The sequence below is a fragment of the Rhinolophus hipposideros genome (genome assembly GCF_964194185.1).
Source record: "Rhinolophus hipposideros genome assembly, chromosome: 12".
NCBI classification, from domain to species: Eukaryota; Metazoa; Chordata; class Mammalia; order Chiroptera; family Rhinolophidae; genus Rhinolophus; species Rhinolophus hipposideros.
Window position 1 is genome coordinate 66540491 of NC_138058.1, and position 143839 is coordinate 66684329.

The 143839-nt window shown below is 43.6% G+C and overlaps 2 protein-coding genes across 8 annotated transcripts; both read right to left on the reverse strand.

The window, feature by feature from the left end:
- Positions 1-58367: 58367 nt before the first annotated feature.
- Positions 58368-86263, reverse strand: KCNS3 (potassium voltage-gated channel modifier subfamily S member 3). Of its 7 annotated transcripts, XM_081068604.1 has the most exons (6): positions 85995-86149; positions 76067-76171; positions 69121-69306; positions 65107-65228; positions 64463-64649; positions 58623-60621 (listed from the first exon to the last, which is right to left on the reverse strand). In XM_081068604.1, exon 6 carries the CDS (start codon positions 60560-60562, stop codon positions 59093-59095), a length of 1470 nt encoding a protein of 489 aa, XP_080924730.1. In that variant the 5' UTR covers positions 60563-60621; positions 64463-64649; positions 65107-65228; positions 69121-69306; positions 76067-76171; positions 85995-86149; the 3' UTR covers positions 58623-59092. The 7 variants fall into 7 exon arrangements, with proteins under 7 accessions (XP_080924729.1, XP_080924728.1, XP_080924730.1 ...); XM_081068607.1 differs by lacking the exon at positions 76067-76171 and having other exon boundaries at positions 58629-60621; positions 85995-86150; XM_081068605.1 differs by having other exon boundaries at positions 58629-60621; positions 64463-65228; positions 85995-86140.
- Positions 86264-117492: 31229 nt separating this feature from the next.
- Positions 117493-118074, reverse strand: MSGN1 (mesogenin 1; the record flags this gene model as incomplete). Its single annotated transcript, XM_081068835.1, has 1 exon — positions 117493-118074. The coding sequence occupies one exon, from the start codon at positions 118072-118074 to the stop codon at positions 117493-117495; it is 582 nt and encodes a 193-aa protein (XP_080924961.1).
- Between the last annotated feature and the right edge of the window lie 25765 nt (positions 118075-143839).

Consider the following 143839-nt stretch of genomic DNA (forward strand, 5'->3'; position numbering starts at 1 on the left):
GTCAATATAGTTTTTCTTGGCCAGCCTAATGTTTTAATTTGTGCACTTAAAAATATTATTCGCTGAAAAGATTCATCTCCTTCACCAGTACCTAACAGATTCATGGCAAAAAAAAAAAAAAAAAAAAAAGACTGAGTGCCATACAGAATGGTACATGTATGGACATATGCACTAAACACATACAAATTAATCTTGATCCAAACAAAGAGAAAATATGGGATGCACGCAATAACTCTTGAAATGACAGTGCTGGGAAGGACTTTTTCAATTACTATCCCAGCTGCCCAACCCTCATCTCCAGGTCAGGAATTCCTCCACAACCTACCTGGCACGTTCAGAAGCCCATTCACAAACACATGTACAATCTATCCAACAGCCCCATAAGATGAGTACATCACTATCCTGAAACTGAACCTTAGCAGGTGAATGTCTTGCCCAAAGGCATATGCTCACAACCAAAATCTCCTGACTCCAAATCCTTGCCATATCACCCAGTGATGTTAGTCATCAGCCTTGGATACACATGAAATAGAACGTTACCAACAAAATCCATAAATGTGACTTAGTAGAAAAATCAAGTTCAATCTAGATGTTCCATAGTGGGGGAGATGGTGACTGCTTCCTTTCCTGGGAAAACAACCCAAAGTGACCGATGTATCAGGAAGAGGATAAAACTCCCAAAGCCACCCTCAAGACTCCATCTAAAACAGGAACGCATGCTCTGAGAGCCTGGGCCCACCAGAATAGCAAACAGTGCATAAACTGAGTCACAGTCTACTATAGACGCAAAAAAATTGCGTTGATTCTTGGCATTTCTGTGATGTGTTTCCAAAATAAAGTCTTAACCAGAACTAATTTATGAGAAAGTGAACTTTAAGCTATCCTTTCCTGACTAAACTCATAGCCTGACTGACTCCTGAGAACTGAGAGGGTCTTACTATCTATAGAACATTTCAACTCAAAGCACAGAAGGAGAGTTCAATTCAACAACTTAGTGGCCACCTACTCCTGAACAGCAAGTATGGGCCAAGCACTGAGTGCAGTACTCTGAAAGCGTGGTGAATAAGATATAAACTTGGGCCAGGAGGGAGATACGCCCATTAAAAAATAATAATTGCAATACAAGACAAAATTTTTCCAGGCCATAATGCTGGAACATACCAAGGAGATGGAGAGATTCACTTTGAATGGCAAAATACGTGTATATATGAGGTGAGACAATTAAGTTCGTGAACTTAGAAAAAGTGCTCCATATCTCATTGCTGAATATAACTACAGTTACCTTGAAGTGCTCCCCTTGGGAAGCTATGCACCAATGCCAGTGCCTAGTCCATCCTTCAAAGCAGTTTTGGAACTCTTTTTCTGGAATGGCCATCAGAGCTGTCGTCGTTATTACCTTTGATGTCATGAATGTCATCAAAATGTCTTCCTTCCAATATTTCCTTTATCTTCAGTAAAGAAAGAAGTTATTGGAGGCCAGATCAGGTGAGTAGGGAGGGTATTCCAATGCAATTATTTGTTTACTGGCTAAAAACTCCCTCACAGACAGTGCTGTGTGAGCTGGTACATTGTCGTGACTCAAGGGCCATGAATTGTTGGTGAAAAGTTCAGGTCATCTAACTTTTTCATGCAGCCTTTTCAGCACTTCCAAATAGTAAACTTGGTTAACTGTTTGTCCAGTTTGTACAAATGCATAATGAATAATCCCTCTGATATCCAAAAAGGTTAGCAACAGGGTTGCAACAAATTTGCGAACTTAATTGTCAGACCTGGTATACCAAGGTTTCATGGGGGAAATGGATTTGGGACCTGGAAAATGTTCCTCAAATATATCTTCTTTTCTTCATCTTTATCATCAAGTGAGGTAAAGAAAGGACATGTAGAGAAGAGGAAGCACTCTAAAAAAATAAATAGCATCTATGTAAAAAAAAAACATGCATTGTAGGAGGCATGAAGGCATAGTGTGTTAGGAACCATGGAAGGTAAGTCAGGGAAGGAGCTGAATTTGGAGGCAGGTCTAAAGAGATCAACTAGGCTAAGAAGGACCTTGTACAGATAGAAAAAAAAAGTGAACGGAACCTCATTGTTGACAAAGAACCAATTGACATTTTAAATAGAAAATTCATAAAATCTAATTTTTTAGAGAAATAATTCTTGGGGCTGAGGGTGGCAGGGGGCTGAGGAATGAGAAGCTTAGAAGTCAGTTAAAAGGCCATGGAACATCATGAGCCTAATATGCAGCCCTTGCAGGGAGATTGTTCTAGAATTCATTTATTGAGTCCAAAGTTACCTCTTAATAACTTTAATTAAGGTATTTCTCTGAAGTCTCATTCAATTTCAGCCAAAGGGAAAGCTAATGTACCATTGGGTTATCTGATACTCCTTAAAAGACCCTTAATACAGAAGAATAATAAAATAAGTAAATAAATTCTCACTAACATATAGAGAATTAAGCAAATCATCTGGAAAGCTCATCTCCAAAATATTTTAGCAATAATATGGCTATTTCACACGGAAAATAGATTTTAGCCTGAGGGACACATGGTGTGTTTTCATCCTCAAATGACCCAATCCTGAGTCATCATTTTGTGGAAATACCTAACTTTATTCATGCCACTCAGCCTTTGAAAAAATTCCCACTGAAAGAGTGAGGAAGGGGAAAATGGAAAAGGAGAAGGAGGAAGAGGAAGAGGAAAGAAGAGGAGGAAAGAAACCTAGAGACACACATATAGAAAGAGGGAGTACCAGAGAGAAAAGATGACCCAGGAGGTTAATATAAGAACAAAAATCATTAGAAGAATGAGGCAGCTGGCGAGGACTTTCATTATTTATTTTTTTGGTGGGGGAAAAGGGGAATGGGAAGAATGGCCATCTGGACCCTTCAAAGTTGGGAATTCTTCACACAGTCATCCAGTGCCCTCCCTGGATACCTGAAGAAGGAAGGATTGATGAGATGAGGCGGTTTGCATGTGACTTACCATATTTGAGAAAATGCAGATATGGCACAGTGACAATGTGAAAATAGGGAAGATATTTTTACTCCACTACGCACAATGAATTCTTCCATCCATCCTCCTTCCCATTCACTCAGTAAGCACTCTACTGAGATAGCTATTATGTTCTGGGCATAGTAGCAGTCTGTGGGAATAAAAAAATGAATGAGTGAATGAATGAATGATGAACGAAATTATACACCTTGCATGCCCAGTATGTGGTTTGCTTTGGTTCCTTTACAATGTCAACAGAAATAGAGCAAATCTCTGAAGAATCAGAAAAGTGCGGATGATCTGACTAATCTCTAGCTGTGCAGCCTTAGATAAATAACCTAATGCTTTGGAGTCTCCATGTCTTCCTCTGCAAAACAGAGATAAGAAAACTTTCCAATTCATTTCCTAGGGTTGTTGGGAAGACAAAATTAGATCATTATACAGTAAAGGACATTGTAATCTGCAAGCATATGATACTATTATAATGTAAAAACATCTGGAAGTTTACTTTGTGACCACTGAATATAATTTAAGCTAGAGGTTTAATGTTCACCTTGTATTCTTTGAAGTAACTGTCAGCTGATTAAATTAATAATATAAACAAGGTGAGGGAGGGGAAGTAAGCATTTAAGCCACTTAATTGTTCCCAACCGTAATCAGTGTGCTAATTATGGATCTCATTTGGCTATTGACCAAAGAAAGGTCCTTAAGGATTATGCTATTCATCTTGTTCTAGGTAGTTTGCATATTGGAAACTGAGCTGCTTTAAAAAACATACAATAATTCATATTTCTGTTATTTTAGGCTTCCTTGTTCACCCAAGGTCCCCTACTCCCCATCTCCATGAGGATGGATCAGTGAAGTTTGACAGGTGGGACTTTGGAAATGAAAACATATGTTCAGCAATGCACTGATTCTATAAGGAGAATTGTTGTGAGCATAGGGAGCTCAAGCAGGGATTTCAGGTCATGAACTCTTTGGCCGAGCAAGAATTATACTGAGAGTAGGACACAATGGCAGGGGAAAGATGGCAGTGTTCCCTCTAAGGAGACAGAGAGGAAGAAAACAACCTCAGGGAGCCCGTCACTGGGGTCTCTCAATGTGGAGAACTGGGGCTTGCTGCCTCCCGTCCAGGCCATCTTTTGACCACTCTGACCCTGACACCCGAGCCAGGTGCCTGGCTGGAATCACAACCACCAGCAGGGTGAAATGGGGCCACGAGTGGAGAGCTGCTGACTTCTGGACACACTAGCAAACTATGTGTGAGTGGTATTCTACAGACCGTAAAGCACTTACCCTACATTATCTCATTTGATTCTAACCACAAGACTGTGAGATAGGTATTATTAGCCCCATTTTACAGAGGCATAAACATGAAGCTCAGAAAAAATTAATTGGTTTCCCATAATTCACATAGCTATTAGTAGAACCATACATTTTTTCTCCCTGAGCCTGCTTCCATCAACTATGCTTTTCTTCTGAATCATTAGCCTCTCCTCTCCACCATCTCCTCCATCCCCAAATCCTATAAATAGATTCAATTTTCTTCTTTTTAACATTTTCCCAACATTACTAAATTATTATTTAATATATATTTCATACAGCATTCTATATTTATTTATATCCTACTTCTCCTCTATAAAGATTGAAGATGTCTTGCAACAAAGATGTCCAATAACATTAATATGGAATGAGAAAATTAGTACTGAAGCAAACATGCTAATCATAGGCTGCTATGATTAATGGAGTGTGTTCTCTCTCTTTATACGTAAGCATATACACACATATATTTCAATATATATATATATATATATGTATGTATGTACATATAAGATATACATATATATTTCAATATGGGGTGTGTGTGTGTGTGTGTGTGTGTGTGTGTGTGACAAACAGTAATTGGCATACTGGTAAGCTCTCTATATAATTTGATACTGAGCTTCCTGGGAGTCCAGGCAAAGATAAGAAGTGTAAGTTACATAGCTTACATAGCTTTCACTATGGGGGTGGAGAAAGCAGATTAGCAATTTGATGGAAACAAAATATTTCCCAGTAATAATTTCTACAGGGTAACCTTCCCATTTTGTTATATATATTGATTTGTTATATATATTGATTCTCACCAGTGTCTTCTGTCAGGTAATAAAAACTCTTGATATTTGGGGAGTGGCACTCATTTGTACGAGTTCTAAGACAGATGTGCTTTTGAAGAAATACTGCCCTGCACTTAAGTGTTGACTCCTTATCTCTTTCCATTCATGTAGATCCAGAATATTTCAGCATTTCCTGATCTAATTATTCTCCAGTGTCTCTGAAAATGTGGGTAAACAAGTAATCAAAATGGCAGTACTCTGATAGAAATCAATTTAATCAAATTTAAATACTTGAAAGAAAAATCAACAATTAGGAGATTAGACTTTAATGCTCCGATATATGGGCGGTGGTTAATGTTTTACATATATTTTGCTAAAAAATTAAGGATTATGTAGTCATTTCAAATGTTATTAAGTATCTACTTCTTTCAATGTAAATATTCAGTATTCTGTAAATATCCAAATGATCACCTTTTAACATTACTTTAATGCAACATAATATGATACATCTATGCAAGAGTCATTAAGCTTAGCAAATTTAAGAACTGGAAGTTTAAATTCACTCATAGTGTAAAGCGTACTAAAGAGTTGGCTTAATAAAACCAGAACCTTCTATTAGAGATGACAGAGATACATACAAGAGTATGGACTGATCTTGGAATTTGGAGGAATAACCAAATAGTTTTTAAGTACATTAATGTTCTCAGAATTGTACAATGGCAGTATTATTGAAAAATTTCAACTTTCATCCTGGATGTAAAACATATAAAGAAAGTATAAATTTTCACATGTCTTTTTAAATTTCCTAATATACACATTTGAGCTTTCATTATAACCAAGAAGAGATGTCTTAATTATCAAAGTGTCTTAATTATCAAGGTGAAGGATTTCTGGATACACTGTCTCAGTTTTCTCATACAGGGAGAGCCATTTTCAGAAAGACAGGCTGGTAGGTGATGGAAAAAGTAAAGAACCATGAGAGACTTGGTTTCTAGTAGAGCTGAGCTCCCATTGACAGTTTGGAGACCTTTGTTTCTTATTCTTCAAAACATTAATAATAATGCATCACAGTGTTATTCTAAGGATTAAGTGCAATAATCTTATGTGCATGTGGAACAGTTCCTAACACAAAGTAAACATTTAATAAACGTGAGTTCTTTCCCTTTCTGTTTATCTTTGGGAATAGTTTAAAGATCAAATAGTCATTCACCAAATATTTACTAAATGTTTGGTCTCTACACATACTATTCCAGGATTTGGGGATGTACCAGTAAATAAGATGGAATCTCTGTAGAAGTATCATATAACTATCAGTTGTGTTATTAGTGGGGCTTCCAAAGCAGCCAGTATATATAATTCTACCTGTCCCAGGAGCTGGTTAAGGTTAGAATACAGAGAAAGATCAAAATGGAATTGGGACATGGTCTGATGCAAGTGAAAAACTGATCCCTTTTATTCTCAGTTTATCACTTCCATAAGACCATGTTCCAATTCCATTTTGATCTTCCTCTATATTCTAACCTTAACCAGCTCTTGGGACAGGTAGAATTATGTAGTACTAGTGACTTTAGAAGCCCCACTAAATATACAATGTGATATATAGATGATGTAATACACAACTGTACTCCTGAAACCTATGCAACTTTACTAACCATTGTCACCCCAATAAACTTTAATTTAAGAAAACTGTTCTGCTTAATCACATGAAAATTATTACGGGGAACACCCCCCTTTAGAATTATCCTGCAATGCAGTAACTGCTGAACCTGCCAGGCATGCTGAATAAATTAGGAACATTTTTTAAATGTTACAGATAAATCTTTCACTACTGTTTAGGATGTACAATGTCACAAGAGAGTGTTATTCTCACCCTAAGAAACAAAACAATCCAGAGAACCTACAACATCTTTTATTTTTTTATTTTTTCAAATGTCTGAGTTGAAGACACAAATAAACCTAACTGAACTAAATTCTAAGAAAGGACAACTTCCCCCTAAGAGAGAAGAGATGCTCAATTTTTTGCCTCATTGACAGGATGGTGAGGGAGGGGGTAATGGAAGAACATAGTTGGGAATAAAGAGAAACCTGCTGAAATTTTAACAAAAAGTTAAGGCTGTACATGGGCTGGTATGACAGATTAATATTCTGAGAAAACCCAGGCACAGAGTGAGATCGAATTCACCTGCCAACTATTTCCACCAACTCTTCACTGAGTGCTCCAAGAGAGCATGCCAAAGTCTCAGCGCAGGTCAGGAGCACTGAGAGTGATCACACATGAGGGGCAAAATACCTCCTCCAGGTACAAAGCGTCCTCCAAAGGGAAGAAGTAGGAAAAGAGAGTAAAAAGAAGAAATTCATGTCTGTTTGCCATCTGTATGTCTTCTTTAGAAAAATGTCTCTTCATGTCCTCCACCCATTTTTCAATTGGGTTGTTTGTTTTTTGGAGTTGAATTGAGTGAGTTTTTTTAGATTTGGGATATTAACCCCTTATCGGATATATCATTGACAAATGTCTTCTCCAGTAGGATTCCTTTTTGTTTTATTGATGGTTTCCTTTGCTATGAAAAAACTTTTAAGTTTGATGTAATCCCCACATGTTTAGTTTTTCTCTTACTTCCCCTTGCTAGAGTCAATTTAGGGAATGTAATCAATAATGTTGTAAAGATTTTGTAGGGTATCCAATGGACACTTGCCTTATTAGGGACACCACCTCAGGGATGATGTAGATGCCTGGTCACAGCACTGTACACCTGAAGCTGAACAATGATGAATGTCAACTACAATTATATATATATATATATATATATATATATATATATATATATATATATATATATATATGTATGTATACACACACACAAAGTGGAGTACAGTATTAGGAATGAGACAGTGTAAATGTAATGGCCATATGAGATGTCAGAGGGGTAGTAGATGGGGGGAGGGGGTTATCACTGTGTGAGGGATGTAAATGATAAATGTTTAACTATTACATTGTTTTGTACATCTGAAACTAATAAAAAAGTTAACATAAATAAATGAATGAATAAATAAATAAATAAATAAATAAATAAATAAATGCCTTCTGCTGTAATTTAAACAAACAAACAAGAAAGAAATTCACAGGAGGCATTACAGGCTCTCAGGCAAGAAACTCTTGAGGAAATGCAAGACATCTAAGAAAAACACATGGCATTAAAAGGCTTTGTAGAGTGAGGTGAAGCTGCTACCAGAAGGCCTGGGTAGGCCATCAGGTAAAAAAAATTCTCCTAAGCCACAAAATCACAGGTAGTAGTCTAGAGAACAAAGAGAGCCCCCTAGCGACCCATAAATCTTACATGCAGACTATAAAATAGAGTTTTCACAAAGTTCGGAGAGCTGTTGACTTAGTTGTAATCCAAAAAATGATCTTCAGAACTCTGGCAGGTCCAAGGCATAAATTTTACTGAAGAGAAAGTCTCAAGCCACCCTCAAAACAATTTAAGCCTGCAATGAGTGAACTGAACTAAATTTAAGCTGCTACAAAGTCCAGGCTCAGCTTAGTAACAGATCAGAGTGACTTAGGCCTTCACTCTAAAAGCCTGACAGAAGGATGTGTTCTTTTCTGGAAGTAAATATTGTTTGCTTCAGTCTCTTTTTGATCCAAAACATCTTCTATATGACCAAAAATTATAAGATACATCAAGATTCAAGAAAATGTGACCCATGGAAAATAGAGGAAACAATCAATGAAAGTAGAACCAGATAGCCCAGATAATGAAATGAAAAACTAGATCTTAAAAATATGTAGGATAAAAATGCTAAGAGTAGTAGAAAAGGTATACAATATGTATCGAGAGCTGAATGATTACAATAGAAAAATAGAAATTATTTTTAAACCAAATGGAAACATTAGAAATGAGAAATACAGTATCAGAAATGAATAATTCAATATAAGCTATAAAATTAAATGGACACAGCAGATGAAAGAAACAGTGAACTTGAAGATAGATCAATATAAAGTAACAAAAAATACAAGAATAAATAAAATAAAATAAAAAGACCATTTGAAATGTCTCAGACAATATGAAAAGTTTTAACATATGGAGTCCCCATTGAAGTCCCAGAAGTAGACGAAAGAGAATAAATAGTGCAGAAGAAATATTAAAAAAAAAAAAAAATGACTAAGACCTTTTCAAAATTGATGAAGGACATCAACCCACAGATTCAAAAAGCCAACTCCAACTAACACAAATACAAAGAAAACTACACCTGAGCATAAATGTGAAAACATGTGAATCAATTTAAATAGAAAATCTCAAATGGTACAAAGTAAAAAACAACAATATGAATAACAGTTATCTTCTCATCAGAAACACTGGAGACCAAAAAACAATGGAACAACAATTTTGAAGTGTTGAAAAGAAAAGAGCTGTCAATCTAGAATTCTATAGCCAATGAAAATATTCTTCAAAAATGAAGACAAAATAATATATATTTTTACTCACAAAGTTAAGAATTAGTCTCAAACAAAAAGATAAAAGTTTTTCTCATATTTTTAGAAAACCAAACCAAATGAAACTCAATACATACAGGAAAACATAAAGAGCATGAAAAGGGTAAATATCTGAGTAAATAGAAGTCATTTTTGTTAGCATCTTGAAAGTCTACCTATATCAAACTATACCCCAAGGCCACTCAAGACCAATCAAACCAGCATGGTATTGGCATAAAAATAGACACAGATCAATGGAATAAAATAGAGAACCCAGAAATAAATCCATGCCTATATGGTTATTTAATCTAAGACAAAGGAAGCAAGAATATGCACTGGGGTAAAGACAGTCTATTCAATAAATGGTGCTGGGAAAACTGGACAGATACACATACAAAAAAAATGAAACTGTACCACCTTCTTACTCCATATACAAGAATAAACTCAAACTGCAATAAAGACTTAAGTGTAACACCCCAAACCATAAAACTCCTAAAAGAAAATGTAGGAAATAAATTATCAGACATTACCCTTGGTAATATTTTCACTGATATATTTCCTCAGGCAAGGGAAACACAAGAATAAATAAACAAATCAAACTAAAAAGTTTCTGCATAGCAAAGGAAACCATCAACAAAACGAAAAATCATTTTACTAAATGGGAGAAGATATTTGCCAATGATACATCTGATAAGATGTTAATATCCAAAATTTGTTTAAAATAAAATTCATATAACTCAATACCAGAAAAACAAAAATAACCCAATTAAGAAAGGGCAGAGGACCTGAATAGACATTTAGGTCATACACATGGACATACACATGGCATACACATGGCAAATAGATATCAAATGATGCTCTAATAATCAGAGAAATGCAAATAAAAACCACAATGAGATATCACATCACACCTATCAGAATGGCTATCATCAATAAATCTATAAACAAGTGCTGGCGAGGCTGGGGAGAAAAGAAAACTCTTGTGCACTGTTGGTGGGATTACAAATTGGTGCAGCCACTATGGAAAACAGTATGGAGGTTTCTCAAAAAATTAAAAATAGAACTACCTTATGACCACTCCTCGATATTTACCCAAAGAAATCCAAAACACTAATTCAAAAAGATATATGCACCTCTACATTTACTGCAACACTATTTGCAATAACCAAGATACAGAAACAACAGAAGTGCTGATCAATAGACAATTGGTTAAAGAAACTGTGACACACACACACACACACACAAACACACACAATGGAGTATTACTCTGCCATACAAAGAATGAAATCTTACCATTTGCAACAATATGGATGGACCTAGAGGGTATTATGCAAAGTGAAATAACTCAAACTGAGACAGACAAATACCATATGACGTCACTTATATGTGGAATCCAAAGAACAGAATACACTAACAAACAAAACTGAAATAGATTCATGGATACAGAGAACAAACTGATGGTTGTTAGAAGGGAGAGGACTTGGGGGGCTGGGTGAGAAAGGTGAAGGGATTAGGAGGTGCAAATTGTTAGTTACAAAATAGTCACGGGGATGTGAAATTCAGTATGGGAAATATAGTCAATAATGTTGTAAAAACCATGTAGTGTCAGATGGAGAGTAGACTTGTTGGCGTTATCACTTTGTGAAGGGTGCACATGTCTACTCCTTATGTTGTTTTGTACACCTGAAACTTATTTAAAGCGAGAGTGAGAGCGAGAGAGCGAGGAAGAGGACCTGAAACAGTGGGAAGCTGGCAAGCGCCTCCCTCACTAACAGTGAGCAGGGAGTTGTGTGGAAGAACTGGGTTCACTCTGTACTCTTTGAAAACTGACAGGGTATTTTAAGGAGATTGATTACTTTCCATTCCCTGAAATTTACTTTGAACAAAACTTTCTCCAGACTGTGCACTTAGTCTGCCTTCATTACTAATTCCCCTGCTTCTTTCCTGCACATTTGGTATAGGAAAAGGGCGATCCACAGAGAAAAAATTGCTTCTGGCACTTTTCTTTTTAAAAATAATTCAAATACTTCATTAGATGAAAGTTAACTCTAGTGTTTCCCATGACAGCCTGACTAAGTACAGAGGCGTTTAACATCTTTATGATACAGGTAGCTCTGAAACCTACCAGACCAACATTTTAGGCTTGTCCCCTGCTCACCTTGGTGAATTTCTCTATACCATTGCTGATGGAATCTATTAGTTCAGACATTGAAATGTGCAAATCCTTCAACCTCAGAAAGAGGAGTGGCTGCCACCCTTGAGATTGCTGTCTCCCTGGGGGGCTGCAGTAAGCAGAGGAAGGAGAAAAAACAGGAATGTGTAATTACTGGGGATGCCCCTAGGCACCACAATAAAATTTAAGCCTTTTGAGAATTCAAAGATTAATGAAGTATGATCCCTTCTCTCAAGGGAGTGACACTTGAATGAAAGAGAGGGAAGACACACAATTAGTTCTAGTACAATGTACAATAGGAAAAAAATACTAAAACAGACTTACAAGCAGCTTGTTGTAGAAATACACGTGAGAGAGTGCCTTCCTCTCTAATTCTGACTGACCAGACAAGCTTCCTTTACAAAGTAAAACTAGCTTGAAAATGAGTGAAACTCTATCAATAGCAGGAGCCTAAGGAAAGAGCACAAGAAAATGCCAATATGTAAAAGTGCATACCAGCTATATCTCAGTAGAACCAGCATTTTGTGCAATTAGAACAACAGTTGTTAAAATGTGGTCCCTAGACTGGCACCATCATTGTTACCTGGGAACTTGTTAGAAACGCAGAATCTCCAGACCCTATCTGAGACTCACTGAATCAGAAATACTGGGCATGAGTCTCTGAAACATGTCTTTTCACAAGCCCACCAGGTGATTCTGAAGCCCATTTAAGTTTGAGAACCACCGGGATGAAGGGTAATGTGCATGGAATGATATGATGTGAGATGAGGCTGGAAAGGAATGCTGGGTTTGCATGATGGTGAGCTTAGAATGCAAGCACAGGGTTGGGATTTTACTCTGGAAGCAATTGGGAGCTATTGTAGAATTTCAAGCAGGCGAGTGATATGGTCAGGATTGTACTTTAGAAAGAAAACTCCAGCAGCAGGCGGATGATGCACTGACAAAAGGAGTAATTGGGTGTAGGGAGAAAATACTTACAAGCCTGTAATTGGAAATTCTTGTAAAAAAAAAAAAAGAACACATACTTCACTCCCAGGAGGTGAACATAAAAGTCAACATTATCTTTGTGAGAAAATAACCCTAAAGGAATATATGTTCTCAGTTTGACCCTGCAATGGAAGGTCCCAGATCACGGTGCTTTTACACTGGCAATAAAAGAAACTGACATTCTAGAACTTACTCAGTATCAAGCCTTGCTTTAAGTGTCTCGTATGTCTTATGTCACAAAATCTATGCATCAACCTCAATCTGAAATGTTAGAAACTGCCCAACATCACACAGACGGAAAATGACAGAGGGAGACCTCAGGGAGCTCACACGTTTCTTTTTCTGCTACACTGTGCAGACAACACTGAGCCTGGCTTCAGCCTTTGTGTTCATTTTGACTGCAGCCCACCCCTGTGGTAGTATAGACACATGGAGAAATGGACCCAGGCCTCACCTGTAATTTTCTTTGACCCCTTCCATCACCCTCCACCCTACTTTCCACATCCCCTTCCCAAAAGAATTATGAACACTCTCTATACACTTTAGTGGCCACGTAAGCGGTTTCCTCAGCCTATTCCCATATTTGACTTTAACATATTGAACTCCTCCCACATCGGAGTCACCTATGCAAATTTCCATTTTTCAGTTACCTGGTGGTACCTTGATGACAAAGATGGTTGGGACCTGTGGTCTAGTTTCATCCCCCACATTTCATTTACATAGAAACTAGACACAGAGAAAGTAAGAAATTATGCAAGGAATTCATGGAACTAAAATCAGGCTTCCTTGTTCAGAGTTCTGTCTATTTTACCATCATCTGTTTTGTGAAATCTTCTTGCATCATCATTCGGATTCTAAAACAGTGATCGACACATAGTAGGTACTTAATAAATATTTTCTGATTGAATGAAGTTCTCAATCAATTCTACTCAAGAACTCTCCAGTCAATTACATCAACCATCCTCATGTCTTCCCCTTTCCCTAGCCTTCAGAGCTTAATTGATCCTTCCTCCTTGCAGTTCACAGAAACTATCACCTGAAAGTAGAGCATTCCTGAGAAACCTCTTGTAAAGGGAAATGGGGTAAAGTGAGGAAGCAATTACCAGTAATTTACAAGGAAAAAATTTTTAGTGTTCCCAGCCCCTTAAAATAACCTACCAAAACAATACCAAAAACACTTAATCGTGTCCATTTTTATGCTGACTGTAACACCCTTATGAGCAATCTTAGGCTTTTCTGGTATCTTAGGACACATCTTGCTAACAGATGCACAAAATAAATCAAGATAAGGCACCGATGCTCGCAGACACAGTTCAAAGCTCCGGCGGCTTGAAGCTGAGACGCTGAGTGTGGTTCCTGGGAAGGAGCGTGGTGGTTTTCACCGGCACTGCTTGGGGTGCTGCTGCCTCTATAACAGCTCCCTGCAACACAAATGCTGAATGCTATTTCCCCTTTTCCTGTTTGGATTTCTTTGGGTTAGCAAAAACAGGTACAGGCAATCCTCACTTAACGTCATCGATAGGTTCTGCGACTTTTAAGTGAAACGATGTATGATGAAATGAATTTTACCATAGAGTAATCAATATAAACAAGAGTGAAGTTCTATGGTATCACATCAAAATTAGAACAAAACAATGTGATTTGAGGCCCTCCTCTTCTAACGTAGGTCTTTCGTAAAAGTGAAGTGGCTGTGCCTAGTCCCTGATGTTAAACCAACAAGGACATAATTGCATTTTTCAAATTTCGTTCAAAAACAAAAACAAAAAAACTCACGCACTGACTTCTATACAAAAAAATAATTATAATAACTATCTCTACTTTGAATAACCCTGGGGAATGTGCAAAGATTTCTATTACTCTTTAAAGAAAAGCAGTTTTGTTATGTACCAGTGCCTATACGACATGGTTTGATAAACTCGTGCCCTGGGACTGGGGTTACACATTAAGAAATACACGTTGCATTTATCAACTTGATTACTTGTAAATGGATGTTTCTAAAGGGACTAACATCTAAGTCTCCTTCAGGGTGAGTAAACATCCTTGGGACAGCAATTTAAACACTTGTTTACACAACTACATTATTTGACCTACCAACATTCCTTACGTTAACCCATTAACTGGAATGTTCAGAAAAATATTCTCATTGATCCTATTCTCTAGGGAAAGAAAAGTAAGCCCTTCTCAAGTTGCAAGTCTCTTCTCAGTAGAAAGCATGGAAGTGCATTTGGAAATTTCAGAGTGATTAGAATCTAATAAACAATAAGTTGAGTGAGGTTTGCTTCTACGATTCAAGACTCTGTGGGGCCTCCACACCCTCACTCTGAATTTTCTTCGGCTTCTTCCTCCTTGGTTCCCTCATCTCATTCCATCAAACAGTATTTCTGGGCAGTTGTTATTTACCAGGCCCTGGGCTAGAGACTTGCACAGACAGTCTGCGCTTTTTCCTCCCCCTTCACCCTCACGTACATCGATTACGTTCAGGACAGTGGGATTGTCAATACACACTAAGCTGGCCGTCACTCCCCTGACCTCACCCTGAACTGAAACCAACAGGAAATCATCAAGTGCGATGTCCGCTGTTTGTACAGCGCTCAGTTTAGAACCGCTCAGCACACATGTCTGAGGGTCTATTGTAGGCTGGACCCTAGACTAAACCCTGAAGACAAAGATGACTAAGCTTGTCCTCAAGGGGTCTGTAGGGGGTTCAGATGAGAAAGTAGTTGACTAACCCCTAGAATAATATCCAGGGAGGCTATGAGGCCCCCCAGGAGAGGCACCTAACCAAGACTGGAGCAGTCTGAAGACTTTTAGTGTGAGAGAAGATCAGAGAAATCTTCTTGGCTGAAGGGCGGGGAGGAGTAGAAGTCAGCTACGTGAAAAGGGGAAAGGTAGGCAGGTAGACAGCAACTGGTGTGAGCAAAGATCTGAAACGATGAAGGTAATTCTACTCAGCCTTGAAAAGTGACAGCAAGGCCAGCAGTTGCAGTAATGAAGCTGTCCCAGGTATTCCCCACAAGGAATACCTCCTTGCCTTCACGGACTTGTTCTGGGTGAGTTGGGCCAGGGGAGGGGGCACCCTCTCCAACAGTGGCAACAGTACTCAAGCTAGTTTTTCCCTTTTGAAATGTATGTAGTTGCTACCACAGCAGGGGCTTATTTCTTATTTTATTGATTTTCTAATGCAGAATTTTCTCAAAGTGTAATATCATTGGCATCACATGCACCACTTTTTAAAAATTCAGCTTCTACTGATTATCGTGTATATTTGCTGAGTCAAAATCTCTAGGGGTGGGTGTAAGAATATGCGTTTTTCAAGAGCCCAGAAGAGCATTTGCACATGAGTTTGGGAATCACTTTCAACAAGGTTAGAGCAGGAATTCTCAATCGTGAATGAACTCACCCGGGAAGCCCAAGCCCCACCCCCATATTTTGTGACTCACATGTCCTTGGGCGGGTTGGACACGGAGAGTCCTTAACTGGGTTCAGTCATAATTGCAGTTCAGAGAGTCTCAATTATACCTTACTCTCTCAAAGCTGTGTTCTGGAAACTGGCTCCTAGTGTGGGAATGGTAGGAGCGACATACATTTCAAGGACTGGGAAAGGGGTGAGGAGACTCTCTAATTGCTCAGGTCCAGCTCTCTGGTCAAAAGTGGTCACGCCCTCTCAGTGACCCCCTCCAGCACTACACCATCAAAAGCACAATCCATAAAAGAAATATTGATTAATTGGATGTCATGAAAACGAGAATTTACATTCTTCAAAAGACACTTCTAAGAGAATAAAAAAATAAGTCCCAGAGTGAGAAAAAAAGTTGCAAATTACACTTCTGATAAAAGAATATATAAAATATCCAGGATATAGAAAAAAAATCCAACCTCAAATATAAGAAAACAAGCAACCAACTAAAAATAAATAAATGGGCAAAATATTTGAACAGAGTCTTTACAGAGAAGATATACCTATTAATACGATTAAGATAAAATAAACTGACCATACCCAGTGCTCATGAGGATATGGGACAACTGAAACACTCCTACACTGATGGTGACAATGCAAATAATATAGGAATTTTAGAAAGCAATTTGGCAGGTTTCAAATGAATAGATTTTAATTCCTTTAGGACGGTTTTAGGTTTACAGAGAAATTGAGCAGATGACGCAGAGTTCCCATCTACCCTTACAGATAACTTCCCCTATTGTGAACATCTTACATGAGTATGGTACACTTGTTATAATTAATAAATCAATATTGATCTATTATTAACAACTAAAGTCTACAGGTTATGCAGATTTCTTCATCTCATGTAGGATACCACATTACACACGCATATGGTCAGCATGCCCCCTAAGTCTCTTCTTAGATATGACAGTTTCTCAGACTTGCCTTGTTTGTATGACCTTGACAGTTAGGTGTACAGGTCAGTTATTTTGTAGGGTGCATCTCTATTAAAATTTGTCTTACATTTTTCTCATGATTAGACTGGGGTTATGGGTTTTGGGGGAAACAGTCACAGATGTCCAGTGTCATTTTCATCACATCCTATTGAGAGGACATACAATCAACATGATTTTTGGCTGTTCATGTTGACCTTGACCACCTGGCCGAGGTAGGATTTGTCAGGTTTCTCAAATTTCAAGTTACTCTTTCATCGCCCTCTCACTTTTCCAAATGTAAACTTTGAAGCACTGTGTGCAACCCACACTTAAGGAGTGAGAGTTATGCTTTTCTCCTTTCAGGGGGAGTATCAATATAGTTTAAGTGAAATCCTTCTACATGGGAGACTTGTCTCTTCTCCATTTATTAATTTATTCAATCATTTGTTCATATCAGTATGGATATTTCTTTTATACTTTGGATTATAATCCAAAATTTATGGATTATAAACTTTGGTTGCTCAAATTGTTCCAAACTTGACCATTGAGAGGTCTTTCAGTTGGCCCCAATGTCCCTTGAACATACCCTATCAATGTGGCATTTTTATTTTGCTTAATTGGGGTATTACACGATGCTCTAAGCACATAGATATTTCCTGCTTTGGTTCTAGAATTAGCCAGTTAGCCAAAGAGCCCTGCTTCCTTTTATTAAAAAATGATCTTAGAACTCAAGTTCTGGGTACTGGATGGATGGGTTTTTGTAGCGCTAAGTATTCATTTACCGTGCAGCACAGTGACCCGCTCAAGTGAGATGAAAACCTATGTTTATACAGAAACTGGCAAGTGAATGTTTATAGCGGCTTTTTTGTGACTGCCAAAATCTGATTGGGTTTGTACAAAAGCCAAATATACCTCAACTAGGGAAATGATAAAGTGTGGTCCATACATTCAATTGATGATTTTATTGCTAAGTAACAAAAATGAACAAACTAGTTACACAAAAAACAACAGGTATGAATCTCAAATGCATTATGCAGAGTAAAAGCCGCCAGACCCAAACGCCTACGTACTGTCTGATTCTATTTTTTTTTTTTAAAGATTTTATTGGGGAAGGGGAACAGGACTTTACTGGGGAACAGTATGTAGTTCCAGGACTTTTTTCCAAGTCAAGCTGTTGTCCTTTCAATCTTAGTTGTGGGGGGTGCCATTCAGCTACAAGTTGTTGTCCTTTCAGTCTTAGTTGTGGAGGGCGCAGCTCAGCTCCCGGTCCAGTTGCCGTTGCTAGTTGCAGGGGGCGGAGCCCACCATCCCTTGCAGGAGTCGAGGAATTGAACTGATAGCCTTGTGGTTGAGAGCCCACTGGCCCATGTGGGAATCGAACTCCGGCAGCCTTCTGAGTTAGGAGCATGAAGCTCTAACCGCCTGAGTCACCGGGCTGGCCCTATGATTCTATTTATATGAAATTTTTGCAAAAACAAAACTATAGGAACAGAAAACAGATCAGTGGTTGCCAGGATCTGGAGGTTAGGGTGCTACAAAAGAGCACAGGAGAATTTGGGGGGATGATGTACACGAGGTGTAATTGAGACCATCTGAAACTCTTCTGTATCGTATCATGGTGGTGGTGACATGACTGTATACATTCACGAAACTCACAACAGCAGTGCACTAAAAAAGTGAATTTTACTGTATATAAATTATACTTTAATTTTTTAAAATGGACTGAAAGTAAAGAGACTACGTTTTCACATGGGGAAATCCTTGTGTTACAAAGCCAGTGAAAGGATAGCCTAGAGTACGTATGTTCTCAAATACTGAAAAGTACTCAGGTATAGGTAAAGGGATAAAAAGTTTTGCACAATTTTAACAACTATCTGTGTGTAGGAATATTAAAATATATTATATGTGTGCACCATATACAATGATAAAATACATTATTGTTTTCATTAATATTTTGAGATATAACTTTATAGTGATAGAAGCAAATTTATATAAAAGAAAACTGTAACATTGAACATAAAGGTGAGGGACCTTTTTAAATGGCTGTCCGTGTGTCCTGTAGCTCCTTGTACCTAATTCATCTGTGTGTCCATGGATACTGCCTGGCGTACAGCATAAAGCAGGTACATATAATAGCAGCAAAAGACCTTTGCACACAAATCGGCCCGCTCAGGAATGCCCATCAATTGAAAACTTCTTCAATGGACCTAAAATGATGCTCTTCCCTTTGATTCTATCCTGACCTTCAGTGATCGGCCCTGTGCTGACTGGGCACAGACTCGTCTTCATCTGAACTGCTGATAAAATCTGGTTGTCTCATGGTTGTAACCACGAGCCCGGGGCAGCAGATGGGAGAGTGTGCTGTTCTCTTCTACAGCCCATTAAATCATGGAAAACTGGCCCAAGCTTACTATTTCACTAGCAGGTGTTAGTTAAGCATGAATTAGGATTTCTTCCTCTGGGATCAGTATTTAGTAGTATATTTTAATATGTAACCTTGCGGTGCTCCACATTTATCTAGTAAAGGGAACTGCCATAGCACTGATTTACGCCCCTCACTCCCAGCCAGGTCCAGGTCCAGGTGGTGAGTTTATGGAGAGAAGGTCTACGCATTTCCCTGATGCAACAGCCACCTGGGGCACCCTCTGCTCTGCTCCACTTCTTTGTTCTTCATCACCAGCAAATATTAATTGGGCATCTACTGTCGGCAAGAATGGTGCCTGGTCCTAAAGAGGGGGCTATAGGGTGAACAACAGAGGTGTTGGTCATAGGTCCAGGTCATAGGTCACAGTCCAGTAGAAATATAGACAGAATCTCTCTCTCTCTCTCTCTCTCTCTCTCTCTCTCTCTCTCACACACACACACACACACACACACACTCACAAATACATACAGCAACAAAATATGATAACAATCAATGGATAAGGGCTAGAGAAGGGCTGGGGGAGGTCAATCCCAAGCTGGGCACTCAGAATAAGAAGCCCAGTAAATAAGGGAGCTTGTGACACGGGAGAGTCGATTTTGAAGCATCCTGATGCCAAGCTAATAAATTCCGCCATATCTTTTGGCTTTTGAAAGGCCATTTTTCAGCAGGCTCATGAGCAAAGCTATACTTTAGGAACATTCTCCCAGCACCCTGGCCTGAATGGAGTGTGTGGACGGTAGAAATAAAAATTTCAGTTGGAAGATGAAGGCAGCAAGACTAGTTAGGATGCTATTGAAATATGCTAGGTGGGACACAGTGGAGCCTTAACTTACAGCAAAGGCAATCAGGCAGGGAGTATAAAACAAATGGGAGACATTGAAAAGGTATCCTCGTGAAGATGTGATAACTGATTAGATGTGGGGTTCAGAAGGGAAAAAAAGGGAAAAAGAGGGAATGACTTGCAGTTGGTTTTCTCCCCTCTGTTTTCTATCAAGTGTAATTTAAAGTCTCCCATTTTATTTAAAAGTGAAAAACAAAGCGCTTTCAACAGGCAATCCTATATAAGAGCAGAGACCCATGGGAACACAAAGGCATGACATCATGCCCTATAAATCCCATCACAATACCCACATTATGTCTGGCGGACTTTTGTTTTGCCTGCAGGGAACCCTTATATTCTCCCCACCAAATACCAAGCAGGGCATTATCCATTGGACATGTAGAATGTGATTCTAGAATGGTGATTTGGCCACAATGAGGAGTTAAAATGAAAGAACTCTCGGCCAGTAACAGGAGATATCATTATACCCCAATCCACGCTTTCAATTTTCCCTTTCCTAGTAAAGCCGGGAGGCCCTTGCTGGTTTGCAAATGATTTATCTGCCTCAAATCCTGCCAAACTTTGGCCCAGCTCTATCCAGACACTAGACTATAAATGGCAGAAGAAATAACAGGAAAGGAGCAGAGTTGAAAGGCCACTCAGCGACTGTTTTTCTTTAGCTCTGTCTGAACTGAATAATCAGCCAGCTGGGGTCAGCCCAGCTACTTGCACCCCACCTTTTATTCCGCAGTGAGACAGCTCATGTGATCTCCTCTCAGAGACGTCCCCAGGTCTGGCAATGTTCTCAAGAATCTAAACCACCTCTGTATTTTATATGTTTCCTTGACCCATTGATACTGCTGTTTATGTCTTGCTAAGCCACATTCCACTGTGCAAAGGCAGCTTATTATAACATTTTTTTGGTTGTTGTTGTTGTTTTTTTTTTTTTTAGAAGGAAAAAAAGAAAAATGAAAACCTCGGTGCTCTCTCATTTGTCAGATCCCATTCTGGTAGAGATCTTACCAAAACCTGTGAGCTTCCCTAAATTTCCAAAGCCCGTACAGTTAGAGAAGGTCATGTAACTAGTTCCAGCCAATAGGCATTGAGCAGAAGTGATGTGTGTCATTTCCCAGCTATAACATTTAAGAGACAGTGCACAATCGCCCAGCTCACTCTTCTTCTGCCAGCTCACCCGGAAGCCATGTTTTCTGCCTCGTGTCGCTGCAAGGTGCAAGAAACTGAGATCTTTAAGTCTCTGCTTGAAAAGGAATTGTCCCAGAAAACTGCCAGACTCATGAATGAGAAACAAATTTTATGTATTAAGCCACTCAGATTGGGGCCTTGTTTGTTACTGCACTAAAACCTAGACAAGTCTGACAGAGATAACAAGCAAAAACTCACAACAGGAACTTAGGCCTGGAGTTGTCATGAAATAGCTTCAATCTCTGATTCAAGGTAGAGCAAGAACCCAGAAAGAATCTGAGCCAGGTCAGAGCAGCTTGCCTGAGTGCGGAGCCCCTGGGCTCCTTACCTTACTGCTACCTTGGGGCTGGGCTACTCCCAAATGCTCAGATAGCTGTGAGCTAGGAATGCGGCTTTGCAGCTCAGAGGACAGGTAGCCTGATGAAATTAGAACAGATGGGGAAACTGGCATCACACCAAGTTTTGTACCAGGCTTTTTTTTCCATGCTGCTAAGAATCCTAAGACATAATCACTTAGTCCATTACTGGAGTTGCACAGCTAACATACTCTGTCTGCCGGGTATTGCTCTAGGCCCTAGGGGACATAACAGAGGCTGAGACAGAGCCCCATTTTGTACTGAGCTTACATTCCAGACCCAGTGCGGCAGAAATGGCACTGCACTGGAGGCTAGGATACACAGGCTGCAGTCACAGCTTCACCCTAATGTGACCGAGGGCAAGACCCCTCCCTACCTGTGTTTCAGTTCTTTGACTATGAAATAGAATATTTGGACTTGATAATATCTAAAACATTTTATAACTTAGGCTATACCTCTGAAAGAACTATTTGGGGGCATGAGAAAAATTTGCAAGACTACTGGACAGAGGGTGTCTGTGCCAGAAAGAGTATATAGAAAAGTCTGAATACATAAATTGGAGAGCTTCTGAAAACCTTGGCCATACCTATTCAGCCAGTTCTACAAAACCCCATAATTCTTTAAATGTGTTATGTATTCAAAAATTACACACACACACACACACACACACACACACACACACAGATACACACACCGCCTTTTTTTCTCTCTGGGTAGATGTAGAACATCCCCCCAATAAGATGGTTAACTTAAAAAAAAAAAAGATTCCTAAAACATACTCAGAGGAAGACACCTGAGAAAGCGTGAGCTGTTCTCTTATTTTATCAGATAATTGGCTTCAGGTAACTGTTTATCTGCACGGAATGAGAATTATGTCCTCAGAAGTTTCTATACCTCTCAACGACTAAGCTCATCTTCAGAGATTTTTAAGTGAAAAATGCATTGCCTCTGTAAACTATTATGCTAGTATTGATTTTTTTTCCTGCCTATATAAGAGTTCCCAATTTTCCTGTCACTCGCTGGTCTACCTGGTCTTTTTTATACACCTAGTACCAGATTAGTTCAAAGCCCTCACGCTGAATTTTGTTTATGTTCCTCAAAAGCAACATTCTGCCTTCTATTAAAGGCAATGCCTATGAAAAATAGCAAGGATGGCTCTTATAAATTATCTACTACCAAAATTCAATTCGCATTCTGCCTTATCGCTCCTTAAAATAATTATATAGCACCAGAGAGTGAAAAGAACGCAGGTTTTGCTGCCAGACAGCCTAGTGTTTAATTCTCAGTTCAAACATTCATTGACTATATGAACCTCTGCAGTGGCACTTAAGCTCTCTGAGCCTCAGGGAAAGTTGCACACCAGTTTCTTGCACAATTTTTACAGAAATGATGTGTCTCCCACACATTTGGTGTCCAAAATTGTACCTATTACTATAGAATGTTAGAGCCGAAAGCATCTTAGAGCTCACTTAGCCTGACTTCTCATCTTTCAGAGGTGGAAAGAGGACCCAAGAGGACAGGCAGTTGCCTAGATCTCTGGATGGTTTGAGAGTCCCTTATCAATCCGCTACAGTGTTGCATTGGTCCGGCCACTTCTCTGCCCCAGATTTCAGCGAAGACATCCTGTTTAACAGTTCTAGGGTAGATGTTGTCACTGATACTCTCCTGGCCCTCCCTGAAGCTTTTCTTGGCTCAGTACTTCAAAACATCTGTGCCCTCTGGCCTTCCAGCGCCTCTCCCTCCCCTGGAGCACCAGGTCTGCCTCAGGAGATCTTCTTTATCTCCTTTATTTTGGTGTCTCCCAGGGTTTCATCCTGGGCCACTGTCATTCTCACTCTGCAGAATTACATGCCCATTTTCTATACCTCCTATGATAATGACTTTCAAATTTGAACTTCTGTCCCAGAGCTCTTCCCCTAAGCTCTAGACAATTAGCTTCCACTGGCTGTTCAGCACAGCTACCTGAGTGACCCTCAGCCACTCACCTTCAACAGCACTGAATATCAATTCTTTAAAGTCCCCGTTAAGTCCATGCATGGACTTGTTTTCAGTTGATTGACACTGTCATCCACCCAGAGACTCGATCAAGATGCTTAGGACTCATTTTTTTTTTCTTTCTCTCCCTCACTGCCCATGCCACACTGTGATCCTGTCCTGAATATTTCTGAAATCTATTCCCTCTTGGGTACCAGAGCCACCATTGCTCTAGTTTAGGCCTTTATCATCTTCCTCTGGAATTACTTTACACCCTTCACATCCACCGTCCACAGCAAGCAGAATAATTTGTCTAAAACCGAGCCACTCCAAGGGTGGCTCTCAGACAAGTGAACATGTTTCTGGACGTGACAAAATAAGATGCTGGTGCCAAAAACTGAATCACCTACATCACTCGTTTGCTATTTAGTTCAGCTGACTTTCTTTTTAATAGCAAGATATTCTCCCTGAGAGAAGCAGTGTGGATTTTCATTCTGCCACAGGCTTCTTATATCATCACAGATCGGCACTTTGAACAGCACTGATCTCAAAAAGTCCAGGTCCCCAGTGTGGCGTGTAAGACCATCTAAGGTCTGACATCTGCTTTCCTTTCCAGCCTCATGTGTCACCAGGCTCAGCCTCATCTTTTCTGCTCCAGCAACACTGTCCTGCCTCTCACCTTCTCCTACTTTCCACCCATGACCACACTCCCCAACCACACCTACACTTGCAAGAAATACACAATGGTGGGTTTCTTCCAGAAACTCTTTCTATCACTATCATCATCCCCGTCTTACTTCTTAGTCTACTTTCATTGTGTCTTATACATTTCATTTGCTATACTGATCATATTGTTTTATGATTGTTTATGTATATGGTTCTCCCACCCAAAATGGAAACTCTTTGAAGAAAAAACCTATATCTTACTCATCTCTGCTAGTCACCGAACATAACTGCACAGTAATTCATAAGCCTTGAGAGCTCAGTAGCTTATCAACATTAAAGTTTTTCTCGATCATACAGTGTCCCATGCAGATGTGTCTAGGCCGTTATTCCAGGTGGCTCTCCTCTACATGGTCATTCAGGGACCCAGATTTTTTGATCTAGTGAAGGAGCTAACTCCTTGGGCCTTGGAGGTCTTTTCTGGATCTTCAGCTTTCAGCTGGAGATCATGAAAGAGGAAAGAGGGTAAAACCATAGAAGATATTTTAGGAGCCAGGCCTGGAAACGGCTTATGTTACTTTTGCTCAAATCCATTAACCAGAATCTAGTCTCATGGTCTCACCTGATTGCCAGTGAACTGAAAAATACAGTTACCTCTGGATCCAGAAGAAAAAGGAAACTGCTCTAATGAGCACGCAAAAGTGTCTAAGCCACACCATCTGTGAACTGGAGACACTTAGCACTTAGTGCTAAGGTAGTGCTAGGTATTATGCTATGGGTTTTCAAAAACTACTTCCTTAATGAATAAATGACTGTCTTCTCACTTTTAGGCAAGCATGTACTCCTTAATACACAAGGATAGAATGGAAGATGGATAATGATTGAGTGACTGAATAAAGGAGTGATGCCTTCAGCTTGGGAGAATGGAAGCTACTGGAGGCAGTGATAGGTACCAAAGCAGAGAATGGTGAATGACCTGTCTTGGGGAGGGGCTTCTCAGGCAGACAGGCCTCTCTGAAGCTTCTTCAAGAGACATCTGCTTCACTTTCCTTCCTATTTCAGGCAACAATTCCACTGCTCGAAGACGAACTTTCAAAAATCCCTCCCTCATTTATATTTCTATTTATATTTCCATTTCCAGCAGCTAAAGAAGAAAAGTAGAGTCTTACATTCCATTGATAATGATCTCACTTTTTGTGTGTTTCAGTTCCTGGGAAATCTTTAAAGGTTAGGTCTGAACTCAAGTCACTTTGTCATTTTTTTAACTTAAACCATTCCCCCCAAATTTCCTGATCCTAACCTTAAATGGCACTCTTTAAACAAAACATAAATTCAGGACTGAAACAGCTTAACATGTGTCCCTTTAAAGGAATAGTATTTAATTGTATGAGCTATTAAGTAATCAATCCAAAGTTCAGAACGTTATTAATAGAAGATGTGGTGAAACGGATCAAAACACATCTTGGGTGTGAAACAGCGCATTTGAAACACTTCCACAGAAATACGCATGTCCTGCCTCAGCTGGAAGTTGGGTCAAAGTCTTCCATTCAGTCTGGTTTCAAATTGAAGAAAACTGTGACTTTAAGCAACTTGTAACCTGATAAATGTAACATAATGAAACATCCCATCAAAGAAGTCCATTTGATAGTTTGTAGAAGCAGAGAAACTGTAAATACAAGATCCCGACTTTGTGGAGATACAGATTTTTTTAATGATATGGGGTATAGAATCTTATCTAGCAAAGGGGTTTATATCTTTCCCTTAACCTTTCCACACACTGGTTTCAGGCTCAGAAAGCCGACCCGCATTTTTAACACTACAGCTTGACTGCCTTTTAATTTCAGCAGAAGCTTATGAAACAAAGAATTGGACCAACGTATGTACTTCCAGACCTCCAGCTGGCCCCACATGACAATCTGGGAGCTAGTCTCTCATTACCAGTGGCCTGCCCTGCTCTCTGGAAGCCAATATTTAAACCGTCATTTCTACGCACTCTTCATTAATCATTGGTCTCTTCAGTCCACTTTTGAGTGCTGATTATGAGCAGGGTACTGCACTAGCATCCCTGAAGTTTGCTATAAAGCAGAAAACACAGTTTAGGGGGCTTACAGTCTGATAAGAAAAGAAGATATAGACACCAATAATTAAAATTCAAAACTATTTACTGGACACTCGTTCATGTCAATCAAGAATTGTGCTAAGCCCTGAGGACTAAAGATAGGTGAGGTTGAAGCAGACTGAAATAAACAATACTAATCATGGGAATAAAATTTGTGTGAATAAAAGCATTAGGGTGGTATATATGATGATCATAATGACAGTGGTAGTAATAAATTATAATAAAAATAATACATAATTAACACACTAATTTGCTATGTGATTCTAGAAAACTTTTCAAAAACTTTATTCCCATAATTTGATAAGTGATAGTATTGTTATTGTTATTATTCCCGTGATATAATTGAGGAAATTGGAGCACAGAGAGGTTAAGTAACGTGTCCGAGATCACACAGCATTAACTGGCGGAGACCGGATTCAAACTTGGTATTCTAACTCCAGAACAATATCACAGATGAGAAAACAATTACTTCTGCTTATGATGCAACTAGAAATGGAATCAGAGAAATGTCCATGGAAGAGAAAATATTTTGCTAATTCTTAGAAATAGCAAAACATATAGGATGATAGAGAAAGAAGAAAACAGGGTAAACGGGATCAAATATATGGTGATGGAAGGAGAACTGACTCTGGGTGGTGAACACACAACGTGATATATAGATGATGTAATACAGAATTGTACACCTGAAATCTATGTAGCTTTACCAACCATTATCACCCCAATAAACTTTAAAAAAAGAAAAAAAGAAAAGAAAATTGGGCTACCTGGGCAGGGGAAACAGAACATACAAAGGCACAGAGGCATGAAACGGTGTCACATTCAGGGACTGGCTTTTTAGGGGTGCCTGGAGCCCAAAGATAGGATACATGCAAGGGACAATGTAGAAAAGATGGAGTAGAAGAGGCAGGCAGGGTTCCAAGCCTAAATCTGCAACATTTAGGAGCATGGGTTTATCCTGCAGGTGATGGTAAGCCTTGGCATCATGGAGCCCAGGAAGGCTCTTTACCAAAAGCCCTGGCCTCCCCTCCCAGCCAGGCCTTCCCTGGCTCATTTGGTAGCCTTGCTACCAATTACATTAGTTTCAGTATTTGACCAGTTACCTCATCTCTAGACCATGTGAATCAACCGTATTCTTTAGGAGTTTGCAAGAAACAAGCCACAATCCTAAATACCAGCCCCTTTTAAGCAAGCTGAGAGTTTTTACCTCAAATCAAAATTCATCGGGATTTAGAGTAACTACAACAACTACATTAAAAAAAAACACCATATAAAACACCTTTCTAGTGTAATAAATTGAGGACCTAAACAATTTGACAGAGAGGAGTGTTTCACTGATGATAAGAAGAGTGTTTCACGGATGCTGTATTGAGAAAAGCAATCCGAAGTTCCGAGTGTGATTACTGTACGCCAGCCAAAGGTAAAGGGCCAGCTGCAGCGGCAGGAAAGCACCAGTGCACCTTTTCTGTCACGGGCATCTCATCTTTCTGGACCCACCGCCCCATCTCCCAGGTCCCAGGTCTTACTGTGCATGGACCTGCAGTGCCTGACCTTGGAGACTCCCAGCAGGCTTTGAGTGTCTTCAGATTGTGATTTCTGCAGCCCTGGGAGGCTGCCACTCAAATGGTCACCAGGTATTTCTGGATCAGTCAGATGAAGAATGTGATCTGATTGCTCTTCAAGCTCTAAGAAAAGGGAGAGAGTGGTGCCATCCTGTGGTGGACCAAGAGGGTGGGTAGTGGAGAAGCGTGCCTCAGGGGAGCTATCTGCCTCCGGTGCAGACAGTCAGAGGGCGCTTTGTCATAGAGCATTTATAAACAATACAGCCTAGGGAATAGAGTCAGTGGAACTAACAGCTACATACGATGCCAGAGGGGTAGTAGATTAGGGGAGGGGGGTTATCACTGTGAGGGGTGTAAATGTCAACTCTTACATTGTCTTGTACACCTAATAAAGTCAATAAAATAAATAAAAATAAAAGCAATACTAAATGATCATGTTCTGGGAATTTTAAACAATGGCAGTGATAAAACACTGCTCCCCAGCAGGGCAGACACTCCCACTGCACTCCTGCTCCTTGCTGTGTTACGGAGCCTTCAGTTGATGGCTGGATTTCACATGGGACGTGGCTGCTGCCCTTGCCACTTTGGCTGGTATCCCATGAGGGCTTGGGCAAGGATTATCAGGGCCTATAGAACGATGTCTCTGTTCTCATCTTCTCTGAGAAATCTTCCTCCTAGTCTTTGAGTGAGAATCAGTGTTGTTTACTCGGTTCCAGGAGACCTCTCACTGGGGGAAGGTTAGAAGCCGCCCTCAGCAGTCAAATGGGCAAAGGGCTCCTGGGTGTGTCTATGTGCCTGTCCATCAACCTTGAATAATGGGGTGGTGGTCAATATCATTAGAGAGGCTTTTGAACCAAGGATGGACGTCATCACAGTTGTGTTTCACAGAAATTATTCTGACGATTGGTAGTGGAGGATAAACTAGCCGAGAGTCTAGTGGGAAGTGACAAAAAAGACATGAGACTATTTGGTTGGACAGTCAAAAAATTCACACAAAATACCAGATGGCGCTTTTTATCTGTAGCCCTACAACAGTTGTGAACTACAGGAGACAGTCAGTAAGAAACGCTGCGGAGGTCAACCAGCAAAAACTCATCTTAAGTAATTCCACTCCTGACTTGTGTCAGAACTCCCAAACTTCTTTCTCTTCTCCATGACGTTTTCATAGCCTTCTCTCTCAAGGGCTTCTCATTTGCAAATAGCCCCTAGAAAAATCTTCCCCTCCTTTCTTTTTTTACTCTCCTCCTCCTCCTGCCTTCCCTCTGCCTTCTTTCCCATAGATCTGTAGTATGAGGAATAGTTTTCTGAAAACAGACTGGGAGGTGAATGGTACATTTGGCTGCCAACTCCAGATTCTCTGTGGCAGGGGAAAAGTTTGAACTCTCTCAAGTTAATAATTTGCATTTAATCACACATCCTTACTTAAATAAGTGCTGACTGAATAGCTGGAAAAGTAAGTGCTGTAAGAATTAGGAAGAGAAGATATCAAAGTAACCTAAACTACCTAAAATTTGTACTTACTATATGTCAGTCAAATATTTTCTAGCTAGAAACACTTTGTGTTGATAGTACAGACACAAAATATAGTCACTTTATTTTTGCTGGGTTGAATACTTACATAACAAATAATTACTCATTTTTTTGTGCTGGACTATAAACATAAAAATAGCCAATCGTTTTAATAACAGAGAGAAAAAAATATTTTCATTCATTACTTCTATAATTGACTAAATAAAAAATATATTTATGTAAAGTTTGTCATGCATTATTTTATTTATTACTCACAAAATGTATCTAGAATCACCTCTGCTTGCAGATAAAGAAATTGAGGTCCAGAGAAAGTAAGTTAAGGTCACTGGACTAGAAAGGTGAGGGCTAGATTAGCAAACTAGGTCTTCTGATGGCAAATCGTAGGCTCTATGGACTCAGAGAATTTTGCAATGTGGTGTCTGAAAAGTTATTCACTGAGCCTTGCTTCACACACTGAAAAAACATTCACTAAATACCAACCGCATGACATCTGCAAGAGTAGAGGGCTTTCGGGGACATTCTTTCCATAAAGGGAGTAAGACACCTGATCAGGAAACTGGGCTTAGGGCATTTATCCACTGTTACCTTTCTAAGCACCTTTTTGGCTTCTGTCTCAATGGCACCAAAGATTTTTGCAAATGTGAGTTCTATTAGATATAGGAAGACGAGACTTTGCAGCCACACTCAAACTTTACAAGAGATCGCCTGGGAGAAACAGAAGAGTGAGCATGCTCCTACCAGCTACTCCTCAGAGTATTTACAGATAAATGACCTTGCCAGCTCCAACAGCCAGATTCAGCCCCCACCGACTACTGTCTATGCTTTTATCATCACTTTGAAAAATGTGGGTAGTTTTAATAGGGAAGAAAACATGCCGCATTCAAAAACTCACTTCAGGGCATGTGAGAACAGACTGCTTTAAATATTTAGAGCTGAGCTGGGACACAACAAGAAGTTTGTCAAATGCATCATCATGTGTCTATGGCGAGTAGCAATCAGCTGAGAACAGGAAGTAATTTCCAATTAACTGGTCACACAGTATGTGCCTGAGCCTTTTTAGCAAAAATCACTCAAAAATAAATACTCTTCGCGTAATGGGCCAGATGTCTTTGGAGCCTATTGGAACCAAAGTTACTGTTATATGCATGCAATTACATCCCCATGGGTGCAAGTGTCCCTGCAGCCAATGGCCTCACCCACCTGGCCACTCAGCTGATGAAATCTGAGACACATAGAATGCTCACTAGCAGAAAAAGATGTGAGGCAGAGAAAGGAGAAGGTAAGGGGGTGGAGTTGGGGGAGAAAGGTAAACACTATGATTCTACAGAAGCCTCTCTCCCCAGGCATCACTCAATAATGAGTTATCAGAGGCAAAGGAGTGAACTGACTTAGAAGGTCAGGTCCAAGCTTATCTAATTGTCAACACCATGCTCTCTCCGAGCTCTTCCTCGGCCTCAATTCCTCTGCCTGGAGTAAAGTAAAACCTTCCAAACCATTGTCCACTTCTCCTCACTGATTCCATAAGGTATATGAATCCAGGATCATCTTGGAAAAGAAATAATATACATATAAACTCCTTGTACGGTGGGCGTGCCAAAGTGAACACTTCCATGATGAGTCTGGCTTGTCACACCTCTGCAACGTTCCCACAATGCTTCAAGGTGAGCCCAGCACAGAACAAGTCTGTGATTACTTTCATCCGCTTCCTTTCAAATCTCATCTCTGATCTCTGCCTCAGGTATGCAGCTCGGCACTCGGAAAGAACTGATACTGAGGGAGACCACGATGAATTCAAATAATGAAGGAGAAAGATGATTCATCTTTGGGCCTTATGAACTTAACTTAATTCCTTTCATTCCAGGACCTCAAGATAAAGTTCTGTATTTTATCTTGTCCATTTAGAATTGTTGAAAGTACAGTAGAGAGAAGGAAAGCAGGGCTTACCTTCTGTAACGTTCCCCTTTTCCCTGTCGTCCCACCCTTAGTCCCACTGCTCAGAGGCAGCCACTTGCCATTCTTAACTGTCTCGTATATTTGATACCATAATTTACTGAAGAGCAGGCGCATATGGCTACTTCCTGGTTGTCAATTTTAGACATGATCGATTTACTTATCACTATGGAGAATGAAGTTCATTTGAAACCAGCACACCACACACACTCACACACACACACACACACACACACACACACACACCTTTGGACACATCCCCCGAGGATGCCTATCTCCTGCTCCATTCTGGGCTGGCTGCTCTCCTGCCTGCTGCCTGACATGCATCCCGTCCTGGAATTTCCCTACATCACCATTCTGGAAACACCCTTCACCTCTCTTGTAGTAGAATTCTGCTTTCTGGATCATGTGTCTTCCTATTTCCATGGCTTATACTCCCTCATTTTTATGAGGCACGTCTTGCAGTAGCTTCCTAATAAAGGGTGCATAGGAAATAAAAGCGTAAGATCTTTCACATTTGAAATTGTCTTTACTTTGTCCTTACACTGATTAATATTTTGGCTCCAGGATTCTGGAGTGGAAATAATTTTTTTTCTCAAAATATTGAAGTTATTATCACCTTGTCTTCTGGTTTCCTGTTACTATTACAGAAGTTACAGTTTTGAGTCTTGTTCCTTTGTACGTGAATTTATTTTTTTTCTTTTTCTGAAACTTGTAAGATGCTTCCCTTTATCCACAGTATCCTGAGACAACAATTTGCCTTAGTATGGGTCCTTTTAAATTCATAAGGCTGAGCATTATATGGCCTTTTCAATACAAAACATTTTGTCCATTTCTAATCAATTTTCTTGAAATTTTTTCTTTGAAAATTTCCTCTCCCCTATTTTCTCTTCTATACATTCTAAAAAGAATGTCCAAATGTTAGATCTTGGAGACCCTAGACTAGTTCCCCAAGTATCTTATCTCCTCCCTCTTATTTTCCAGTGTTTTGTTTTATCTTTCAGGACATATCTTTGAGTTAATCCAAACTCTCTATGGCATTGTTAAGAATTTTCCCACCATATTTTTTTTATTTCTTTTATCAGAAGACACTACATAAAATGCAAGAAAATTGTACTTGGAAGTTACAGTTAAAAGCAATTGCACGATTTTTGTTTTCAATTAAGAAGAAGAATTACAACTTGTGTTGTAAGAAGGAGTATTTCCAGTAGTGATTGATTTCTCTCATCATCAGAGAAAGTTATGGTGCAATAATTGCATTCTCTTGACAATTGATTTTAAAAACAACACAAAAATAAGATATATATGTTGACCTAAAATCCATTAATTTAAAAACAGTCATTTTTATATGAAAAGTATTATGCTGGATATCATGAAGACCATAGAAATTGCAATCAATTTATTTATAAAAAGCACTATTCTGTTAGGCTCCTAGTAAATATAGAAATTAGCATGTTATTCACCTGATAGGAGCTAAGAGTCCCAACCGATGTAGGGAAACCGATGTAGGGAAACTATGTTGTTTTTATTCTTGCTTAAATATAAATGTGTAGTATCCACCATTTCTTTAAATTTCCCTTAGTTTCAAGAACATACTTTTTGTTTTTAGTACATTCAGTCAATCAATCTGTAAACAAACCTTTGTGTATCGTGTATGTACGGAGCTATAAAAATATAAAGTTGAGTAAAATAAAGCGGGGGGTCCCTGGTTCCAGGGATCTCACATTGTTTGGAGAATAACAGGCTAGTGTAAAAAGAGAAAGAAATGTTCACCTACATACAGAGTCCTAGGTTTAACTGTGGATAGAAAGAGACTGAGACAGAAACCCTAACCCCCAATGGGATGGTATGAGGAAGTGGGGCTTTGGGAGCTAGTTAGGTTTAGATGCGGTCACGATGATGAAGTGCCCATGATGGGATGGGTGTCCTTATAAAAAGAGACGAGAACTTGCTCTCTTTGCCACAACAAGAAGACGGCTGTTAGCAAGCCAAAAGGAAGGCTCTCACTAGGCTCTGGACCTGCCAGCACCTTGGTCTTGGACTTCGCAGCTTCCAGAATGATGGGAAATAAATGTTAGAGGTATAAACCACCCAGTCTCAGCGGTTTTGTTGTAGCAGTCTGGACTACAGGTTAGATGCTTGGACAAAGCCAATTTCTGTGAGCAGGGGATGGTGGTTTCCTTAAAATGGGGAGAGAGTTATACTGTAACGGGTTGAAAAGGGCTTTCTCAGTGAAAAAAGAAATAAGACAGGAAAAGTGAAGCAAAGTATGGGGCGCATCATGAGGGTATCTCTGGGAGGGAATTAACCTTTTTCTTTTTCCTTTGGGCGATAGAAATAGCTATATTTAACACCCAGTTTTAATATTTCTCGGCATGTCTTCATTGTCCCAAATGCTTATTAACATCTGTTATATTGTAGATTGATGTTGATGTTGTAAGACATGAAAGGACTTGGCAATAAAGAGAAGGGCATCTTACCCATTGGGGTGAGCATGCTCATGGAAGCAAGGTTTTGAGGGAGAAGAGAGATCCAAGAGGTCCAAGAGGTGAAGCGGAAAGCAGCTGTAGAAGACAGTGACCACAAAGAAGCAGCTGGGTGGGAACCAACTCGGGAATAGATATCACTGCCAAATACACCAGAGAGAAGTGATGAAAGAGTTCAGTGATCTGAAGAACAGTTAATCGTTGGACCAGGGCCATGACAAAATCTCATGGAGTGAAACGGGGACACAGAGGAGGGATACCTAATATAGTTCAGCGGGAGAGTTGGGGGAGTAGTTTGGAAAAGTTATCTATACTTGTTGATCCCTGAGCTTGGTTTTGAAGGATGAATAGGAGATAGTCAGAACAAAGTGGGACCAACCTATCATTCTAGGCAACAAAAACAGGTATATTTGTAGATTGATTGTTTCACCTCCATCATCAATCATATATTCTCTGTGTAACTCTAGTATACAATGCCATGAAGTCTAGAGGATGGAATTACCACCTGGTGCCATGTGTTAATTAAATTCTCCCACTGGTTTTTCTGTTTGAGTAACTACCAAAACATTACTTCATCTTTGTTTGCACGTGCTCATAAACTCTACTTCACATGAGGGCACAGAAATTTTGAGGCACATGGCCCTTATGTTAACCTTTTAGGTCATCAGAAACTTAACTTTAAATCTCATTTATTGTTGGATAATACTATAAATACAAGGAATTTATAACAACTTTGATGTTTTTATATATCCAAATAACTTTAATATGAAAACAATTTAAATTAGTCAGGGGTCCTTGAAAATGTTTTTCCTTTAAAAGAGGTGTGCATACTGCTCGATTTGAGAAACACTACTCCAGGCTGCTTTGTATATTCAAAACTTATCTTTGTTTTTTTTTCAAGAATAAAAGACTTTCCCCAAAAGACACAAGCCTCCCTCTGCCCACTCAGCGTATCCCACCGTAGCCTTTGGATCATCTTGTCTTTTTATATCCCAACTTACGCTCCATGCTATTGTCTAATAGACCTTAGATAATGTTCTTTCTGTGTGGCTCCACCCAGAAGAAGGAGAAAAAGAAGAGGAGGAGGAAAAAAAGGCGGCTTTTTGCTGTCTGCGATGGGGGAGACTGATACCTTAAAATAAAAAGTCATTATGAGCATGCCAACTTCCCAGAATATGAAACTTAATATTTTGGTGATTACTACAGGATTGCATCATGGCCTTTACTATGTATCTTATTAATTCAAACTTAGGTAATTATACTGTACCACGAAACGCAGACAAATACAGTGGGAAGATTTTTAGTTTTAGAGTCAGGTGACGTGAATTCCAGTTCAGACTCTGCCATTTACCAGCCACACTCCTCTAAACCTCAGTTTCCTCATCTATGAAATGGGATTATAATCTTGGCCTCATCTAGTTTCAAGGAATTTTGAGAGAATTGTAGGAGATGATAAATGTAAAATCTGCTTTGCAAAAAGTGCTCCACACATTTGCATATAAGGGAAAGAAAAGGCAGGGCGAGGGAGGTGGGCAGGGCACTTAGCTAAGCACCCCCTTGACCCTGACTTGCACCACCCCGCCCTCCCACCTCCCACGGTGGTGCGAGGCGGGGCTAGGTTACTGGGATGCTAGCTCAGCCGCAGGTCTCACCGGACTGGAATGACTCAGGGAGCAGCTGGAGCATTTTCAAATGCTCATCCATCTCCAGATCCAAACTGAACTGGCCACCTAATTCTTCTGTTATCTTTACATTTGGAGCATGCTAGGAATGGCAATTATGAAATTTTAAAAGATTCATTGGCACCATGAGAATGAAATTCATCTTCGGAACAAAGAAGACTTGCTCGCTTTTGCATACAAATAAAACCTGCACAAAAGCCCGGGATAATTTCCATTTTCTCCTTGGCAGAATTTCTGTCCTCTAGAAATAAAAGTAATTCTGAGAGACAGCATGCTTTGCAACTTTATTCTTCTTTGTCAGTAAGAGCCTGAGCTGTGGAGGGACATGGGAAAGCTGTGATACTGAGAATTAGCAGTGCTTGTCCCAGTAATAACCATCATTTATTCAGTGCCTACTATGTACTAGGTTCTTTTCTGCTATGTCATTAAATTTGGACAATAATTCTAGAAAAAGTAACGCAATCCCTGCTTTACAGTAAAAAAGACCAAGGTATGGAGAGGGGGACTCATTTACCCAAGGAGACACAGTGCTGAGACAGAATTCGCATGCTGGTGACTCCAAGCCTGTGCTCTTTTCAAAACACAAATGGAACCCTCCCTTGAGGAAAAAAAAAATAGGAAAGAAGTCCTAGACATGTCCCACCCTGGTGTGCCAGGGTCACGAGTCCTAAAACGTCTGAAGGGGGTGAGGCCAGATTTGCCCTGAGGCCTCCTGCACAAAGCCCTATTGTAGGAACTGGCAAATGAGGCGTCTTTCAAAATGACGTCCATGCACAAGAGAACATTATAGAGATTGAGTGGGAACAACGAGAAGATGCTCCGATTTTTAGACCGGAGATGAAGTGCCTGCACTGAGAGAAGGGCACCCCATTTTTTTCCTATAAGCATGGGCCGAGCCAGGCCTCAGCTAGGTGGCAGAGTTGGCCGACTTGTCCCCTCTGCTGGACAGTGAGCTCAGTAAAAAGAACTCTGGACTTGGGGTTAAGCAGATTGAAATCCCAGCTCTACTATTCATTAGCATTGTGACCTTCAGGAAAGCACTCAACTTCTCTGAGCCTTAACAGTGTTACTGAGGTGATTAAATGACATATCAGCTTGGTATCTAACTCATGCAGGTGTTCAAGGTAGGAGGCCCTGTGGAGCTGTACCCCCACACCAAAAGGAGGGACACCGCTGACTGGGCCCTCCCTGCCTCTGAGTTGAACCCAGAAAACAGGCAGCCTCACAAACACAACAAATGAGGCAAGCTGCATGGCTAAACCATTCCCTATACACCCACTAATGTACCCCATCTCTACAGGAGCAAGGGTTTTATATTGTGGGGAGATATCACTGAAGCCCAAAGCCAAGCTCTGGGAAAAGGATTCAAAACAGCAAATAAAAAGCAGCTGATCTCTATTTCACTACTTAGTGTAAATTAGAAATGATTAAAAAACATTAGGAGATGCCGAAGTCATCTTCAGGACACTCTGATTCACTTGTCAACCTTACAGTCTTTTAAAAATAAAAGCATTTCCCTTTTGAGCAAGTTGTTTGGGAGAGAGAAGCGAATTCCCGTCTTAAGCATTTCATAGCTTTTCTATTTGTAAGACTGAATATGCCACCTAAAGAGAGGGTGGCGTATGGTCTGAAAAGTTCAGGGTATTTGAATATGCAATACAAATACCCAGTGACTGGGAAAGGACAGTAAATCTCTCACACATATGAGATGAGACTTGAAAATAATGGAATTGTTCCCAAAGACATCCTTCACTGACTTAATGTGAACATTAGACAGCAAGAGTCCGGAAGAGGAGGTGTCCTCAGCTTTCTTCCCGCAGGAGCGAACTTCTCAAGGTCTCAGCAATGAAAACCATCTACGCCCCTCTGGTCTCTTCTCATGCAGGTAACCGCTGACTATCCACCTGCAAAGTCAGTCCTCCTCCCTTCTGCAGGACACACTACCCCTGAGGCAGAGGCACATGGTCAGCTGTGGCCCTTCACTGCTGGTCCCTCCTGACCTCAGGCCCCACATAAGGTGATGACAAGTCTCCTTCCTTCTTGTTGTTTTAACTTTTTATTTTGGCATAATTTTAGACTTACAGAAAAGTTGTAGAAACTATACAGAATAGTACTGTTCCCTTGGCTTGCCCTTGTGTTCACATCTTACAAACCAGAGTTAAAATAATCAACCCAGGACAATCACATTGGTGCAAACTGTTCACTACACTCCAGACCGGTATTTTGCAATTGCAAACAATGTGGCAGTGCCTACAACGGTGTATGCCTGTTTTTATATTGTTGAGATATGCCTTCAGGGTAGATTCCTAGAAGAGAGATGGATAGATAGAAAGGGAAGGGCATATATAGTTCTGTTAGGTGTTGCCCAGTTCCTCTCCAGATGAGAGGAACTTGTACCAGTTAGCAGTCCCAACAGCAATGTATAACAGGCTTGTTTCTCAACATATCTCCCAACATGATGTGTTTAACTTTTTAATCGTTGCAAAGATTGATTAGAAATGGTATCATGTGATGTTTTCATTTTGATTTCTCTAGCTACGAGTAAGTTTGAACATTTTTCATATGTTTGAGGGCCATCTGCTTTGCTTTCATCACTATAATAAACAAACAACAGGCATAGGAGACAAACTTGGTCAACCTATCCACCCCCCCAGCCAGGTTTGGGCAGAGAGGAAAAGTCTCAGATTCTCTTGTACAAAATCGGTGGACCTAGGCAGTCGTCCTTCTGCTTGTTCTCTGTCTTGGGGTCTTGGGGATACCCCACTCTGCTAACAGATACCAGGAGCTGTCCTATCCCCAAGAAATTGAACCTATAAGAAGAACATGGCCTTGAAGTCAGTTGAATCTGATATTACTTCCAGGTTACATGTTTTGGGACAAATCATTTCATCTTTCTGGGTCCCAGATTTCTTATTTTTAAAGTGGGGATAGGTAAAATCTATCTATTTCACATGAATGTCACACGGATTAAATGAGTCTGGCTACAAAGCTTCTTCACAGTAACCGAAAAGCAAGAGGTCCTTGATAAAAGAGTTCCCTGCCCCTCCCACACAGGTCATGGAACAGTCCTTCATTAACTGTAATGCCCCCTTGCCTTCAGACACCTCAAAGAGGTGGGTGCCCATTGCAGAGGCCTGAACCCAGATATTGCTTCTTTGACCATGGAGCAGGAAAACAAGATGGCTCTTGGGTACTAGAATTCAGGCATTATATCATTAAATCAGAAAGATGATTGATTGAAGTGGGTAGGAAATCATGTTGCCAGATTCAGCAAATAAAAATACAGGAAGCCCAGATAAATTTGAATTTCTCCCCCTAGGTATGAAACATGCTCATGTAGAATGATGTTCTCCTACATTTAGAAACCTCATAATATTATTTTAAGTGCATTCTTAAAATGTGGTTATTTGGTGACACTTGGGTTGCCAGGTAAAATATAGGACACTCAACTTTGAATTTCAGATTCAAATAAAAATTCTTAAGTATAACTAACTATGCCCCACATATTGCATGGAACCTACTTATAGTAAAATGTATTTGGTTTTGGTCTGAAATACATATATTACATGAGAAATATTTATACTTTTTAAAATTATTAGTTATCTGAAATTGAAATATAACTGGAATCCTGTATTTTATCTGGCAACCCTCGCAGGAGACCTACCCATATCTCTGAAAATCACCTGCCTACAGCTTTACATAGTCGGTGCTGATCACTGGCGAATACCGGGGAAGAAAATAAAGTAGATGATGGAACCAGATAAATAGAAACGTCTGTGCATGAAATGCCTGGCAGTCCTATCACTTCGGATACTCTCAGTTGCAAATGAATACAACCCAACTCAAGCATACACAAAAGACAGACTGTATTGCTCCATGTAGCTGAAAGTGTAAGGGACGGAGCTGACTCAGGTATGTCAAGATGAAGGGTTCTGATGATGTCATTAAGACTATCTCTTTTTCTCCGCCTCTCAGCTGGCTTCATTCTCAGTCAAGCTCTCCCCATGTGTTGGCAATGATGGCAACCAAAAGTTTCCGCTCCCCTCCTCCTCATGACTACTGATCCTACGAAGGGAAGAAGCTCTGCCTCTCTCCCATTAATATCTGCAGAAGTCTCAGGGAGGAGAAATCCAAGATGGCAGAGTAGATACACATTGTGCCTGCTCCCTTCCATGAACACATTAAAATTACAACTAAATTATAGGACAATAAACCTGTACAACCATCTGAACTCTAGCTGAACAGAAGTTTTATAACTAAGGATATGAAAAAGATGCCACATGAGACTGGTAGAAGAGGCAGAGACACGAAACGGGCTGGCCCCAAACCTCCGTGTCGTGGCTGAGAATCAGGAGCAATATCTCTGCTGCAGAAGTTCCCTCCCCCAAAGAGGAATAAGGGACACCACCAGGCTCCCCAGCCGAGTACTGGGGTTGGAAAGAGGAGGCCCCACTACCTCTGACTGTGAAAAACAGTCGAGATTCCGACCATCCAGGTGGGACAGAAGGCTGTGGGAAACCCAGACATTCTCTTAAAGAGACCATGCACAGCCTCACTCATTTGCAGGCACTCACCTTGGGCTCCAGCGGAGGGTTGGTGACTCAGGAGGGAGGGGCATCAGAGGCACACAGATATGGTAGGCTGAGGTATGTGGCTTTGGGGCAATGGTTGAAGAACAGTCATCACTTTCCCTGTGTGAGGTCCTCTTCCCGTACAGCCAGCAGTCAGGCACCATCTTTCTTGTGTTGAGCCCTCCCCCACAGGACAATATCTGAACATGATTGGTCTGGTGAGCTCCACCATTCCACTCTGCTGACTCACTGGGACCCCGCCCCACCCTACTTCCCCAATGCTGGAGGCACTTTCTCGAAAGCAGTCAGCCCCGCCTGCATTGCACTCTTTCTTGGAAAACTATCAGAGTCCACAGGCCCCGGGGGAGCTGCTGACTGGCCTCGGTGTGCTCTGAGATTTTCACTAAGTAGCTCCCAGCTCAGCACTGACATCAAACAAGAATCTACATTAACCTGGTGATCACAACTCTTCCCACTCCAGTGACTACCTGAGACCCTGCCTCATACAACTTGTGTAACCACATGAGGTTTTATCAATAGCTGAATCTTAAGGGAGCAGGCAGGTGACAGCAGGCCTTGGGGTGTTCTGACTTTTTGCTGAGCTACCTCAGGCCTGGTACCGATGTCTTCAGTTCACAGCGTGGCCTCTTCCATGTGCCTCTAGGTGTAGCACAGGCAACAAACAACCATGGATCACTTTGTATCTCCTAGCAGGTAGACCCTGATTGGTCACAGGCAGCGGGTGACCTGGGCCTGCACTGGAGCCCCTCCCAAGAAGCCCCAGAACCAGCATAGTTGGAGGTTGGCTTCAGAACACAGCAAAGCACTGCCCAATTAGCCCCACAAGTGGCACATGCAAAAGGCGATCCAATAGGCACCAGAGACCACTGGGGTGAATCACACTCAGTGGGATAAGCCCCCACACAGCACCCCATAAGCTGGGGATGTGGCCAAACACCACAGCCAATCAGCCTAAGGGTCAGCCCCACCAACTGACATGCCAATAGTAACCAATACTCAACGCCAACAGGAGGGCATGCACAACCCACAGAAGGGACACTCCTGGAGCACCTGGAACAGGTGACTAGGGAGACTCTGTCAGCGCCCCACAGAGTACCTACAACATAAAGCAAGCAGGCCAAGACTGGGAGACATAGCTGATCTACCAATACACAGAAACAAATACAGAGAGGCAACCAAAATGGGGAAACAAAGAAATATGCTTCAAACGAAAGAACAGGAGTAAACTCCAGAAAAAGAATGAAGTGAAATGGAGGCAAGCAACCTATCAGAGATAGAGTTCAAAACAATGGTTATAAAGATGCTCAAGGAACTCAGTGAGAACTTCAACAAAGAGATTGCAAGCATGGAAAAGGACATAGAAACCATAAAAAAAGAACCAGTCAGAAATAAAGAATACAATAACTAAAATGAAGGGTGCACTAGAAGGAATCAGAAGCAGATTAAATGAGGCAGAGGCCTGAATCATCTATTTGAAAGAAAAGGTAGCAGAAAACACCCAAATGGAACAGCAAAAAGAAAAAAGAATCCCAAAAAATGAGAATAGTTTAGGAGACCTCTGTAGCAACATGAAGGATACTAACATTTGCATTATATGGGTACCAGAAGAAGAAGAGAGAAAGCAAGGGATTGAGAGTCCATTTAAGGAAATAATCACTGAAAACTTTCCTAATCTGGTGAAGGAAATAGACATTCTCTGCAAGTCCAGGAAGCGCAGAGAATCCCAAACAAGATGAAACCAAAGAGGTCCACACCTAGACACATTATAATTAAAATGGCAAAAGTTACAGGTAAAGAGAATCTTACTAAAAGCAGCAAGAGAAAGGCATCTATTAATTTATAAGGGAGCTCCCATTAGATTGTCAGTTGATTTTTCAACAGAATCTTTGCAGGCCAGAAATGATTGGCACAAAATATTTAGCATGACGAAAAGCAAGGACCTACAACCAAGGGTACTCTACCCAGCAAGGCTATCATTTAAAATCAAAGGACAGATAAAGAGCTTCCCAGACAAGAAAAAGCTAAAGGAGTTCATCACCACCAAACAACCAGTACTACAAGGAATATTAAAGGAATGTTTTTAAGATGGTTAAAAAAAGATCAAAATTATGAATAATAAAATGGCAATAGCTGCATATCAACGATTACTTTAAATGAAAATGGATTAAATGCTCCAATCAAAAGATAGGGTGACTGAATGGATAAGAAAACAAGACCCTTACATATGCTGCCTACAAGAGACTCACTTTACATTGAAAGATACAGACCGGAAGTAAAGGGATGGAAAAAGATATTTCATGAAAATAGAAATGACAACTAAAAAAGTTGGGGTAGCAATACTTATACCAAACAAAACAGACTTTAAAACAAAGAGGCTATAACAAGAGGCAAAGAAAGACCTAGTCATCCCACTTCTGGATATTTATCCAAAGAAACTGAAACACAACTTGAAGGGATGAATGCGTCCACATGGTCACTGAAGCATTGTTTACAATGGCCAAGATGTGTCTGGGTGTCTATTGATGGAAGAATGGATAAAGAAGAGGTGGTACATACATACAATGGAATATTGCTTGGCCATGGAAGGGAATAGGTTCTTGCCATCTGCGGCAGCATGGATGGACCCGGAGGGTATTGTGCTGAGTGGAGTGTGTGAGACAGAGAAAGACAGATGAAATGTGATTTCACTTATATGTGGAATCTAAAAAAAAACAAGATAAACAAAAAAACAGAAACAAACTCATAGATACAGAAAACATTTTGATCGTTGCCAGGTGGGAGGGTGTTGGAGTTGTGGGTGAAAACAGAGAAAGGGATTAAGAAGTACAAATTGGTTGTTACAAATTAGTTATGGGGATGTAGGGTATAGCATAAAGAATATAGTCAATGATATTGTAATAACCATGTATGGTGTCAGATGGGTACTAGACTAGCCAGGGGCATCACTTCTTAAATTATATAAATGTCTGACCACTATGCTGTACACCTGAAATTAATATAAAATAACACTGACTGTCAAAAAAAAAAAAGTACTGGGGAGGGCTGGGGAATTAAATGGCAGTAAGGGCAAAAAGTATTGGGGAGGCCTGGGTCATTTCCCACTCACGTAACTGACAAGTGGAAGCATTAGCTCCATCGAAGAGCACATGAATGGGTTTCCCAGAAGACAGATGGTCTTTGCCACCAGAGGAACTGGGGAAAGGAAAACATAGAGAGATAAGCAAAAACTACAGTACTATATAGCTCAGTAAAAGTTTATTGATCAATCAAAAATCCAATACCAACAGGTTCTTGCTAGTGCAAGAATAGCAGAAGGTAAGAATCAAAGCAAGAATACCATGGGTGACTGATGAGTGGCCTACAATTGTCTAAATAAAGCAGTTAATACTTGTATGAGGCCAGGGAGAATAATGAAATAATAGAAAACAAAGTGACCTCGGGGTTCCCAAGGACAATAACTGGAACTGAAAATGTATTACTGTCATGTAGAAGAAGGGGACTGAGGTCAGATTTGAAAAACCAAGTAAGAAAGCATTTACATCGCTGTCTAAACTCCTCCATAAGATGGACTCACTCCCACAAACACATAGCTTTATATAATAAATGTCAGCTTTCTAAAGTTGCCTTCTCCTAATCTAAGAGTCATTTCCTAGGGAGATATTTCTGAATGGAAGAGTTCGATAATTATTAAATGCCGCAAGCTTGAAATTACTTACTTTAGTGGAAACAACATTGCCAGTGACCAGTCAGCCCTGAAATTAAATAAAAATAGTTTAAAAGATGACTAGAAACGTGGACCAGGAAGCTAGTGAAGGGAATGTCTTATATCTCAAAAGAGATATTAATTGGAATTCATGGTAGAATTCAGATAAGTGAATACTAAAGTTTGATCCACAGATACCTCTTTCAAAATAGCAGGGAAAATGCCCATGGCTTTTTGGATGGGAGCACTGCACAAAGAGAGAAAATATGATGCAGAAGGCAGCAGGCAGATACTAAACAAAATGCGCTGCATCTTTGTATCATCTACTTGCTGCTCTGATATTCTGGCAAGATGAGGCTTCCTGGAATTTTGGTGACAAGAAAAGGGGCAAAAAACTCAGTAAACAATAATCAGAGGTTCAGAGACATTGCTGAAGGCACATAACTAATAAACAACTGAGACATGATTGGAACCCAGGTCTGACCCCAAGTCCAATGATCAGTATGACTGAGCACCTGGCCTCACCTACGACATAAAATGTTCTTCTTTCATTCGCTCTCCAATTTCTTCTGACTTAGTGAAATCTTTCCTCATCCAAGATTGCTATACCCACCCTCGCTCACCATGGCTTTCCCCCCAAGAAGCCCTTTACATTTTTGGTGCAAATTGTGCAATCCCCACCTGTTAGTCGGATACTTATTTCAAGTCCATTATTCCTATCCACACATTGAAATTCTAGATTCTTGGAAGTATAAGGACCTCATGGGAGACAATTCATGCTCACAAGATGAGAAGAAACCCAAGAGACCCATGAATTGCCTTCATTCTGATCTACTTCTTCAAGGATGTTTGTAGAGCAAACAGCCTCGGAATGCAGAGAGAGTGTCTCTAGAGTGTCCTCCAGGACAAAAGGACAGGCAGCCTTATTTTCCAGTATAACAAATTTGAGTTCTCCCAGCTCAGATGTCCTCCTCAGGCCCACTTTTCTTCTCCCTCTGGCCACAGACTCTGAACAAGCGTAAATGCTGATACTCTGGTTACTGCTATTGCTGTGACTAATGAGCTGCCCTTTGTCTCTGACCCAGGAGTTGTGTGTCCTCTGCCAGTGGCCATGAATCTATGGCAGGCTAACTTGTAGCCACACAAGTCGGATAAAACTTCACAGTTCTCAACAGGATCAGGTCTAACAATCCTCCAGTCTTCTCCCTGATACCCAAGAAAGTCCTTATCACTTAGCAGGGACTCCCCAATAACAGCAATGTCAAGAAATAAGGAACAACGATTCTCAGCATTCAAATTTGGAAGTCATACTAGTAGTAAGTGTTAAAAACTTAGCCTCTCGAGGTAGTCCAAATCTTTTCAATTAAATTTCTAAATAATCATTAGTCATGTAACTTAAACTCAAATTAAACCAGTATATCGTAGCAGTTGAAAGCATGAATTCAGAGGTCAAACCAGGTGGCTGGGTTCCAATCCTAGCTCTTTAATTACTAGCTGCATGACTTTCGGCAAGTTTTATAACCACTGTTCTTTAGTTTTCTCAATGGTAAAATGAGGATAATAGCAGTACTTTACCTCACGGATTTCCCGTAAGAATTAACTGAGTGAATTTATATAAAGCACTAAAACCCATCCCCAGCACACATGGGACAGCTGCTATTCCAAGTACAGCAAACTGTTTAACTGGCATCAAAACTACTTTAAAAATTTTGGCTTTATTAGATCGGCTGATTGCAGATGATTTCCTGAGATGGACTGAAACATTTAACCATCAGGAAGCATCCATCAGGAAGGATGCTTGTCCCAGGCAAACGCATGCAGCCCTATTGTAGAGCTCTGGTGCTCAGGGAGGGATGGAAACCCTTGCCAAAACTTTTATGGACCGTGGTGATGATTGTCAGGACTCAAATACCGTGTTCATCAGGCAGTTATTTTGGGGCCATATTATTTTTTCAAATTCCTCATTGTTTGACGAGGCAATATTGGATTCACAAATGTCAGCAAGTCCGTAACTGCTCAACGAAGCCCCCAAGTCTCAGAGGTCTCCTGCCTCGTCACATATAATCATCAGAAGAAGAGGGAAAGGTCTGCCCAGCCACCAGTCTGGGGTAGAGGACCTCGGAGCAGCATTGGCATTTAATATCACGCTGATGAACCTGCACGCGGTTATCAGGCAAAGGATGAGATGGAGAGCAAGGAGATTGTAAGTCTGAATGGTTTGGTTTACTATCCACATCATTCAGATTCACTGTATAGCTATCAAGTCTTCAGTTCATCTTATGTTATGAAAGCTTAGGCAACCGTACAATATTAGTTAACAAAAGGAAGAGGAAAGTGGTAATATTTATCAAGCACTTACCCATGTGTCCATGACGTGCAGTATCTCAACCTTGTGAAATGGGCCGTATTAGCCCCCCTCGAATACCTGAGAAAACAGAGGCTCTAGAGAGGTTAAGTAACCTGACCATGATCGCAGAGAAGTCAGTGGTGAAGCCGGACCCAGACCAAGGTCTGTGCTCCAAGGCCTGCGCTCTTTCCCTGCTCTGCTTTGGGCACCACAGCCCTAGGTGTCCATTCCACCATGAGTCTCTTGTAAACAGGAGCTGTGTCCTTTTCACCAGTATATCAGACTATGTGTAAATATATGGAGGGAGGGAGGGAGGGAGGGAGGGAGAGAGAGAGAGAGAGAGGGAGAGAGCCTTTAATAAATTTTAGTGAACACATGAAATTGGACATCAGGCAAAATCTGAGTCCTTGAGCGCGAGCACCCAGAATAAACCTCTAGGGTCCTTTGCTATCACCCAGGAAGCAGCCACAAATAACCACACAACTCTACAAAGTCCCCTATAGACAATCACCGGGAGCCACTGGGACTGACTGGTTAGAAAACGGGGCAATTGTTCCGAAGGCCTCAGGAACAGCAAGGAAGGCGGCCCATCTCAAATCTTAGTATACATCACGCAATAGCTTAGCTTTGACATGGGCTCCCAGGGCGTTGACAACTCTTGCTGTGAAACCTGGAGTGACATCTGATCAGGCCCGCATCAGCCAGCCGAGGCCGTGCACTCCAACAGCCTGAAATGTCCAGGTCCCCTCCTGCAGGGCTTTCAGCAGGTTCGGCGGAACCCCAGCTGGTTGGGGTTTCCCTGAAAGGCTGGCTGGGTTAGGCTCACATTGAAAATGGTCTGAAATGAGGAGACACAGACTGAAGGTATGAGCACAAACTGGAGGGAGGAACAGAGATATCATTTGCCAAGACCCAAGGGCAGATGGTGAACAAGAGTCTGACAGTCAGGAACCAGGTCGCACCCAGACCCATCGGAAGCTGGAAGGGACCAGTGAGGAGGGTCTGTGCTGTGGGTTGGCAGCTCACTTCCATGGGCTGGCTGGGCAGTCAGGCTGGCCCCGCGGCAAGGGGCATAACAAACAGGAAACCTTTTTGCCCCCATCCCCCACAAAGCCAATCAACCTCCTTAAGAGCCTGGAAAGACCTATGCAGACCAGCCGCCAGCAGGCGGGGTGAGATGTGTCTAAGGTGGCTCTGAAAGCTTTCTCTTGCTAAGCAGTGGAAGAGGTGCAGACTGGGAGCGTGCTAACTTTCCATGATTCATCTTCTCTATGACACCATGGACCGTACACCAGCACTCTTCCCTGGCTTCTGGAATCTGTTGGAGTTGGCTCAGAGAAGGACGGACCAAATGTCTGACCCCGGGTCTTACACTTCATTCGGTCCACGATTAGAAGCTCTTGGGTTGAAGTCATCATTATCTAGGGAGAGAATCCCTTGCAGCCATGGATTTGCTGACATAACATGAATCCATCATTAGCTCTTCAGAAACAATGAGGCTGTTTCTTGCCGGCACTCAGGGATGAATGCATGTGCTGTGCATGCTGACAAACAACTTTTACAGTTTATAAATACCATAGCACGTGCTCCCTACTCCAAAGGGAGTAAATCCGGTTTGCCTGCTGCAGACAAGGCACGATTTCATCAGATAATTGCTACTGGAAAAGGAGCTCTGTGTCTGCTTCATACATCTGGCCTTACAGTACCATACAACTTTTCCATAAAATGTATACTTACATTGGGGGCTGGCAGGATTCATCGGGGCGGAGAGCTGAGCTCAAATAAAGCTACACAATGCTGCAGGAACCAAATGTTCTCTTCATTAATTTATATATACAGAGGGTGCCAAAAAATGTATACACATTTTAAGAGAGGAAAAAAAACTATTAAAATTGTAATACTCAATATATACTGATAACAAAAGATGAATACAAGTCACGTTTGACTTCTGCAATTACAAGAGGTGCTCAAAGTGGTTACCATCAGCGTCCAGACACATGGCAAACTACTGCTTGAGCAACGATGACCGAAGTGTTAGTATCCCTTAAGCATATATATATATACATATATGTATATATATGTATATATATATATATATATATATGATGCAATAAAATTAATCAGAGTCACACATATAGTTTCTTCTTCTGTCTTTCTTATCAAGGAAGGAGGACCTCATGATAGCTTCATTAATATAAACTGTTTGTAGAAGCATTTTTACATCCTCACAACTGTGATCTTATTGTTCACTTTTCATACATCAAGACACTGAGGCTGAGAGAGGGGAAATGCCTTCCCCAAGTGCATTCAGAGAGAAACAAACAGATCTGGAATGCAAACAAGGTATTCTGACTCCAGCTCCAGTGCTTTTTCCTATCTTGAAATCCATTGCAACATTAAACATGATTCTATTTTAGATTCATATTTCTTAATTTTAAAGTAGCATTGGTGTCTTTTCACACAATGATATTTCATCAATTACCTTTGGCTGACCCCTGTAAATGTCTTGACACTCAAATCGTGTTTAACTTTATCAATGTACTGTAATCAGACAAAAAAATAGCTGGTCCTGCTGGGTCCCACCTGACATAAGCCAAAAGGAGTGCTGCATTATAACAGTATATGGAAACCCATCTGTGGAGTGTATACTATCCCCCAGGCACTGCCCCAGACACTTGATGTAGATGAGCCAATTTAATCTTTACACTATCCCTGTGAGAAGGTCGTTATCAACCCATATACAGATAAGAAGACTGAGGCTTCAAGAGGTTAAAGAATTTATGATCACAGACAAAGTTAGGATTACAACTCAAGTTTACCACAACAAAACCCATGTTCTTATCCACTGTTCTTTTTCCCCAGCCAATAAGATGCATTTATATTATAGCACACCACTAAAATTAAGGCTCCTGAGTAGCTGTGGAACTTTGGTGCAGTAGGCTGATTATCAACCCACAACCATATCCAGGTCCTAATCCCTGAAACCTGTGTTACCTTATATGACAAAAGGGACTCTGCAGATGTGATTAAATTGGGGGTCTTGGTGTAGGGAGAATACCCTGGATTATCCTAAACGTAATCACAAGTGTTCTTATAAGAGTAAAGCAGAGAAGTGTATCGCACAGAAGAGGTAAAAGTAGATTAGAATGACGTATCCACAAACAATGGAATGCAGGCAACCATCAGACGCTGGAAGAGGACCCAACAGATTCTCCCCCGCAGAGCCTCTAGAAGGAACTAGCTGTGCTGACATCTTATTTTTAGCCCCTGAGACTCAGTTCAAACTTCTGGCCTCCAGAACTGTGAGAGAATACATTTCTGTTGTTTTAAGCCACCAAATTTGTGGTAACTTGTCACAACAGGAAACTAATGTGACAAGGAGGTCAAGAAAAGAAAAAACACAACCCCGTGCCTCAATTCAGCTTAGGCAAGCTACCTAACAATGGAAGATAAGCAGGTCAGAGCAAAAGTGCTGTGGGAAATTTTCGGCCACCCGAACATATCTTCCGTTAAAACCATGTACCCAGTTAAGCTTACCCCAAAACTAGATATCCTGTTGCTGCAGCAAAGATAAGCAGATCCTGTTGCTGCAGCAAAGATAAGCAGAACATCCCCTTACCCCTGGGAACATTCCCTTAAGGAAAACCTACCCCTGAGAACATCCCCTTAAAAAATAATAACCAGCACCCCTTTTTTCTCCAAGGCACATAAATCAGAAAAAGGACAAGTAACAGAAAAGAATAAATAGGGATGGGAAACAGTGCTCAGGGCTCTCGCTCACTGCTATGTCAGTGGAGGCTTGAGCCCAGATTCGAATCTGTAATAAAGGCCTTGTTAATTTGTCCAATTCGGCTCCGTGGTCATTTCTTGGGGACTCGCTCCGTAACATTTGGAGGCCCCAGCGAGATCGCCACCGGGACGCCCTGGAGCCCCCTCCTCAAGGTTAGAGGGAGCCCAGAGGCTGCCCTGTAACCACCTAAATTCCTGAATCAACGACCAGCGGAGACTCCCTCCGGACCAACTAGCTAGCGGCGCCCGGTAAGTCAGGCCTCTGTCATTCCTGTTTTGTTTTGTTTTGTTTTGTTTCTGGTTTGGTACGTACCCTGAGTGGTGGACGTTTGGAAGGCGGGACGCCGCGGAACTTCCAGTCCACGGCCTAGACGGTGACGACCGTCGAGGTCCTGGTTTGGGCAGATTGGGGCTCCAGCCGCCCCAGTCTCCAATCTCAATCCTGTCAACTGTCGTGTTTGTGGACAGCTTTGGGATTCTGGATCTGTTTTTGTGTTCTGTGTTGTCTGAGTGTCTATTGTCTTGGCGCGCAAGCGAACATGGGTCAGGGAAATTCGCAAGCCGGGGGATTGAGTCCCCTCGACTGTGTTATTAAGAACTTTCAGGATTTCGGGAGGAGGGCAGACGGCTACGGGGTGCCCGTGGACACCTTCTCTCTCCGGAAATTCTGTGAACTAGAGTGGCCCACTTTTGGGGTCGGGTGGCCTTCTACGGGGACCTTCGATCTAGATTTCTGTTACGAAATTCGGCGAATCACTTATGGGAAGACCGGCCACCCCGAACAAATTCCCTACATAGATATCTGGATTGATATTGTAACTGACAATCCAGGTTACCTGAAGGCCTGTGATTGCCCTCCCCAGAAATCGGGAAAAAAAAAAAAAAAGCGAAAACGATCAGTTCTGTTGGCTAAGTCCCCGGGCCAGACAGAGAGACCCAGGACTGAACAGCCTCTTCCTGCCCCGCCGGTTCTCTCAGCCCCAGGGGAGGATCCCGTCCCCCATCGGCGGCCACCCCCGTGCAGCGGCGGCGCCTGTCGGGGGAGCTGTGGGGAAGCGGGGAGGGGTCCCACTACGGACTTATGTTCCCTTCACCACTTCTGACTTATACAATTGGAAAAATCAGAATCCTTTTTTTTCCCCAGAACCCCCAGGGTCTTATTGTTCTCCTTAAATCGGTATTTTTCGCCCGCCAGCCCACGTGAGATGATTGTGCCTGCTGCTGAGCGCTCTGTTCGCCGAAGAGGAGGGGGAGGGAGTTGGGACCGAGGGGAAAAGGCGGGTTCTTGGTGCCCGCAGGGAGCCTTCCGCTCACCTTGATCCTGTGGAGGCTGTCTTTCCCACACCTGTCGTAACTGAAGCTGTAGTTCATTGGTTAGAGGAGGGGCTTTGAACCATTGCCGCCAGGTTCTTTTCGGGTGTCCGAGCTGCGGCTAGGAGACCCACCAGTCTATCTGGGGTGACCGAGGTAAGGCAGGGGCCGACTGAAAGCCCGTTGGCGTATCTCGAGAGGCTATGTGAAGCTTACCGGACTTACACGCCTATGGACCCTGACGCCCCAGCCAATCGGGCGGCCCTTGCAGTCCAGTTAGTAGCCCAGTCAGCCCCAGATATTAGACGCAAACTACAGAAGTTAAAAGGCTTCGAAGGGAAGTCTCTGTCTGAGTTGCTGGCCGAGGCCCAGAAAGTTTTTAAAAATAGAGAAGACCCATCTCAGGTCTTAAACCAAAAAAATGGCTAAAGTCCTACTTGCAATACAGAAAGATAGAAAAAAGGGACGAGGGAGAGACAAGACGTCTGGCCAGGAACAAAAAAAAAAGCAAAAACAATTGGGGAAGAACCAGTGTACATACTACAAAAAGATTGGCCATTGGAAGAGAGAGTGCCCTAAGAGACCCCAGAGTGGGAGGGACACAGCCGCTCCCATCCTAGTAAAAGAGACAGACTGGGAGGGTCAGGGCTCCCCTACCCCCCAGGAGCCCCGGGTAATGCTAAATGTGGGGGTAAAAGCCCATTGACTTTCTCGTAGATACTGGGACAACCCACTCTGTTTTGCTAAAACCTGAAGGACTCCTCTCGAAAGAAAGGGTGCTCATCCGAGGGGCCACTGGGAAGTCCAAATCATATCCGTGGTCCCGAGCCTGGGTCTCCAATCTCGGGGAAAAGACAGATACCTACTCCTTTTTAATTATCTCCGAGTGCCCCGAGCCCTTACTCAGGGGGGCCTTCCCCAAAACCTGGGTTCGTTGGGGTATCGTGTCTCTGCCAAAAAGGCCCAGCTCTGCAGGACGAAGTTCACCTATCTGGGTTATCTTATCCAAGAGGGGAAGCGCACTTTATCCCGGAGCCGGATCCAGGCGATTCTCCAAATCCCCGCGCCACGGACTAAGAGGCAAGTACGGGAATTCCTTGGGGCCGTGGGCTATTACAGACTCTGGATCCTCGGGTTTGCTGAGATCGCCAAGCCTCTGTACACAGCAACCGGGGGAAAGAAAACAGAACTCAAGTGGACAGAAAACAAAAAAAAAAGCCTTCACCGCACTCAAGACAGCCCTGGTGAGTGCCCCCGTCCTAGCTCTCCCTGACCTGGAAAAGCCCTTCCAACTATTTGTGGCTGAGTCTAAGGGGATCGCAAAAGGAGTTTTGACCCAGACCTTGGGGCCCTGGAAACGCCCCGTGGCTTTCTTATCTAAGTGACTGGATCCCGTAGCTGCTGGCTAGCCTGGGTGCCTCCGGGCCATCCCTGCCACTGCCTTCTTGGTAAAAAAAAAAAAAAAAAAAAAAAAAAAAAGCCTCTGAAACTAACGTTTGAGCAGAACCTCCAGGTCACTGCCCCTCATGGTATTGAGGGCTTACTGCGGTCTCCACCAGAGAGGTGGCTGTCAAATGCCAGAGTGACCCAATACCAGGTCCTCCTGTTAGACCCACCTCACGGCAGGAGGAAAGGACATTAAAAACTCCCAGGAAATCCTGACCCTACTGGCCTCCATCTGGGGTCCTACTGCAGTAGCAGTCATCCATTGCCGCCAGCACCAAAAAGACAAATCAATAGTGTCACAGGAAAACAGGTTTGCCGACCGGACAGCCCGAGACGTCGCCAAAAGACCAGTAGGGCCCCTACAAGTCCTGAGCCTCCATGAGGTCACCCTCCCTCCGGGCCCGTATTACACACCAAAAAAAAGGGAATTAGGATATAAACTGGGAGGAACCGAAACAGAAAAAGGATGGATCCAGCTCCCAGATAAAAAGACCTTACTTCCTCAAAGCTTGGGCAGACAAATCGCCGAACAGATCCACAAAAGTATGCATCTAGGTGGTACCAAGCTCACAGAACTCTTGAGAAAAAATTTTTTCATAAAGGGACTCTATAAGATGACCCAGGACATCGCAAGGAGATGTCAGACTTGTGCTCAAGTGAACTCCAACCCTACTCCCGTCAAGAAACCTGGGCTCCGGTTTAGGGGAGGGTCCCCAGGTGAACATTGGGAGTTAGACTTCACTGAGTTGCCACCAGCCAAAGGAGGGTACAAGTACCTCCTCGTCATGGTAGATACTTTCTCAGGATGGCCAGAGGCTTATACAACCAGACAAGAGACAGCCCAGGTAGTAGTTAAACAATTGGTTTCTAAAATTCTCCCTCGGTTTGGCCTACCGCTATACTTGGGATCTGACAATGGCCCGGCGTTCACCGCCCAGGTCACCCAGTTATTGGCTTCCACCTTAAAAATTAAGTGGAAACTCCACTACATATATAGACCACAGAGTTCTGGCCAGGTAGAAAGGATAAATCGGACTCTTAAGGAAACCCTAACAAAATTAAAGCTAAAAACTGGCGGTGATTGGGTAAGTCTTCTCCCTTTCGCCCTCCTGAGGGCCCGGTGTACTCCGTATACCCAGGGTTTTACTCCTTATAAAATAATGTTTGGGCATCCTCCTCCACTCCTACCCCGGTTGGGGAAGAAGAGCTGGGGGCCATCAAAAACCATAATCTTCTTAAGTCTTTACAGGCTCTCCAGGTAACACGGAACGCTGCTCAGACTGCGGTGTGTGGAGAGAGACCCGGAGACTTCCAGCCCAGTGAGGACTCCTGTTATTAAACCTGGTAAATTAGTCTGGGTCAAGAAGCTCAACCCAGGCCAGCTTAAACCCAGATGGACTGGCCCATTCACGGTGATCCTGAGCACCCCGACTGCGGTTAAGGGACGGTCCCGACAACCGGCTCACAACATCGACTAGCCGCCTATAGGGCCTAGCAAATGTGGGGGAGAAAACGACTTCTACTGCGCTGCCTGGGGCTGTGTCACCCTAGCCCCTTGGACCACGACCGACCAGCACCTAAGATTCCGGAGGGTCGCTCGCCACGGGGGCTCCAGACGCCCCGGGAACCTGTCAGACCCCCTCTCCAGGAACTCTCCTAGAACACTTCTGCCCGTGGGGAGCCCACCCAAAACTAACTCTTGACGACCTGCAAGGAGAAGGCACATGCCTTTTCCCAGCCAACTTTCGCATAGAGGATTCTCCTTATTCATCCTCCTGTGTTCAGACCATCATCCTTCCAGAGACAGAGACCGACGGGGAAAACGTCCTTCTCGTCGCCCCCGAAGGGACTTGGTGAGCCTGCACGGAGGGTATCACCCCTTGTGCTTACCTCCCTGCTATCATAAACAACAACTCTCCAGAGCTCTGTATCCTTACCCGTATTCTTCCTCAGATCTATTATTATTCTGGTAAAGGGGGTAGAGAACATCTAGGATTAGAGCCCCATAGGGCCAGGAGGGCCCCAGTCCTAATCCCACTCTTGATCACATTGGGTGTCGCCGGTTCCACTGCGGTCGGTACTGCCTCCCTCATAAAACAAGACCAAGATTACTGAGAGTTAACTAGACAAGTGGACTTAGACCTCAGTACCCTTGAGGGAACGGTTACAAAACTTGAAAGCTCTCTGAGCTCCCTTGCCGAGGTTGTTCTCCAGAATAGAAGAGGCCTCGACCTCCTTTTCCTTAAACAAGGAGGACTATGCCTCGCCCTGGGGAAAAGCCTGTTGTTTCTATACTAACCATTCTGGGGTCATAAAAAAGTCTTAGCCAGCTTAGACGGAGACTCAAGGAGAGAGAGAAAGAGCGAGCCAGGCAAGAAAACTGGTATGCGAACCTATTTTCCTGGTCCCCATGCCTCACTACTCTCAGTACGGCTGCTGGGCCCCTAGTTCTCCTCATCTTAATAGTCACTATCGGACCCTGCATGTTTCCATCTCTGGTCAACCTAGTTCACTCTAGGGTCCAAGCTGTCAAGGTCCTCACGGTTCGTACTCACTATCGAAACTTAGCCCTAGATGACGCTAACTTCCCAGAAAAAGATCGAGAATCAATGATTTGATTCCCGGGTAAGACCAGTAGGGAATGTGACAAGGAGGTCAAGAAAAGAAAAAACACAACCCCGTGCCTCAATTCAGCTTAGGCAAGCTACCTAACAATGAAAGATAAGCAGGTCAGAGCAAAAGTGCTGTGGGAAATTTTCGGCCACCCGAACATATCTTCCGTTAAAACCATGTACCCAGTTAAGCTTACCCCAAAACTAGATATCCTGTTGCTGCAGCAAAGATAAGCAGATCCTGTTGCTGCAGCAAAGATAAGCAGAACATCCCCTTACCCCTGGGAACATTCCCTTAAGGAAAACCTACCCCTGAGAACATCCCCTTAAAAAATAATAACCAACACCCCTTTTTTCTCCAAGACACATAAATCAAAAAAAGGACAAGTAACAAAAAAGAATAAATAGGGATGGGAAACAGTGCTCAGGGCTCTCGCTCACTGCTATGTCAGTGGAGGCTTGAGCCCAGATTCGAATCTGTAATAAAGGCCTTGTTAATTTGTCCAATTCGGCTCCGTGGTCATTTCTTGGGGACTCGCTCCGTAACAACTAATACTCATAGGAAGGAACGCACCATCTCATCAAGTGGGAATGAAAAGAGGCAACCCACATGGATTGTGGGAAAGCTAAGAGAGACATAAACACAAGAAGGCACTGGGCTCTGTGCGGATATAGGCCTAATGACACTGCACAGATTCTGACTGAAGTACGATACATGGTAGGGTTGAGGTGCGAAGGTTCTGGGGGAAGGATTTCCAGCTGGCCAAGCCCAGAGGGAAACCCCAGCAACCACTCACTCTATATGCGGCCGAGTGCACTGGCAAGCCACCTCCAGGAATGACTATTTCTGCGACCCAGGCAGAAACATGACTCCTACACGGCTCCGACCAGAAGGACCTAGGTTTGGAAGCTCTCCTTCAGAACCCACCAGCTGAGAGACATTCCTGAATTCTTCTAGAACCACAGCTTTCACACTGGGTCTGCCACTCAGGATCAAGAAAGGACCTCAGAGCTTGCTTCAGCTTCAAGGGCATTCTAGAAAACTCTGCTCTGTCAACAAGTTTGTGTGCTTTGTGGGTCAGGAGAGGAAAGGTACGTAAGCCAGCATTTTCCCCTTCTGAGTCTCATACTGAAAAATCAAAGTCTGACAGAGTTTGTTGCTCTTTGTCTCCATATAAACCCTGTCCTGATGCAGAGCATCCTTAAATCCACTCCCGAGCACAGCACAGCAGAAGGCAGCGCGATGCAGTGGTCAAAGCATGGGCTCAGGAATCTGGCTCCAGGTTCTCAGCCCGACTCCATTCCTCACTGTGTGAACTTCAGGAAGCCACTCTACCTGTGAACGTGTTTCCTCGTCTTAAAATGGACGCAGTACTAAACGCTTGCTCCTAAGGATACTGTAAGGAATAAATGAGATTATGTAGGTAAAGCACTTACATACATAGTAGCTTATTTTTATTATTGCTATTGCTGTTATTACTACTTTACTGCTACCATGACTGTTTACTACTATAACTATTAATATTACTATTACTACATAAGCAGTCAGTTACTTCACTACTAATAGGGATATCTTTAATTAAAACAGATCCCAAATTCTAGTGCTATACTTCAAAACTATGTTTCTGGGGGCCGGTCCAGTGGCTCAGAAGGCTCCGAAGGCTGCCGGTTCGATTCCCACATGGGCCAGTGGGCTCTCAACCACAAGGTTGACGGTTTGATTCCTCGACTCCCGCAAGGGATGGTGGGCTGCGCCCCCTGCAACTAGCAAGGGCAACTGGACCTGGAGCTGAGCTGCACCCTCCACAACTAAGACTGAAAGGACAACAACTTGAAGCTGAACGGCACCCTCCACAACTAAGATTGAAGGGACAACAACTTGACTTGGGAAAAAAAAAAGTCCTGGAAGTACACACTGTTCCCCGACAAAGTATTGTTCCCCCTCCCCAATAAAATCTTTAAAAAAAAAACACCAACTATGTTTCTGCCAACATCAAAGGCATTTGGGGGAAAAGGAAGATTTTTTTTAAGAGGCAAAGGACGACACACATGCACACAACAAACCTCTACATTTAGAAGTGACTATAAATACTGCCCAGTTTGTCATGGCAACACTGAGTGATGAGTAAGAGTTACCTTCATCAGATAACCTACAGACAATGTTTTTCTTTCAATGAAATGCATCTGCAAACATAAAAAGTTGGACAATAAATCCACATAGCTCTTCCATTCAAAAGATCTCTGGCAAAGAAACCAGCCTGACAGCATGAGTTAGAGTCACCATACGTCTCCAAAATTAAGACTTTAGCTAAATTCTCTCCACATGGGCTAAAATTGCTCTGTCATTGCTCTGGAAATGAGTATGTATGTCTCCTTTCGTTATGAGGGGTTTCTGCATAAGATGTAGACATTACTGCCTCTAAGGCTATTTTTAAATGTAGGTTCATTTTATAGCTGCTGCCATAGCTTTTTTCAGTGATTTAAGTTTCACTCCTCTGGCCAGAATGAATCACATCTGTGTTTGTATAACATTGCTCCTTTCTTCCACTATCTGAACGTGTCTCTGCCTGTGAGTGTGTTGGTTCACTCTGCTCCACATAATTTTCAGGTGATGAGGTTTTATCTTAGCAGCAGAAATTATAAAATACAGCACACACACATACATACATCCTGGAAACGTATCTGTAGGGATCCATTCATATATATGCCAATGTATGTGCTAAACATATATGTGTTTAATCAATTTACTCTGGACAGTGTGTTTAATCATGAACATGATCCTTCTACCTGCAACCACCACTGAGCCTACTGAACAAAAGAACTAGCCCATTGTTGATATATATCCAAAATTCAAAAACATACAGAAAGGACTCTAGAAGTTCCAAAAAGAACATTTCCTTTCCAAGCCAATTTTGAACAGGCCGAAATGTACCTATTCTTGACATAAAAACATACAGCCAAGACATTCTCCGTACTGAATTGGGCAGTTTATTAGGCTCCTAATTTCCATGTCTAGAACATGAACATGATTTACATGCATTGTCTGATTTTGTGGATCTTACATGCATGTAGTCCTCAGTTAGCTGGGCCTTTGCTTCTACTGGTCAGTAATTTACAGTTAGCTCAATGTGAGTAAATGACAAACACAGGATGATATAAGCCGTAGCAACAAATCCCACCCGATACCATTTCCCTTTTTCTCCAAAATCATATCACAACTCTCTCTTGTAAAAAATAAGTTTCGGAACAAGGCATTTCATTCACCTCACGGAGAAAAATAAAGACAATTCTATCATTTCAGAGCAATGAATGTCCAACTATGGCTGAAAGGTACACCCTGAGAATTAAATGATTTTAACAAACCCATTAAGGTTTGTAAAGCTGTGTTAACCTAACATTGGGAAAGGGACACGAGATATGGGCACACGGGTCCTTGCTCATGTTGCTGTGCAGTTCTCCAAGGAGGCCATGTGATAAACATCTTCATCTTCGATGCTCGAGGCATCTGTGCTATCGGGATCCCCCATAATTCCCACAGAAGACAGACTGGTAATGAAGGCCTGCATCCGCTGTGCATAAATGTCCCTAATGTTAAAATAAGGTAGCTCGTGACACTTCTCTGGTGGGTCCTCGCTGAACGGATCCACATCGATGTCCTTTTGCTTCTGGTAGTACTTGGAAAACTTGTTGAAGATAATGGTGATGGGAAGGGCCACCACCAAGATGCCACAGATGATACATGTGCTAGCGATAAGCTTCCCGGCCAAGGTGACTGGGTAGGTGTCTCCATAGCCCACGGTCGTCATGCTGATGGTGGCCCACCACCAGCAGGTAGGGATGCTGGTGAGGCTGGACGTGTGGTCATCTTTCTCCACAGAATAGATGAGCACAGAAAAGATGGAAATGCCCACAGACAGGAAGAGAAGCAGGAGCCCAACTTCATGGTAGCTGTGTCTCAGGGTGGCACCTAGAGACCGAAGTCCTACTGAGTGCCGGGCAAGCTTGAGAATTCGGAAAATCCTCATCAGCCTGAGGACCTGGACCACCTTGCCCACGTTCTCAATGTCCTCGCTCTCTTCCTCTTTGGTGTCGACAGCCAATGTGGCATAGAAGGGAATGATGGAGACAAAGTCAATGATGTTCAGAGGGTGTTTCCAGAATTTCTTTTGACAGGGAGCAGCCACCAGCCGGATGGCAAGCTCACCAGTGAACCAAGCAACACAGGCGATCTCCACACCTTCCAGGACAGGGCCACCCGCGTCTCCATGCTCATTCTGGGATTCTGGCATGCTGTGGACACACATAGCCACAATGGAGGCCAGCACCACGCTCAGGGAAGAGATGGCGATAAGCTTGGCGGACAGGCAGTAGCCTGGGTTTTCCATGCGAATCCAGATCTTCTTCCGGAGCTGACCAAATCGCAGCTTGTCGAACTTCTCCAGCTCCTTCTCAAACACGGACGACTCTTCAAAGGAAGAGTCGGTACTCACATCGTTGCTCTTCTGGTCCCACTCCTTCTCGTGGTTCTCCTCCTTGCGTTCCTGGTAGCGATTGCTGCAGCAGGAATCGATGAAGAGCTCGTTGATGCCCCAGTACTCGATCTCCTGGCAGAAGGAGAACACGCACAGCTCCTCCATGACATGCAGCTTCCCCGTGTAATAAAAATTCAGAACATATCTGAACAAGGAGGGGTTCCGATCGAAATAGTACTCTCTGTCGGCTACGCTGTAGTCATCGCACAGCTCCAGAATGGCCTCTTCAGAGTGGCAGGTGAGCAGCTTTCCGAGCCTGGTGTGAGGAAACCGCAGGAGGGTACTTTGGTCGACAGACTGCTTAAAGCCCCCCACGTTCAAGTTGACAAGTTCCTCGTCTTGTCTGGGGCGATGGAAAAATTCACCAAACACCATGGTGGATACAGGAGGCAGAGAGCTGGCTGGGAAGGGAGACGAAGACGTTCACGCTGTGCCTGGAAGGAACACAAGATGGCATTAGCACTGACCCATGTGTCTGGCCAAGCTTATTTTTAATCTGCCCTTCCCAGGATGATGGGCCATGTTAAAAGCAGATGCAGGAAATGGACTAAAAAGGAATACAGCATTACTCATTTTGACTAAAAGAAAATCAACACAAAACAGATTTTTTTTTCAAAGTCTGGGATTGATAAATCCATTTTGCAGGAAAGAGAACAGTGTCATATAATTTTTATGAACACTAATTCCTATTTCTCTATTTATTAAGCATCCAAAATTTACATCTCAGCCTCCGAAAAGCAATGCACTTTGGATCACTTACACAATACAAGCATCTCCCGTCTCAGCCACAAGTCTCCCGCGTCTGGGAATGCTCAGTTCAGATGTGATAGGCTAGTTGCTGCCCGGTTTGTCGCTCGTCTCTCCTGCCCTGGGGCTGGGTCATGCACCCTCAGAAACAGCTCTCTCCTCTGCTCTGCACCCCGCACCCAACCCACACATCACTGGGGCTCAGCTCAGCTCTCACAGAAGATGTAGGTTTCCCTTAGGCGCCAATGTTCCCCTCCTTTAAGAGAAAGCCCTGTTCCTTATTTGGGATATGGACAATCAAGAGGATATAATTATCTCCCTGCCCTTAAGTACCCTGTATCTTAAAGATATCATTACACTTCATGGGATGGTGTTTCAGATACATCCACAAGAGAAGAAACTGACTGGGAAAGGCTTCTTAAGTTAATTGCACTATCAATTTCCTGACGCAAACCCGCTCTTCTCCCACCTCCTCCCACCCCTCACAGACCCGCTCCCACACACTTTCAGTCTATGACACATAAGTCTAAACCGGCCCAACACATTTAGCCTGTTTTTACTCCTGACACTAACCTGAATGTACTAGGCCCATTTCCCAGAGAGGAGGTAATAGATTTTGACCAATATCAAATATAATGATGTTTCCACAGAACATATGGTGCAGTTAAAACAAAGGAAAAGCAAATTCTTAACAGCGGGCACCAAAGTGTGTGCAAAAGCCACATCGTGAACACATAAGCCCTCACTTAACGTCGTCAATAGGTTCTGTCACATTAAATGAAACAACATACAGCAAAACCAATTTTACCATAGGCTGCATTGATATAAACCAGACTCAAGTTCCTATGGCATCTCATCAACATTATAACAACATGACATTCAATGAAATGATGTTATTCAAGGGTCTGCTGCTAACAGTCTAAAGAGTCTGCACTTTTCCTGGAGGCAAGACCACAAGACAATCTCACTCAGTGGAGGGACATGGTTGTATTTGTGACGGTGACTTAGAAAGACCCCACCGACATCAGGGTGGAAGGCTGCTGCGGGGACAAGCTGGGGCCAAGGAGACAGGGAAGCCATAAAACAGGGGAGAAAAGGGGAGAGGACCCAAACTCATACAGCAGTGGTGCGTACAAAGAGCAAGCAACAAATTCAAGGGAAGTTAATAAAGCAGAATTGACAGTCCTTGCTGACGGACTGAAAAGAAGGGACAAGGAAGTGGAAAGGCTACTGGAGGGTGTGTGTTCTACTCTGCAAAAGTGGGCAGATGGTGACAGCATTGGAGGAGGCACCAATGTCAGAAAGGAATTTCTTGCCCCTTATGTTTATAGAAAGCCAAGTCTGTAGGCAAGACACGAGATTCTTCCTCTGAAAGGACACACCAGAGGACACAGCCTTCTGCCGTCCACCCCAGGAGGAAGCCTACAGTCATAAAAACGTGAGCATTTGTTCCCGAGACACCAACACAGAATGTCCTCCCATGAAACCAGAGACCGTGGCATCGCCTGAGGCACCATTTAATAGATTTGATGACCTCTCCAAAAGACTTCATTTTTTTTCCGCCTCTGCTTTCTATTTTTAGTTAGATATCTTCTTTGAAGGACCTAAAGCAGAGCTCATGACTTGGTCCAAATGTTTATGAAATTTCAGCTCTCTGAAAGCAGGCTTATGCTCATGGCAAGTACAGGAGTAAAAGGTTCCAAGGAGCGAGTTTTAGCTAAGCTGACATTAAGACTTTAATGGATGTTATCTTCTGGTGGCTTATTTTTCATCTCCTTGGCTATCCTGAAAAGCCACAGTGATAGAAAGCCAGTGTCTGCTTTCATGATACTATCTGCATAAGGTGGTCTCATAATCTTTGGTATGTAATTCATTTCCTACTCGTAGTCACTTCTGTGAAGAACACTGTTATCACCCATAATATCAGTTTTCCTACTCTGTGCTCCTTGATTTCTATTCACTCCATGCCAGTGAAAGAGTCCATGATGAGGTCCCTCCATTCCATGAAGTCTCATCATAAAAGCAACACTCATTATAAAACCAAGGGTTTCTTGTTGTGGGGCTTTCGGAAGAGAGAAAAGGAATGCATCTCTGGATCAGATCAAATGTTTCAGCTCTGAGGGCAAGCTGAGCTTCTCCAAATCACAGCGGCCAGAGTATAGTGTTGGTTTCTTAGGCTGTGTGGGTCCCACAGCAGGTGACAGGGGCAGGAAAGAAGGAGCTCCCACCTTGACAAACTATAGTAAGGCTCCCTCACCTGCAGACAGTCCCTCGCCAATGCAAACCTTCCTTATATGACTTGCCCCTCGCTACTATCCTGGAAGTTTGCAAATGAGGAAGCAGGATCAGAAAAGATGAGTAGGTATCATGCACCTATTAAGTTAGCACAAAGGCCCAAACCAGAGCTCCTCGTGCCAACCCCCTTGCTCTCTAGAGCACGCTGGCTCACACATTCCAAGTGACATAAAGAACAGTGGATCCTGAACACCATGACTTCCAAGGTTCCTCTATTCAGGCCAGCATTTATTTAACTGTCACTCATTTACCCCTAGTCAGAAAACAGTTACTAGCTCAAAGGTAATCTATACCTGTTTATGTATATTTATTATTTATGTATTTATATATTATTTATTTATACATATATATGTACACATTTATACATTATTTAGATATTTACAAATAGTAAATATACATTTATATATGAAGATATGTAGAGGGAGATAGATAGATATGTATGTATAGAGTGAACCAGACACATACTAAATTAAAATATGAGTCAATTCCTCTACGAATGGGTAAAACTATCCAAAATTCTGACTCAAAATATAGGGAAAAAATAGCAAAAGAAAAAATTTATTACATAAAAGTAAAATAATTTTTGTATGGAAAAATGTGATAAGTAGAGTTAAAAAGAGAATACAGAAAAAAAATACTTGCCACTTATATCACAGACAAAAAAGTAATATACCTAACATACAAACACCTTTAAATAGAGAAAAAAGGGGGGCAACAACAACAAAGAAAAATGGATAAGAGAAAAGAACAGGCAGTTCACAGAAAAAAATACACAAATGAGCCTTAAAAAGGGGGAAAAGCTCTGCTTTGCACATAGTAAGACATATGCACATTAAGACTATGCTGAAGTATCATATTTAATCTATATAATTGGGAAAAAATCCAAAAATTGGAATATATAACCTATTAAAGAGTCTGCGGGGAAGCAGGCACTCTCGCACATTGCAGGTGGGAATGCAAAATCTAGCCTAGGCATTTACCCTGCACCCAGTGTCCCTCTTCTAGAAATCTCTCACAAAGAGAGACAGGCAAAAAATTGAAAACATTTGCATAACTAGAAATAACCCAAATATCCATCAACAGGGAATTAGCTGAATACACTGTGGTCCATCTGCACATACATATGTGATGGAGCGATTTCTAGGGTATATTAGTTAAGTGGGGGGGAGAGGGTGTATGTATGAGGTCGGACAATTAAGTTCGCAAACTCATCCTAGAAAACTTGCTACATACCTCATGCTGAATATCACTACAGTCACCTTCAAAGTACTCCCCTTGGGAAGCTATGCACTGACGCCAGCGCCGAGTCCACCCTTCAAAGCAGTTTCGGAACTCTTTTTCTGGAATGGCCATCAGACCTGTCGTCGTTATTACCTTTGATGTCCTGAATGGCATCAAAATGTCTTCCTTCCAATATTTCCTTTATCTTCAGGTAAAGAAAGAAGTCATTGGGGGCCAGATCAGGTGAGTAGGGAGGGTGTTCCAATACAGTTATTAGTTTTCTGGCTAAAAACTCCCTCACAGACAGTGCCAGGTGAGCTGGTGCATTGTCGTGATGCAAGAGCCATGAATTGTTGGCAAATAGTTCAGGTCATTTAACTTTTTCATGCAGCCTTTCCAGCACTTGCAAATAGTAAACTTGGTGAACTGTTTGTCCAGTCGGTACAAATTGATAATGAATAATCCCTCTGATATCAAAAAAGGTTAGCAACATCGTTGCAACAAGCTCACGAATTTAGACCTCGTACACAATTCTGCAGTATCCCAGCATTCCCAACAAGAGCAAAAACAACCAGACCTGAATTTAATCTAGCCTCTGTAGCTGCAATAGGAATTTCAGGAAAAAAACAACACATTCAATGACACTATAAGGATACAATCAGCAAAATCCAGACTGCGGGAAACCACATAAGACCAACGACACGGATCAAGTAAAAGACGTATCAAGTAGAGTCAATGTGTGGGCTTTGTATGGATCCCGATTCTAAGGAGCTAAATGCTGAAAATAAAATATGAAAATCAGAAACAGTGGAACACCAACGAAATACTGATAACATAAAAAAATTATTTTTTTCAATGTGCTAAGGTATTACAATTATGCTCTTTAAAAATTCCTCATCTGTTGGAAATATAAACTAAAATTTCATGGATAAAATGATGCCATATTTGAAATTCACCTTAAAATAACCTAAGGAGGGTGAGGTGGGGTGGGATGACGCGGATTATGCAAGATGGTCATGGATTGATAACTCTTGAAGCTGAGTGATGGGTACAGAGAAGTTTAATATAGTGATCTCTCTATTTTTGGACATGTGAAAATTCTCCATCAAAAATTTTTTCAGAAAAATTTACTAAACACCTGCTTGAGCCATGCACTATAGTAATTGCTTTCATATACACTACTGTTAACCCTTTAATTTCCAGTAAATTGTGCAGTATCTGGACCCTACTATGAAATAAGTACCATTGGATGAATAATTAACGAATCATTTCCTTTAATTCTCCAACAATCCTAAGATATTATACCCCATGCTGCAAACAGGGAAACCTAAGGCTTAGAGTTTGTGCAACATTATCCACTTTGTATGGGGCAGACTCCACTATGCCTCAAATATGAGTTTATTTTTTATTTTTTTCAAAAAGTGGGAGGAAAGAGGAACTGGCTAATCTTTGAATTTTTGTATTTATCAGTCATCCTCATTGAAGAATGCTATACTCTTTAGTAATGGATGTTTGCTACTAGCATGCCAAGGGCACATGGGGTCTCAAATCAAATACATCTATGGATACAAAAGTCATCTGGCCACAAGATAGAAAAATCAGCTACTGTTTTCATTCCCTTCCTCACAAAGAGCTTAGGCTACTGCATCAATCCCCTTGCCTCCACCCACCCAAACCACTTGTGTGGACAATGCCATATACTGTATTTGGCCACCTTGTGCCTCTTGGAGTTTGTAAGATGGAAAAGAAAGACAAAGATGTCAAAAGTCCAAGATATCCACTGGCAGATTAAAAGAAAAACTGCACTGATCCACTTCTCTCTAAGTGGTACCCATAAGTCTTTTTAAAGCCATTAACCTCTTACTTCTTTTCTTCTTGCTCGCAAACTCACTTGAAAAATACTCTCAAAACTGTCTTTTCAAGGCTGACATATGCAGGCACACCTGTGCTTCAGTCACTTTGACATGTATTTGCTTTGCTCAGAAAAGTAACACAAGTATAATAAAAGCCAGTTTAATTGGGTAGAACCACTTTTTAAAAATCAATTCCATAAAAGTAAACCAAAACCTAGATTCCTTTTTTCCTTCTCACTTGTCCAAAACCTACCTTAGTCCTTTCATCCAAAAAAAGGGGGGGAATGGGGGCATTTTTCTGCATTGATATTGCCATCTTTTTGGAACATTTTTCTAAAAAAGTTACATTTCCTTCTATTCAATTTTTAAAAATCATTTATGTTTTTAAAAAGGGGAGGTCATGCTAAATTCTATTTCTGGTCATGCCATGTGAGAAAATGCCAAATAAAACCAAGCAAACACAAACAGAATTGAAAATCTAAAGTCAGTCCACCCCCCTGGACTGAGCTCCCTCTGACAAGGCACCTTCCCTGGCGATGACCTTCTCTTATGGCAAGCTCCCGGTGCACTGGCCTGGGGGACATGTGAGGAAAAGAAGACCAGTGCTGGGCCAGAGCCGAGCAGAGTGTAAGATAAGATATCAATGCATTGCACCGTCCACACTGGCTGTGGATTTAAAAATGGAGATGCTGGTGGTCCTTGGCCCAGGCCTTCGTGAACACAAGTGTTTTTATAGCAGCTAAGTAAGTGTAGTCCTGAGAAAGAAACAGCTGTTGATGAGACATCTAGAAGGACATGCCCAGAGCCAGAAGGCAGAACACATGAAACTTCAAGGAGCCTTCTGGATTGGAGTCTTTGTCTCCAAGGATCAGCATTCCCTGGGCAGACTGATACTTCTACATGGAACCTTCCAGAAAGCTCAGCCCAGCCCCGTGAGGAAGCCCAGATATAACATGGGAGTCAAGTAGACTACTGGCCAAGTAGACAGCAAAGAAACCCCCTCCTAGGTCTGTCCCACCCCTACCATGTTCTGACAGCTTGGGCACAGCTGACAACACACCAGTGGTACAGTTCCGACTAGTCACTGGGACTCCAGGTCACCCTATTTCAGAATATTCACAACCTAAACCCAACTGTTAAACGTTAACATAAATGAGATGAACACGCCAGGTCCCCTCACTAATGCTGAACTAAAGAAAAGAGTAAAAGGCTATGACTCCAAAAACTTGTGTTTGAATGGCCACTTCCCAGCTACGTGACCTTGGGTGGGTAGATTCTTGATCTATGAAAGATGACAAATATACCTTAATGATAAATAGTAAATGCAAAAGTCTTTTGAAACCACAAAGCACAAGACACATGGGAAACCTTATTCCAAAAATTAGAGATTGAGGTTAAGAGTCTCTCCACCTTCCCCCCCTACCTGCCTGTACTCCCTTCAGTCCCTTGCTCCCTGCGTCAGGTACAGTCATATTAAATTGCATTCACTCCCTCTGGACCTTTACTTAGTGTGGCTTCTCCCTTGGGAAAACTCCAAGGATCCCTGTAATTCACACAGCTCATCTCCAAGCTGAGGGCTGCTCAGAAGGCTGAGTGATTTAGTGAGCCAAGCAGCCAGAAGTTTGTCCTATTTGCAAAAAGCAAAGAATCACAGATGAAAGATTTTCAACCAGAAACAAACAGGAAAAATGTGGACTTTGCCACAAGAGGAGAGCCGTAATCCTGTGGTAGGTACCCCATCTCATCTCCAGCTGAGTCACATCACATGGAGGAACCCACAAACAAATGGCTGTCGCGGTGATGGTCTGGTGTCCAGCAGAGGGAGCTTTGGAGAATGTGAATACACTTAGGCCAAATGAATACTGTCCCTCCCCCCCACTTCCCTGCTCAAGTCACCTTCTCCCATGGTCCTTCAGGTGCACCCACCACAAGATATTATAATGTTTTTAGCAGTTCTCCTTATCCCCTACAAGTTTGACCGTTGTTTTGCCGTGACTCTAAGCTCTTCCATGGAAGGGGTTATTTACTGTCATCGCCATAGCCCCCCTTTATGCTAATCGCTGCCCATAGTCTAGTGAAAGATATTCCCTCTTATCTGAAAGAATTAATAAAAGCCATCACTGTTTTTGTCAAAGAGCCAGCAGAATGAGCTAGACCAGGCATGGCCTGGTGAAATGCTTCCAGTGGCAAACAAGTCAGTTAAACAAATGAAGTGGGCTGGTGGGGACGGTGGTGAACTCTACACGCTTGTCTAAGAGGCAGAGACTACTCAGCACCAGAGTTCTCTGTGGGAATGAAGGGCCAGTGTAGATGTATCTTTCGGTGTTCCAGAAGAACCAGAAAATCCTGGGTTTTATGTGGAATACCTCAAGTTTAATTAGAACTGATCTGCCCTGATTTCAACATTATGTGGCTCAAATGAATATGTGTCTCTGAGCCAGGTACTTCCGATAAGCCCCCCAATCTGTGACTATACCCATCCCAGCTCCACAGCACCCATTTTAAGCTAGATCGATTCAAATGGACACAACTGAAATCTTATCACAAAAATAGTGTTATTCCCTCAAGTCTGAACTACAAATGTTGAAAGAGGAGCTGTGCAATGTGGAATCTTCCAAAGTTCGCCTGCCATGTCCCCCAAAACAACAAACTACTCCTTCCCCCTTAGTCATCGGCCCCAACTGCCCAGTGGATTTTACAACCAGAATAATCTCCCTAGTGTTTAACCTTCATTTCTGTCACTACACTGTAAGGTTCGTTCTCCCCTTACTTTAACAAATAATGGTGCCAAAGAAAATGTCAGAGAAGAAACCTTACCCTTGTGGTGTCGATGTCATACACTCTGCCCTCATCCTGCCCCGTGGAACGTCCATCATCATCCAAGAAGCTCTGCCCTTCTTCCCCCACTGGAACGTGTGGTGCACATCGGCATTTAGTGGCCAAAAGGAAGCGAAGAATCCTGTTCTCTGGTTTACAAAGCAATCGCTGGGAAATCACTCTCACCTGCAGAAGAAAGAATCAATCAATTTGTAACTCCAGGAAGGAAAGACACCCACGACAAGACTTTCTATCTCAAAGTCAGCGCAAGGGCACTTAACTGATTAGCCCCATATCTTAGACCCCCAACTAACTCCAAGGGAGAGGATAGTCTTTTCCCCTCATGGAACCATCACTCCCACTAGACACAAGGATTAAGAGACATCATCATGAAGCCTCAGGATTGACGACCACTCTCCGGCTTAAGGACTCTCAGATCTTGACTATAATGGACACTTGGGACATCTCTATTGACCCTGAGGCCAACAAAACATCAAAAGATGAAACGTGGCACTAGAATTAGGACTGCAGTCACTTACCTCCCACACAGTTTCTTCCAGGAGCGTTATTTTCCTAGCAATTTCATCAAGGATATACTTATAAATCTCTAATGAATACATTTCCATCCATTTCGGAGACTGAGTTCGGAGTGTGAGTACCCTAACAGAATTAACACTGCCTCTCTCATTTAAAATCAATAGGTTTCAAAGGCTGGAAAAATTCAATTTAGCTTTATTCGTTCATTGTTATATTTCACAGATCAGAAATGATTACACGTGCCGGATCAGAATCCTCTGGTTAATGCATGTGTGTGTGTGGGAGGAGGGTGAATGTGGGGGGGTGTCTGTGGAGGGAGAGTTACGTTTGTATCAAAACAAATAAAAAGACAAATTTCAATTCTCTCCCTGAATAAAATAAAGGAAGCAAAAAAAGCCAATTCCCGACAAGGTAAGCCTTGCCTCATGTGACACATTCCCAAAGCTTTGTACTAGTACTAAGTATCCACTGATTTTCATGCTTTCCAATCAATGCTATGTCCAAAGGGGGTGGGGTTAAGGGAGCTAGAAGAAAAGATTGATTCTGAGCTTCAGAAAGAAAAGTGAAAGAAGTGCCTCTGGCTATGTCAGTCACTAAGCACACATTCATTCCAGACAAAGATACGCAGGGCATGTGCTAGGCATTGGGGTTACAAACAAGATGTAGTGCCTGCCCCTCTCCGAGACCGCCAGAAGGCCACAGGCCCCCAAACCAAATAGTAACAAGTAACTGGTGTCCTCTTAATATCAAGGAGGCAATGGAGAGAGAACAAAGCAGAACGGCTTCCGAGCTGGTTGCAGCAAACAATGGGCAGAGCAATTCTTCAGTGATTTTCCACTTCTAATAGAGTTGATTTGGGGGAATGATCCAGAAAAAAAAAAAAATGCAGCACCACCCAAACTGAACTTCTGAGATAGGATTCTTGGCAGAAGAGGCAGAGAAATCTCAATAGGGACAAATAAAATCAATTCAAGAGTTAAAATCCTCCCCCTGCCCTTCCCGCTGTCCCTCTCTTTGCCCCTCCTTCTAAGGCCTCCCAGTAGCACATAATTGGGTTAGTCTCAGATATTAATATTTATGTTCCAATGAAACAAAGAGATGCTGCTGTGCCTTTTATTTTATTATTTTTTTAATTTAATTTTTTATATTAGTTTCAGGTGTACAGAACAGCATAACAATTAGACATTTGTACCCATCACAGTGATAAATCCCCCAAGTCTACTACTCCTCTGATATTGTATATAGCTGTTACAATACCATTGGCTATATCCCCTATGCTGTACTTTACATCCCATGGTGGGGCCAAAATATATATATATGTGACATTCAATATTATTCTACTTCAGCTTTAGGTGTATAGCGCAGTGGTCAGGCATCTACACAATCTCTGAAGTGAGCTCCCTGATAAGTCCAGTATCCAGCTGACACCCTGCATAATCTATACAACATAATTGATTATATTCCCCATACTGTGTTTCACATCCCCATGACTATTTTGTGACTACCATTTTGTGCTTTCTAATCCTTTCACCTTCTTCCTCATCCCCCAACCACCCTTTTTAAAGGACAGAGGATACATGTATAGTCTTTCTTTCCCTATCAGATGTCTTTCCAAATGTAGCATATTTGAAGGGAAGGTAAGATTAATCTGGCTGGGAGATAATTAATTAATTGCAAATGGCTTTGATATGACTATATTAATTACCCAAACAAAAAATTAACAAAATACTTAGGCTGTTCAGCACTTCTGAAAAAAAAAAAAAAAAAAAAAAAAAAACAAGCACTGCTGGGCACCAGCTCATCACAGAAGACAGGACTGGCCCAGAGACAGGCTGTGAGGTTAGCCGTGTATCTTCTTTACAGAAGGAGGTACCTAGTGGGCCCTCCATCAATGTCTGATGAATGGATAACATCCGGGGCTGTCCCTTTCTCTCTCCCTCCCCCCAAAACTCAGAATTCTTGTGTCTTGCCTCATTTTCCATCACCATGTTTCCTGTCCAAGAAACTGGATTTGGGGGGAAAATATACCAGTCAATACCTCTAGGTGTGAATGTATGTCACTTCACATCCTTCTTAGGGCATTCACAGTCTAAGCGCGACTCTCCATAGAAAATGGTAACTAGCATTTTCTGAGTCCCTACAACATGCCAGGAACCGCCCCAGGAGTATCTCTGTCCTCAGCCACTGTAAGTGGTAAATGCTGTTATTCCCATTTTACAGGCGGTACACCAAGGCTCAGAGAAGCTACCTGCCCAAAGTCCCATGCTTAATGAATTAAGGAAGGATGGGGCAAGGGGTTCGAACGTGACCCAAACCAGTGGGCTTTGGGGAAGAAAAATATACACATCCAACACATCCTCCACTTTCTTCCCCATAATCCCACCAAATGTCTCTATTTCTCTGCGTCCCTACCATTCCTATCAGGGCGTAACTGTTGAGAAGAGAGTATCGTCTGTGACTTGGCACTTAAGTAGGTTTCTGGCTTTTCTGAGTGATTCAGCAGGATCCTGGCAAAACACATCAAGTTCACTCAAGTGTTGAAAGTCTCTGTAGAACTCCTCTCTTCACAATAAAAAGGGAAACTCTGCATCATCCTAGCACTTCTCTCTAGCATGGCTATATTTCCTGGTGGGGTTGACAACAGCATTCAAAAATGTACAAAATGACCACCTCCATTATTGAGAGGGAAAAGGTGAAGATAAGGTGGCATACTGGACTCTTTCATCATCCTGAGACTTGACATCCAATCTTGAACAGAATGAGGAATATCAAATGGACAAGCAGACAGTTCACAGGAGTGAAAATGACCCCTTATATCCTTCTCCCAGGAACCAGAACACCAGGAATAAGGTTGCTCTCCAAAAATTATACTATAAAATCAGAAAGATCGAAGCAGACACTGCAAGTGACATTACAGGTTCGGTCTGTCTCCTCTCTGCTTGCATAGAATCATGAATGGACCTGTCACCGCCCTGCTCACGTGCTTCTGAAATGTTGTCACCTCAGTGCCACCCACTAGACTGAGAAAGTCTCCAGGTAGGGAGAGTATCTTAACATCAATCTTCATATTAACTACCCCTGTTATACGATGGTGCTTGCCACATCTTTTAATGAACCAATCCCTCTCCCCCCCCCCCACCAACCAGACTAAAGAGTAAATTAAAAGAATCAATACGGATAATGAAAGGCAGCCGGTCGGCAAATCAAAGGACGAAAGTGCGAAAGATCCAAGTTGGTTCCCAAGACACACTCCAGGGCTTTCTAAAGAAGAGTCCTGTCCTGAAGATGCAGCATCTGCAGCCCTGGAGGGATTCATCTTAAGTGGAGTGTTATGTGTCCAGACCTCAGAGTTTCACGTAGCATCAGATAACCAAAAGTCCCCTCTTCTTCTGACCCTAGGCTCCCTGAGGCACCTCCTGGCGATTTCAGTCCCCTGGCATCTTGCCAACAGGGGGCATATGAGCTATGCAGCCAACACAAGCATCTCCTCTGTCCATTCATTCCATTGACTGGTGGAACTCAACAAGACGAGAAGAAGTTCATTACTCATTTTTCTATGGGTTTCTATGCAAGTCAACCTCCTAGAGTCTGATCAGCTCTGGGACACTGGAAAGCGAGTTTCTAAAGTTGCAAGGCAGTGACCAAGCCTGACCCTGTCCTGGGAGGAGCTACCAGGTAAATAGCACCTTTGAGCCCCCTCCTGGCAGCCAGCCAGCTCCCCTGGAGACATCCTGACCCTGCAAACCTGTACCGCAGGCTTTCACAGCCTCAGCACCGTTGACATCTTGAGGCCAGGTAGCTCTTTTTGTATGGGGGGCCATCCTAGGCACTGCTGGATATCAATGCCAGTAGCATGTCTCCTCCCCACCCCTCAAGGTTGTGACAAGCAAAACTGCCTCCAGATCCTGCCAAACGTCCGCTGGAGAGCAAAATTGTCCCCAGTTGTGAACCACTGCTCTAGAGTGGAGTAAAGAGACCACAGACACCTGTTTGAAAGCTGTAAGTTCAGAAAGCTCAGTACAAGTCTGTATGAATACTTCATCTGCTGACAACAGCTGGGGATATTCCTTCAACGCTTGTTCTTTCAGAATTCAGGCATGGCATTTCCGGTGTCAGACAAGCACACTTGGCAAATGAAGGAAGATAAAAGCAAAGATAACCTTTTGCTGAAACTCAAAGCACGTTTCATGCAATTTGAGTTAGAGTAAAGGTTAGTGATTTTCCCTAAGTCTGTCTTATGTTTGCTAACATTTTCAGTGCCAGGCTGACACAGGGTGCACACGCACTAATATAGTTTCAAAGATGAGGCCTGCTACAGCTTTGGCAGGGGGTGGTGCTTCAGCTGACCACATCCACTCCGACCAAAGCTTCAGTCTTCTGAGATTCACTGATGTCCCAGGGAAAATGCAAATGCATGTCTGTTTTATAGTCTTGCTACTACTCATCAATTTTCAATAAAACCAGAAATGAAATAAAAATAATAATAGTGAAAGGTGAAATTTAACCCTACCACTATCTTGCTCAACTAATGAGAATTGTGGTCCAGCGTTTTGCTTAAATAAAATTATAATATCACAATCAGACTACCATAATTTGACTTAGTGTGCCAGGAAATGTGTACTTATATTTAAATCGTATAAAATCCTATCATCCAAAGCAATCAGAATAATAGAACACCTTCCAGGTGATTCTGACAGATTACCAAGAATATCCCCCCACTACTTACTTTTCCCCAATTATCAAATTTCAAGAAGGACGTTAACATATGAGAAATCCTTGCATTTTTCAATGATTTTCTTTTTAATGTTTGATCCATCCCAAGAAGAAAATGAAAACTTCTCAGGGTCTAATCTATGCAGGGATTAAAAATACATTTCTAAAAGTCTTGGTCTTTAAGAGAGAAAAACCAGCCAGTGCGTTCTAAAGCAAAGCCTCTAAATTATATGTGAAAGGTTACTATAAATTCTATTTCTCTTGGCCATCCACAGTGAGTGAATACCAGAAATCCCTGAGGCTGGAAGCACGGATAACCAAACACCACTTTCCTCTCCTCTGGTTCTGTTCCTAGACAACCTCCCCTGGGGAGCAGGATGCTGCTGAGTTACGGAGTCAGCTCCTAAGACAAGGCACAGAAAGGAAAGCCCCATGAAAGCATGTGCTCCTAATAGAGGAAGCAAAACCACATAGCTACTGGCCCCAACACAGTTATCCCCAGGTGTCAACAGGGCTCTGGGTTACTCTGAGTGGCTTATGTGACTGCCCCATTCCACTGGCCCAAGGAAGGAATGCCCTGACTCTCTCTACCTGGCCGGAATCCCCCAGCCATAGGGCTGGCCCCAAAGCAGGGGCTCTGGCCTCAACCCAAAACAGTCCAGCAGGTCAGCCCACTTAGGGCCTTAAGACCCTGTGCTCAGTCCGCTGTCCCCATGTTTCCAAAGGCTGCTGAATCAATGTCTGTACCAACATAGTGAGAAAAAGAGACACGGAAAGCAAGCAGTTTGCAAAGGCAAAGGGGGAAAAAACACACCATGCAATGATCATAGGGGTGGAAACTGATTAAAGGAAACCTTCTGGAGAACACTGTAGCCAGGTGCATCAAAAAATTCCACAGTTATACATTTGGAATGTGTCCTGAGAAAATAAATCAGACAAATGTGCAAGGATGTCTGGACAAGGATGTGGACTACATCATTACTTATTCATAAGAGCAAAAAGCCAAAGGCTATCTAGACGGCCATCAATATGGGAATGATGAAATAGATTAGGACATGGTCATGCAATGAAAGAATCTATGGCCATTAAAAACGCTGAAATAATAAGAGGAAGAGCTCCTGTGTACTGAGTCAGGCCCTGTCTAAGTGTTTGCATGTCTGAGCACACTTAATCTTCAACCCTTGTACAAGTAGTAGTATTTTTACTGGATTCATTTTACAGATGGAGAAACTGGTAAATAGAGATGTTAAGTAACTTTCCGGGTCAACAGCTATTAAGCGATAGCTGCATGGTTTGAATTCAAACAATTATGCTCTGAAGCCGTTCTCTTAACCACTATGCTGCACTGCCTGTAGATTCATAAGAGTGACAGTCACAGCATGCTAAGTTAAAAAAAGAAAGTAATTAATACAATATATGGCATGATCTGATCTTTATAAAATATGTCTGATTTTATGAAGTGAAAAAAAAATGTCTATGAGACTATGCATCAAAATGTTAAATGCATTCTGTCTAGGTGATGGAATTCAGGGTGATTTTTCTACTCTACCTCTCTACAGAGCCTGAATTTCTTTACACAGATTATAAAACACTTATGAAAATAGTTATTTCTATTTGGGAAAAGGAAAGGTCCTAAGCAGCCTTGGTCAGTATTTGGGGGGTTGGGGGGAATGGGATCGAAATGAAGTGAACTTACATACAGAGATAGAATCTTCCACCGACGTGTTCCCGTGTCATTGGTAGGAATCATAAGCTTCTGTTAGTCATTCACATCTGCTTTAAGGCAGCGCTGTCCTGGGAACTACGGAGAACAAAAGACAACACGGCTTTTGTCCTCAGAGTTTACAGGAGCTTTGAAGAACTTGCAAAAGGGTAAACAGGGAAACAAATAAGTGCACTCACCACAAGGAAGAACGTGTCAGGTACCTTGAGGGGAGGTACTGAGAAGGTGCCCCAGAAGTTCAAAGGAGGGAAAGGGTCCCTCTGGAAGAAGTAGCGACAACTACATGAACAGGTGGCATTTGAGCTGAGCCCAGAGGGTCGTGTCAGATATGAGCAAGTAAGGGAGGCAGGTAAGAGCAAGAAGGCCCTTCTCCAAGGAGTGGAAAGAACACATGCAGAGATGTGGAGACGAGAGAGCTTCTGATCTGGCCTGTATGTAGCCCTATGACGTAGAGGTATTTATACAAATTGCTTCTTCTTAAAATATAAAGAATTCTGCCTGTACTCTGCACACCTCCGTAGCAAGGAATAGCTGAGGTGAGAGGTGTCCCTAGGAAAGGAGAACGGGTTGCATGGGACTGCACCGACCCAAAGGGACCACAACCCAGGCCTCCTGAATTGTGTAGCCACAAGGAACCAGAAAGATATTGTAAAAACCTCTTGGAGTTACTGTTGCTGCTAGAACATCTAAGCAATCAGAGGCTACCACTGGGTAGGACTGCAGGGACGTGAAACAGAAGCAGTGAACTCCAGCCCTGCCTATTGAAATGCAGGCGGACAAGACCAGAAACATCCGCAACATTCCATTAGCACCCCAATTATCCTGTGGACCCATTTCATCTATTCTCCACCTAACAGATCAGGGTTGACAGAGAGAATTCAGTGGTCCTTGAATGTAACTGGGGGGAAGGAGGGAGAGAAGGGCATCTTGATGTTTCACTAACCTCTAAGTGAAATTTAGTGATTCCTCTCATTAAAAAGGTAGGCAGTGTTCCAGGGTACTATTATCAGCACCTGTGACTTCGCCCCAATAGAAATCCCAGAAAATTTCATGTCAGATCACAGCTGTTGCAGATCTCCCCAAATATCACGTGTGCCCAATATTGCTTTGAAATCACAGGAGTTACAGACCTCCTGCTAGATCTTCTTCAATGAGTTGCTAAAGAAGCTCATCTATTGCTAAATCATACATTGGTTTTAATAGTTTGATAGTCATACTTCGATACAATCGGATTCATATCCTGTGGCTTTTATTCTTTGCATTTAAAGCACAATTCTGAAAAGTGAGCCAGACTGCAAAGGGGCCCATGACACAAGGAGGGATAAGAATTCTTTAGCTAGAGATCCTGTTAAAATGTAAGTCACCATGTCACTCCTATGTTCAGTCTTTTACTAGCTTCCACCTTACTCAGAATGAAAGCTCCCTCCCCTCGCCCCTTTATTTATCTGATTTCATCTCCTACTCCTCTCACTGGCCTTCATTCCCTTCTGGCATACTGGTCTCAGTATTACTCCTTAATCATGCCAAGGAAGACACATTTCTGTCTCAGGGCCTTTGCACGGGCTGGTGTCTGTGCCTGGAATGCTTTAGCCACAGATGATTGCGTAGCTCGCTTCCTCACTTCCTTTAGGGCTTTACTCAAATGATATCTTCCGAATGAGTTCTTCCCTGGTTACCTTATCTAAAATACTCCCCCCTCTCAGGAAATTCCTATCCCCCTTCCTTGCTTTATTCTTTGTCCTTAGCACCTATCAATCCCTAAAATACACTTGAGACCTAGGCTTTATTTCTTTCTCTTATTTAGAGTTTGTTTCCCCACTCAAAAATGAGCTCCATGAAGGCAGGAATTTTTGTCTGTCTCATGCAAATACCATATCCTCAGTGCTTAGCACCTCCTCTGACACATAGTAGGTTCATAAAAATTACCTGGTGAATTAATTCATGAATTAATTAGTTGGTTGACAATTGTTAGGATTAAGGTTAGGGACAGCTACTGGCTGCTTCCACTCCATGTCGAATTTTAAAATCTCTCACCCACTGTATTGCTGGGAGAAAAGAAAACTCATAGCAAATGTACTTTTAAAATTGTGGTCACCGCAGAAGAAACGTAGCTTTTTTATCAGCCACTGCAGAAGGAAGATACAGTGGGTTTTTTTTTTTAATAAAAAGAGTTTTCATCAAAGTTCTAATACACACACACACACACACAATTATTGGATCAAACTATATCATAAGACAAATGCAAAATGGAAAAATTGGCATACGGCATAGAACCAATAAAAGCACACTAACCCAGGCTGCAGTAGAAGGGACGCTGGTTGATAAAATCACCCCACAGATTCCACTCGGCCAGTGATAAAAGGAGATAGACGGCATACAAACACATGAGTAAATGCAGATAATGAATCACCACGTGGGCACGGCTCAACTTAATCTGCTGCTGTTAAAATGTTAAAAAGAATTACACACTTTGAGGCACTGCTGCTTCCGAATTAAAATAGCAAAAACGCCTTTCACATGGGTCAGAGCTGAAGTTGGCAAGGATGTCTTCCCAGACATATAAAGCACCTCACGCCATCTGATCCCGGGGAGCGCTCTGTTTCAGTGAGAACAACCAAAGCTAAGACTGGACCCCTTGTAGTTAGACACTGTAAGCCAATGACAAACAAAGAAAGCATTATTTTATATCACATAATCCTCATATAGATATACTCAAGTCACTCACATGTTAAAAAATAAAACAAAATCAAATCTCCCAACCCCAAATTCCTCTTTGCAATACAGCTTCTTGAGATCCTGTTTTACACTCATCCTTCCTGCTTCTACAACTCTTGCCCTAACACTCAACTAAGTGTTTTTGGTAAGGGCATCTCCAGATGACAAAACCCAAAGGACACTTCTCATCTGCATGGGACTCACTTGTCCCATGCATTGTCACTGCATACCTCTGGGCCCTGTGGTTCACTGATACCGTGTTTCCCCGAAAATAAGACCTAGCCGGACCATCAGTTCTTATGTATCTTTTGGAGCAAAAATTAATATAAGACACAGTATTATATTATATTATATTATATTATATTATATTATATTATATTATATATTAAAGACCTGGTCTTATAGTAAAATAAGACTGGGTCTTGTTTTTGCTCCAAAAGATGCGTTAGAGCTGATGGTCGGGCTAGGTCTTATTTCTGGGGAAACACAGTACCACTTATCTGACTACTCATTCTTGGTTTCCTGTGAAACTCTGCTTCCTCTTCCCAAACTTTAAATCTGGGGTCACAAAATAGAATACCTACAAGGGCCAGGCAGCTGTCCAAAATGGAAAAGGAGGACACCTGGCCACGGTGACAAGCTGGAGAGCACCAGTCCTGTCAAAAGGGGGCTGCTGTCCCTTATCTGTGGGCATCAGGAGGTCAGATCTCTCCATTTGTCAAGAACACGCACACTTCTTATTTTTACATAAACTTTCCCAATTTGTGTACATGTTGGAACTACTGTTTTGAATGTTTGAATATTGTAAGCAATCTAATCACCACCGGAGGAGGGGAAGTTGGTGTTCTAAGTCAGTGGCCTCATGAGGGTACCAGACTTAGAAAACCGGGATCATAAAACCCACGAGAAAAAAACACTGTCCAGAAGGTATGATTTACTGATCTCAGAGACAAAAATGCTGAAATAACCTTGCCGGAACCCAAATGTCTCCTGTCAATCTACATGTACAAACCAGTCTTTAACCTTGAAGTTCTCCCACCTCTAGAGCCAATTAAATTCTTTATCGTAAGAAACCATAGGAAATGCTGCAGGTTCACCTTGGTATGTCAATCAGGGGGCTTAAGAAAATCAAACTAGTCCATAGAAGAATGAAAGTAAAAAAAAAAAGGAAGCATGTTCAAGTCCAAAATTTTAGTCTTCTGGCATTCTTTTCTCTCAGCACACTAAGTATTTGCCAGGATATAAGTCAGCACTCTTGGAAGAAGTCTTCAAGAGGCAGCAAAAGTCTTAATTGATCTTAGGAGTAACTTTCAATTCTGTGGTCCTATTTACGATCCTTCCCTACGACTAGAAATTGATCACTGGGTCCCCTGTCACTTCTTCAAGGCCCCATCAGGCTCGCGGTGATGTTCACTATTGATTATTAGGCCAGCGTATTCTGCTAAATGCGGGTTCCCAGAGGAGACCAGATGCACCTCCCTTCCATCTTTTTACAAGATATCTGAGCGTACAGAGGAAGTGTCTCGTGATGAGGAAGATCGGGTAAAGAAGAATTCTGCTGAGACACAAAAGTTGGCTTAAAGCCATGCCCGGGACTCTCCACAGGGCCTCACCCCCATATATTTTGGACAAGCTTGGCATCTCCTCGTCACCAGGCTCACCACTGGTGTCTCTTCATTTAAGTCAGTTTGAAAGCAGCTTATTGGTGATCATCAAAGAGGAAATGCTCAGCATCTCAAAACAAATGTGCCCATTTACCCACTCAAATTTGTCCTAATTCAATTCATAAAAAGGATGCACATTTAACACAAATAAATGATGGTACTGAAGAAGAATACTCATAGAAAGATCTCTTTTTTAAAAATCATAAAACCACCTGGCTGTCGGGGGGAGAGAAGGGGGACAGGCAAGAGCCAATGATAAGCTCAAGTTTACCCAGCAATTGGAGACAAAGCCAAAGCTAGCATTCAAATTTCTAATCTTCTAGAAGTGATAGTACCATTTAATTCCACACACAGAGAAGTGCGTGTTTTGATTTCTTGAGGAGTTGGACTCAGCTCCCTACCCTCGGCCACGCTCACCTCGCACCTACACACAAGCATGTACAGGAACTCTCCCCAGTACTGCCTCTCTGTTCCCTTTCACAACCCACCTACACATGCATGGTCTCCATGTCCTTCCCTGCCATTCGTTTTTCTCTCAGTCCCTCTGGCTTTAGGCCCCACCCGTCCAGCACGCCGGTGAAGGAGGTCGTCAATTGCCATCACTGAACCTCTCTAATCAATGACTCAGAGTCTTCACCGACAATCTTCTAGAAATACAAATTGGCTGCTGAAACTCTATTAATTCTTTCCACAGCCCTCGGGATAAACTCTTAAGGTCCTGAACTTGGCCTGAAGGGTGCAGCACGATCTGGCCCCCATCCTCCCCTCCAACCACCCCTCCCTGTCCTCCTGGAGTTCCTCCAGCAGGCAAGGCTCATTCCTGCGTAGAATCCTCAGTCTTGCCTCAGCCGGAAATTCTCTTTCTCCCACTTTTCTCTTCATAAACTCCCACCCATCTCTCAGAATGAAAAGGCTCTTCCCCAGCTCCTCCATCTGAACTAGTGGCCTCCCCACCCTTGTTTTCCTTCCCTGTGAAGGTCTTCAGGAGGCTTGCCTCTACTTAAATGTGTGAGTGACTTGTTAACTGTCTGTCTCCTGACCTGCCTCCATCTGTATTTCTTTCAGCACAGCATACCCAGCCCCTAGCACAGTACATAATACTGGGTAATCTTGTTAAGTGAATGCTTGTACACATTTGTATAAGGGCATTGTACAAGAGCATTTGCTCTTGTACACATCTGTACATGTTTGTAAAGAGGATGTAGAAATGACTACATAGGTTAGTCATTAAGTCTGCGTTACGAAGCATCTTCCAGGGGCTCAGTTGCGCTGAGCTGCAGGATGCTTCATTCGTTGGGGACTTCGGCGAGTACACTGAAGCCCATTGCTGTCGACAGTCACTGCTTCTCTGTAACATGACTGGCTAAAAGCAGGCCTTGGGGCTGCACCATTCAACACTTGTGCAAGTCAAGACAATTTTATAGCGTAGCTACTCCAAGGAAACCATGGTGCAAGGCTTTCAGGATTCCAAAGTGAGTGAGACCCCTTTCCCACCAAGAAAAATACCACAACCTAGTCTTGTAACTATTTATCTATCGCTTAGCCAGAAGAATTTACTTTCATACGGGGTAGGTGTGTGTGTGTGTTACAAAGTTATAAAAGGTGATCTAGAGAAAGGATAAAGAAATACAGGGCTGGAAATGCTTCTAGCTCAGCTTCTATATTGGATGACACATTCTAACCATTGTTAAGTGTGCTCATCATAATTGGAATTTCTCCACGTTTCACATACCCTTATTGCAAAAATAAACAACATCAAAAAAACACTTTCTCCTGCTCCCCTGCCCCCACTAAGTACCCTGGCTGGCCAAGACCAGGAACCAACAGCCAGCTTCAGGATCAGATGCAAACTCAGCCACCTCCAATGACCCACCACATCTCACTGTCCAACTTACGAGGCAGAAAGATGATGGACTTGGCTTCAGGAGACACCTGGCTATGGCCACGTCCAAGGTTCACCTTGTCTTATTTTCTTCATCTACAGAATGGGCTTCCTAACCTCTTCCCTGCTTATCACTTACCACACTCAGTTACAATGAGAACTGAAATGAGATAACTGTGAAAGTTTCTGCAAACTACAACAGGCTTTACAAATGTGACAGAGTCTCTGTGATTTTTATCAAGACTCAAATATTTAGCATCTTGTGTTGTCCTGTTTTGCGCTTGTTAACCTTCAGCTTCCAGGTTCACTGTAAGTTCAAAGTCGGAGAACATGGCTTAGAGTCTGCCTGCCCTCGATACCTGCAGTACTGGGTACATGAACCCTACACAACAAATTCTGGTGTTGCTTGGAGTTTTTTTGATAGACTTGACTCAGAGTGCAAAGTGTTCTGGGTTTCTCATTGATAATAAACACATTTTCTAAAATAGCCATAATGTTTACCTAGCCCATGATCTTTATGGTCTGTCTTCTTTTTTCCCAACCAGCTTGGCAGAATTCCATTGGAAAGAAGAGTATTTTGGCAAAAGCAAAAAGAACATTTTTCTCGTCCAGTTTTCGAGGTTCCTTTTAAGGATGTGACAAGGGGTTGAAAAGTCTATTGGTGACAGCCAGCCACCTCTACCTGTCACCATTTAACAAACCCAGTCTGAGTCCTACTAAATGCAGGGCACAGTGCTGGGGCTGTAGGGATAAACAAGGAGAAGAGAATCTCACAATGGCTCTGCAGCCAGACAGCCGAGGTTACCATCCTGGCTTCACAAGGTCATGGTTGTGTGGTTTTGCACAAGTGACTCAGTTTGTCTCTTTTTTCTCATCTACACGAGGGTAATAATAGAGCCCACCTCCTACGGTTATCATCAGGATGAAATGAGTTAATGCATAGAGAGATTTTAGCACAGTACCTAGTACAGGTAACAATAAATATTAGACATGTAGATCCTGGTAGCTAAACAGACTGAGATTCAGAGAGGAGAAGTGACTTATGTCAAATCCAGGAGCCATAAAGAGGTAGGAATCAGGGCTGCCACCCAGGTCCTTAGTTATAGTCTCCTTGGGGTTATTTCACACAAGTGTCACTCTGGAGGATCCACGCTGCCAACATCTGATAAGCAGGAGCAATACACACACCCACCTTCCACCTACTAGTAGGAGAGCTGTCCTTACCTGCTAGTGAGGCCTCAGGCCCAGCCCGGTCTTTTTGGTCTCCCATACAACCCAGAACACATCTACAGAGGCTCCCACAGAAATGCCGCAATAAAGGACTATAGCCTCACTTCCTCATGAGATTGGTCTGAGAATTAAATGAAATAAGATAATGCCTGAAAAAGTGCCCAACAGAGGAGCTGCCTATGTAGCATGCAGCCAATAAATGTTATCTACTAAAAAAAAAAAAAGAAGAAGAAGAAGAAGGAGAAGGAACACCGTGTGGAGCCTGTTTTCTCAAAGCTGAGACTGAGCTAGCCAGGGCAGATTGAGGTCTCTGGGAGAACAGAGGGAGGCAGAGTCTGTGAAGCATTACAGTGGTGGGCAAAATTCACTGAAGACAGGAGGTGCCTGGCGTCCCCACTCTTTTCCTTAATAACAATAATAATAATAATAATGAAAAATACTTAGCTGGTGCTTTGCTGGCAAACCCAAGCATCAGAGCGTTTGGATTTTTCATATTTTAATATTTCTGAACAGAACAAATATTGCTTCTGACTCCCCAATTTGCTTGCTCTCATACACTTGCCCAGCAGAAGTTTAGCTCTGCTGCACTCATGAATGGGTTTAATCAGGCTGATTTTCCAGATGATCATGGCTCAGACATAAGACCAAATTAAACAGATCTCACAACTCTCCTTGGAATATTCACAACACGCCTTGGATTCAGAGTTCTTAAGCTCTTCAGTATCAACCTTCTCCCCTCTACCCCAATACTGACAATTCCTTGTTCTGAAAAGACAAATTTAATATTAGGACAAAAGACGGAAGAAGTCTGGTAAAAAAAAAAAAAAAAAAGGAAGAATAGGACTAGACTGGGAGAAGCAATCTCAGTTTACAGCTGTGCATTCCCGGAGCAGAGGACAGAGCCTGGCCCCTGGGGGGCTGCTTATAAACACCTGCAGAACCAATCAATGTCCTCCAGGCGTTTACAACCCAGATCAGGAGTGAAATCTACACAATACACCCAGATCAACCACAAGATCAATGCCACCCTCTTCCAGCCTGAAAGTAAGCAGGGAGGAGAGGCACTAGAGTATCTGCCTTCAGAGAGGGGGCAGGTGTTTAGGAAAATGCTTGCTACCTGTTTACCTGGACAGGTATTTGCAAGTAGTCTAGAAAGGGGGTCAACTAGGGGTAACATACAGTTCTCAGCGAATGAATGATTATGCAAATCACTTAAGCAAATACATGAGAAGGGACAGGGGAGGCTTCTGCTCTGATTTTCCTCACCTGCCCTACTCTTCAGAGGGTAAGATGAAATAAAAACCAAGTGGTCTTCACGTCTGCCCTGTGTGAGGGCAAGGACCAGCCCCGCTGCCTGACCCCGCACGGCGTGTTCACACCGCGGTGTCAATCCAGAGCCCCAGGCTCATCATCCTGGCGGGTGGAGGGAGTTCTTTGCGGTCCTCCACCCCCGCCGCCCGTTGCCCAGTGAGAATACGGGCTCAGTCTCCCCAGCCAGATGCGGGAGACACCAAGGGCGCAAAAGGTGCTCCTTTCACAAAAGAGAGGAAACGGGGGGGGGTGAGTGGGTGCACAGAACGAGCCCTGCAATGCGAAAGGCGCCAGCCCGGCTCGCCGCGGCCCCTGCAGGATGGTCTCATTCACCTCAAGAGGTCGGGCAGCCACCCAGAGGGGCGCGGGAATGGGAAGTTCCCGCCCCAGGGCACCCAATCCCACCACAACCACTGATCCAAACGCCCAAACGCGGGGAGTCTGCGACTCAACTCGGGCCCTGCCAGCCCCACGCCGCTCCCACGCAGCGCGCCGGCCGTCCCTGGGCACAGCGCTGCGGCAGGACAGGGCCCTGGGCGCGCTCTTCCCTGCAACTGTCGCGGGGCGCCTTGAACCACTCCAGGGCAAAGGGAGGGGAGGAACGACAGTGAAGAAGGCGGAGCAGGCGGCCCGGGAAGCACTTATATTCGCTGGGAAAGCGCCTCCTCTCGAGGAAGAGAAGGAACAGCTTCCCGGCTAAGGAAACGCCCCAGGGATGCCCCTCGGTGAAGAGTTGCCTTTCCCCAGCTCGTCGATTCTCCCGCCTCCAGTTCATCCTCCACCCCACCCCGCCCGATGCCCAGGAGCTGATCCTAGGTGCCCTCCCTGAGGCTTTCCGAGGGAGCCCGGCACCATCTGGGCTGCCCACAACTCGCGCAACAGGCGGCTCCTGAGGGCACCAACGGCGGTGGGCTCCGGGGACCGGAGGATGGAGAGCGCCCAGCAGTATGCAAAGTCCCCTGCGGAGGTAGATTTCCGGGATCTTGCACCCAGGACCTGGGCCACCGGGGGTGGGTGGGGCAGCAAAAGGCGAGGAAAGTTGCAGGGTCGCACGGAGAAGACTCCGGAGCGCACGGGAGGTGGGTTCCCAAGCAGGTACCTGCAGGAGTCCCGGTGCCTCTGGCTCGCTGCGCTCTGCGACGCCTCGGCTCGCACTGCAGGGATCAGGCCTCACCGCGCGGCCCCGCGCCCGCCGCGGCGGGGGCGAGGAGAGCCGGGTGGCCCTCCACGGTCCGTCTGTCCATCTGTCCGTCCGGCCCTGCGAGAGCGCGGCGCCGGGGAGCAGCGGGCGGGGCGGGGCGGGGCGGGGCTGGCCGCCGGGCTACCGCCCCTTGGGTCCCGGCTCCTCCCGCCACCTAGCTTCGGCCCTCAGCCAGCGCTCCCTGGGTGGAGGGCGCGGCGCTGAGCCGCCAGCGGCTGTTGGCAGCGGGGAACTGGCCGCCCGACAGGCGGACAGATGTCTGGACACAGAGCCCGCCGTGTGCGGGGCGCGCGCCCCAGCCCAGACCCAAGTGCAGAGTCACCCCTGGCACGGCGCGCTCGGTCCGGGTGGGAGCTGCAGCGCGCCCCGCGCCTGCCAACTGCGCGCCCTCAGGGGCTGGGAGCACCGCAATCCGGCGGGAAGCCGACCAGCTCCTCTGCGGCCCCAGACGCTCCGGCAACCGCCTCTGGAAAGCCACGGCCCAAGCGACACTGCAAATTTGCCAGGATTTTCTTAGGAAGTCTCCAGGCCCCAACTTGTTTCAAAACAAAGTGCGAAGGAGAAAACAGCCCCACGTCCTGCCTGTTTACCACCAGTACCTCTGCCTTAAGACTCAGGCACAACGCAGAACAAGATTGTTTCCCACGCTCTATTCCTCGACTTACCAGGTCAGAAGAGGTGGTGGTCATATGCACCAAGCAGAGGGGTACTGAGTTGGGTCCCCTTCCCGAAAAATGGAAGAAGGGACCGTCAGAAGGAGATGCCTAAGGCCGAGACTGAGCAACAAACCAGGGAGCCCAGCGAGGGCGGCGTGTGGTCCAGAAGGCATCGCAGGCCCCTGTGCAGTGAGGAAAAAGGCTCAGTGAACCGCCTGAGGAGGAGAAATGGGACGCTCGGGGACCCACCCCCGCGCTCCCCCTCCCGCCCCCAAACTGCAGGTTTTTAAGTTGTGCAGAATTGCAATAATTCCTCAGAGCCAGCTGCTCCAAGCTGCAGGCGCCCAGTGTTCCCTGGGTTCCTGCCCCACATCACACAATCTGCCCATTGCCCGGAACCCAGCATTTGCTGACCACTAGACTCAGACGAGCACCCAGCAAGACCACAGGTCATTAAGTTCCAAGTGCTGAGTCAGGCACACAGGAGGAGGTGGGAGCAAAGGGATGTATGGAAAAGGTAAAGACACTTTCTCTGACCTCACTGAAGTATCCAGTGATGTCTGGGTTTTCTCACCGGTGTTGTTTGATCAAAACCAGGGGTAGGAGGAAGAGAAAAGGGAACAATGTTTACAGTATCTGATAGGTTTCTAAAAGGAGGTGGAAACTGCACCTTTCACAGAGGTTTGGAGAGAGGAGGGCAGTAGCAAGCCAGAATGGCAGAGGTGAAGTGAAAGCGTAAGAAGTCATCCCCAGACTCCAGGATTTTCATTTGGCTCATGGAAGGCAAGGTCATGATGCAGGTAGCCAGGGAACAGGTGTTTGGGTGCCCTCTGTCCCTAATGCCATGGTTCTTTGGTGCCTCCAAACCAGCCCCTTTTCTTGTGGAAGAGGATCCAAAGCTCTTGTCTACACTGCTGTTTACAAGCGGCTGGAGAAGGTAATTTTCATACCCAATTCATCATTCTTAGGATAAGGTCTAAGATTATTCTAAAAGAATGTTTACATTTTATCAGCACCTCAGAAGAGGACTCTCAGATCTCTCCCAGAAGTTAGCTATTGAATCGTTTTAAAATCGCTGAGGACATCCAGAAGTCCAGTACTGTTTACTTGAGAATGAAATACGCTCTGTATCTCTAAGCGCTGCAGATGGCATCTGCAGTGCAGAACGGGCAGACAGGTCCTTCTCATGGGATCTGGCCAGCATGTGTGACCCTGATTGAAGACACAGTGGGAGTCAGGAAGGGCCCCCAGTTGGCATCTGGGAAAGCTGGGGACAGAAATGACAGGCCTCCACTGCGGGCATAGTGAGGGCAGGTGCAGGTGCATTGGGTTGGTGCAAAAGTAATCACGGCGTTTGCAATTATTTTTAACCTTTTAAGCCGCAATTAGTTTGCACCAACCTAATAGAAAGGGCACAGATGTAAGAGTCAAACAGACTGGGGGTCGCATCCTGCTGGACTCGGCAGGGAGCCCCGTGAAAGACACGTAGCCTTTCAGCCCTGGTTTCTTGGTTTATAAGAAAAGTTCCTCTTTCACAGGGTGCTCATGTGAAACAAATGAAATAAGAATCAGGAAAGCATTGTATGCACCAGACATAAAAGCATGACATTAAAAGCATGTCTGTTCCCTAAAAGGTGACTCCTTAAAAGTTTATGAAGGTTGATGTAGGCAAAGTGACCACACACACACACCATGCTCTCACTCTGTCTAGAGTCCCTTCCTCTGACCTCAGTCTCCAGCACCATAGGGCATGCTCTGATCTAACTGCACCATTCCTCTCACACACCCGCATCCTATCCCATCAAAATGTCTTTACACCATATGCTATGACATCCCGTCCCCTCTTCATTAACCAGGTCCATAGGAAAGCATCTAGACAAGCCAGGCATTAACCTGTAAGGGGCCTTCTCAGCTGACAGCGGCACTCACCCCTCTGTGGTTTCAGGAGGACCCCCAGACTCAGTGGGGACATCTCAAGCAGATGTGGTTTATGTGTAGTCTGTCTCCCAGGCCTTCCTATTCTTGCTCTGGACACTTACCCCTTTTAAATCAGGTCTTCCTCCCTTTCTTTCTTACCCATATGTCTGTGTACTCCCTTCCCTTTCCCCACCCAAACCTGTCCTTAACCTTTCATTCTCACTACAATTCAACTGGCAGCAAACCAGCTGCGTGTCACTGCTGGAGGTAAGAGAAGTATGACTGCCTTTTAGATGGGGTCAGATCTACATGTCATCTCTGGGAGGAAAGTGGAGAGTGAGAGCATGTTAGGATTAATGGTTAATATTTACTCAGTTGGTGCCTCTTACTCGCCACTCTTTAGCCAGCAGCCTGAATGTCCCTTGAGCCAATCTGAGCACATGAAACATGGGCAGGCTTTCTCACATTACCGTGCACTTACAGTGGTGCTCCCTCTGCTTGGAATACCCTTCCTAACCATCCAGCCCTTCTTTCCTCGACAAACTCCCTTTTCCTGAGAACACCATTCTACTGACAGTCACTGCCCTCTGGAGAGCCTCGGCTTCTACCCTGGGTCATGCATCTCCTCCCCACGCTCTCTCAGCACCCTTTGCTCCCCTCTTTCATAGCACCTACCATATTGGATTTTAACTGTTTATCTTCAACCAGACAGTGAGCTCCTGGAAGACTGAATTGCCAGGACCTTTTATAGGCTCTGCATGTTTGTGAAGTGAATTACTGAAGGCTCCATATGCTTCTGATGGGACCTAACAGCCTCTGTGTGACCGCCTATCAGGTGAAAAGAAAACAAACCATCACATCAATCTCTCTGCTTGGATGTAGCTCAAGACCAAATCTAGTTAATTTTAATGGTTTTATTAAAATGGTTTTATTCCAGATTATTGATACAATGATCATTCTTCTTTCACAAAATTACTTACACGCTTACTGTAAATGACCTGTTATATTATTTTTATATTGAAGGTACCTTCAATATTTATGGTCTTCAAGTCAAAGACTTGAATTCTCATCTGCCTTTGCCTCTGGTCAGCTCAGCGATATCTCATCTCTGGATCTTTGTTTGGGTTTGGACTAGATATCTGCAAAGTCCTTGCCAGCTCTAAAAGCTTTACAGTTCTACACAGAGAAGGACACAGTTATAAATGATTAAAGAAAGAAAACCCTGTACAGAATATCGCCTGTCTCCAGACACAAAGGAATGCTCTCCTCGGGTAGTTGGAGGCTCCTCCAAGGACCCTTGAACATTTCCCAAGTCGAGTTCCAGAGAACACTTTGGGCAAGTGCGTACCACATTCCACTTGTCCATCCTCATAACACACTGTAGCAGAGCCAAGGCTCTGTCTGGGAAGTCAGGACATAAAAATACTCGAAGGAATGGACTTCCAAAGCGCTCATATCTGGTTAAACTTACTTTTTCAGCTACATTTCCAACTCTTCACACCTTTCCCTCTGCTTTACTCATTCCCACACATCCTCCCTCAACCCGGACTCACACACACACACACACACACACACACACACACACACACACACACCATTCTCAGATTCCAGCCCAACACATTCTATCCAAGTTTCCACTGTGCTCGTCATGTGCTCCTTGAGCTTTGGTCCTGTCTGTACCGTTTCTATAATGCCCCCTTCTCTAACTGGCGAATGTCAGCTTAACCTCGAATGTCATTATCATCCATTTCTCTGAAGCCTCCCCTGACCCAAATCCTATTTAGTTGCTCCTTCTACTGGGTTCCATTACATTTTATACAAACCTCCAGTTACAGTTATACTCCTGTACTACTGTCCCTACCTCGATTGAGTCTCCTGCATTAAACTATGAGCTCCTTGAGGGCAGGTACTATGTGCTGTTATTCATCTCAGTAGCTTCAAAGAGTGGCCCACAATAGAGGCTCAGTGACGATTTGAAGGATAAAAGGGTGGGTGGATGGATGGATGGATGGATGGATGGATGGATGGATGGATGGATGGATGAGAGGATGGATGGATGGATGGATGGATGAATGGATGGATGAGTGGATGGATGGATGGATGGATGGATGGATGGATGGATGGATGGATGAGAGGATGGACACTGGGTGAATATGTGGATGAACTAAGGCCTTCAGACTGCATGGAGGGTGCAGAAAAGCAAACTCAAGCACCAAAGATCAGATGTGTCAACCTCATGATTTTTCTTCTAGGGGACTTTTGAATGTATTTTAATAATCCCTCATTTCTGTGCTGGATCTTAGGTCTAGTCTTCATTCCATCCAGAAGAATGAAGAGTATCTCTACCGCAGAGACCACTAGGCACCCCATGATCTTTTTTCTTCTGCTTCCTCAGTAATAGGCGTAGGGTAACCAACTCTTCCGATTTTCCAGGGAAGTCCCAGTTAAAAAACTGGAAGTCCAGTGTCCCAGGAACCTCCTCAGTCCAGCGAAAGCCAGAACAGTTGGCCATCCTACCAGGTACATGGCTGCCCATCCTACTAGGTACATGTCCAAGCCTCCCATGCCATTAGGGGAGAGCATGCAACAGAGTTCTTTCCAAGGCGATGTTGATGGAAGTGGCCTGTTCAGTCTCTAGGACAGAAGACATCTTTTATTAAAATTTCTTTTAAAAAAAATCACAACCTTTTACCACAAAAATAAGGAAATTCTAGCATAGCAGGATACGGTGGTGAGAAGGAGCCAAAAGAGAGGCAAGGTGGAAAGTCGGTGCCCTCCCTGCTCTCTGCGGGCTATAACTGGCAGCTCACTTCCTCGAATGCACCCCACTCTTCCTCTTTGCATGCAGCTGCAATTACCTCTAAGCGTTGGTCAGCTGCACTGACTTACTCGTCTTTCTTTCCTTTTCTTTTTTTCCCCTTGGTTGCAGAGGGCTAAATTACTCATTCTCTTCAGTTATGGCAAATTATCATGATTAGCACATACAAGGCCTGTCTCCTGTTTTTATTGTGTATTTCTGCCTTTATTTCCCATTTCACACTTGCCTTACTGCCCCACCCTCCATTAGCAGCCATTCTAATATGCCTATTGATAGCCTTTTGTTTCCATGTGTCCTTGTAAAATGTGTATGGTTGTTTGGAAGGTGTATATTTTTAATTTACACAAATGGTCATTTGTCCTTTATGTCAATCTTCTTGTGCCTTTCACTCCACACAGTGGGGCTGTTTTCAGCCCCATGCCTGTTGCTTTGTTCTCACCTGCTCTCTTCCTCTTCATCACTGCCAGTGTCGTTCACTCCCCAGGGATGGGCACCCAGAACGCCCCAAATTTCCCTCCGCCACACACAACACTGGGACGGACACCCTCATATGTGCTACCTCATGGAGCTGGGAAGACTTGAAGAGGGTATATATACCCAACAGCAGGATTGCTGGTTGGCTATGAACAGGGCCGATAGAGAAATACTGAAATTCTTCTGTACTTGTTGGTAAATAGCCCTGCTCCTGAGTATCTTTCCCGTTGCCCCAGCTCCTTCTTCAGGACTCTCCAGGACTTCCCAACATCCAGCAACTAAAAGGTTAATGCTTGGCGGAGCTAGAACTGACAGTCTTTCCAGCAGTTGTTAAATATTTTGAATGCCGTATTTTGAAGGATATGTATCTATTTAATTTGATTGTCCCAGTCCTTATTTCTCCAGAGTAATAACAACAAAAACAAACACATCTACCTAAAGCGTTCAATCCAGTCCCTTCCGCTGTCTTGAAGGAATTCTCAGAGCTATGGAAACCCTGCCGATGTCCGCAAGGTCATCGGTATCACCAAGGTCATGGCCCACCCCACCCGCACAGACAGGCAGGAGCCAGCAGGTGGTGACCACTCTCCTAATAGCAGAGCTCACTCTGCAGGCAGCTGTGCCAGCAAGTAACCAGCCTTGGTCACAACACTGAGTCTGAACTTCGCTCCGTCCCTCTGGCTGTGTGACTTGGAGCCTTTCATCTCACTCTGACCTCTAGTCTCCTCATTGGCTAGATGCTCCCACACAGGGTGGGAGTGGGGTTCAAATAAGATAAGGAGGTGACAGAGCCATGTAGAGGAAACTCAGCATCAAACTAGCTGTGTCACATTGGCCCTGCCTGTATCTCAGTTCCTCCCGTGTAAAATGGGGATAATTAGACTGGATTATGCCCCCAAATTATTATGAGATATCATGTACTACCTTGACAACTGAGCCTCACAGGGCCCCAAGGCTTAAGTAGGAGTTTTCTGCTCTGGCCACATATGCCACCCTCCCACGTAAGAAAGTCTGTCTACCTGGCTAGTTCACCTACCAGCTGGAGCAGCTGTGCCCCACCTGGTTCTCAACCTCTCATCCCACAAAACGGTTCAAATAAGACACTCACATCCTCCTGCAGGAACCAAGCATCACTCAGCCTCTTGTCACGACAAAGCCTGCGTCCCGCAGCCCCTGTTGGGTCATTCCAGTCCTGAGTGCAACCCTGTGAGTCTCATCTTCCCGGTGTCAGGTGTCACGTGTTCAGGCATCTCATACTATTTAGGGCAAGGGATCCCTCCTTCACCAGTGGGGTAAATAGAAGGTAATCAGAACAATACTTATCTCAAAGAGTTGTAAAATTAAAGGGAATGCTATAGGTAAAGCATCTGGCATCGTGCTTGGGCTGGTAGAATTTCATGCCAACAAAGTGAAAAACAGAGGAGAACTTAGCCGTGGGCAGGATGTTGGTCTCACCAGGTGAGGCACTGCTGGAACCTGGGGTGGGAATGAACCGAGAACCTTGTTACCTGCTACTGGAAAGAACTACCTCATGCTGACTGACCTCATGGTTTCCTCGCCAAAGGGAAAAAGCACATAGAGAAATGATTTCTCTTTTTCTTAGTATCACAAGAAATGTTGCCATTCATAATTGAAATGGCATCGTAAATCACCTTGTCTCCCTTTGGCTCAGTTTTCCCACCTATAAAATGGGAATTTTGAACTTACTAACATCCCAGATATCAAGCTAAAAAAGGGGCTTCAGGAGACAGAATCAAAAAGACTGATCTCAGAGTTCCTCCCCGAAAAGGTCACAATTCAATGAAATGATACCACCTGCCTCATCCACCAGGCAGAGAGTGAAGAGAGAAGAGCAAGATTAGAGAGGTGGGAGATAAGAGCACTGTAGAATGTGACAGGGACTGCCACTTGTCACTCAATTTCCATTCTTCCCTTCTATGTTAGAAACAAAACACCAGTGTTTACAGGGCAGCCATGTGCCCAACTAAACACACTAAATTTCCTAGCTTCTCTTGCAGCTAGTGTGGCCGCACCAACTTTTAGAGCCCTGTGTGAGCCCAAGTGTTCTCAGAGAGTTTATTTGAAAAGAGGAGGCATGTTTGCTTGTTTTTCAAATTTTATATTAGTTTCGGAAGTACAGCGCAGTGGCTAGGCATGTACATAATCGATGCAGTGATCCGCCCAGACTTACGGTGATCACTTCTTTCAGTACATAAATGTTGCATCACTATGGTGTATGCCTGAAACTAATATAATGGTGTATGCTAGCTATACTTTAATACAAATCTTTAAAAATAAAATAATAAAAAATTAAAAGAGGAGGTAAGAACAAACAAAACAGATACAAACTCATAGATACAGAAAACATTTCGAGGGTTGCTAGATGGGGGGGGGGGGGGTTGGGAGGATGGGTGAAAAAGCGGAAGGGATTAAGAAGCACAAATTGGGGCCGGCTCGGTGGCTCAGGCGATTGGAGCTCCATGCTCCTAACTCCAAGGGCTGCTGGTTCGATTCCCACATGAGCCAGTGGGCTCTGAACCACAAGGTTGCCAGTTCAATTCTTCGAGTCCCGAGGGGGATGGTGGGCAGCACCCCCTGCAGCTAGCAATAGCAACAGCAACTGGATCTGGAGCTGAGCTGTGCCCTCCACTGCCGGGACAGAGGGGATGGCAACTTGAAGCTGGGCAGTGGCCTCCACGGCTGGGATTGAAGGGACAACTTGACTTAGAAAAAAACAAAGTCCTGGAGGTGCACACTGTTTCCCAATGAACTCCTGTTCCCCTTCCCCAATAAAAATCTTAAAAAAAAAGAAGAAGCACAAATTGGTAGTTACAAAATAGTCATGGGGACGTAAAGTACAGCACAGAGAATATAGTCAATAATATTGTAATGACTATGCACGGTATCAGATGAGAACTAGATTTATCGGAGGGATGTCTTCAAAAGTTATACAAATGTCTAATCACTATGTCGCACACCTGAAACCAATGTAATAATGCATGTCACCCATAATAGAAAATTTTAGACTTATAAAAAAATTTTTTTAAAAGAGGAGCTATGTCCTTTTTCCTACCTTCCTCCAACGCCTGCCTAGAACGAGAATGACATGACTGGAGCCCCAACAGCCATTTGGGGCCATGAGAAGCAGCACTACACAGTAGGGACGTGGAGTGGGAGTAAATGAGACCTGGGCTTTTCATCAAATCTGCACACTGTCAGTCAGGGCACCTCTCTCACCTGCGAGAAAAACACACAATTTATTTGTGTGTCTATATGTGTGTTCATGCAACTGATCCCAATCTGAACTGATACAACGAATATTAATACTAATAAATATTATGCAGAGTCACGATTTTATTGAGCTCCTAAGGATCTCAGGAGGTTTTTCTAAGACTTTTCGAGAATTTTCTTTTAGCTTCTGAAATGTGCAGGTATAAGGTGGTGTAGCAGTGCATCGCAGGTATTTTCACAACTACCCCAAAGAGACCCACATCAATGCTTGAGCTCAGCTTCAGTTTATGACTGAAAGGTCTGGAAAATTCTACCTTTTTTTCCTGAACTAGCATGTGGAGTTCTAGGACTTGGCCTCACAGGCACCCTCATTCACATGCATGGACTCATGTCACACACTTGCATGGTTTGTGCACATACACTCAGGAAGCTACGTGTGGGGACAGAGCCAGGAGTGTTTTCCAGGCTCTCGGCCTCACGTGGAAAGGTGCTGGCTCAGGTAGTAAATGGCCATCAACTGTGATTGGATGGCCATCAGCTGTGGCTAGTTGGCCGTCAGCTAACCACTCACTTGGCTAGTGGCCAAGTGAGCCATTGGCCACTAATATAACTACCATGGCTACGCTAGAAGCAAATGGGGGCTAGCAAGAAGATGGTGGCTGAGCCTGCAGGCTGCGCAGTGAGGGTTGCGAACGGTGTGGCTCCTGCTTCCAGTGTCTCCAACCCAGCCTCTAGCGAGACTATAGTGATATGACTCCCCTACCTATAGCTCCGTGGGTGTTCCTTTTTGGCCTAGCCATATCCTGCGTTCTTATGTGGGGAGCTGGAGCAGAGACCCCAGAAGAGGCCCCGCGTGACTCCCTGCACGACACACGCATAGGCAGCACACACAAGTACCCTCGGATCCATACCCCCTGGCACGCTCTGGGGCTTTCCTGTGATTATAAAGGCCCCAGATTTCTCCTTCCCCAGAGCACTAAGCTATTATGCGTTATTATTATTTTCAATAATCTTGAATAACCTTGTATACTACTCTAGAAGTGTATACTACTCTAGAAGTGAGTCATAAAGAATAAGAGCAAGAAAGCTTGGTAAGTCACTCCTTGACCATAGAAGTGCACTAGGGAAGAAACAGGAAGAGGAGGATCCCCTCCCATTCACGGGGCAGGGACAGAAGGAGACTGCTGAGGAGTCAGGGGTAATTTAGACATCATGAGGCCTCAGCTTCATGGAGGATACTTCACGAGACTGTCAATTAAGCTCCCACCTGAGCCTCTGGCCTTCTCCCTCCAGAGCTGCTCCTCCAGCTGAGCTTACCGATTGACGCAAACCCTGCTTCTGTATTTTGATGTCTCCTGAAGCTCCACCTCTGGCTCTGATCTCAGTCCTTTGAGAGCCTGCTCAGGGCTGCACCTCATGCAAAGGACTTTGGAAAACACAAAGATGAAGAAACTTAGTCCTCGCTCCCGAGAAGCGAGCACTCTATCAGATAATCCACCGAGAAATAAATATTGAGAACCAACTCCATAAAAATGGGTGGAGAGTTACAGTTGATATAGATCTAAGATGTCACTTACTACCTGTAGATCATTGGGAAATTCTCCCTTTTCTCATCCATAGTTTAGGAATAATAACTTGAACCCTCAAACTAGAGAGCTTAGGAAGTCTCCTCTCGAATTATTCAGAGATCCCCTCTGGTGCTCAGCAAATCTTTTATTTAACTCTGATTTTGTCAACATTTCCCTAAGAACCCTGTTCAGTTCTTCTCCATTCCCAGCCCCTGGAGGGTCTCCACCCCAGCCAAATCCCCAGGTGTCGTTAGCAGATATTCTGGCCACCTACTTACTGAGAAAATAGAGGCCCCAGAAGCTGTGGTCCCTCAACTTCCATCTTGTCCACCTTAAAGTCTAAGTCTTTACACATCTCCCTTTTTCTCCTGCTTTGGGGAAGGATGCATATATCCAGGTGCTTTGGAGAGTCAAAATAATGATGACCAAAAGATCCAAGACTATGGAAAAAAGAGGGTTTCAGTAAATGATCACCAACAAACTAATTAAAACCCTAGAACGCACATCACAGCATAATGGAACATAGAGGTATCAGAGTTGTTTTCAGGCTTCACCACTTACCACCTGTATAGCCTTAAGCATGGGACGCAATTTCCATTCCTTAATTCATTGGCCCCACATTCGAAGCTTTATTGAGTCCCAACTGTACTAACCACAGCTACCATTTAATCATTGTCAAATGGGTGTGATAATAATACTAACTTAAAATTTTGTCTTGAAGCTTTAGTGCTTCAAGCACAAAGGGAGTAATAATAAGTGTGAATTATATTCCACTTTCTTTCTGGCCCTTAGTACCCATCGTCCTTTTCTGTGTATAAAGAGGAATTTCTCATAAACAAAATAAATTCCTAGCTGGATAATGAGGAGCCTCACCATAAATCCCACAGAAGCTTCAAATCACACCCTTCTGTTCTACCACAGAACTACCTACAACGTACTACCACAACGTAGTAGGTTGTGAGTGGCTGGTTGAACCACATTCTCTTTATATGTAAACCATGCCCAGGCAGAGCCTGGAAGTTCTGCCAAATGATGACAGGCAGGCCCATTAGGTTAGAGGGCTGGCAGTGCGGCTCCCTGACAGTCAGAGGAGCTAGCTTGCACTCATTCATGCCCCCAGTCAACAATCAACAAAGGTTGTCTGAGCATTACCACGATAGCAGGCTCAGTGCAAAGAACTGGGCTTATTGAATGTGAATTTCAAGGCCTCAGATTCACAGGTGTAAAGATTTTCTTTTCTTTATTTCTTTATCCCTGACTTAGCTCTTGAGAACCCACTTCTGTATAGAAGAAAAAAAATGATCCTGGTAATTCCAGGTAAATCTGGTGATTCCTGGTGTTCAATTCTGTAAATTTAGGCTCTTTGCCTGCCCCCTTCCTTCCCCTATCTCTGAGATACCTATGGTCTGTGGAGGGCTGTGTATGGCCCCCACAGTGGGGGTAAGTGGAGTAAAGTCTCTGCAGTGGGCCTCGGCTGGGATGGGCTGCCAAAGTTTGATATTCATCCTACACCATCAGTCATCACCAACATCTATGTTTTTGTGGGGCCCTCAGTTGCTTATTTAATTCACTCTCAAGTGCTTATTTAATGGACTTGACCCTAGTGCTTTGGGCCATCACCCTACTTACAGCACTTCTGCAGCACCTCTGCAGTCTTCAGGACCTTTCAGTCCCTTTCCCTGCCCTGTATGGGGTGTGAGACACCCCGTAAAGTATACTTAGGCCCACATTCCCACACAGCTCACTCAGTGGCCACCGCTGTTTGGTGCGAATGCCACCCTGGGAGCAGATACCTATATATAATTTGCAAAAATGGATACTGGTATCCTTTGAACTGGGACCCCTGGGATTTCCATCCTCCCCCTTTCTAAGGGCCTCCACCACCTCTCTCAAATCTAAACTCCAAAGGTCTTCCCACGATCTCATCGCCTGTTCTATCAACTGTAGGAAAACTAGTTCTTCGTTGGTTCCTCTTCCCATGTGATGTTTACGCCAGAACCTTGGCTCCTGAGCTACAGTACTTGATTCCTTCCTCTCAAGTCATTGCAATGGGCTTCCAGAGACTATCTTTGCAAGTCAACAATGGAATTCTTTCTCTTTGCATCTCTATATTAACAGTCCTAATCCTTGCCTCTGACTAAATAGGAGGAAGATTGCCTACAACAGAATATGGAAGGGGGAAGTACTTTGATTCATATTTTAAATTAGTATCTCACTACACATTAACCATACAGGAAACCTGCCCATGAAAAGCTCACGGTCCATGGAAAATATACACAAATGGCAAGTTAGGCCAATGGGCCAGATCCAATATATACTCCAAAGACTGGTTATGCTTAACACAAACTGGTTTGTAAAGTAACCCATAGATTTAGTTCTATCCCTAACATTTCTGGGGCCAGGACAAGAGCACAGATAGAGGTCCTCAGCCCCTTCCAGCTGCTCCTGCCTTCCCATTTTCGTTCCTTCCAATAACATAAGACAGTCACATACTCCAGCTAATGGACACCAACCCCCCCAAGCCTTTGACTCAGGTATCAGGAAATAATAGGATAACCATTCCATTCAAGTTCAGACTGCATCCCACAGGAGTCAGTTCACCCAGCACCTGAGGAAACATAAAGGCTGATGTCGCCATCCACCCCTCTCCATCCTGCAGGTAACCAGGCAGCCTGTTTGCTGATGAGAAACCTGTATTTCAAGTTACTCTTTCGAACTGTCCAAATGATCCTCTGAACATACATCCCCAGTTTATTTAGTTCTCTTGGTAGGTAAGCCCAGTTCATTTGCTGTTGGAAGAAAGCTTTCCTGATCAGGGCTCGCTCCCAGTGGGCAAACTGCCTGCCACTTCCTTCTCAGAGATGCTGGAAAATTTGCACTGTCAGAAAGTGCCAGGCCTGTCTCCTTGGGGCAGGCTGGCACTCATAGGACAATTTTGAATAGGTCTCCAACTCCTTCTGTATAAAATGAAATGTGCAAGGGCAAACCAAACAGTTCATATTTCCAAGTATTCTCTCAACTAGCTGCTAGAACAGGGCTAGCACTCTGGAAAAGACCAAAATGGGAAAAAAAATCATCATTATCCTTAAAAAAGTTAAGGTTGTTCCTTCCTTTTCTTCCAAAACCATTAACTCATCTAGTAATACTCACATCTTAATTCTAACCCTGAAAACCACTGACCCATAACCAAACAAATCAGGGTATGCCAAACCTGGAGGCATTTTTTAGTGTGTTTCTCTGTTAAACCACATGTCCAAAAACTCACACATATTTTAATTTTTCAGATTTGTTTTGTGTTCTAATATAAATGGGGATGCATATAAATTTTAAGACTCATATAATGCCATTGATTTTTGAAATATGCTTCCTTAAATCATTGCTCTCTGACAAAGTGTTTCTTTTAGAAGATTATCCAAGTATTGCATGGGACATAGTTATACTAAAAAAAATTAACTAAGAAATATATGACACATACAATTAGGCTATATGGTAAAGGCTGTACGCCATGCTACTGTACAAAACAACACAAGATTAAATCTAGCACAAGAGAAAATAATGCAGACACGGGAAACGCTAGATGTAGGAGACTGCTGCCCGCGTAACACAGCATGCTATTTTAAAGCAAACTTTTTATAAGTGGAAAGAACACACTCTAAAACAACAATAAAAGGTACAGTATAGTGAATTCATAAACCAGTAGCACAGCCGTTCATTATCATTATCAAGTATTAGGTATTTTACATCGCTGTATTTGGTGTTAGAAGTGCTGTGAGAGTGAAAAACCAGTTCACTGAAAGAGTTGGCAGTGGGGAGACAGGCATTCATCTACCTATTCCTGTGACTTGTGTCAGGGACGCGTGGCTTCCCACGATGGAATGGAGCTCAGCTCGGGCCATCCTGCAGGTACCCACAGGAGAGGGCTGCCCACCTGGGCAGGGCACTGGCAGCCTGAGCTGAGGAAGAGGGGGAGATTTGGCCCCCCTTACGCAGGGACTAAGCAGTGGGGGTCCTGGGGGCTCACTGAGAAATTCTGCCTCCAGAGGACAGCAGAGCCCACTGGTGTCAGCCACAGCAGAGGTGGCAGGCAGCAAAGAGAGGACTATATCTGTGCCCACTTACGTAGAGACGAGCCCTTTATCCTTCATCCAGGGGGATGCTCTCTCCGGCTGACATCAGCCTGGGACACCGTGCTACTGCACAACTCTTCCCAACTCCATATCCAGTGACACCAGTGGTAGCTTGAAATCAGTCATGGAAGGACATCGACCCCCAGCTCTACCAATCAGGGCCTCTTTTCCAGAGAGCTGGTCGTTAAACACCAGCAGACCACTGCCCCCTCCACCTCTCTGCCCCTAATACTCCACTGGATGAAAGACTAGACAAGGCAGGAGAAGCAGAGGGAAGAGAAAGAGGAGGGGAAAGAATGAAGACCAGGCCCCACTCCCCACTCCAAGCCCTTTGAGCATGGGGATGGCCTAAAATGCACAAGGGGAACAATTCTGAATCACATGAGAAAGGCATCATAAACTGGACAGGGCTAGTTTTAATAAAAGAAAATAACTAGAGCCTATGAAAGCTACCCAGGATGTGGGAAGGTGGAGGTGACTATATTCCATTTGGGGACAGTGATTGTAAAGAAATAGCACTATTCTGTGTTAATGCCGAGCAGAGGATCCTCAGAAAACCAGTCTGTCTTCCCCGCACACCTAGTAGGGCATCAAGCCACAGCATGCTCTCAAAAGCATGCAAGTTCATGTAACTGTTTCCTAGTCCTCGCCCGGCCTCTGGGCTGTGCTGTACTGGGTTAGTCGCTTTGCTCTTGGTACTCGTGTTGTCCCGTGTGTGAGGTGATTCTAAGAGACTCTCGCCTCTCTCCCACTTGCGATGCCTCCTCCATGAATCTCTCTCTCTCTCTCTCTCTCTGTCTCTCTCTCTCTGTCTCTCTCTCTCCCTCTCTGTCTCTCTCTCCCTCTCTCTCTCCCTCTCTCTCTCTCTCTTTCTCTCTCTCTCTCTGTCTCTCTCTCTCTGTCTCTCTCTCTCCCTCTCTGTCTCTGTCTCTCTCTCTCTGTCTCTCTCTCTCTCTCTCTCTGTCTCTCTCTCTCTCTCTCTCTCTCTCTCACACACACACACACACACACACACACACACACTCTGCAGGACTCTGAGTTAGTCATCATGGATGCTGACAGCCACTGTCCCCCAGGAATTTCACAACCGAGAGAGAGGAGAAAAGGGCTAAAGCTGAGCCAAAACGCCAGGGGGGAGTCGGGGTAGACTCCCTGTGCTGGAGCCCAGAAGGTTTGGCGGAAGAGTCTGTGAGGAACTGTCACATCCTCTGCATTTTGCTTTCCCACCTGGGTGGTTTTGCAGAAAAACTGCTTGCAGGGAGCACCTAGGGCTATATTTATTGACCAACATAATCCTAAAGGGGATGATCTAGGGCAGGGGGTCTGTAAGCCACAACCTCAAGCTAAGAATGGTTGGAAAAAAAATCAAACCAAGAACGACATTCCACAGCACATGAAAATCATATGAAATTCAAGTGTTACTGTCCGTAAGTCAAGCTCCAGTTGGAACCCACCCTTTCATCTGTGTATTATCTATGTCTGCTTTCAAACTACTAAAGGCGAAGTTGAATATTTGCAACACAGACTGTGTGGCCCACCGCAGCATACAGGATTTCCCAGCCAGCTTTTACAGAAGCTTTCTGACTCCTGCTCTAGCCAGGTGGAAGCCTTCTGCCCCTGATTCGCAATCCCTTTTCTTCTGGAACTAACAGAAGAACTGCGTCTTTGGATTCCTCAAAGCCCAGAGTAATGCTGCTCAGGGGTTGGGGATAAAAGTGCTTAGACCCGAGGAGGGACGAGGAAGAGCGGGAACATTAAGAGAAGATGGACAGTGCCTCCCAAATCACTGCATTTTACCCCAGAGCCCTCCCCTCCCCCTCTCCTCAGCGATGGGCCTGGGGGGAAGAGCATTGACCAACACTGCTTATTGCCAAAAAAGAGAAAATTGTGATCAGCCATAACTTGAAAATAAACCTGAAAAGGATTCATTTCCCAATCACCGATTTCAACTATGTCCTTTCAAATGCCTCTTTTTGGCTCTCAGTGACCCCGGGCAGAATGCCACACCTCGTCGGGTAGTTTTGGTTAAAAATCCAGTATAGTTTGAAATAAAATTTCATACAGCCAGTAGTCTGATAGCCAATGCACAGTTTTCACTTCCCCTCAATTCCTGGTTGGTCTTACGGCTGAAGGGAGCTGGAGTCGGGGACACCTTGGAGTGGAGAGGGGTGAAAGAGAGGGGAAAAAACATTTCCCAATGTACTCCTTTCCTTCTATGGGATCAAGACCTCCAGTATTTGGGGCAGAGAGGAGAGAAAGAGGGGAAGAAAAACCCAAGCATTTTGTGATGTGGGTGTGTTATTCGGGGTTTCCTTTTCTTTCTTCGGTTTTACTGAATTGGCTAGTACTGAATTGGTCCTCTGACATGACTCTTTGCCACCAACTGGCCATCAGTGCTTTTGTGTGACAAGTGGCTGCTGTGGGTTCGTTTATTGGTAGGGATCAGAGGTGTGCGCACCTCAGAGGGCCTGACAGGGCCCTCCTGCCATTCCACTAAGATGGGAGGGCCCAGTCCAGACTGCCACCTCTTCCCTTTGCATCTCCCACTTCCTTTTGCAATTCGGCCCCTCCCTGACAGAGGGCTCTCTGAGGGTGAACTTGCATGCCTCAGGGCCCTCCCTAAGTGGTATCCATCCAGCAGGTGCAGGGGAAAACTCCTCATTCTCGCTGAGCCAAAGGGTGGAAATAGAAACAGCGTCTTCCCCCTATCCCCCCTCCCCCCCATTCCCTCCCTCCCCAGTGCTCTGCGTGCTTGCCCAGGTCACCAAGACATCTGCTCAGGCAGGTGCCCACTCTCACCTCATAGTCTCCTACCTGAATGTTCTGGAGCCTCCGGCTTCTGAGCGTGTGGTGGGCACTGGTCTCTGCCATGAGACTTCCCCTTCCACTCTGGTTGCTAGGGATCCACAGTGGTCACAGGAAAAGCCCCGCTCAACTCAGTAAAGAGTGGGGAGACCTGGTCTCCCGGTGTTCAGACTCGACAATGTCTTTCTCAATCTCAGCCTCATTTTGGCACTTCGCTTCCCTCCACCCCAACACACACACATACCTGAAATGGGGTCACTAATGTTATAAAGGAGGGCTCAGAGCAGGTTTTATTTCAGTAGGGGCCTTTCCAGGGACTAGGAATGGCCCAAGGTCACCATGCACTCAGCATTCAAGTTGTTCACCAGCCGCTCCGCGGCGCTTCCTAAATCCATTAGAGGGGCACAGGCTCCTCCCTGTGGCCGGCTCTTACCATTGCATCAGCACAAGATGGCAAGCGAAATTTTAAATACCTCCTAATCCTGCAAGCAGAAATCATCACGTTACTATTGTTGTATTTACTTCCAGTAGGATTTCCATGAGCACAGAAAGTATACAGATCTGTATACTTCTTTTTTCACTTAACTGCCCTAGACAATTTAATTTTGCTACTCTTGGGCATTTTTTAATATAAAAAAATATTGCCCAAACGGTGAAGGAATTGCTGAAATACTGAGAATTACAATTTACGCTCTGTTCTCCACAGCCCTTCCTCCCTGCCCCCGCCCCAACACACACATTTAGGGAAGTTTTATTCTTCCAGATAGGAGTTGGAAGTAGAAGGAGAAAAGGGAGTTTCTAATATGCTTCCTGAGTGTGTGTCCATAATTTGCCAGGTGCTTTTTGCATAAGAACCTTGTGCCCCAAGAAATTCCTACTTCACAGATAAAGAACTTCAGAAGAGTTAAGTAACTTTCCCACAGTCACACAGCTGATGAGTGTTAAGCCCAGGAATCAAAGCTCTATTATCTTTGAGATACCAGACCTGCTACACTAGACCATCCTCCTACCCCTGGAAATGGTGTCATCCAATGACGGCAGTTGGGACAGCTTCCAGAGTTTTTCTTTTTTTTTTCTTTTTCGATCAATTTTACACATTCAACCAAATAAAGATGTTTCTTCCTAGAAATTAGAAATTTGGCCAACTGAACTCATTTCCTAGGGTGATAGTTCTCCCTGAGAGCAAATTACATCATGTCTTTGGCTGATATTGAAAGTAAAGCCATCGTATCTTTTCATCTTCTAGGAAACGATTTTTGAAGATTGAGCAATAAAATGGACTGGCCCTAATAATACCAATGCATTTTTAGCACTTAAGGCCATGAACATTTTCTTTTGTACATTTTGTTTTCAGACATTGATCCCATATACTATTTCTTTTCCTGCCTTGGCTGTTAGGAGGCTCAGAAGTCAATATTTTATCTACCAGGGAGTAAACTATTCACCCTACTCTCAATAGCTTTCACTTTTCTTTACTATTTTAACAGCATTTTTATTTACTTATCTTATCAATATTTATGATAAGCAAATTTTTAAATTCAGCATTAATGGACCCTTCAAGTTCACTTCTCCAGAAGGACTAAGATATTGATATTCTGTTCCTGTCGTGTGCAAATGATCCAGTGTCTGGATGGTGAGGTTTGTCTGTTTTGTGAGAACTTCAGACAGTGAGAAATATTTAAGGCTGTTGTTCTCTTTGGATTGAAATCTAGACTTTAGTTATAAATGTTAAGTAATGCCCTCTAGCAGTCATCTTATTATAATATCTTTTTTCCCACCCCTCTCTCTCTCTCTCTCTCTCTCTCTATCTCTCTCTCTATATATATAGAGATATATATATATATGTATATATGCTGTGTAAATGCTGAAGATTCCCATGAAACTATCTTCCACCCCATGGATGTAACCGCCATAAACTTTCCTTTCCACCTGAAGAGATTTGAAGTACATGTGTTTACCTTCCTGAAGGAAGAAAGTACAGTATCAGAAGGTGTGAGTAACTTTTTCAGCCACGACTGTTTTCATGCTTGCTTAAATAGACTAGCTCAAAAATTCCAGTGAACACACCGAAGACCAAGTGAATGCAACTTAATTTAAAAAGTCAGATTTTCTAGTTATGGATAATTGGAAAAGGGGGAAACTGGAATGAATCAGCATCTTAATTCAGAAGAGCTGTAGCCCTTTCTTTACTGAGTGACCCAGCCTAAAAAGCCATTGTCATTACAAGCCATGAGATAGACGTTGAACTGTCATTTTATTTTAACATAACTTTCTTTACTTCAAATATTTCATGATAGGCTTATGCTTAGGACATGAAATCTTCTATCTATAACTCCCCATATTTGGGGAGTGCCTCTATAATTATTTGCATATTAAACTATATAACCTTTATACAACACTATGACTATCATCTCCCAAAATTTAAGAATCATTAAACCAGGCCGGCCCGGTGGCTCAGGCGGTTAGAGCTCCATGCTCCTAACTCCGAAGGCTGCCGGTTCGATTCCCACATGGGCCAGTGGGCTCTCCACCACAAGGTTGCCGGTTCGACTCCCGCAAGGGATGGTGGGCTCTGCCCCCTGCAACTAGAAAATGGCAACTGGACCTGGAGCTACGCCCTCCACAACTAAGATTGAAAGGACAACTTGACTTGGAAAAAAGTCCTGGAAGTACACACTGTTCCCCAATAAAGTCCTGTTCCCCTTCCCCAATAAAATCTAAAAAAAAAAAGAGTCATTAGACCTAAAAGTTGAATTCTTTAATCTCTTGGGGTTTTATTTGGTCTCTTGACCTTGCTCTATTTAGCTAATATTATCCAAGTTAATGAGTCTATACTACAGAGCAGCATTAGACTGGCAGCCTCTAGTTTAATGTGGTAAGACCAAATGCATTTCACTGGAATTGTTAGCCTGCCAGGATAGTGTTTATGATGCCGGCCAACCTCGCCAATAAATGCCTTCTAATTCCTGCAGCTGTATTTTCGCTGCAGTGTAGTAATATGTGGTGTGGAGCCCATATCAGACCTCCTGTGTGCAAGAAAGTGCATTCCTGGCTAACAGACTTGGAAAAGCCACTTCAGCCATATTTCACTATAACTAGATTTGGTTCCACACAAAGACAGGAAGCTGACTTATCAGGCCTACTGAGTGATCTAACACTCAGTACATCTCTCTTCCCTGAGAAATTCCAATAGATGCTACAGGTAAAATTTTTAATTATATAATTATTATATAAAAGACATCATAGATACCTACTGTCTCCAATAGTCTTTTGGTATAAATGTCAGTTTCGAAGGATATGACTTTATATTAGAATCTAGAATTCAGAGATCTGAACAAGAAGCATATAGAAATATGTTTTATAAAAGAAATACTTGTTTTCCGGAAAATCCAGAAACTAAGGCCCTTGTATAAAACTGAAGCAATTTTCCCAAAGGGAGTCCTGTTTGTTTAAAACAGGGTCTAGAACTTTAGCCAAAGACTAGGATGGTTTGAGAAGAATTTCCTTGGAATGTGCACATTTCACCCTCTATTTATCTATAGGAAGAAGTGCTGGCTTAGACCACCCGAGAGAACGTATCTCTGGCAGCACCAGCATCTTGGCAGCTCAGATACAAGCTAAGCTTCTTTTTCACCCAGAAGTCAATGGCACTTTCCCCAAATCATATTCTTATCTGCATTACGGGTTTCTGAGGACGTCTGCACTTACAGCTTCTAATGTATATATGTGTTTGTCAAGCATTAAACGCTGTGATGACACTCTGTTCATTGGAAAGAGGCTTTAAGTGAGACTTCTTTCTTTCCTTCCTTGCCTTCCACATGCCTTACACCACATCCTCGGTATTATTTTAAAATATAATTAAGAAGGTTTCAGATCTTGCTAAAGGTACAGGAACTGAGCTAATCTTGTCCTTCCACCAAAAACTCACTACCTGATGTGAAGGAAAATAAGCTGAGTCCTGGCTGGAGCCCCTCAAACTGGAAGAGGGGGTGTATCTGTGTAATAATAGGAGGCAGAAGAAGAGTTAAGTAACACGGTGCCTGTGCCCAGGAGTGCAGACCTGCCCCCCTCTCCCCAGGTGCACCCATGGCATCTGCTGAGTAGCCCATCAGCTCTGCTCTTCCCTCCCTGCAGTCCAGGGCCAGGTCTGCAGGACTTGCCCACTTGCCCAGAAATAAAGGGACCTGAATGATTACTTGTTTTCCAGCAACAGCCCCCCTGGCAGCGCAAATGTGAGCCCATGTGAGCCTGGTGGTTGCTGAGCTCGAGCTGCTAGGGTACAGCTGGCTCAGACACCTGAGGGGGGTGGGTCTGAAAGCAGCAGCGACTGGGTGCCTGATAAGGGAAACTTACCCACAGCTTACAATAAAAAAAAGAAAAGAAGGAAGGAAGGAAGGAAGGAAGAGAGATAAAGAAGAAAAAAAAAGCTTCTGTGCACACCTAGGATGGGCAGGAGGTTTCAAAAGTGGGGGTAACGGCATCTGCCTTGGGCTCCTGCTTCTGCAGTGATGCACTGCTCTCTCTATTGCTAAGGGGTCCTCAGCATTGGAAGAAGTGCCTCCGGCTCAGGAATGGAAACTGCTATTCCCTCCTGGTATTTAAAACACACACACACCAAACACACACACAAAACTGAGGCCCTAGCGTTTCTCTCAGCACCTTTTGTTCCTCTTAACTAGAGCCCTTTATGATGGAGCCTCCTGGCCCATCGGCCCCCCAGGGGCCCACCTGATGCCTCCCAGCTCGTTAAGGGGGTTAAAAGCTGGCTTGGGAGCTCCTGGACCCTCACCTGCTGTGGTGAGGTGTGGGCAGGGAAACACCAGAGTAGGATGGATTGATTGGGCCTCTTTTGCAAGAACCAGAGACCCTGCAGAAGTGACTGGAGCATTTTATTTGGTTTTATATACCTATTGAAACCCCTAGGATTTTTGAAGAGCTCATCCCCCAAACAAGAAAACAGATCAAAATGGGGAGGCATTCGCTCTTCCTTAATTCAGCTGTAAATGTAGGAATAAATCTGCCACCCCCCATTCCTGCAGTGTATCCTTATTAAGTGTTAATCACAGGTAGTACCTGTCCTCAGAAGCTTCCTAGGCAATCATTCCTCCCAGGTGATTATCACTCTGCACTTTCTATTTTCAGGTTCTTTAAGTGAATGAGGATATTGCAGCTGAGGGGCTGGGGAAGCTCTGTAGCCCTTATCTAGCCACAGACCCCAGGAAATTTGCTTCACCTCTCTGCGCCTCGTTTTCTCGGCTACAAACAGAGCCAGCCACCTCACAGTCTTACTGGAAGTGTTAGGATGTAGCCGGTGTGAGGTAAGCAGTCTACAGTGACAGTTATGCACTGAAATCAACATTCCAGAACAGCAGAATGCTCACGGACTGGTCAGAATTTGGAAATGATGACTTTTGCACTGGCTTTTCCAGAGCTTTCCAAAGTTGGACCCATCTTTCCCTTCTCACCATCTCCTGGCCCCTCATTCACCCTACTCCCCAGTTCCACTAGGAATACTCTGCTCTCCTCCGCTCCCTCCCCACCCCATCCAGCCTTGGCTTTCACATGTTGTAACGTCCAAACTTTTTTCGACGTTTTTCACCAAGGGCCATATGCGGTAAAATACACAAACAGCCGGGCCACTCACTCGAGATGAAGTAGGCATTGCCTCACCTGGTTTATTTAAGTAAACTAAATATGTTTTTGGAATTTGCTGCGGGCCAATTAACAATGGATTGCGAGCCGCAGTTGGCCCGCATTTGGGACACCCCTGTTGTAACCCCTCAGCTCTCCCTCCTGTGCTTGCATCCCCTGAATTCCTGGCAGACTCACTTGGTGACCCACAGAGCTCTCTAACCGTCCAGTCTATTCATGCACCACTACAGTATAAACTTCCAAAAGGCAGAGACCCTGCCTCCCTCCCAGGAACGAAGCACAGGCTAAGTAAGAAACATGTCATCGGCTCATAAATTCTTGTTCAGTAAATAAATCGGTCACCTTCACATCTCCTTGCAAATGTGTCAAATGGAAAAATGAAGGTGTTTGCTGAGTCCAACCCCTTAGCTGGAATTCAAAGCCTTTACGATCTGTACCCAAACTCACTCTTCTGCCCCCTCTGTCTCAGCTACGTACCCACGTGCTATGCCTCTTCCTGACTCCTGCCTTTGTACCTTTGCTTTTGCCCTTCTTTCTTTCTCTGTGGAGTCGCCCTCCAGCCCTATCAATATCCCCCTTATCCTTCCAGGTTCAAGTGCACTGCCAGCTCCCCTACAAATCCAGGAGCCCATCAAACAGAACTCCTCTCTCCCTCCCTTTTCCCCATTGATTTTAGACACTTCTAAAATGTTTTTATTCCTTTATTTTATGCCCGTGTTGTGCTTCTTTAGGCACATGCCTATCTCCCCCAACTCCATTTAAACTTCTTGAGGACAGAGACTGCATTTTGCCCTCACAAGGTTGTTACGAGGTTTAAACAAAACAACACGGGTTAAAACACACACACACACACACACACACACACACAATGTGACTTGTGTTTATATTTGTGGTGTCTTGGTCACTCTCCACCCTTTTGTTGCTCCAAGGCCCCGTCACGTCTGGCTTAGGTACATGTTTGATAATCTGCATAAATGAATGAAAGAACGAAAGGGGCCCTTACCTGCGAGCCAGGACAGCGTGGCGTGCTGTGCCCACAGGTAGGATAGTAGGAACACTGAGTGTACCTGGCGACAGAGGAGGAGGATGGCTTTGTCTGCTTCGTTTCTCCCCCTTCCCTCCCTCAAGGTAGGTGAGCTCCAGTGCTGGGTGGCTGTGACCAGAACAGAGGGCGGGGCCGTGGGGGGGGGGACACAGGAAGGGGTGAAGGACAAGAGTCATGCAGATAGAACTGGGTGGGGACGACTTTTTGCAGAGCTTGAAAAAAAGATCTGAGAGGAGCTGTGAGGTACAGAGAAAGCAGATATGAGCAGAAAGAGGATTTTACGAAACATCGCTAAAGACTGGATTTCCCCTTATGGGTGTGTAAAGAAGTCCCAGGTAAGAAGTATAACGAGACAAACCTGAGTATTTAGCAATTGAGCCACGTGGACCAGAGCATCAACTGCTCTTTAGGCAGGTGTTACATTCTGTGCCAGGTGCTTTGATAGGAGACTTACCTGAGTTAGCCCGTGAGTGAGAGGGGCTTCTCTCAGGATGTCTGTTTCCCCCCAGCTTTAAGAACGTTCAGGCCCCCAGCCTCCTGCTTGCCTGTCTCTTCTCCTTTCCCTGCTCCTCCAAACTCAGTCTGTGCTTCAGCCAGACTGACCCACTTCTGATCCCAAAACCCTGGAGCTTTTCAGACCGCCACACTTTTGCACATGCGGTTCCCCTGCTTAGGATGCTCTTGGCTCCCTCCAGTGCTCAGAGGATGAAAAGTCAAGAGCCACCTCCTTTGTGACACCTCCCCTGGATCCTGCAAAGAGCACTGGTTCCTTTCAGCGCTTTACTTGCCTTCATCCCTCGCCCTTCGCTAGGCTGTGGGCCTTCATCCCGCAGAGTGGAGGGGCCAGGCTGAAATCGGACTCCAGTCTCCTTCAGTGCTGCTCTTTGCTGGTCTGGCAGCTCCCACCATCATTGCAGCTCTCTCCTCTCTGTTCCAGTGACAACAGGCCTCAGCCCTCTGCCGGACTCCCAGCTGTTCCCGATCAGGTTTTTGATGTTTTTTAGCATCCAGGAATTTGAATGTTATCTACTTTCTCTGCTAGGAAGTAATCAGACATGCAGTAAAAATAGTGACGGGGTCTCTTGAGAATGCTGATTCTTGAATTATGCAGGGGAATAAAATTCTGTTCAAGGGTTTAGGTTTGCAAACCCTACATTACACAAGTGTGTTGATTCTTTTGTGTATGCGAGCTGATTAGATTAAAAAAGCACACAGGTTCCTTGCAAAACCCACCTTGCAGGAAAGTACCATCGAACACATTTCATTGTTCTGTCTTCATGAGGACGCCCCTGGGGGCAAGGTTTAGGGTATGACCGGAGGCACTCAAGAGACAGCAGAGATTAGCCAGTAAGAACCAGAGGAGGAGTGTGAAATTTTGGATTCTGGAGCCAGCTCTGTCATTTATTAATAGTTATACTATTTTGTCATTACGAGCCTTACTCTCCTCATCTGTGAAGTAGACATAATTCCTGTCCAACCTCATATGTAGTGGGGTGCAGATAAGAATTAAACAGGATAATGTATGTAAAAGGCTTTGTTGTCACTAAAGCAACTTAAAGACACACCTACTGTAGCAGGGCTGGGGTTTGAATCAAGTTTTCACATTTCTGTGCCTCAGTTTCCCCTTCTATAAAAATGGGGATAACTTTTGTCCTCACTTCAGAGGGTTGTTAAAGTAGTTATTTCTTCATAGAAAGGTTAAAAGAGTCATGTCATGCAAAGTACTTAGAACAGTGAGTGCCTCACCCAGAGTAAGCACAAAATGAATTTTAGCTGTTGTTCTTGCTCTTATTATTATAATTATTGCCACTTTTAGTTTTGTCATTTTCTGCCTTAAAGAAACAGAAGGAAAAGATATTTAAGCTGTAGTCCTGAGAGCAGGTGCTTTGAATGAATCTGGTTTATATACCGTTGGAGGCATCCGAATGCCCCAAAGTTATTACAAAACTCCCACACTTTTTCTCAAATGCCATTGAGAGAGAGAGAGAGAGAGAGAGAGAGAGAGAGGAGAAGCTGCACAACACATGGGAGGAGTGTGGAAAGGATGTCACAATTGAAAACATGTCCTGATTTATATAAATGCTAGTCAGTTGTTTGGACAACGCAAATACAAATACAGAACTTCTTGAAAGGAAAGCTCAAACTAGTGGGAAAGGCTGGAGTGCAGAGACTTTTCTTTTGCTTGTTTTGTTCACTGCTGCTTTTCTGGCACTTAGAGCTTGGTGTACTCGAAGGAATGAGTCAAGCAGACCCAGGCAGAATCCTGGGCCTTGCACCCATGATGTGACCTTGGGCGAGGTCTGCCCCTGTTTCTTTATTTGCAAATGGGTTAATAATAGCCATCTCCAATTGTTCGCAGTCAAGACGGAAGAAGAAAAAGCACATAGAGCCCTTGGCCTGAGCCTGACACCTCAGAGAATGAACCCACAACGGTTGTTGGCTGGGCTGGGAATAGCCCACGGTGCTGCCTTCTAAACTCTCCTCTCTCCTACAGGTCCCTGACCTTCAACCCCATCCTGTCTCCCCACTTAAGTCAGAGAGAAACAAGTCAACGGAGTTCATATGAGGAACTTAAGGGGAGACTCGGCTCAGGGAGGAAAACTCAGTAGTTTTCAAACCCAAGAGACAGACAAGTCATTGTCCTTTTCCCCAGCCCCCTCAGAAGTTTTCTGCTTTCTTCCTTCTCAGAGTTCAAGGACCTTTCTGGAACAAAAATATCAACATCAAGTCCTGCTGGGTGCTCTTAAGAGGCTCTGCTTCAGCTTCAGTATTTCATTTGCAAGATTGAAGGAGGAGAAGAATGTGCCAAGCTCTGGCTGCAGGCGAATCAGCCCACAGGAGTCAGGGGTCAGGGCGCAGGCCCAGGGAACCTCTGGGAATCACAGGACGCCTCAGTGCAGGCACGGAACAGACTGAATGAACCAGTGTGCTAGGACCTCAAAGGCAACACCACCAAAACTCACTTACATTGCATCTTCTTTTGCTCTTGTTTTTAAAAGAATATCTTGACAAGCAGAAGGGTAATTCTGTCAACTCGTCACTTTGTAGAGCCTCTCCCCACCCCTGCTGTGGTCTCTCCCAATTAGCTAATGTGGCAGAAAGTACAAGAAGAACAAAGAAACCTCAGCCCAGTGTGAACTGTGGAACACTTTATTGACCACAAATGAACAGAACTCAGGTTTCCTCTGTGGCTTAGGAAGGACTTCTAGGCACCAGCAAAACAGCGAAAGGAAATTCTGGAACTGTTTGGGCGGAGGCAGAAGTTCAAAGGGAATCAATTTAGAGGACAAGATGAATAGCCCCTTCTGAAGTGCTTCAGATGGTGAAAGAAATGAGGGCCCCAGGGCTGGGGAAGCAGAGGCCCTGGGAGGGGACATTTACCCAGAAGGCTCTACTGGTGCCCAGCCAGCCGAGTGTTCGCAGTGTCCTCAGGAGGAGCTTACGGCAGCATAATTTGCTGGAAGGGGCCTGAGCTTTGACCTTAGAGCCTAACTCACTAGCCAACAAGTCAACTATGTGCCACTAGCTAATCATGTGGCTTTGTACTGCTTTGCGGTCCTAAGCCTTAGTTTCTTCATCCTTAAAATGGGGCTGATCATGCCAACCATCTGGAGTTGTTAGGAGGATAAGGTGAAATAAAAAATATCGAAATTCCAACCACAGCACTCTGGACACACACAATTTGTGGTTCCCTATCCAAGCACCAGGAGTAATTCATTTCTATCCTAGAGTTCTCCCCCCACCAACCAGGGAGTTTTGAAATGCTCCCTAGAGGAATAAGGGACTGGTTCCAGGAATCCTCCCCTCAGGGAAGCAATTGCATTGGGGCTGCAGAAGTCAAATGTCAATGGGCAGCAGCGTCTCTGGGCCAGGGCCAGGGGCTGCCCATGGCAGTCTGAGGAGGACTGCAGCTGTGCTGAGCTCAGCCCTGTGTGGGAGGCAAGGCCCTGGGCCAAAGGCCACCTCCCAGGAAGCTGTCACCTTTGGTTTTCCAGATGCCTGCCCACCAGTGAGCACCTCAGGAGTCCTGAGGCAATCCCAGCTAGTAGGTGAGTCTGTGGCTTGCCAGGAGTTTTTGAAAGTGAGGACAGGACTTCCTAACCAATCCATAGTATTCAGTCCCCTGGGCAACCAAAATTACCCAAGTTATTTATAGGCCATTTTTAATGTCTGAGCTTGAAAAGAATCAAAAGCCAAGAGCATTTGGATCCCAGTCTTTTAAAAATGGCAAGGAAAATAATAATTGATCTATAAGCTGATGAAAGGCTGGACAGCCTTTTCCCCACATTACTATCCCCAATACATGAGATACCCCCCACACACACATGTACATGTACATATACATACACTCTCACATGAGCTTCTATGCATGGACAGGGTACAGTCCCTTGGAGAAAGTCTTGATATCGTCCAACATTTTCTGGTTTCTTGTATGAAACACCGACAACAAATATGTGAGACATTGATGAAGACGTGTGTACGGAGGCTGACATTTTAACAGCTGTGCCCAGCACCGAGCATCACACTCCAATGACAAGATATTCTTCAGTTATAAAAATACTCATCAGAAATAGTTAGATCCCTTCTATGCATTATAGACAAAAATAAATGGCAGGTAGATGAAAGATCCATAGATAAATAATTATAAAAATATTTGCAAAAATCAGCACATTTGGATAGCTTTGGAACTGGGAAAAATTAAGCAAAGGGAAGAAATACATAAGCCATAAAAAATGGAGAGATTTGATCACATAAAAATAAAAAGTTTCAAAGAACAAAAGATACCAGAATCAAAATCATAAATATAAGACACCATAAACAATGATTATAAAAAAATGATAGCTTGGGAGGAAATATTTTCACACATATAATGTACTAAGAACTCTCCCAAATTATTAACAAGAAGATAAATAACCTAATATAAAAATGGCAAAGAACATAAACTGGCAAGTTATTGAAGAGGAACCAAAATGAACAATAGTTACATAAAATAAAATAAAAATGTGCCATCTCAAATAGTACATAGGGAAATTAACATTAGCACAAATATGACATAATAATCATTTATCCATTAAAAATTTCAGAAGATTGATAATATCCAGTGGGACAGCAGGTTCTGTCATATAATGTTAGAGCAAAGGTAAATAACTATAAAGTTTTATAAAAGTTACCTAACAGTATTTGAATTTAAAAGGTGCATGCATTCTGATCCAGGCATCCCATTTCTGGGAATTTTCCAGGCTCATTAAAATATCAGTGGATGAAGCTAGTTGTTTCTGATGCTTGTTAATGCAGTTTCTGTACTAAAAAACGGAAAACAACCTACACGTTATTCAAAATGCGGTTCATTAAGCAAATTATGCAACACCTGTGCTATGGAACATTGTTTGACCGTCTGCTTTTGCACTACACTTTTCATATGTGTGACTCAGGGCAAGTGTGTGCTTCAATTTCCGTATCTGTAAGATCAAAGTAATAATGGGACTTACGTCAAAGATTTATTTTGCTATCTTGGAAGGACTTTTACTATATACTGCCAAGTTAAAAAAAAAAAAAAAACCAAACCAAAAGGAATTTGCTGAATTAAAAGTATTCTATCAAAATGTACGTATTCCTGTATTTATTTATGAAAAGAAAATAAGTGGAGAAGTTCTACATTAAATTGTGAACACATCTACTGCCTTTGTAATGTGTCACTAAAAAGGAGAAAAATCACCAATAGGAAAAAAAGAAAAAAAAATGACAGGAGACATGAACAGACAATTCATTGAAAAACAAATACAAATGTTTAGTAATCAGACGGGGAACAAATTCAGCCTTAAAGTCTATCGTGTTTCCCAAAAATAAGACCGCGTCTTACAAGTTTTGCTCCAAAAGACACATTAGGGCTTATATTCAGGGGATGTCATCCTGAAAAAATCATGCTAGGTCTTATTTTCGGGGAAACGTGGTACTACTTTCTGAGGACCTCCTTAATTCAAAGCCCCCCTTTTCATGCCACGTACCATCAAATTAGCCAAGCTGAGGGTGCTGCAGTCACCCCTTAAGATGAGGCACCATGAAGAGAGGTGCGTGTTTGTGTATGGGTGCATGTAGGGGGATTTGGGGAAGGGTGGGAAGGAAAGCTGTTGTGGGTGAAGAAATAAATGCCTCAGAGGTAAAGACTTGAGTTCTAATCCTGAGCCTCTGCACTTATCTGTTGAATCAGAATAGTCTCCTATTCTCTGAAGCAATCTCTTCACTTGAGAGATGAGTAAGTGAAGGGGTCCATAAGGTTGCACTCATACCACGCCTGGCACAGGGGACTCCTGCCCCGTAGACCTGCCTCAGGCCCATCCCATGGTGCTGAGTCACCCTCCTCTCCCTCTGTCCGCCCCCTCATTCCCCACCTCCCCGACACACACACACACACACACACACACACACAGCCTATGCAGCCTTCTTTCCCTTCCCTTCAGAGAAGGAGCGCTGGCCTTTAACTTGTCACTCTGTCTTAACACAGCCTGTCTGTGACTTTCTGTTTACCATGACACTAATTCCTTCTCCATTTAAGTGATTTGGGGTCCCTGAACAAGTAAGGCCTGATTTCAGTTACACACACACACACACACACACACACACACACACACACACACAATAAAACAGGAGCGCTGTAGCCCTTTACTTGACATAGATCTTTCTAAATAAGAATCTAGGTGTCACACTGGATCCTGTACAAAAGGCAGGTTTAGTTAGCAACAGAAAGAAAGCTCCCAACACCAAAATCGGCAGAGAAGATTAATTGTCACCATTTTACATTATTGAAAAACTGCATTTGAAATCATCGACCCTTTAAAACAAATTGGACAGAGAAGGGCAAAGCAATCTGTTTCCAAAGGGCCAGACTCCTGAGAAATGGTGGGGAAACTGGCAGCGAAAGTACCTGCTTGTCTGGCAGCTAAGTGTTCTGACAGTTCCACCAAGTCCACTGGGAATTCCCTTAGAACTTTCCTGACAACAAGGTCACCACCGTGCTTCCTAAACAAACAGCTCTGTGAGGTTGTTCCCTGAGCTGGACCAGGTCTGTAAGGCTCCTGTCTCCCGCCCAGTGGAGTTGCTGGGACTCAGGCGCTCTGGGGCCGAGGGTCCCTCCCGCTGTTGAGGAGGTCTGTGAGTTCTCCAATGTACTTGATGGTGTACTTCAGCGTCTGGATCTTGGTGAGCGGCTGGCCCCTCTGGCTGTAGACAGGTGGCAGGTAATTCCGGAGGGTGTGCAGGGCATCTGCCAAGGTCCTCATCCGAAGCTTCTCCCTCTCACTGGCCTTCCGTCTCCGCTGCACAGACATCCTGACTTTGGTGCCCTTCTGGAGCTTGGGGCCACTAGCGGCCTGCAGGTAGGCAGGCTGGAAAGCTAACATGTTGTAGTCTACCTCCACCAGGCCACCGGTCCCGCGGCCGCTGCAGCCATCACTGCTTCCGTTGCTGGCTCCTCCATGCCCACAGGGCAGTCCAGCCACAGCTGGACAGGGAGAAGAAGTGTACGACTCCAGTGATGGAGCTGGAGAGATGCTCCGAGTGGGGGACGCCTGGTTCAGCTCAAAGGGCCCCGCCCTGTTTTTCCAGTCCCAAGAGGCCAGCAGGCCAGGGCTGTCGGAGGAGCCCAAGCCATCTTCGAGGCTGAGGAAGGTCTCGTGTAGGTTGTCCATGCCTGCAAGACAGCTGCAGAGAGTAGGACTCCCTGGCGAGTGAGAAAGTTCTGCCTCGGGCCAGGGCAGAGCTCTCTTTTATGATGGTGGGGGAGAAGTGATGAAGTGGGAAAGAGGGCCGTGGGGAGAGAGAGTTCAAAGGAGAAGACAGGGAGCAAGACGAAGATGGACTCTTCAGGTGTCACTTTCTCCTCATTGATAATTAGCATCTTCCAGCTAAAGTGTCTTTAAACAAAAAGGCCTCCAGGAGAAGAAAAAAGGAATTATCTTGTTGTAACTAAACCAATCAAGGCTGCATAACTAGACTTAGCATTGTCCTGTGGAACTCATTAATGAGGGAGCCAAAGAAAACAAACCTGGGCAATCTGCCACAAGGAGGTGGTGGCCCAGGGGCCGGCTGGAGAGTAGCAGTGTCCCAGAGGCCTGCATCCCCCTCGGGCAAGACCTCCTGGACATTTCAGAGCAGATGGGGTGTGCTGTTGTTGAAACAGCTCGGTCTAGGGAGGAGGCAACCCCTTGGAGCTCAGATTCCCTCATATGTTGAATGCAGACAATAAACAGCTCGCATTTCATAGGGCTGTGAGAGGAGGGCACACAGCAGGCCCAGGGTCGGTACCAGTTGCCTTCTTCCCTTCCTCCTTAGCAAAGTTCCCTAGGTTTTGTAGGCGACAGACAAGCCCCTAGCATGCCTACACTCAGAATGACAAAGGCCAGCAGCTCCAGTAAACCCAGACCCTTCCTTGATGAGCAGGAAATATCCTTCAAGAAGCTTATAGCCCTTGCTTTAACTGAGCAGACTCAGCTTTCCCCACAGCCAACACTAGGAAGGAGAAAGCTCCTTTCACACAGGGAGTTTCTAGAATACCTGGCACTGAGCCTTCTGAAGGTATTTTGCTTTGTTTTAATCCAGCTGCAGAGTCACACCTCGTTTTTGAAATGGATAGAGGAAGTGTGAAATGAACTAGGGAGCCTGCCTGTTTTCCCCACCACAGCTCCAAATGCCGCTAAAAGTGTCAAGTTGGATGGTCCTGCTAGTTGGCTTCACTTCCTCCATGCTCTGAGAGACAGACCCTGTGTTTTGGACAAGGTGGTCTCAGATTCCCCATTTGTCCAGGGAACGTTACTTATTCTTTGTGTTACTTATTCTCCATGTAACTAATTCTACAAATTAGTATTAGCATCAGAAACATGGTGAGCTACATTTCAGAGTAAATATCAACATGTCCTTTGCCATGGTTATTTAAGGTCCCTTTGCAATTATTGAAAAGAAATGTCAATGGTCTAATTAAAACATTTATGGTATTTTTTAATTAGCTGGGCTCAGGGAAGTAAAAGCTCCAGCAGCCAATCTGCAGAAAAATGCTCTTAATTTTGCCATTTACTAAAGGACCCTGAGCCCTATCTGGAAGAAAAATAATATTAATGAAACGCAATAAGTGTAATACGTGATTTTTTCCTCCTTTCTCCTCTCCTCTTTTTTTTTCCTTCAGCTGGTACTGACAAGCCTAGAATCTGCGGATACTATTTAAGGAATGTTACATATAACTAACCTTTAGGGAAAGAAAAAAAAAAAAAAAACATTTTGCAGATCAAAGTACTAAGGCTCCAAGAGGTTAAAAGACTCAGTTGAGACTTCTGCTGGTGGGAAGTGGTAAAGCTGCCAGGAAGTACTCAAGCCAAGATCCCTTGTAAGACCCAAAGTCTTTTTCAAGAAAAACATCTATTTTTTTTCTATTTCAGTTGATTGTAATAGAGGCAGGTGACCTGAAGGTGACTCAAAGGAAAGGGGACTCTCAGTAGACCCAGGTGGCAGTGGTGGCCACTGTCATTGTAGGATTTCAGTCCTTAAATTCTAAACTTCACAGTTTCCCATATAACATTACTTCTGCTCTCAGACTCTACAACTCTTTTCTTTTTCTATAGCTTCTTTCTAAAATTGCTAATTTCTTAAACTTCTACTTTCAGAAGCTTCATTTCCTAAATGAGACCATATCTCAAATCCTTGGAACGTTGGAGACCCTTACTGAATGTCAGTTTTGTTCTTGCAGTCACCATATCAGAACAACTTACTGTGCTCTGACTCCCTTCCCGCTAAGCACAAGTCACCCAGCATTGCTGGCCCCCTGAAACCTGTTCTTAGTACAAAGAAACTGCCTGGTCTCCATGTTTGTCCATGTCCTCTCTCTCTAGTGAGAAATAAAGCAGAACCAGACTTGCATGTATCCTGCTTGTGTCCCTGAAGCATTCTGTGCTCAGTCTGTGGAAATGGGGGTGCAGGACGGCAGAGCCCTGGAGCCATCACTCCCGCTGCTTGGGGAGAACATGTTGAGTGGAATGTGCCTAGAGGCCAAGGTTGCACCAGATTTCATTCTAGATGCTTGACATGGACCAACTCACATCAATCCTTGCAACAACCCTATGAAGTAGGAGCTATTATCATCACCAATCCTGTTTTACTGATAAGAAATTGAGGCACACAGGAGGTAAGGTACTTACCCAAGACCTCACACCTAATGATAGGCAGCCCCCAAATCCAAACCTAGGCAAGCGGCCTGGGGTCCAGGCTTTTAACAGCTAAGACAGCTGAGAACAGTTGGAGGCATCAGTATGATGGTCCCTGTAGCTCTTGAATCCTGAACTCAAGCTTTAACTGCAACTCAGTAAATATGGGAAGATTGATTGATCGGTACCATTCAATCAGGTAGCCAGCATGTACAGAGCAGTACACTAGCCCAGTGTACTAGGCACTGTCGTGGCTAAAGAGATGCAGCAGGTTTTGACTTCCTGTCCTCATTCCTAAATCAGATGGTGAGATAGGTAAGTACCGCATAACTCTTTTCTGTCCGGGCTGGTGGACAGGCCTGATTCTTATAGAACAAAGGGAGTGCCATGGGTGGGGCCTGCAGAAGCACCCCCTTTCTTGGCCACACCTACAGTTATGCCAGTGATGATAACAATGCTAATAAACTTACTTAGTGCTAAATGCTTTGTGTGCTTTTTATTCCATTGAACTCTTACAAAACTCCTTTAAAAAAGGAGTTTTTCATTAATGAATGCCAACTATAATTTTATATATATAATGTGATGGCTCAGTGTGAGGTCGGAGGGATAGTGGATGGGGGGAGGGGGGTTCACAGTGTGAGGGATATAAATGATGAATGTCTAAGTGGTACCTTGTCTTGTACACCTGAAACTAATAAATTTTTAAAAAAAGGAGTTTTTTGTTCCCATTCTACATAAGAAAAAAAATTGAGGCTTAGAGAAGTTGAAGAAGTTGTCCAAAGTCATGATTAAAACGTGGAGGAGTCATGCTGTAGACCCAGGCCGTCTGACCGGGGAGTGCTGGCTCCAGCAACTAATTTGGTGCCAAGAGGAAGGAGACAGAGACAGGGGAGGGAGGGTTTGGGAAGGGGCCGTTGTTGCATGTCCTAAGGTTTGCAGTTGTTTTACAACTTTGGGTTCGCAGTTCCAGAATTGAAGATATCTGTCTTCCCCTACTCCTTTCTAGTACTTTCCCTGGCCTTAGGCTATGTAATTATCTTTATTAAATAACAGGTAAGGTTGCTATTTGGGCATGTTTTCCCATGATTGAAAATTTTAAAAAGCATATCTTATTCTTTCATAAATAAAACACTTTTGTGTATCAATAATAACAATAACATGTAATAATAACAGTAAGAACAGTTTTCCCTTTTTGGAATATATACAGCTGTGTTAGGTGCTACAAACGAGAGTCTTGCTTATATACAGGACCTCACGTAATCCTCCAGACAGTTCAGTAAGGTAGGTATCATCTCCATCTTATGAGACAGGAAACACAACTCAGATACTAAGGACCTTGCCCAAGGTCAATGGATCCAACTTCTCCTTTCAAGGCCACAGCCTCTGCGGCTGACATGCCCAGAGCGAGCCGCAGAAATGCAGCCATGACCAGTCTTCACTGCCTCCAATTCTGAGCTTACCATGCAGACACTCGGTGTACCCTGGTTTCAATGGTGTCTCTGGCCATTGGGGTCAACGCACTCCCCTGACCTCTGTATACTCCGCAGTCCTGTTCCCAGACACAGCCACACAACCACACTGGCCCACCCAGCCCCTGGCCGGCCTGCTCGGCTAGGGATAGAGCCAGTGTTTCAACACAGGACTGAGGTAAAAAACCTGAACCGTTTCACGCCATCACCATCTTGGCATTCAACTGACACTCAACCAAAAAATAGATAATTCTTGTGAGGCAAAGGAAGTATGGTGTGTGTGTGTGTGTGTGTGTGTGTGTGTGTGTGTGTGTGTATGTGTGTGTTAGAAGAAAACACCTAAGTGCAATGTGACATCTCCCTATGTCCTTGAGCTAGTAAAGAGAAATAACAGTAGCAATTTCCTACTTGGTTATTGACATACAGCTCCTGTGTTGTCAAGCTTCTGAGAGTTTTAGCAAAGCCAATGGGTACGTTACTTTCTTATCACTGCCATCACTCTCCCTACAAACTAGGAAACTGAAAGTTGAGTTTGAGTTTCATTGTAAAGCCAAAGGGTAGTGTTTGGGTTTTAATCCTCTTAAAAATAAATTGTAAAGCATCGTGCAATGTGCAAATAGATGATTTTCATGGGCAGAGTATTTCACCAGGACAAAATAGCAGGAACACATTGGAATGAAATAATGTGGCCCACTTCATAGGAGAGACAAGAGACAGAAGGTAAATATGAAAACTGTAGAAATCCTCTAGAACAGAAGGAGAAAATCCTGTGGACTTCCCAAGCCATTTCTGAGCAGGAGTCCCTGACTTGAAATTATGTTTATGTCCATCCCGTGCACTAAGTGATGTCGTAAGAAAGAACAGTGTCCTCCGTCCCAAACATCTCTATAACGTCTTTCCCCTCGAGCACACTGACAACCTGAGCTCAAGATCCTAACTCAACCCACTCCACAGACACAGCTGTGGGAATTTTCTTGGCAGATGGAAGCCAAGACAGTGTGGCTTTCCCTAAAGTAATCCATTCCCGGGTAACCATGTCCCTGTGGGGTCCCGACGGTTTCTGCTCCGAATATAAGCCTCCTTCGCTCTTGAATATGTGACTAAATGTGCTCATTTGGGGGCCTGGAGGGGGTAAATCCAGTCACTGTGTCTGCACAAAAGAGACAGTTAGATGGGAGACAGGGGGGTAGTAGAGAGGAGAATGCAGTGTGGGGCGAGGGAGGAGGGTAGTAAATAGAGGAAGTGGGAGCTAATTCTCCCTTGAGAGCCACATGGCAGGATGTGTGGGTTATTCTTATTGCAAGAGAATATGAGCAGTTCTCTCAGTTCAAAAATCTCAGGTCAACATTTATCCCCAAATAGCCAGGTTCCCCCCAGAGACTAGGGAGGGGAAGGAGCTTTGAATGCTTCACCACCATTCTTCAGCAACTGGCTAGCAACATTCAAAAAAACCTCATGTGTTACATTTACACCTACTCACCCTTTTAAGTTGGATTCTTTATTACCACTGGTATTTGGGGTGGCCTTTTAATACCCGTGTCAAAAAAGTTGAAAGCAACTTGCACTGAGGCTGTTCTGGAAGGATTTCCTTCTGTTTTTATCACCCTGAAAAGCAGAAAAGAGCAAAGTTACTTCTTTAGCCCTCTCCAATGCTGGTAATTAAGATGTCGAAACTCCTGGTAGTAAAATGAATACTAATAATGTTTTTAGTAGGATATCTGTATAATAAGCCCGCTTATTTTCAGATACACCAGCCTCTACGTTGGATAATTTTTAACTCAGATCTCCATAGTGGGAAGCTGATTGACATCTAAAAAGCAGATACATGGCAAAGAACAAACTTGGGAAAATATTTCTCACAAATATGACAGTCAAAAGGTTATGGCTATGAAGAACTCACACAGATAAAGAAGAACAGAGGGCGGCCGGTTAGCTCAGTTGGTTAGAGCGTGGTGCTCTTAACAACAAGATTGCTGGTTTGATCCCCACATGGGCCACTGTGAGCTGTGCCCTCCACAACTCAATTGAAACAACTACTTGACTTAGAACTGATGGGTCCTGGAAAAACACACTTAAAATAAATAATTTTTTTAAAAAAAGGAACAAGAATTTCCATTGGGGAAACGAACAAAGGCATGAATAAACAGGTCACCAGAGAAGAAATACATGTGGCAAGACACACAGAAAAAAATGTCCATCTCACTAGCAATCAAAGATATGTAAATGGAAATAACAAGGGTAGGCCATTTTTCACCTACCAAATTGGCAAGACTGGCAAGAGGGTGAGGAAATGGTCCCTCCCACACACTGCTTGTGGGTCAACTAGTTAAATTCTTTTGAATATTCTAAAGTCTCTAGAATGCATTTTAGATTTAAAAATAGTTTTGACATATGACCTTTATCCATAGAACTAAATAGTTGCAGTCAAAATCTATGAATAAGAATATTCTTCATGGTATTATGATAGTAAAAAATTAGAAATGACCTCAAGATTTAACAACAAAGGAATGATGACATAAATAATGTCACCTATGTGACAAGTTACTATGTAGTTGATAAAAATCATGTTTATGAAGAACAGATAATATAGGAAATAACTAAGAATTTAGAAGCAGGATATGTAAAAGTTAATACTTTGATCGAATTACACTTTTTTCATGGAGAAATGATGAAGTATTTAAGAGAGGTTATTTCTGGCAATAGGAATTGAGGGTCATTTTTTGTCTTCATGCATCTGTCTTTCTTCCTGGGGGACCGTCTGTGTTGCGGTTAGAAGCATAGACCCTGCAGCCAGGTTTCCTGGGTTCCAACCTGGACCCTTCTACTTTCGCAACTATGTGATCATAAGCAGGTAACTTAATCTCTCAGTGTCTCAGTTTCTCCATTTGTAATATGGGGTGGTAACAGTACCCACTTCACAGGGTTGTGTGAAGATTAATATATATAAAGAAATTTCATGATAACTGCCCTCAGACATAGTAAGCATTCGATCATTTGTAGATACTCTTGTTCTTTATGGTCGTATTTTTTAAATTTTAAGAAGGTATTAATTTAAACATTAGAATTTTAAAAGCAGTGACTGGGCAAGGCTGGCCTGAGTAGGTCCGTGAATAAAGGGAAAGGACTCAGAAATCACAGTTGCCCTCAAGTCGAATTAAAGCATCTGGTTAATGCACGTATTTAAAAAGAAAGAAAGAAAGAAGGAAGGAAGGAAGGAAGGAAGGAAGGAAGGAAGGAAGGAAGGAAGGAAGGAAGGAAGGAAGGAAGGAAGGAAGGAAAGAGGAAGGGAAGGAGGGAGGGAGAAATATGATTGGGGGCAACACTGTTGTAAAGACAACAGGGCACTGACAAGTAGGGCACTGATAAGGATTGCTGAGTCCCCTTGGAGCTCTGTGTTTAGCTCACATGGGGTAGAAAGAAATGAGAAGGAGGTTCAGGAGAAGGTAACAAGAAAGACAAGAGAAAGGATAAGTTGTTCCTGTGAAGAAAAAGTTCCAGCCTTCTCCATCCCAGTTGGGGGGGCACAGAGCACTGAGGGACTCCTCTCAGCCTTTGGAGACTGAGCAGCTGTCCTCCTTCTCCAGCAGATATGAAGCCTGTGGATGAGCCTCCTGATGCAGGAAATCATTTAATTCATATGCACCGCATTCCCACAATTCCATGAGCACAAGAACAACTGGTGAGAGAAGAGAGCTTATTTTCAAAAGGAAGATCCCTAGGCCCCTTTTCTGGAAATTCTGACTTGGTAAATCTAGGCGGGAGCCTGACAATCTCTTTCTTTAATAAGCAGGGAAGTTGGGAACCACTGATGTGGACAGATAGAAGATCTGCGGGGGTCCAAGAGCTACTGAGCCTGGCACCGAAAGCCAAGAGCAGGTCCAGTGCCAGCCCCTTTGTCTAGACGGTTAAATAGATAAACCACAGGACACAGGGAGCACGACTGGATGAGCTCTGTAACTCCTTGACCGTCTCATGCTAGTAAAACCTCTCCTGATAACATCTGTGCCTGTCATTTAAGTCTATCCACGGTCCTGCCATCCTCGTCCAAACTGACGTCCCCCTGGTGCCCAAGTCCATTCTCTGCCCCATTCCAAGATGACTGTCCCTAGACCACATTTTCTTTTCTCAGCCTTTGCCTAGGTTGTGTCCCTCACCCCAATGGCCCACCCCCTCTCCCTTAACCTCTCAGATTCTACCTGTCCCTTTTGCGCGGCCAAGTGTCTTCTCCAGAAACCCTCAGTGCCTCCCCCACTCCTCAGTGACCATGGATATGGCGAGCGCAACTCAGAAGGTTCACTGTCCTGTCTTGGTCAGTCATTGTTTTGCTTGTTCAACCCACAAACAAGGACCTTAATTTAAAAGGTAATAGTGCCTTACAGTTTGCCTTATAGTTATAGTGCCTTATAGTTTGTAAAACATTTTCATATCTATCATGATATATCCTTGGAGCTTCCTCACAACCTCATAATGTGGGTCACGGTATCATTTCCATCAGAGAGTTGAGGAAACTGAAGTTCAGAGAGGCTTTTCATGCTTCCCTACGGATGGTAAAACTACTGGTAAGTGGCAGAATTGAGAGACTGTACTACTAGTGAAAGGAATAGCGGGTCCCCCATATGAAAATGAAACATTGGGGGTGGTTAATGAATGGCTGTTTGTTGTCCAGGTCAGGGTAAGGGCCAAGACACCAGGCTTTAAGGAACAGCTGCATCTCGGGGCCTGTATCATCCACAGACTCAAATGGTGGGCTCATTGTTGCAGCTGTCACTGCTTTAGGGAGCCAGACAGCTGTTACCAGGAGATGGAGTCAAAGAGAACAAAGGAAATGCAATCCTGCAAAAATAACTGTGCCTGTACGTATGTACACGGTATTCTCCCTTCTCGTAGCTCAAAACATCCTGAAGATGGGATCTAATTATTCTTTATAGGAAGACCAGGCTTGAGAAGTACAAGTGAGTGAGAAAGCCAGGCAGAGAGAAGGTAAGTGCCTTAAACTAGCCTTTCTGAGATGTTCTAAAAAATGGAAGGCAGAGTTTTCGAGGGCTGCACAACCTTTTCAATCATCAGCACTTGTAATAGGCACTGACAGAGCTGGGCGCCCTATGACGACGGTCTGTGCTAAGGAAGAGACAGTGGCATTAGGGATAAATGTCCTGCCCCCCTCTATTTGTCTCCCTTCTCTCCTCCTCTTCCCTCTCCACCCATCCCTTCCCTATAAGCTGTTACCGTCTCATGGATCTTAGCATCTTTTTCTGATGTTGTAGGTGCTATGTCTGCTGATGAGCCCTGTTCCATTTTCTCTTTTGATAGTTGCATGACTCATCTTATTTGTCACTAAAGCTTCCTGTTTCACCACTGCCTTTCCCTATCCTCCAGTCTACACTTGCCCTTCTCATTATCCTTGGAAGGAATGTTGCTCGTTCATCCCCTTGCTATGCCTTGGCTAGTGTAGGTTTCCTGCCAGGGGTGAGTGGTGCCATCCCAGGGCCTATCCAAATCCTGATTGTTCTTTCTGGTTGAGTCTAACTACTAGTTGACCCCCCCGGTGGCCTCTATTGAGCTTCCAGTGGGTGCTACCAGGTTAACACGAGGTTTCCTTCCTAGGGTGTAATCCACTCAGCTAGACTATGAGCTGGGGGCTAAGAGGAGAGGCTTCTTTTCTTCTAATTGCCCTGAGCTGCCCATCACGTACTGTACAACATATGTATTCAGCACCCACCTGCTTGAAAATGTCTTTCTCTACTCTTTCAAACTCACTTTTCTACTTTAAATTACCCTGTTTTGTGTTGGGTTTAATTTTCAAATCGTTCTGGAGCACTTCCTATGTCTTTTGATTAGTACTTTAGCTCACATGTTAATCAACACACAACCCTAGGATGTAGGGACTGTTACTACCCATATTTCACCGTGAAGAACCTGCAGCTAAGAGATAAAGTAACTTGCTTGAGGTCACGTGCCAGTGGTCCAAGCCTTCACCACTCGTTACATTACTCGGCATAAACCACTGGAAATCCCTTTTTGGAAGTGTACAGGTTAAGAGTTCTCATATAATGGATGTTCCAAATAAATGGGCAGACTGGCGTTGGAAGGATGGGGTGTTCCTCTCCAAAGCTGGGCTCTTGCCAGCATATCCTGAGCCTCCTTTGGGAATATGATCCAACCCAGGCTTTCCTCAGGGACCTAGTTGAAACATTACACTGCTAGTGACAACTAGCTTGGGGCATTCCAAACGTCAGTCCCTGTACCTCCATACCTTGATAATTTGATCTCAGAGGACCTAGGGAAAGGCGCTTGAACTCTGAATTCCTCAGGAGATATCTCTTTCCTGGAAAGCCATGATCATTTATCTGTGGGCACTGCCTTGGAGGCAATTCTTTTTTTGACAAAAAAGTGATAGCCTTTTTTTCTTAATTGAACCCACTATGGGTGAATTATGAGCAGACCCAGTCCGAAGTTGAGAATCGCCACTGCCCGAGCCAGTCCAAAGTCAAGAACTGCCACTCCTAGAACCAGCTGGAAGGCCAGGACCACCAACCCCCGACCCAATCCAGAGTCGAAGAATGCCACCCCTAGCCCAGCCCCCCAGTGTAGCCCTGGGGATACCCCCTCCATCCACAACACCAACAGCAGCAGGAGCAGCACTGGAAGCCCAGAAGGAAAAAGCCAGGACCACCGGGGCGTGGCTAGGAGGTGCTTGGACTTTTTAAGAAAGCTCTGCCTTAGGCCGTCCAAGGGGCTTGGCAAACAACAGAGTCAAGCCCAGTTAGTTTGTGGACGGCCAAGGCAGGGCTACAACCAGACTCCAGGGAAGTCAAGCCCGGCTCCCTGCATTTTAAATGCTGAACTAGAGAAAGCTGATGTCCAGGGCGTCTGGCCACTTGGTGGGGGAGATCAGGCAGAGGCTGGATACAAACTGCAGGTGGCAGCAGAACAAGCACACAGTGTGTGTGCAAGGAGCCCTGGGCGAAGACTTGGTCCGGCGGACGATGGCGGAGTGCAAAGTGCCGTGGCGTTTTCTGCACGGCATTCATGTCAGGAGGATACCTGGCATCGCCATGGCCTTCAGAAGCATCGCACCCCACATCCCTGGGGAGCTTGATGGAGGGCCTGGAGCCCCGTGGGGACAAGAGGAGTGGTGGCCCTCATTGCAGGTTCCCCACTCGGCCCCCACCTGGTGAAACTTCAGTGACTGGACTGTTTTTCCTGGGGCCTATCTACCCTCCCCTGCTCTGTTGGTTCTCATTCAAGTACTTGATTCTTCCAAATAAACTTGATGCTTCCTTCGTAAAGACGTAGCAGGTACGCCTGTTCTGCATCCTCCAGGGGGAGTGTAGCGACGTAGTACTTGGGCTTATTTCGGAACACCTCTGCATGCTGTGCTCCTCTTGCTCTTCTGTTCCCCGGGCTTTGAAGGCTCAGCTCCCTTGTCCATTTCTCCTTCGTGGCAGGGGGTGTTTCTTTCTCACACAGCACACATGCTCCGCCTTCTTCCTGTGGACGCTCAGTTTGGGAGAATCTCAGTTGGCCCAAGCTGGTTAAGTACAATAACCACTCCCCCCTCCACCCCGCTACACTAGTGATTGGATGAGGCAAGGACTCTGACCCAGTGTTGGCCAATGAAACATTCCCGGAAGTCCACGTGGCTTCTGTGAGAGGTTTTCCTTCCTGGCGCTGGATGATGTCAGCAGGAATCATCTCTCCTGACTTCTTGGCTTTGCCTCCTTCCCTCTGGGCTGTCATTCTCAGGTGGACTTTCCCTTTATGAAAGCAAGGTGGCCACCAACCGCCACAGGATTATGTCATATCCCCTCAGTGCCCCAGTGGAAATAGAGCTTCTCTTCCCCCATGATTCCGAACTCTCTAAAGATGTGTGTCTTTAAAATGACAGCTGCCAACAGCCCCCCTCCCATTCTTGTTAGAGCCCAGAGCATTGTTGGCTCATCGTTATTGATGAGAATGGAACATTTCCCTGCAGCGTGTTGGAGCATGAGCAGGAATAAGCCCAATGGTGGAACACCCTTTTCAGCACAATTCTTGTCAAGCCCTAGATGCTACCACCAGCTAGAGAGCCTAATATCGGGCTGGTTATACTCACAAGAGCTGCCACCGAAATGACCTTGAACTCTGGGTTTTCACCACCTTTACAAAGTTGGGCAGAGAGAAGCAACGCGAATGGGATTGCTTAAAGAACAAGTCTCATGTTGCCTCTGCGGGAGGGTTGTGAATGAACAACGATCTACTTGGCCGAGTCCACCCTGGTGAGTGAAGTGCTAAGTTTGCTCCAGCGTGAGGTGGGGAGTGCACACCCACCAAATGCAGCAGGGGGTGCTCTCCAGCCACTTGTGCCTTTCTGGGAAGAAAATTCCAATGTTGTCTGCGTCCCACTTCGTTGACACTTGCTAAAAATGTGGATTTTTATGTGAACTTCTCTGAGTTTTGTATTAGAATATAATCTGAAAAAACAGACACTACAGGAACTAACTCAGTGGCACAAACACACCGTACCTGTGGGTCCGATGAAGCCCCTAAGTTGAGAGTTTGCGACCTCTACTCCAGGCACCCAGAAACCCACCAAAATGTAGAGCCAGGCACTGGGGACGGGGTAGGTGGAGGGGGGCATTTGCTGGGCTCCAAAATACATTATCACTTTCCAGATATCCTACAGATAGCCTTTTCTGACTCACTGGGCTTTTGGGGTTCTTTCTCTCGTTTTTTATGCAGCGAGAAAGATGGATGTTATTAAATGTAGCCAGGTGAAACTCATTCATTCCACTGTTAGTGTAGGATGTTACTGTCACAGACATTGCTGATTATGTGATGCCATGTGCTCGATAAGAATAAGGGAGAACTGTCTGCTTAAGTTTTATGGAGTAATTAAAACTGGTCAGTGTGGATGGAACAAAACAAAGATGAGGTAACCCCATCCCCACACGCCCAGAGCTTTGGAAACCGGTAATACCTGCAAGCAACTTACACACAGCCTGTGGAAGGAGTGACAGAGTTCACTGAAAATAAGTTTCCACCACTCAATGTGTGTGGTGGGAGGGAGGAGGGAGGAAAGAAATGAAAACTAAATTTTGTTATGAAAACAAAGCAAGGAGGCAGTCTTGCATATCTGAGAGTGTGGACTACCTCTTATGCCAACCACTGTATCAGGGAGCAAAATCTACTTCTCTTTAGGAAGTTCTACCTCGTTCTACCTGGTAGGGCCACTCAAAGTAAATCTTTCTTCTCTTTCCTTCTGGCCAGCAAAAGATAGAGCTGGTCTTTTTGTCTTCCCAGACTGAACATTCTCAGTTCTACCACACTTCATTTGGCATAGCTGTCCCCTACCACTATGATTTCTGCACATTTTGTGTAACATGGGTGACCGAATTACCATTCTCTGTGACCCAAACATGGGCCACACCACTATCTTTCTCCAAGCACAGTCTGATGAATGCTGCTTGGAGCATCAGCTGTTCCAACAATGGTTTTGGAGATAATATAAAATAATAAAACAGACATACGGCATAATTTAAAGACTTAACTATGAGCATGGCCCATTCTAGGTATCATAGTGGATACTAGTGGGTATAGATACGGTTGTCCTAGAGATCCTATGGCACAAATTTTAGTCATTGATCTGGTTCATCATGAAGCTCTCCTAAGAAGCTGTTTGATTTTTATTTCACTTTTTGACTTCCTATTGGTTCAGTTTATCAGGGTACAAAGACTCCTACAAACCTACAGCTTAAAGAGTAGAAGAGGTTGCTTCTCTCCTATATGGAGGTCCTGATGTTAGGAGAACAAGGTGTTAGGGCTGGCCTTGTTCCTCATGGTCCTTCCTAGGACCAGATTCTTTACAAAGCTTTGTTCCTCCATCCTTTGCCCGTCAATCCCCTAGGGCAGGGTTCAGCACAGGTCTGCTCTCTGTTTCTCTAAATCAAGTTTCACTAAAACAGCCATTTGGTTACATGTTGCCGATGACCTCTTTCCGGTGGAAATAGCAGAACTGATTAGCAGCCACAGAGACCACACCTTCCACAATGTCCAAAAGATTTACTTCCTCGGCCTTTATAGAAAAAGTTTGCCAATCCTTGCCCTGGGATTTTGTCACTGTCTGCTTGGGTGAAGCTGGGGTACCACCATGCCTGGGTCTGGTTCGCAGAAACAAGAAGATAACATGAGAAAGGCACTTCCACCAGGGCCAGGTGCAGAAATGGTGCAAGTCACCCCTGCTCACATTGACTGGAAGAAGACTTAGTCCCTCGGTGATGCCAACCCCAGGGAGCCTGGGAATAGAGCTGATGGTCCCGCCGGGATAACTAGTCCACATTGTGGAAGGAGGCGAGAAGGCCTTTGCTGAATGGCCAGCAGTCTCTCCCACAGGAACTAGAAAAGAGGTGAGTGCAATACTTTAGTACACAAGCACTTCCTTCTTTTCCAACAGAAAAAGTTTTGTCAATTAAATGATTCCCTTTGATTCAATGCCTGTATTTATTTTAAAGAAAAATTTATCCATATGTTTCTGCATGATTTATACACCTCGTCAAAATGCTGTGTCTCAACAGCTGTTTGGCATTCAAAATTCCTGGTACAGATAAATAGGCAAGTTTGGTTTTGTTGTATGAAGATTGGAAGTTTATGTGACATCTATGTCAGCAGGCCAGCATGTGTCTAGTTAATCCTTAAAGAAAGTAGGGTTTGCACAAATGCTCAATAGAGCTGACTGCTAATAGAGATCTTCTCCCACCTTCATGGATCAGTGAAATCTATTCACATCACATCAGTGAAATCTATTGTCAGGTGATAGATTCAAAACAAAGACACCTTGGATACACCAGGACTCTTACGTTGTATAAAATTACCAACTTTGTGAAACGATTTCACGTTCACCAGCCCATTTGGCCTGTGTTATACTCTGTAGGGTAGCCAGCTCTGTCATTCAGGGACTCAAGGATCCCTGGTTCAACTAACATGCTGACCTCTCTTGGCAGAAAAAAATCAGCACCTTTCTCCTACTATGGAAGTTCAGAAATCGAGAAAACAACAACAGACCACCATCCAGAAATTCTAATATTGAGAAAGTCTGAAGCTTAATTAGAGTGCATCAGGCAGCGCTTTAAAGAAAAAAAGTATCTCATTAAGAAAACTGAGATCAGATCCAATATATTTAAAAGATATTCATGATTCATGAATGATTTGAAGATTATTTTAAACTGATATCAAAGTTGACAAAAATATGTTCTAAAGAATGTATAGAATATCCACGTATGGTAATTTACTAATTAGAGGAAACTAGGCAACACTTATTACAGTAATATGTGAAACTTAAATTGTGCAAAGAATTAACTGCATTGAGTCAATGGTGAAAATTCTTAGGCCTTGGGTCCCTAGTATTATCTCAGTCTGATTCCCCTGAACCAGCCAATTTTTTGCATATGAAGTAGCCAGTTTTATAAGCATATTCACTTTTAGCAAGGTTCCATGTATTACAAAAAAAAAAAAATTACAGTATCTAAAACGAATACACACTTGAAAGTGTTTTCTGAGGGAAGAACTCAGCTAAACCGTGGTACTAACAAGCAGAAGACTGACTTTAAGAGCAATTGCTTATAGATACCTTTTAAATGAACATTTTACATAAAAAGGGGAGGGGATGGGGAGAAGGTGAAGGGATTAGAAAGAGCAAATTAGTAGTCACAATAGTGTCACGGGGGTATGAAATAGTGTGAGGAATATAATCAACAATGTTGTAAAGATTATGTAGGGTGCCAGATGGGCAATGGACTTACCAGGGGGATCACTTCATAGACTGTGTAGATGTCTGTCCAATGAGCTGAACACCTCAAGCTGAAGTAGAATAATACTGAATGTCAACTATAATTAAATATATATATATGGTCACATATAGTCACGGGATGTGGAGTACAGCATAGGAATAGAGTCAATGGAATTGTAACAGCGACATCCGATGTCAGAGGGGAAGGAGATTGGGGGAGGGGGGTTATCACTCTGTGAGGGGTGTAAATGTCTAGTACATTGTTTCGTACACCTGAAAGTAATAAAAAAAAATACCGCTCAGATTGTTGGTGAATGCCGGATGATTTCAGATTACAGACTTGACCTCAGGAAATCCACCAAATGATGGCAGTCATCTCTTCGTTCCGTCGGCTCCTTACTCTTTGGGACAGGAGCAAATGTCACAGGGCAGTCACCTCAGCAAGCAGGGTATGTCTGCACTGCTCATCACACCCAGGGACACTGTGGGGAGGGACTGAGCTACCCACTGTCACCGGAGCTTAGATCCCGGTCCCACTAGTTACTCACGGTACAACTTTGAGTCCGTTATTTCTCTGCGCCAGTTCATCTGTAATATGAAGAGAACAGTTAAGTGGACCTCACAGGCTTGTAGTAAAGATTAAATAAGACAAAGCACCTGGCACATGGAAGGGTTCATGTGAGCTGTGTCTTCATCTTTCACTTTTAACAGCAAATCTATAGTATTCTAATGAATCCAATGCCAGCTACTCCGCATGAGTCGGTCTCTGAACTTGTTTCCAAGACGGTTTTTAGGATCCCCTCCAGCTGCAAAAACATAAGGGTCTTGAGATTCTGAGCTCGTTTCAAACAGGCTTTCTTTGGGTGGGAGAGCAGCTCTGTTCAGCAAATCCTGTGGGAATGCAGATTAATGGTTCGAAACGGAGGTGTGCAGCTATGGGCTGCGGTGGCCCGTGCGGAAGACCAGAAGGACAGGAAACTCTGAAAGCCCAAGAACTGCTGCAAAGGAAGACAGCTGCAAATCTGTCCTGAGTAAATCAAAGTGTGACATTTATTGGGCTATTTCCAGAATAACACCAGCAAGAAAACTGGAATGCAGGATGATCTTTTCCAGGAAGCATCTTAGCTACGTAGCCTACAATAACCAGGCTTGCGGACTGGAGTCAGCCTGACATCATGAAAAGGTCATAGGTTTGGGGGCACACGGGCCCGGGTTTTAATTCTGTCTCTACTAATTACCAGTGTTTCTAGACAGGTTATTGAACATCTCTGAGCCTCATTTTCCTCCTTCCTTAACAACCACCACCAAAAAGGTGAATAATAAAGGGAAGTTTCAGAGTGAACACGGGGGTTAAGAGTCAGAAAGTTACCTGGTAATAAAGGGAAGTTTCAGGGTGACTGTGGGGGTTAGGAGGTAAGAAAGTTACTTGGTATGTTGTTGGTATTGAATGAATAGGAGCTACGTGGCTATGAGCGAGCACAGCAAGTCCTCTGGACCTGGAATGGTCATTTCTCAAATCTGTACCTGGTACAATGTGGAAATTGATGGGTGGGGGAGGAGGAGGTGGCAAGGCTGGGCGTGGGTGGGCAGAGGAGAGAAAGAAGATCAAAAGGCCTGTAAATATCAGTCAAACTTTAAAATGCAAATCCTTTGCCTGTGTCCCGTTGGGACCAAATCTTCTGTTACCACCTTTCTGGGAAGAGCTTGAGAGAAAAAAAGGTTAGAAGAGTCTCTCCCTTTATGGAGTGTTTTGGTTTGGTGTGGTGTGATTTTGAGGCCAAGCTTGGATATGCGATAAATGCTTTCATTCACCTAGATCTGGAAGCACGAGTAGAGACACAGAGGCATATGGTGTCATAAAGTCTTAATGGACATGGTATTCTTCATGGTTAGACCATGAGTTTCTGAAGGAAAATGTCTATAACCCCTTTATTATAACACCTGCAATTTACATGGTACATGGCATAGAGAACCTACTTATTGAATACATGGATGGATGGATGGATGGATGGATGGATGGATGGATGGATGGATGGATATTAATTTTGAGCACAGTAAGTCATCTTCTCTAGCTCAATACCTCGTTCTCAGGGATCTGATTCCTTCCACTTTATTGGAAACCATGATTGGAGGTGTGGAGGTTTCTCCCTGAGGAGCAGTCTTCATGAGGGGCAGCTGTGGCTCTCTGAGAAACTTAGATGGTCTCTGTCAGTGGCCAGAGCTCTGTGAAGTCCCACACCTGAACATGTCTGATGCTCATATATCTGACCCTCACCCTATGCCCGGTCCTGGTCCCCCGCCCCTCGCAACTCCCAACCATAAGTCAGAACCATAAACCTCACCCCCTTTCCTCCTTTCCTCTTCCCTTATTGGCCTTATTTTCTCATAAAATTATACTTGTATGTAACGGGTGAGTGGCTTATTTTTCAGACAAAAAGTTCTAACAAATGTCCCCAACCCGGAATGCCTTAAAACACATCATTTATTACTCTTTCTGGGTAAATTCACCCAACTTTAAGTCTTATCCAAGAAGCTGACCATCTTCCCTCCCCTGCTCTAAAGTGCATCCACCATTCAAGCCTCCTATCGAGTCGCTGACCTGTCAGAAGCCTGAGGACCACGGGCTGCTCTCTGATGACACTCTTCAGCATCTGATGCCCTCTGAGGCCACCCCCTTCACCCAGCACTGAATTGTATCATTTGTTGTTTCAAATACAAATGAGTTTGGTGTCACAACTAAGTTATAAGATCTTCAAGGGCGAGACCAGATATTATTCCTTTGCACCCTGCATCATGCGTAACCCAGGACTGGATACATCTTAAGAATTCAATAAAAAGTTGCAGCACATTGGGGGGTCTAAGTATGGGTTTTAGCTTCAGGAAAATTTGGGTTCAAAGCTTAACTTTCTTTATCCAGTAAGGATGCATTAAGTGTGCTCAGGGAATATAAGAAAGAACACGACAAAATTTCTTATGTTGTTACTCTAGTGATAGGAGACAAACAAAAAAAAATCTAATAATTTGTGAAGAAAACTTAGGGTGAGAGGCAAGCATGGGGGTGGGGGGTCAGAATGGGGAGGTGGTTACTTAGCTAGCATGGTCACAAAAGTACTAGCTGAATGGTGATAAGGAGCTTACTGTCCAAAGATCTGCGAGAAGTTCAGGCAGAGGGATCAGGAAGTTCAAGAGCCAGAATGTGGAATGAGCTTGGTGTGTTTAAGGAAATGGAAGAGAGTGAGTACCACTGGAGTAAGGGGAGTGAGGGGGAAGAGGTGGGAGATGAGGAGAGGGAGACAGGCAGCGGCCAGCTACTGAGGACCTGGGAGGCTCTGTCTAGGACTTTGGAATTCACACTGAGCATGACTTACACTTTTCCGTGGAGGAAGGGGGTGAGTGTGCTGGTGGTGTTAGAATGTGATTTGCATTTTCAACCGATTTATCTGGTTGCTGAGTGTACTACAAAGGACGTGAATACTTTGAAGCAGGGAGACCAATTAGAAGGTGCCTTTAGTAGTTCCTGCAAGAGAGGATGGTACCTGGCCTTCGGAGGTAGCAATACAGCTGGGAGGAGAGGTCTGTACTAGCTGTGTGGCCACAGGCATGTTGCTTGACTTCTCTGAGCTGCTTTCCAGATTAGTATAAAAGGTACTTAACCAGTTATAATGGGGCCCGGCCCCTGGCAGGTGGTGCAAAGGTGATTCAAGTCGGAAATGAACACTGAAAAGGACACATTTTTACCTAACACTCCACTGAGAATTCACAGATGACCTCGGCCTGAGGACACCTGGCCTCGGTGGTTAGAGCTTTGAAGGAAACAGATGAAACTTCTGGGAGATCTGGGGCCCAGACTGTCCCTTGCATCCTACTCCTTCCTCACACATAAAAACCCCCCAACCTTCCCAAATGTGGACTTTGATATTTTTTTATGCTGAAAAATGAAAGTAACTTTTGTGATCATTCCTTGAATGTTCACAATACTGAACACTTTCTGGGACTCGGAATTACTGATTTCAGTGGCCAGTTTTCCATAAATCAGGTCAGGAGAGGTCATTGTATCTGTCTGATGGGTGGTTTCTTTGGATAAAACTGCCCCAGACTTATCCAAAGGTGGAGTATACACAAGCCTTGATTCTGTCAAAGAAGCTGTGGAGTGAGACTAGCTCTAGATTCAAATCCTGACCCTGCTGTTTACTAGGTGTTGACCTTGGGTAAGTTCCTGAGCCTCTCTTAGCCTCATATATAAATAGGAAATAAAAGTGCCTACCTTTCAGAGTTTTTGTGGGGCAAATGGAAGAATTTGAAAAATCAGTAAAGTGGGTGGGCATAATAGCAAACATTCAATATATTTCCTTTCTCTTCTCCCAATATTCACTAACGTTTTGCATGACAGACTTTTGAAATGGTTTGAATCTACTCATACTCTTTGGTGCTCAATATGCTTTGTGTCTCTTTCCTTCATATTAGAGACAATTACCTTCTCAGAAAAATTGTAGAGGTTATAATCCAACACCTTTTCAAGACATCACTTGTGGTTCATCAATGGATTTGGCAAAGCAAAATCAGTAATGCTAAACATGTACATTAATGCATGTCTCTTGAGAGGCTGTTTATCCTCAACATGTAAATGAGCATGAAGAGAGGAAGAAGGATCATTCCCACCTATGTATGAGAAGGAGAAGCAAGCGGAAGCTGGGAAGGTTTGTTCAAGGTAGCTAGTTTCTATCAGAACTTGGACAATTAGTCAGACCATTGCCTCCGGAGTGAAAGACTCTTTGGTCTGTTTCACAGGATGTTGATGTGGTTGCACCGAGTCCTTTGACACCTCTTATAGAACCATCCCAGCTGTGAAGCTGGGGTGGAGTGGCGAGGGGGGGCGCTTCACGGGTTCACGGGGCCTGGACTATAGACGTCTGTGTTTGGACAACCCTGCAAAATAAGCCTCCCGGCATCTGGCATTCACAGAGTCGGCATTCTCAGTTTAATAAAAATGTAAATGATTTTAGCAACATAATTACTTTGGAGCACTTACTGCAACCGGTATTGCTTTCAAACCAAACAAAAAGGCAAAGCATTTATAATCTACCTTCACATGGATGTGGAATAAATCACTCATTCTCACTTCCTGATCCCAAGGACAGCACTTGCGGAATTCACTCACAGCTGAGAGGCAGATACCTGTTGAGTGGTAGATGAAGAGATTTAAGTTATGATGGTGCACACAGCAGAGAATTCTTCCATGAGATTTTTGATCAGAGAATTCTAAATACACAGGCAGTTTTTGCCATTTGGGGAGGTCAACATATTCCTTTTCGGGTCTTGGCACAGAATAATGCTGAGGAAGCTCAGACATGTAACTCTTATTAAAGAAGTTCTGTACGGGTGCTTAGAAAAAGAATTCTTCCAAATAGCAGGCAAATATTCAAAGCCATCCTCACCACACCATGGGCATGCTCATGACCCTCCCCTCCGAATTTTTTGAATTTATCTGGCCTGAGTATAGAGAATCCATTCTGGCAATCATCAGAAAAGGGTCCACTTTTTTGGACTGTTACTGGGGCTGACTCTGCAGCCTGTCAGTTTAAAGGCAAAGTGGCAAGTCCTTGAGGAGGCTAATGCAAGCTGTTGGCTGAGCCTGATAAAAGCTTTTCCTGGCGAAGAAGGTGCTAACCGTTGCCACATTAATCTGCAGATGAAAGGAAGCTGCCTTCGGTAATATTACTTGAGCTGTTTTACCCTAAGTGCTACCAGCAGAACAGGAATAGTCAGCAGTTGAGTTAGCCCCTTCACCTTCAGAAAGCAAGACATCTCACCATGGCATCTTCAAATGACGGAAGTGGACTAGTGATCAAGCTGGTGGAGGGAAGCATTCAACTGGATTTGGTCTTTCTCCATGGGGAATGCAGGAACTACGACCTCGAACTCACCACCAGGCAGTCAGCAGCCATTCACCCAACGCTTTCTGTGCCAGCCCCTCTGCTGGGTGCTGTACACTGATAACTACAAGACGCTCACAGCCCGGTGCCAGAGACAAAAATGCAGATCAGTCAACACAAAACCATTTGCAGTAGTATTGTAGAGGTCGACAGGAATCAGAAGCTGTGAAAACCTTCCTTAGAGAAGACCGTGTTTACAATGAGTCTTGATGGGTAAATAAGAGTTGGTGAAGCAGAGAATAAAACTTGTGTGCCAAGTTCTGGAGGGAAACAAAAATAAATAAGATTTGATCCGTTCTCAGTCTTGTCTTAGAGGTAGAGCCATTTTTATAAAATATTGTGCCTGCTACATAGTAAGCACTCAACTAATCTTTTGAACATATGAATGAAATATGATAAATACTACCATGGAAATATGCACAATTTCTTCGGGAGCACAAAGAAAGCAACTAATTCTTCTTGGAATTAGAGAGATATTAGGACATTTGAATTGGTCATTGATAGATGAAGAGTTCATTGAGCTAAGAAGGGAGAACAGGCATTTCAGGCAGACAAACTCCTGAGCCAAAGCATAAAAATCTGTTCAGGGAAAAACAAGTGGTCTTAGGTAGCTAGAGTCAAAGCTCATGGCTGTGAATCTCTGAAGCTGAAGCTGCAGAGATGTGTTGGGGCCGGGCTGTCCCAGCTGTGTTAGCCTGAGAGCCATGCTGGAATTCTGAGACCACATTTTGCAAAAAAATGTGCAGCCACTACTGGCACAAGCTCTGCAGTGTGTGTGTGTGTGTGTGTGTGTGTGTGTGTGTGTGTGTTGGGAGGGTGGGTGTCATTCACATATCTAGACGTTGTCCAGAGCACTGTTTCAGTATTCTGTGAACAAAAAGGACAAGTACCTGCCCTCAGTGAGTTTGCATTCTAGTTTGGGAAAGAAACAATGGAAAACACCCAAGAAACATATAACATCAGGTACTGCTAAGTGTACAGAAAAATATAGATAGGGCAGGGTAAAGATATTAGTGAGCGATGAGGAATTAGTTTAGGTGACTTCAGGAAAGGCTTTCCGGGCTGACTTTTGAGTAAGAACTAAATGAAATATAACAGGTAATTTCCTTCACTAAGGAGTTAGGAGAGCTGAGTTCTAGTTCCAGCTTAAGCCTTTTCCAGCTGGGTGGTTTGGGGAAATTATTTTAAATTCTATGGGCCTCCAGCTGGCTGTTATCCAGAGAAAAGCACAGGAGTCTTGCACAAAGCAGGTGTTCAATAAGTACGTTTTGTGATTGGATGAGTAATATATTAGTTACCGATCATATTTGAACAAGCACATTATTCTTTTTCCAGTATTATAACCTTAGCTCGAATGCTGTACCTTTTAGGATCACTTTTCTGATCACGCTTATGTAGACAATGAGCTTCCTTTTTCTGAAAACATCTCTCCACCTCGTACGAGTACTAACAGTATTGTGGTGTCCACATTTTTACCCAAAGCGCAGTGTGTTTGGCTGCATTCAGCTTACATCCAAATCTGAAAGTTTGTTCTTCCAAATGATGGTGACTGGCATAGTTTCCATTTACTGAGAGTTTATAATGTGTCGATCATGACAGCCACTTCACCGATATTAAAACAACCTTGGAGAATAGCATTCACTGTTGTGTCTCCTGGACCCAGCACAATGCTTGTCACATAAGAGATGATGCATAAATAGTTGCAAACTATTTGAATAAATTGTCAGCAAAGTTAGGAAGTGTCCCCCAAGTCACATAGAAAATTTGTAGCAGGAAAGAATTTGAAGATAGGTCATGACTGACATGATCCATATAATCCCCCCCCAAAAAGGAGGATTGTTCTCACTGTGAAATCTGGAAGAAAAACCCCAAGTACTTAAGACTGGTCTCACACAGCCCAGATTAGTTAGGCCAGAACAGGGCCTTCGTGGGAAGCCAACAGGGACAAACCAATTCCAGAACCCTGGTAGGTAGAGGCAGGTCTTTGGCAGAGTATTTTGGAAGGGAGCAAGGCCTTAGTTGATGACAAGCAAATGCATAAGCAGCAAGTTAGAAAAGTCTCTACACAAGTGACATCATAGACTAGGTCAGCAAGGGACAAGAACAACATGGAATGCTTTAAGAAGGGGAGAGAGAGTCTGGACATTTAAAGAAGAGAAATCCTTCAGGAGGAAATGAAAGTTGGTATTGAGTCCATACACTTAGGCCTAATTTAGCTATACAGAATGAATCCAGGTCACTCACTCCCAGCTACTTTTGGTGTTCTCACCTCCTAAAATACCAGGTTAAGAACACCTCTAGCTATTTTGAGTATTTACCTGGACTGTATGGTCCTGAACTGCCTACCAGCCCAGAGTGTGGTATCCAGAGTGAACAAATCATGATAAGCAGATCCCTGGAGGAATGTTTTAATAAGGATTATTTTTCCTTCTGAATATTCAAAATATTGCAATATAGTCCTTACATAGTTGTTGAGAGGATAAAAAGCTTGTAAAGAACCTAGTTTGAATAGACCAGGTACTCAAGAAATGTTAGTTCCCTCCCTTGCCCAGCAATTTTAAATTCGTGTCTCCCTCCTGCTCTGTGACCACATTGAGCACACCTTTGGTCCTTAATGTATGTGAACTCACATATAACCCTTTCTGTGGGGCTCATATGGTCACAGTTCCTTATCATCCTGGTCAGGTTCTTTGCTCCACTTTGTCCTATTTCTTTTTCCCTTTGCCTTAAGACACCCTAGCCTGCTTTCTGCTCGATTCATTACTTCTCAATGGCTGGTCACTCCTTAGCCTGCCCAGGTGTGATACTGGAGTAATGAGAGACATTCAGAGGTCAACAGAAAGAACAGAGTTCAGCAATAGACCCACACTTACACGGTCAATTGATTTGCAACAAAAGAGCCAAAGTCATTCAATGAAGGAAATGGTCTGACTTCTCAACAAATTGTGATGGCACAACTGAAGCTCTGCATAGGAAAAAAAAAATGTTCCTCAATCCTTACCTCACATCATATGCAAAAATAAACTTGAAACAAATCATAGACCCAATATTAGAGGTAAAACCATTAAACCTGTAGAAGAAAACAGAAAAAATAGTTAGGGCATAAGGTTAGACAATGCCCAATGGGCCACTGAAAACAAATTAATAAAACTGACGTCAAAATTAAAAATGTTTTGCTCTTTGAAAAACACAGTTAAAATGCAAAGGTAAGCCAGACTTAGGGACAAAATATTTGCAAAACACACATTTGACTATGGGCTGGTATCTAGAAAAAATAAAGAACACTTACAATTTTGCAATAAGACAAAACAATCCAATTTAAAAATTGGCAAAAAAATGGGAATTTCACAAAAGGTATATTAATGGAATACATGCACATAAGAGACTCAGTGTCACCAGTTATCAGCAAAATGCAAATAAAGTCACAAGGATAAAGCCACAAGGAAATGTAGCTTTATGGTATTTACACAACTACTAGACTGGCTACAATGAAAAAGATTGACAATATTGACTTTTGGTAAAACTCCCATATATGCTGGTGGGATCACAAAAAATGGCTTTGCCCCTTTAGAAAGAAGTGTGGCAGTATGTTAAAACATTACACGTATTAAACATATCTGACTTTCAATAGTTTAGCTGGCCTTAGAGAATCAAAAATGCTTCAACTAATGTACATTTATCAAAAGTTAAAAATCAAACATGACATTCACATCTATTATGTAAGATATCTCCAGGCATCTGTGCAAAGATAATATGCAGGAACACTGAAGCCATTAAAGAGGGACGGACCATGTTTACTGATACAGAATAATTTCTAAGATAAATTAACATATTGGTATAGAACACCTCTGGAAGGAACTATAAGAACTTAGAAACTGCTTGCCTCTAGACGCAAGAATTAGAGCTTGGGCATTTAAAAAGAAAATTGACTTTTTAGCTCTACATTTTTTGTATTATTTCACCTTTTTTGTTAACTACATGAAACTATTACTCTAAAAAGTAAGTACTACTTATGCAAATAACTACTGATTTTTAAAAGAATGTATCAGTTCAATTATGATAGGTAGGCTCCTTGAGAGCAAAGGATTGGCTACCTT

Bases quoted from the DNA above. Each gene is read 5' to 3' on its own strand.
- KCNS3 (XM_081068603.1), bottom strand. From the start codon at position 60,562: ATGGTGTTTGGTGAATTTTTCCATCGCCCCAGACAAGACGAGGAACTT.